The sequence below is a fragment of the Dendropsophus ebraccatus genome, chromosome 14 (assembly GCF_027789765.1).
Source record: "Dendropsophus ebraccatus isolate aDenEbr1 chromosome 14, aDenEbr1.pat, whole genome shotgun sequence".
NCBI classification, from domain to species: domain Eukaryota; kingdom Metazoa; phylum Chordata; class Amphibia; order Anura; family Hylidae; genus Dendropsophus; species Dendropsophus ebraccatus.
This window is the reverse complement of record NC_091467.1, coordinates 25,244,959-25,389,137: the sequence shown is the minus strand read 5'-3', so window position 1 is coordinate 25,389,137 and position 144,179 is coordinate 25,244,959. Positions and strand designations below refer to the sequence as shown.

Below are 144,179 nucleotides of genomic sequence, written 5' to 3'. Positions count from 1 at the left end.
GTCTAGATGAGTCTTTGTGGAGGGGTGTTTTACAACTTGAACAGTACGGGTCTGAGCACTCCGACCCAAACCAGTCAAAACTTTTGACATGTCTCTGTGACATGTCCTAACTTTTTTTTATAATGACAGATAAACTTTAAAAATAAGACTGGAATTACTTAGTTTGATTTAAACTTGACTTAGACTTAACTGACTTTAGAGTTGGCTGCCATTGGGGACAGTGGACTGCCTTGTAGGGTAGGGAGAGAGAAGGGACCTATCCAGAGCCTCAGGTACTCAGCTATGGGGGCTTAAGAGAAAAAGTACCTGCATTCACAGGTATGAATATATGCCTAATGCTGTCCGTGGGCACTGAGTGACATAGATCCAGGAACACAGGCCCCACCTAGTGGGAAAAGCTAGCTGTAAGGGAGACTCCTTAGGAAACCTAGCACGTTCAGCAAAATTCCTGTCAGGTTATCAGGATGAGGAAAAAAACATAGTCCCCCAGCGTGGATAGAATTCACGTTTTCCCGGCCTACAGCAGCCTCACTGCAGGAGGCAGTGGCTAGGGTTGAGGTGCTTTAAGAAAAGGAATAGTCTCTGAAAATAATGTCCCCACAAATGGGTAGAAGTCCTTCAGTAGGAACCACAATCTTGCTTTCTCTCTCTCTTGAAACACACTGACTAGAACCCCCCCCCCCCCCCCCCCCCCCCAATATATACTGTCTGGGTGCAGGAAGGCATCAGGAGACACAGAATGACCTATGATAGGTCACCTGAGCAGAGGAAGAACATGTGGGAGGTGCTCAGGGATTAACCTTTTAGGCTTCGTTCCCACTGAGCAAAACTAGCGGAATGAACATGTTCATTCTTCAGCGTGGACAGAGCAGGAGCGCGCGCCTCCCATAGACTCCCATTATAAGAAGGAGGGTAACGGCATTCCGCGGCGGACAATTCGGCCTCGGAATTCCGCTAGTTTTGCTCAGTGGGAACGAAGCTTTAGTGAACCTCCTTCAGCTGTGCCAGATAGAGTAAAGTGACACCTGGATTTTTCTCTAAAATCAAAGTAGGCTGGCCAAGCTTATTGCAGCATGGCTTCTGAGACATGAGTCTTCAAGATCTGAACCTCACTGTTGGGAATTGTAAACCAGTAAAACAAATGGATCTGCTGAGATCGAGTTTATACTACCAGTTCCTAACACCATAAACAAAAATTTTCACCTTGAAGACCCCTGCTCCAACCAGTGCCAACCAACCCCATCATCAGTGCAACCCCTGGTCATTATGCCAGTCCAAGGAGTGTGAGGAGTGCCTGTGGGAACCCTTTGGCCACTTTGACCACAGCCATTGTGAGGGCTACAAGCCTCAGCAGTCCCAGAGATCTCTCCCCCTTTGTTTTCATCTGCTCTCCCTCCCGGTTGCTACAGATCCATAGATTACAAAATAGAAAACACATCGCTCATTGGCTTCTATCACTGCTCTCCCATTCTTCACAGCCCTAGACCAGAGCATAGTATGAATTGTAGTAACTCAGCGTCAATAACATGACTGTCTAATATACAGATGCCAGTGCCTCCGCAAGACACTTTCCTTTAGTGTTATTATCCCTTTGTAGTGTTTGTTATTGTAAAGTATTATATATTACTTTCATCGCAGTGATCTGTGAAATCTGATTAATAAAGGAGAGACTCTCAGAGCTGTCACTTATCTCCGACAGATCTGTGTTCTCTAACTTGTACTCGAGTGTCACTGCAAGTTATTCCTCACACAATGCAAGAATGCTTGGCACACCCTCACTAAATCAGGGCAGGTGCCTTCATTCTCCTGTTGGTTTTGCCACTAATTTGTTGATTCCTAACCTTCGCCCAAGCCCCGGGGATCCTCCTCTCCTCTCCCCGAAACTGTGTGTCTGGAATTTCAATATATCGATAAAGTCTGCAACACCCAAGGCTTATGTCATTGGACTATTTATAAAGAAGACAAGTGTTACATTCCAATCCTACACACGCCAGATCAGTGACAGCAAAAATCATATGGACATAAGTAATGTACACTATATCCGCTAGATACTACTGTGAGCGAAGATTAGATGGACATAGCTAATATACACAATATCAGCCATACACTACTGTGAGCGGAAATATGATGAACATAGCCAATGTACACTATATCCGCTAGATACTACTGTGAGCGAAGATTAGATGGACATAGCTAATATACACAATATCAGCCATACACTACTGTGAGCGGAAATATGATGAACATAGCCAATGTACACTATATCCGCTAGATACTACTGTGAGCAGAGATTATATGGACATAAGTAATGTACACTATATCCGCTAGATACTACTGTGAGCAGAGATTATATGGACATAACTAATGTACACTATGTAAGTTAGATACTACTGCCAGCGGTGCTAAAATGGACATAACTAATGTACGCTATATCCGCTAGATACAACCGTTAGCGAAGATCAAATGGACATAACTAATATACACTATATCAGCCATACACTACTGTGAGTAGAAATATGATGGACATAGCTAATGTACACTATATCCGCTAGATACTACTGTGAGCAGAGACTATATGGACATAACTAATGTGCACTATATAAGTTAGAAACTACTGCCAGCGGTGATGAAATGGACATAACTAATGTACGCTATATCCGCTAGATACTACTGTGAGTGAAGATCCGATGGACGTAGCTAATGTACACTATGTCCACTAGATACAACTGTGAGCGAAGATCAGATTAACATAACTAATGTACACTATATCCGCTAGATACTACTGTGAGTGAAGATCAGATGGACATAGCTTGTACTCAGCTAGATACAACTGTGGTATCCCACCACGGGTGTTGCTATTGGTTACACCTTTCGTAAAAGCCTGTACTTTTTGAGTGTAAGTGGTGATGTAGTAGTAGTGTCTTTTGCAGCTAGACTCTGTAGAGGAAGGACACAAGCCAAAACGCTCTCTACAGCGATCCAGTTGGGCCCTGGCCCCTGCCAGGTCCCCAGTCTAAGTCATGATCTGGACACAGAAAACATGTACCTAGATACAGTTTCTCCTCAAGCAACCTCACTCAACACTATGCAGTGTTAAACCTTCAATAGAGAGGACAAGTCTGGGATCATACTAGCCCACGCCATGAACCAGGAGAGACACAGTGCAGGACAGTATCCATAAAGGAAGTAAAGGAACTGATCCACATAGAGCAAAGTTGCTAGAAACCTATGAACTCTATCTCGCAGTGCGGGTTTAAGCACCACTTATCCCAGGTATTAAGGTCTGGGGCTTGTGTCATCCACTAGGACGGGTCCCCCAACACTGGTAGGGCAATAAGTGGTGCAAAGACCAAAGAGTCAAAACATGGGCACAAGTATTCTCTCTCTCTCTTCTCAAGTATTCTATTTCTACCGCCGAAGTTCCGGCAGAGCACAGTACTACTTGGGTTGGGACTCTCTCGACATACTCCTCTCTACTCTTCTCATCCGCTCTCCTACTTCTCAGTACGCAGCCCAGTCGGCACGACTGTACCACTCTTTCTACTCTCAATACAGAAAATCTTTGAGATACACTTGATAAAGTTCCAGTAAAACTTGCACATAAGATATCCAGTTCTGTGAGATAAGTGCTGAATAGGAGATAGTTGTGTTGGTTGAATTGTGCTGAGGTAGAGTAACAGAGAGAAGAACGCTGTGAGAGTCTCAACCCATGTCGTAATGTGCTCTGCTGGGATGTTGGAGAATATAATAGAGTACTTGTAGAAAAAGAAGAAGAAGAACACCTGTGCCTGTATATTGACCTTTGCTTAAAGGACAACTCCCACAAAAATTTTTTTTTGCTCATTTAACACACATTACAAAGTTATATAACTTTGTAATGTGGTTAAATACCCGGCCTGGCCCCCTTCCCCCACTTTCGGACCCCCGACCCCCCACCCCGGAAGTTAAGGAATGTATACATTACCTATTACGATCGTCACGGTCCTCTTCTCCGGGGCGGCATCTGGTGACGACGACGTCAGAGCCGAGGGGCGGTCCGGGTCTTCTTCCTCCTCGGCGTCTTCATGCAAAGTGAATGGGGATGAAAAGGCTGCTGGTGCACATGCGCACCAGCAGCCTTTTCATTGGCTGGAGCGCATCACATGGCTTCCAGCTTGCTCAGCCCTGATTGGCTGAGCTTGCTGGAAGCCATGTGATGCGCTCCAGCCAATGAAAAGGCTGCCGGTGCGCAAGCGCCCTGGCAGCCTTTTCCATCCCCTGGACCCGGAAGTTGGAGACATCGCTGGATGGCGGACGGCGGCGACGGAGAGGCGGACGGCGGGCGAATCGAGTGGCGATAGTCACCGGAGAGATGGTGAGTATGGTGTCTGTGTGTGTCTGTGTTTTTTTTTTTTTTGGGGTCCCGCGGGAGTTGTCCTTTAAGTCTTCACACCACCTTATGCCCACTAGTGTTGGCCGAATCGTACATATGGGTAACACAGGTCCCAGACCTTGTTACCTGGGCTGAGCGAAATACTGAGGGTTCCCTGCTAACACCTGCGCTGCGAGATAGAGTTCATAGGCTTACTGCAACTTTGCTCCACCAATCAGTTCCTAGCTCTTTGGCTCTATAGTGGATACTGTCCTGCACTGTGACTGCTCCTTGTCCTTGGATTGAGGCTATTTGTTGGCTCGTCCTCTCCTAAAAGGTTTAACACTGCATAGTGCTTCGTTTGGTTCCTTTTAGGTAGGTTGGTAACTGAGTGCTGTCTTGCGTCCTACCCATGCAGGGTACTGGCTAAGACTGACCTACTCTTCCTCTTCCTCTTTCCTGCGTGACTCACTTCCTCTACAGCGTGTAATTGGGTGAACAGAGTGCAATAGAAGAATAAAGAGGAGAGGTGATAGGAAAGAAGAACGCAAAAATCCTACTGGTCTACAGATCCTGGTACACATAAACACAATAACCCTTTGCGATCCTTCAGCTGTGCAGCTTCCTAATGTACACCCCATCAGCCATACAATACCGTGCACAGAAATCACTAATGTGTCAGCTAGATACTACTGTGAGTGATCAGACAGATACAACTAATGTGCACTGTTTCAGCTAGATACTACTGTGAGTAGAGATCAGGCAGACATACTGTAACTAATGCTTACTACATTAGTCATATACTACTGTGAGCAGAGATCACATGGACATAACTAATATACACTACATCAGCAAGATACTACTGTGATCAGACAGATCAGACTGACATATTGCACTTCATGGTGGGCACACAACTGCCTATGGAGGGTGCACACTGACTGTATGTGCATTACCATAAATGTTTATTAGTAACCCTCCCCCCCCTTGCTGTACACCTAGGAAGGAGTTTATATGGGCTCTGTTAGTGCCCTCACCCTCTTTTGCCCAGCATCTACGGTAATCCTGGCCACTTCTGGGTTTTGTGGCCAAGTCTCTCTTCTTTCCCCATTATATATTCCCATCAGCCTTTAGTCCACAGAACTGACTTTGCCTACCCTTCCAACCTTTGGTTCGGTGGTTACAAGTTTAGGCTATGCTCACACTGCGTATATGTCCGGCCGCATATTTTCGCGGCCGGGGATTTACGCTACTTGCGGCCGGCTACGTACGGAGCGCGAACTTACGCCCGCAGTCTACTTACGCTTCCCGAGCGCCCTACGTAGCGATCTGACAGCGGTCTTTTACTTGGAAATCATCGCCTACATCCGGACACCCCACAGAACCTTTTGGATCGGCACAAAAAGCTTGAAAAATTAAGAAATCACGACTACGTACAGGACCGCATGTTACGCTACGGGCGTAAGTTACGGCATTTTCGTCCTCAAACAATCTTTACGGCGCCGCGTACAATCCTCGCGTAAGTTCTTATGTAGTGTGAACTGTGCCGCCGCACATCGTATACTTTCCATTGTACGCAAACTACGTAAGTCTCCGGCCGCTTATTCACAGAACGCGCTATGTCCGGAGACTTACGTAGTGTGAACATAGCCCCCATGTGCTAAAGAGAAGTCACAGCTGGCGGAGAAATACAAGCAGGTTCCGGGTAGTAAGGCGGACTTGTGTGTTGGTAGTTTACTATGGCATATTGCTTACTACCCTAACCTGCAAGTGTTGGGCACTGCATGCCCGTTTATTTGGTATTTATAAGGCTTATATTAAAAGCTGTGGCCAATCACCACCCAGATCTGTTTAACTTTTAACTCTTACGACCCCCTTATTTATTAACATTTTACCCCCAGAACTTTCTTGGAAGGGGAGAAGTAACCTCTGGCCTATCCCTCTATACCTTTAGGACTAGAGCCAATTGGATCAAGTCTTTACATGTCTGTTCAGGCATTCAACACTACTGATCTGACTACTCTGACAGGTTGGATATTTCATTGATATCTACTATCTGCCAAGTTCTGTTGTTGGAGATGTTCCGGATGTTTGCCTCCACTACGTGGACGATGACCTTAAATCCAAATCTCTCTCATTTCCTCATCTCTCAGCTGAGAAGAAGTTTGAATATTCCTCTAAATGAATACTGGTTAACATGAAACTCACCCTATTTCGACACTTACCAGGGATATGTATAGAAGCGTGAATCACTGGTTACATAAGTACAGAGAAGCAGGGAGCAAACATATGGCATAGGAATGCACTGTGATGCACCCACACATCTGACCCTGAACATCAGGCATAGATCCTGGAGAAGCACCAGGAACAAAAACTATAATGCAATATGTAATGGTGAAACATCAGCCGCATGTTATTAACACCCAAGATAATCATGACTTGGTGGCTTGACATGGGCCTTTTTTGGGGGATTTTTATATTATTTTTAGCAGTGTATGTGTAATTATGAGCCATAGGTTTAGATAGTATGAAAACCAAATGAACTCAAAGGAGCTACCAGCATTCAACACCACTTTGGTTAGCAGAATCTAAAGGCCCTATTACATGGGCCGATCTTTAGGAGCAAGTAAGCGCCGACCCGTCAAATGAGTGCTCGCTTGCTCCTCGTTCCCTGCTCGCTGTGGGTGCCATTACACGCACCAACAGCAAGCGGGGAGGAGTTGCGGGGGGGATTGCTGCCCAGACAATCCAGGTGGCCCATAGAAGAGAGCGGCGGTCTGCTGCCATAGCTCCTATTGCCCTGAGCGATGGCCAGACTAGTTTTCGAGAGACAAGGATCAGCTAGTTATTGCCTTTTAACAGGAGCTATTACACCAATCGATTATTACCCGTAATGGCCGTTAATCGGTTTGTGTAATAGGGTCTTAAAGGTGTAGTGTGGCCATTTACTTTTTTTTGTGCAGGCGCACCAGCAGCCTTTTCTCTCCCATTCACTGCACCCGGACCTGGAATTAAGGACGGCGGGCGGAGATGGCTGGGACACAGACAGCGGGAAATTTGAACAGTGATCGTCACCGGAGGGATGGTAAGTATATATACTGTACTTTGTGTGTCTGTTTTTTTTCTATTTTTTTTTTTTTTTGGTGTGTGTGTGTGTGTGTGTGTGTGTGGGGGGGAAGTACTTCTTTAAGTCTATGCGATGTCCCAGCCGGGCCCCTAAGGGGCCACTCCGCTGCTAGGGTGTAATTACGGGCAGGAACCAGGGCAGCTGCTGAGCACAGGGTTGTCAAGGTGTCGGCACGAGGGTAACACAGCTGGGAACCGGGCTCCCGACCAGGCGGAGGCTGGGGCTTGCGATTCTTCGTTGCACTTAGTCGGGGCACCGATTAACACACCAATGCCAGGGTTCAGTAACAACGGAGGTTACAATTTTATTGTGACGGTGGTAACCAATAGCAACAGTCTCTTCCGGATGCAACCGGGAATGTAATAAACTTGTATAAGGTAGGTTAGAGAGTGATGATGCAATAGGCTGTTGGTGAAGAGTGATAAGCGTAGTAGTGATTATAGAGTGAAGATGCTGGGCAAGATATACTCAGAACGAATACTTGCAGGAGATGACTTGAATTGATGAAGCAGATGATGACTGAAAGCGACACCCAGATGAGGAATGATCTTGGCACTTGAAGCAGGCGGACAGCCAGTAACTGGAGCAGCAACGCACACAGGCCTCTCTCCTAGCAGGGAGAGAGATCCCACACACACCTATCCCCTCTGAGGTAGGGAACAGGAACTGACGTGCAAGAGGAAGTCACATGGTAACCCCAGCCAAAGCTCGACGGCTATTGGGGGTACCATGGTAACAGGGCACGGTCACGTGATCACCAGCCTTTGCATAATCACTATACAGTTATGTGCACAGGGAAATGTACATTAAACCTGAATATAGCCATAGAACCTGAGAGTTGTAGGGGTGACACAGTAAACAGTTGCAGTGAATATGCTTTCCAGAACAGGTATGGCTAGAACCAAGAGGTAGATACAAAAATGATAAATAGAGAGCCTGTTCTGGGACACTGCATCTACCCTTGTGATTTCACCAGAACCTGCCTCAAGGCCAAATAGACTTGGCAGCCAGGGACCCAGACAGTGTCTGTAGAGTGCAATGACCAGATTTTGGCATGAGTCAAAGGGCTGCAAACAAACCTTGGAAAACCGGTAAGGTAGCAGAGTGGCCCTGCACGAGGATTGGGCACTGAGCCTGATTGTCTTGGCATCCAGGATCACTAAGAATACATCTAGATGGTTACATAGTGTCAAAGATACTCACGGCATGCACCCTACACCCACAAACTAAAGTCTAAATCATATTCAGCGTACTCCTAAAAGAACCTCATAAAAGTGTAATGATGTAGCAATAACACTCCACCACAGAGCCCCATATTATGGCAGTAAAAGAGCCACAATACAGTGCCAGTCACAGAACTTCTACTAAGAGTGAAACCTACAAAGGCTTGGTACAATGTTAGCCACAGAACCCCCATAAAACGTCAACTACAAAGCACCAATACCAACCACACATCCATGGTGTCATCAACAGGGCCCCAATATAGCATCAAAACCTCACTATACTTGCTCTTCTATGGTCTTTTTTTTTTTTGCTATGATACATTTCTTAATATTTTGCAATAGGGGCTAGTGAACTTTTGGATGGAGATCCTTATGTATGTCTTTCCTACTCACAGAAAACCTGTAAGTAAAACTTCTGTCTGACATACAGGCTGACAACTCTTTGGATAACTTCTTACTGCATCCACACCTGATGAAGACCTCAAGTTGGGGTTGAAACATATTGGGCTTTTTGCAAATATAATATTTACATTCAAGTTACTAGTAGCTTAGACTGGTGTCCACTCCAGAAACCTCAGCAAAGAGGTTTCCCAGCAGGTTGTCGACTTGCATCTCCAGGCTGATGCATGTTGTGGGGTAAGAGGGGCGTTATCTCTACCAGTGCAGCAGGAATGTTGAGTTGCTTTAAGGACATCTGGGCACAATCAGTGATTACAAGATGATTGTAAGAAGGAAAATCCTCACAGTGTACCGGTTGACTACTAAAGTAGCTATTGATAGTACCATTAGGTTAGTACTAGTGTTGAACGAGCACTTAAATGCTTAAAGAGGATGTACCATCAGGTACATCCTCTTTAATCTGACCCACGGATCGAGCGGCGCTGTCACGGGGTAGCTGGTGCCGCGGTCCGTTTTTGGAACCACGGCCCGGTTCCCGTGTACAGCGCCGTTCTATCCACAGGTCCCGGGCCGGTGCTGAAGCACAGGAGGTGGGCTGGCCCGCCCCCCAGTGGGAGGGAACTCCCTCCCCTCTATGACACGGAATTCCCTCCCACTGGGGGCGGGCCAGCCCGCCTACTGTGCTTCAGCACCAGCCCGGGACCCGTTGATAGAATGGCGCCGTACACGGGAACCGGGCCATGGTTCCAAAAACAGACAGCGGCGCCGGCTTCCCCGTGACGGTGCCGTTCGATCCGTGGGTCAGATTAAAGAGGATGGTACTGATGTCACCCGAGTTTTTCAATGCTCATGTAATGAGCTCATACAATGAACTTGAGAAATGAGCCTCATTGACATCAATGGGAGTCTGTTTAACTTATTGCATTTCTTTGTTCAAATTTCTGTATATTTCATCACTTAAAGGGATGTGTAAATAAAATGTCCAAAAATTAGAATGAAAAAATAATAGGTTTCTGCAAGACACATTAGACACAACTGAGACAAGATGCCTTCAATTACCACTGGAGCGTCTTGCAGAATACTATAAAACAAATGTATTAATTTTTTTTTTATATTTTGTTTAAACACCTCTCTAAGGGACGAAATATACAGAAATTTGAACAAAAAAATTTAATAGGTAGCACTATCGATACTTACCTGTCCATGCTCCTCTCAAAACTCTCTGGCGTCGGTACTCGCATCACTGACAGGCTGCTCAGCCAATCACTGTGCTGTCCTGCTGCCACTAGTGATTGGTTGAGCAGTTTGTCACTGAATGGGGGACTGGAGCTGGTGAGCATTGGGAGGAGCACAGACAGGTAAGTATGGCTGCTTCTGAAACTGTCTAAATATTGGCACAACTGTACCTACACACTGTAAAAAAGCAAAAAAAACGCCCCCTATCCCCCGATGCTCAAGTTAGCATACTCGTTTACCACTAGTTAGTACTATCATTTCCTGGAAGTCTGTGCTGATGGATCTGGGTGTGGTAGCAAGGGAGTGCCCCTCGTTCTTGCATGTAAATGGTCCTGGAGCTCTCATTAGGGGTAGTAATCCTAAACCTAATAATGTGTACACTACTACCAGTAAGTTCAATTGATCAGTTAATACTTTATATGGCGATTGCTTACATTATAAATAGTGAGATGTGTTGTGACACAAGCAGTCGGTTTCTTTTGTGTACATTCAATAAGGTGGAGATGTTTATACTTTAAAGACATATTGCATTAACCTACATTTCTAATCAGTTGTAACTTGTATGTGTGTACCCAAGGCCAACTGTATACGTCAAATCTGTAGGTCACCAACAGATTTGTTGTAGGGCTCCTACGCAAAGGACTGCATGCGCCACACCCTTAACCCTGGCAGGGGTGTAGACATTCAGGCAGGGGATCCCCATGTCACTTCTGTCAGAGTAGTCTCTGCTAGCAATGGCTAACCTGTAGGAGTATGGGAAAAAAACAAGTTACCATACAAAGGTAGTGTGCAGGAAGAAACATGCTGAGGGTCAGAAGCATTTAGCATTAAAGGGGTTATCCAGCGCTACAAAAACATGGCCACTTTTCCCCCTACTGTTGTCTCCAGTTCAGGTGCAGTTTGTAATTAAGCTCCATTTACTTCAATGGACCTGAGTTTCAAAACCCCACCCAATCTGCAGACAACAGTAGGGGGAAAGTGGCCATGTTTTTGTAGCGCTGGACAACCCCTTTAACTGGCCATTTACAGGGGAAATCCAGTGAATATTTTTTGGTTTTGGTGCCAGAACGTTATATTGTTTTGTAATTACTTCCATTTAAAAGTCTCAAGTCCAATACTTATCAGCTGCTGTATGTCCTGCAGGAAATGGTGAATTCTTTCCAGTCTAACACAGTGCTTTCTGCTGTGACTTTTGTCTGTAAAAGTAACTGTCCAAAGCAGTAGCAAATTCTCTTTCTCTTGGACAGTTCCTTTCATGGACAGAAGTGGTATCAGAGAGAGTCAGACTGGAAAGAATACACCATTTCCTGTAGGGCAGCGCTTCTCAAACTTTTTCTACTGGAGCCTCACCCAACAGACAAAGGTAATGCCAGGGCCTCACCAAACTGACCAAGAGGGTACCTGGGCCTCACTATCTGTGGTGAAAGTCCATTTAAAAGCTGAGAATAATGCTAGGGCTACCTTTCACCTATCTCCCAAGCTCTATACACTAATAAAGTAAGTACAAAATAAATTAATAATGTTACTAAAATGAAGATTTTTGCGAACAGCAACAGAACTGTGCAGATCATAGTCACTTTTGTGCAAACTGGCTCCTCAGCTGGGCCTCACCAACAACTAGGGGGCGCCTCACAGTTTGAGAAGCACTGCTGTAGGGCATACATGAGCTGATAAGTACTGGAAGATTAAAGATTTTTAAATACAAGTAAATGACAAATCTATAATATTTTTAAAAGCAGTGGATTTAAAAGAAAAAAAAACATTTGGCCAGTTCCTTTTTAATCGTCCGGGAGCTGGTTCATATGCTTAATCCACAAGCATAAAAACCACCTATAACTTTTCATTCAAAGTTAAAGGGGTTCTCCAGTGCTACAAAAACATGGCCACTTTCTTTCACAGACAACACGACTCTTGTCTCCAGTTCAGGTGCGGTTTGCAATTAAGCTCCATTCAGTTCAATGGAACTGAGCAGCAAAACCCCGCCCAAGCTGGAGACAAGAGTGGACAAGTAGTAATGACCCTTCTTACTATTTCTAGTGAAATTTATTTTTATGGAGTTTAACACCTTAAAGATTTGGCAGTCCATACGCGATGGGAACTGTAGATTTGCAACAGCCACAAATTTGACACCACTGCCTCAAATGAATGGCACACAGCCTATCCCTGCTCCATGCTCAGAACAAGCATTTATTTCAATGAGAACTGTGCAATGCATCAGTTCACCTGTGGGGGTGCTGTAGGGAAACCAAACACCTGCTCCATAAAGGATTGCAGCTTATCACTGGGATTTCCAGCAGTAGGTCATCATGTGATCAATTTATTTTTTAAGAGACACCTTTAACAAAGTGGAGAACCTCTTTAACCAATTAATTCTGTTAAATAGCATTGAGTAAACAGGAATTCTTCCTATTAATATACCCAAATGACATATAATTTTTTTTTTTATAAATTTTATAGGGCCAAATACCTCCTGGCAGATTTTAATCTTGATTACCCTAATCTTCTCTATTAACATAGCTGGTAAAACAATTAGCAGCCAGGTCATCGGAGGCATACTGCTCATAATACTCCCGGCTTCTTCCAGTCATGTAATTGAAACATTTGTCTTGAAATGTGTCTCAGACATGAAGGGATGAATCTGTGACGTGGTAATTGTTTTTCTCATACCGCAGATGACTAACTATATACAGATTATATCACCTCAGATTTACAAAATGCAACAATAATAATAATAATATCACATTGTCTTAAAGGAGAAGCGCGGTGACAATTTTTATTTAGGCATTGTATTGTCCCCCAAAAGTTATACAAATCACCAATATACACTTATTATGGGAAATGCTTATAAAGTGCTTTTTCCCTGCACTTACTACTGCATCAGGGCTTCACTTCCTGGATAACACGGTGATGTCACTTCCTGGATAAAATGGTGATGTCACGACCCGACTCCCAGAGCTGTGTGGGCTGTGGCTGCTGGGGAGGATGATGGCAGGTTAATATGGTTTACTGTGTATAGCAAATAAGTACCACATTTTCTGGTGTATAAGACGACTGGGTGTATAAGACGACCCCCAATTTTTCCACTTAAAGGGGTTATCCAGTGCTACAAAAACATGGCCACTTCCCCCCTACTGTTGTCTCCAGTTTGGGTGGGGTTTTGAAATTCAGTTCCATTGAAGTAAATGGAGCTTAATTGCAAACTGCACCTGAACTGGAGACAACAGTAGGGGGAAAAGTGGCCATGTTTTTGTAGTGCTGGATAACCCCTTTAAAATATAAGTTTGGGATAGGCTCGGTGTATAAGACTACCCCTCTTTCAAGGCACATCAAATAAAAATAAACATGAGACAGCAGGGAGATCTGAGAGGCAGAGAATACAGTAATACCGGTAGGATACAATGGCGGTCAGATGGGTGAAAGAGGTGTGTTTTTTTGGGTACAGCGCCACTCTACTGTATCACTCTTTTCCATAGCCTGGACACCTGCAGCTTGCTCTGCCCTTCATAGGGTTGCTGCATATGGCGGGGATGCGGCCGTTTTTTGAGCAACACCCACTGTATGCGGCAACCACAGACTCTTCAGTCCTGTTCCGAAGTTTTTCAGCACCCGCCCTATAAGACGACACCCGGCGTAAAAGACGACCCCTGATTATTTAGAAGATTTTCCTGGGTTAAAAAGTAGTCTTATACGCAGGAAAATACTGTAAGGCTGTGTTCACACGTAACAGATCCGCAGCGGGTTTCTCGCTGCAAATTCGTTACGAGGCTCGCTGCTTCGGGGCTCCTGGTGTCTTTACATCCCGCTCAGCCAATCAGTGCGCTGCAGCGTGGCAGCGCACTGATTGGCCGAGCTGGACGTGTCGGGAACTCCCGAAGCAAGCCGGAACGGGGACCAGGTGATGTATAGGCTCCGGCGGCTAGTGTGGGGGGGTTAATGGGACGGGCTGCTGACAAACTCGCAGCGGCATGTCCATCATGCTGCGAGTTTTTCTGCTCATAGGGTGTACAGGGCAGGGATCCAAAGTCGGTCTCGCTCCTAATTCGCAGCGAGAAACCCGCTGCAGATCTGTTATGTGTGATTGCAGCCGGGGGCTGCGTTAACACTACATATATTTCAGTCAGTATATTTCAGTCAGTATTGCAACCAAAACCAGGAGTGGATTAAAAACACAGAAAGGATCTGTTCACACAATGGTAAAATTGAGTGGATGGCCGCCATATAACAGTAAATAACTGCCATTATTTCAATATAACAGCCATTGTTCTAAAATAACAGCAAATATTTGCCATTATATGGCGGCCATCCACTCAATTACAACATTATGTGAACAGATCCTTTCTGTGTTTTTAATCCACTCCTGGTTTTGGTTGCAATACTGACTGAAATATACATATACTGACTGAAATATACGTAGTGTGAACGCAGCCTTAGGCTGCGTTCACACTACGTATATTTCAGTCAGTATATTTTCCTGCACCGTTAACAACAGTTTAGTATAGACGATAGCAGGAGATTAAGGGAACCATTGCTGGCATAAGAGGGAGCCAAAATGAGCATTTATATAAAAAGAAAAAATGTGAAAAGAGAAAATGTGCCAACGCAATCAGAAAACTGATGTACAAAAAAGACACAAAAAGCAATATGATTGGTTGGCAAGTAAAGGGAGGAGGTCTGCAAAGAGTAAAAATGATGTCATAGTAATAACTCAATGTATTCATGTCTGCAGTGGAGTTGGCCTTGATGTACTAACATGTCTGTTATTGATCCTCTGTTATCAGCTCAGTGAGTCACGCCTGAAGCTGAACATAATGTACCCACACATATTGCAAAGATCTTGGCAAAGTGACTGTGTGTGTGAAGGGAACCTCTACTCTGTATATACCAGCTCACCTGCCCGTGAGATTTGTGCCATGCTAATTTTTTGTCTGGTATTTTTTTTTTAATTGATAAATGAGGTCATCACATGTCTGTGCCAGATGTGAAGAAAGCTTGAATTAGAATAGGGTGGGAGATTGGTCTGTCTAATATATGATTGGCAGGTACATGAAAAGAAATTCTAAGGGTGTTGGCGATGCCCAAATCATACTAGCCCGACAGGGGATGACTCATAGTATTTAAAGGGATTGAGGCCTACGCTCTTTCTTTTTGCAGGATATGGACTGTATTGGTTGCCTGTTTCCTTTAATGGACTTTGCAACTGTTTCTGCTATACTTTGCTCAGACAATGTTTCTTGGTGAACATCATTAGACACTTGATAAAGAGACCGGACCGGTCTTGAAACGCGTTGTGAATCTGGCATAATTCTATTAATAAATTTTATGATATTTTATATCACTATTACCCCTTGGACCTGCGCCTGTTTTACCCACCTTGAAGTAGAGGAGGATACTGACTGTCTTGGTGAACATGGCAGAAGATACAACCACGGTCAGCACTCAGACCAAGCTGATCATGTGTCTTGGCTGATTGCTTCCAAATAGAGCAAGTGAGAGATGCCCCTGGGGTTTATGACAATGAAGAAACAGGAAAAATTCTCTCCAGCTCCGAGAATTTTCAATGCTTTATTTAGTATTCATATAACGCTGATGCGTTTCAGACCACACCGGGCCCTTAATCATGGTTTCTTTCAATAATTATGTCCTCTTAAAACGATCCATATGAATGGCACCAAACGGCAAAGTGGCATCTAGATCAGCATCCTGTGAGGGTATGTGTGGAAGACGCCGGATCGGTTTAAGAGGACAGAATCATTGAAAGAAACCATGACTAAGAGCCCGGTGGAGTCTAAAACGCACTAAATCAAGCATTGAAAATTCTTAGAGTTGGAGAGAATTTTTCCTGGTACTGTTTCGCGTCCATAGGAAATGCTGATGTAGCTTGCTGGGGGAATGACAATCTTCTTCTTGACTATCGGCTGCAAGGGGTGGTAGAGAAGAAGATCATGGTGATGTAGATACTCTGCACCACCACTGTGATGTAACAAGAAACCAATCAGAAGGTGCAGATGGTGCAGGCCTGGACTGGAAGAGGAAGAGGCTTGTATATATCAGAGCATGGCAATAGGCTGGAACCTGGAGACATGTTGCGGGGCCTGAGGAGAACGGCTTGCTTTGTGGAACGTGGGGCAAGTCCGTGGAGGGAACTGTACTGTTGAGAGAAGCTTAGTTGTCACAGGAGCAGATGGAAAGCTATCTAGTGGTCATTTGCATGCCAGGGCTATAGAGGTAGACCTTGAAGGAGAGTGGTTTGCAGGGCTTCATGCAAGTTGTCGTTGAGACCTACCAAAGCAGGACCTGAGTACAAAAGAGCTGGGAACCTTGAGAACAGGAGGGAGTGTAGCATGACTCGAAGATTCAAAGACAGAATCACATGTCTTGCTTATGCCCCTATTCCACAGGTCGTTTAGAGGAGCAAACAAGCGCTCACAGCGTTCCCCGCTCGCTGCCGCCGCTATTCAACGCGGCTGCAGCGAGCGGGTGAGTGCGGGAGGGGGCGGCGGGGAGCTGTGGGGGGGCTGCCCGGGGGATCGCTGATCCTCCGGGCAGCCCATAGGATATAGCAGCGTCTGCTGCCGACGCTCCTATTCAACGGAGTGACGGCAGCAGATCGCTGCTATATCAGTCGCTTGTTTTTCAACATGTTGAAAAACAAGCGACTGCAACGATCAGCCGACATGAACGATGTCGGCTGATCGTTGCACTCTATTCCACCGGACGATTATCGTCCGTAGCGGCCGATATCGAATACGAACGATAATCGTTCCGTGGAAAAGGGCCTTTAAACCTCTCAGGCCTTGTACTAGACATCAAACAGTATATACATTACACCTGAAGTGTTCTATCGAGGACAGAAAATATGGTTATTAATAATATCTAAATTCAAAGTCAATATTTTTTATTTTGTCCTCATTTTCTTTTATTCTTCTTTATAATGTTATTATGGTTGACTGCTATACAAAGTGCAACTTTTGGCAACGATAGCTTGTGGGTGTAATAAATCAGCGGTGTAGCTATTTTCCGTGAAATGCTATGAGAAACTGTAACGTCACATTATGATGTTGCAATGTTGTAGCAACAAAGACATTTGTGTAGATCCAGCCCAATCCTATTGTATCTAGCATATGGTTACATTTTTGGGGGAGGAAATTCTCTATGATCAAGAGGATTTAAGTTAAAGCAAATGTACCATCAGGTACAGGTACATTGTTTTTTTTTTTAATATGAGGCGATCAGCACAGGTGCTGGGATCCTGGTGGCATAGTTCTTTTTTTTTTTTTTTTTTTAGAATGCGGCCCGGTTTCCACGCTTTTTGCTGTGCACTGGTCCGCCACCCCCAGTGCAACAATATCCCTCCCCTCTGTTACTTGGCTCCATTAGAATCAATGGAGTGGCATTACAGAGGTTCGGGGATATCATCACACTGGGGGCACTGGGCCCGCTCCCAGTGCTTAGAGCCAGGCTGATGCACAAAGCATAGGAACTGGGTGGTGTTTCAAAAAAAGGACTGCGCCACCAAGATCCCTATGCCGGCACAGATTGGCTAATTTAAAAAAAAGTGACGTAACTTTTGGTACTTTTGCTTTAAATATTTTTCATAACTCATGCACATCTAACATGTGCCACTCTATGGGCCATTATTAGTTGTTCCTTAAATGTGCATGAGGATATGTTTGCCTGTAATGTACCATTCCATTTCATATTATGGGATATTTTCCCATAAATAAAATATTGTTTTAGGATAGATAACAGTGGCACATGGAGTGCCTACAGCTCTGTAATAAACAATACCCTTTCCAGGTGCCGAGAATTCATTTAGAATTGCTGTGTAGCCGCTCACTGGGTTGGCGCACAGGGGTGAGTGGGGAGGATGGGGTGCAGCAGTGTTTGGCCAAATCAGCATGGCACTGCTGTTTCTCCCACTGAGGTTACACATGTAACCTGGAGGTGTGTGTGACCTCAGATCAAGACAGAGAGACAGAATCTATGCTTAGCGCTTCCTAGCATCCTGGCTACCAAGTGACATCAAAGCCCGGCAACCACTCTCCGAGTGGAGAGTGGTGGTCTGGAACAGTACAGGGAGAGAAATGGGCCAAACTACAAAATAAAGCAATTTACTAAGGCAAAGCATTTAAAAAATTGCTTTCTTTTGCATTGCAACACCTAACAACGGAAAAATAGAAGCATAATAATAAAGCTACACAGCTTATGAGACATAAAGAGATTGCTCGACCTACACTAGTTGGCCAGTCGGCTGAAGAAAAGGAGGGGGGGGGGGGGGGGGTTGGCAGCATCCCCAGGGTTAGACCTGAAGAAAGTTTGTTGCTAGAAATGAGTCTTAGAAATTAAGATCACGTTGGGTTAATAGGTCTATCTGGTGGTAATTGGATGCATTCATGTGCTATGATATGGCCTCTCCTCTTTTGTGAACCCCTCAGTTGTGGGGTACACAACCCCAAGACACACAGAACATTATGAGAGATGAACACAACTCAACATGCTCGCTTGGCATTTGAATACTGGTGGTTGACAAAGTTGGATGCAGGCCTAGGGAGCTATAGGATGTATCCATGTTTTCCAGGACTCAATTGGGCTGCATCCAATTTCTTCAGCCACTGGTTTTCAAATGCCAAGCAGGCAGACTGGAGCATGCTTAAGTCGCACTCATCTCTAGTACTGCAACAACGGAAAGATAGCCGCTCACTGTCTGCAGGGAGGGTCACACCTGTGTACGGATTGCTGAATGGCTGAATTCCTTTCTATCTCTAGCACAGGGACAGAATGAGAGATAGCTACTAGAGATGAGCAAACCGGGTTCGGGTTCGAGTCCATCCGAACCCGAACGATCGGCATTTGATTAGCTGGGGCTGCTGAACTTGGATAAAGCTCTAAGGTTGTCTGGAAAACATGGATACAGCCAATGACTATATCCATGTTTTCCACATAGCCTTGGGGCTTTATCCAAGTTCAGTATCAAATGCCAAAAGTTCGGGTTCGGATGGACTCGAGCATGTTCGAGGTTCGCTCATCTCTAATGGCCACCTTAAAAGAGAAGTCTGATGGACTATAAAAGCCGGCAAGAGGGAAATTTATAACAAGTACTAACCTACCTCTCGCGGTGCCTGCAGTGAGAGGCAGGACTGGGCTCCCGCTGCACTTCTCCTTTAACCAGTTGTATAACATGAAATCTAATATACAAATTTAAAATGTATTAATGATAGAGGTTTGCAAAGTAATTGACCGTAATTAGAAGAGGAAGCCACCTAAAATATAGGTCCTATTTATCTTAAAAGGTATAACGGAGCCTTTAGTTTGCTATATTCCTTCCTTCCCCACCTATAAACATAGTCTAAAATATAATTACACATCTATAAGGCTAGGTGTGCAAAGCAGACGTGTAAAGCCTGAACACATTCGGTACTCATTAATAATGTACCAACTAAACCCACAGAGACAGCCTGACGGAGTAACACTTGTGTGAGGCACGCCAGAAATGTTTGTGTTGATCACAAAGCCAACCCACACCCATCTCTGATTTAAGACTCACCTGTTTACTAAACCATTCGATGGGATAATAGGACTTATCATAATTAAAGACTTAGATGGAGACAGAGACAGGTTCATCTCTATATCACAAGGCTGTTCTCTAAAGAGACAAACCGAATAACATGGTATTAATACACAGGGGCCACAAACCCAAAGTCCCTATTCTACTAATCCATGGTATTATTATAATGGCATTTGTAGTGCATTTGTGTTCTTAGCCTTGTATTGTATGGCTTATCCTGGATGCCACAGCTTTGCTGGGGATGGAGATAACGCAAGAAGTAACAATTGATGAATGCAATGAACTTGAGGTAGGTAGTGACCTGAACTGAGAGCAGACTGTGTAGGTTAGATGGCTATGGAGGTAAGGAAAAGGAGTTTGGCTTGGAAGGGGGAGATAGGGTGCTTAGTGATGCCAAATACAATGTATACTTCATTTATCCTCAAATGCTACCAGCCTAGGGCCACCAGGAATACCCAGTCCAGCTTTGATGGTATACTAGTAGAGAAGAGTGCAGTCTGATTGTTCGGTATTTGAATATTGGTGGCTGAAGTAGTGGATTTAGCCAGGAAAACATGAATACAGCCGTAGGCCATAGGCTGCATCCCAGTTTTCCTGGACTCCCTCTCCAACTTTTTCAGCCACCGGTATTCAAATGCCAAAACGATTGGACAAGCTCGACCTGCACTCATCTCTACTCAGTGGCCTTTCATGTTCTGTGTGTCTTGGGGCTGTGTTCTCCCCAATTGAGGGGTTCACAAATGAGGACAAGTGGTATTATTACTCTACCATTACACCCAAAAAATCCTATTTAAAAAAAAATATATATATATATATAGTTTCACTATTCTTGATGCTTGGATAATACCTTAAACCGGACATCACAAACCCTGCTCAAAAGTGGGCACTGAATGTAACATTAGGTACATCGCTTTTTTTTTAACTGATGGATCAGTGCCACCTGGTTCCCATTTGTGGCGCTGTTCTATTCCCGCCGGCCCCTGGTGTGATAAAATAAAAACCTCCCCTCTGTGACGCAGCTCCATTGATTCTAATGGAGCCACGTCACAGACGGGAGGGGAAATCGTTACACTAAGGTCCGGTGGACCTGCCCCCAGTTCTCCAAGGTGGGTCGGTGCTTGGGAATAGACCGACGCTGTGTGCGGGAATCGGGCAGCAGTTAAAAAAATGGGCTGTGCCACCAGCATATATGTAAAGACCCAAAGCGGTGTACCTGATTGTACATTCGCGATGTACCTAATTGTACTTATTAGGGTATGTTCACACTGAGTAAAACAGGCGGAATTCCGCAGCGAAACTCTCCACCTCTGTATCCCACCTGCCTCAGTGTGACACTACTTCTCTATGGGAGAGCGCGTGCTCCTCCGATGCCACCGCTCTCTACTTAAAGAAGTGATATGTTACTTCTTTTAGTGGAGAGCCATGGCAGCAGAGGAGCGCATTCCTCTCCCATAGACAGACTATGGGACACTGAGACAGGGGGGTTCCACGGTGGAATCCCGCCTGTTTTGCTCAGTGTGAACATACCCTTAGGGTGCATGCACACTATAGAATGGCAATGGAAAACCATTCCACAGCTCGCACCCTATCGCGGACTGTGGCAGGCGCGTCTCCGACCGTGTCATAGACTCCATTCTATGGACGGGCGGATTCCGTCATCCGTCCAAAGAATAAAGAGGTTTGTTTTTTGGACGGACGACGGAATCCGCCCATGTATAGAATGGAGTCTATGACACTTGCGGAGATGCGCCTGCCACAGTCCACACCTTTTCCGTGGCATACACCACGGGCACACATTGATAAATGTGTCCCAAAACCTTCCAAATATTTTGAGCGTAATAAAACAATCAAGTCAATTAAGCTATATATAACTCGCACATATAGAATTGGAATTAATTCATTCTAAATCATGATAAAATTAGCTTTCTAAATTAGGACACATCCAGTCACCATCCGCTATTAAGGGATAATTATGTAGGGGCGGGAGCTAATCTGCGGATTTTCCCACAACCCAGAGTGATGATTACAAATTGGCCCTTACCTAATATTTTTATTCTCTGGAAGAGATCAGTTTCATCCCAAACCTTGAGAACTCTTTGAGGAAAGTGTTGAATGAAGATGGGTGTGGATTCATTAGTCAGATTACTATGTGTATCTATTTTAATAACAGAGAAAAAATATTAGTGTAATTAATGCAGGAGAGAAATTTTGATCACCAATTTATCTAGAGGAAATGAAATAATCAAAAAATTATCTGAATATTCATAACATAGATTTATTAGTTTGAAGTCAAAGAAAGTCAGAAGAGGACACCGAGAACATGGACTCTTGGTACTTTCTACAAACCCTGATATGGAATATCATCATAGAAGTATCTTCCTTATACAAGTTATGGGACTACTGACCCACAAAGTAATTCCCGAAGAGTACCTGCACCAATTGTTCTCTCCCCATGTCAGAGTGCACTCGTAGCTGATGTTGGGACATTTGGTTGCGGTGGATATGTCCTACACATTGTGGTGAGTTTTGTGCAAGAAACTTCTGAATTAGAAAAAGTCTTGTATAGAGCCTGTATGTATAGATCTTGCATGGTAAAATGCAACTGCACACCAATCTGAGGAGAAAACTATCAAAAAGGGGTGGTGTCCGCAAGACTTATTCCCTATGCAAAATAAATTATCGCTAGGGGCTTGACGGCCGGAAGCTTGAGTAGAGATGAGTGAACCGAACTTCCCGAATCCAGTTTTGTTACAAACTTTACAAAGAGTTGGTAACAAACCAAACTTTTTGCAAAGTTTGTTAGAACCCGGTCCAAGATGCCAACCGCACATTTTATTTTACAGTAAAAGCCAGGGTGCAAGGGATTATACATAATCCCTTGCAGCCGGCCAATTGGCTACAAGCCACCCCTTTGCGAAGTCACACTTTCTCCTTCACCATTTATATTGGAGCTCTCCGGCAGCCAGTCAGCTCCTGTGCAGTGAACTGAACATCATGTCGGCTGATCGTTGTATGTTCTAATACACAGGACGATTACACAGCCGATATCTGCCGAATACGACGATAATCATTCTGTGTGATAGGGCCTTTAGAGAGGGTGATAGAAGGTTGATAACATATCAGGGACAGATAGAGGGTAGTATGATTGTAGTAGTGTAGGTTGTGTAGCTTTTAAATCGTTTGTGTGTTAGTACACACTGTCCACAGTTCTCCTGGGTGAAGTTATTCCTATGAAGCACTTGTCAGGTTACATCAGGTGGCCGGTCCTTAAAACCGTGTCTGGCAGCAGAATAAGTGTTATTGTACACCAGTGATCCACCAATCACACAGTGTGTCTATAGGAGGGCTTGTGCGCCTCTGCTTCCGTTGCTCTCCGCTCAAAGAATTGATATGTGTTTTGAATAGTTTTCTCATCTCTAATCTTGAGACTGAGGGTTCCTGGTAGAGTAGAGTGTCAATCATGCATATTATTCTTCTATTCGTTGTCTATGGGACTGCCGAAGATAGCTAAGCACTTTACCGGACTATCTTCGTCAGTCTCATAAACAGTAAATGAAATGGCAGTACATGTGTGTGAGCATCATTCCAATGGAAGACTAAGGCCCCTTTTTGAGATTACTGAGTATACCAGCAGTGGATTTCAATGACTATACACTTTTTAGATAGAGGATTAATGATGTTGGTGTCAAAATCTACTTATACAGTACAGAAAATTCCCAGTTGTTGACCAAAGCCAAATTGGTGTCCTCTTGTGGGCCTAAGATTAAAAAAAATTGAATTTCTAATATAAAATGACTTTAAATGCCCACATTTTCTTTACATTAGGGTCAGTCTGATCCAATAGAATATAGATAGAAACCTTGACACACCAATGGACAGCAAAAGTGCTGCAGAAGACAACTCTATGTGGAGGTTATTTTGAAGCCAATGTCTTGCTATTACAGTAGGTTTTATTTCCTATGGGTTGATCACAAAAACCTTACCCAAGATTTGCCCTCGAGTACAATGATAACGAGAACAGTCGCAATGCACTTAATAGAGGCTGTGCACATGTTCTGCATAGATGGAGGGTGGCCCTCGGAATCCTACCATCTATTGGCTTCCTCAGGCTGATACTGGTGTTGACTATTATATAGCTATAAATAATTAATTTTCCTTTCTTTTTGGCAAGGCACTTCAAAGAAACTCTATGGGTGGTCTGGGGCAAGACAACAACTGGGTGTGATCTGATCTGGTACAGCAACACATGCCATGAAAACCAGATAATAGCTTCATGTGCATTTCATAAGTCTGAAGAGACTATCGGAGCATGATGTTCCTTTAAAGGAGTGCCCGAGGTCTGACCCCTACCGATTATACTATTATTGCCTATCCTATCATCGGTTTTTAATAAATCCATTATTGTGGACCTGATGAAGAGAGTCTAACACTCTTGAAACATGTCTATTTTAAAAATAGAGTCACTTTTTCAGGCTTATGCAGCTCTTTCCTGTGATTTCCTTGTCCATACTTTAAAGCGTACCTGTTATTAAAATAAACTTTTGACAAGTCACTGGGACATGTCAAAATTTTGATCAGTGGGGGGTCTCACTGAATGCATACCTAACAGGAGAATGTGTAGGGAAAGGCGCGTGGTAAAAACCTGCACATGCCTTCTGTCAGTCATCTCCATGCAGGCATCTCCAACCTCTTCCGCCTCTTTCATAAGTCCAATTTTTATGACAGAGCCCATTTAAACTATTTTTATCATTTCCATTTTTTCTTATTCTGATCACCTAAATTAAAGTGTAATTGCCTCTCAATACACACATAATAATAAGTGATCCACATGTCTATTTTTTCTGATTTGATGCCATACAATACCCAAAATAAGAAAATTTTACAGGTTGTAACATTTCAACAATTGGGGTCTTAAGTGCCCCTGTTTAACAGCAGAAACTGTTGACTTTATGCCTACTGAAGCTCCATGCAAACTGTATGAGACTGCCAAAGAGAGTCAAGTGCTATAGTTAGTTATTTTGGCAGTCCCGTGGAGTTCAAAATACATTTGTACCAGGGATCGGCGTAAATAGGATTCATGGGGATCCATGACAAAAAACTATACAGGGCCCCATGAATCCTGTACATGGACTGCCACTATGGTACCTATGCCACTGATACAGGGATATTCAAATCTCAATTCTCATGATCAGTGGGGGTCCCAGCAGTCAGATCAGACACTTATCACTTAACTGGTAAATAGTTGTTAAGTGTCATTAAACAAAAAAACACTTTAAATGAAAGTAAGAACCTTATTATACCAAACAATTATAGTCTGTACTTGTTCCGTTCGATAATCGCTTGATGTAATAGCACCTGTTAAAAGACCATGATTAGCCGACAATCACAATGTCAGCTGATCGTGGTCTTTCAACAGGTCGAAAAACCCGGATAGGAGTGGCCGCACCAGACCGCCACTCTTTTCAATGGATAGTCCGACGGCCCATTCCACAGCTTCCCGCGGCCCCCTTCTTTCTTCTTCTCCTGTCTGTGTCTCTAATAGCACAGACAGACAGCGAGCGAGGAACGAGAAGGAAGCAAGCCCTGAGCCCTCCTCTTAATCATGTCATGTCATACGGCCCTAAGAAAATCCCTAACAACTCCTATACACCAAAATAAACTGGAGATGATAAGTAACACTAGTTTATATTGCAGATTGTATAGGATGACTTTGTGCATGTCTTCATATTCAGTATAACATATTACTGGTGATATTTTTTATATTCATCCTAAGTAATGGAAATGAGAGTCATGTGCACTAAGCGTTGTTAATAGACCGTTAAAATGTGTGAATCCTACCTATAAACTGACTCTCGACAGTGAATCACAACCAGGTCTTAAATCATAAAAGTCCTTCCTTTGTAGTGTGATGTTTTTATGCGCGTTTACAGTCTTCTAAACATTGTATACATTGTACTTTACTATGTGTGTTTTATGTTTATTGTACCCCCGGTACAGTTCCCTTTCTACATCAGTAACATGGGATCCTTACATCTACAGCACTCTTTATGTATGCATGTATTATATATATAGGTTTGTGTCTGTGTATGTATATTGTATAATAAAATCATTTATTGAACAAAGTACATTATGAGACCATGTTGTGTCATTATGAGACCATGTCATTGGGGGCTGTACTCTCAACTGGATATGACTGGTATCCTTTACTGCTGTATCCTATGGGCTGCCCGGACGATCAGCAATCCTCCGAGCAGCCCCCCCCCGCAACTCCCCGCCGCCCCTCCTGCACTCACCGGCTCGCTGACGCCGCGTTAAATAGCGGCGGCAGCGAGCGGGGAACCAGGAGCAAACGAGCGCTGAGAGCGCTCGTTTGCTCCTCTTAACGACTGGTGGTATAGGGGCATTAGGGCCCTATTCCACCGGACGATTATCGTTCAGATTATCGTTAAATCATTTGAATCTAAACGATAATCGTTCGGTTGAAATGCAGTTAACGATTAACGACCGAACGAGAAATCGTTGATCGCTTTATAAGACTTGGACCTATTTTTTCGTTTTTCATTCGCAAAACGTTCGCAAATCATTCGCATTGAATAAGACATCATTCGGTCGCTCACAATAGATACGAACGCAATAGCGTATAAATAGCGAAGAAAAAACTATCGCAATTACGATCATAAATAACGATTATCATTCCATGGAAATGAGTGAACGTTTTCAGGTCTTTCGCAATAGCGGTCATTTGAGATCGTTAATCGTTAACGATTATGCAAACGATAATCGTCCGGTGGAATAGGGCCCTAAGAGCCCTATTACACTAACAGATTATCTTACAAATTTTTTTTAAGCCAAAGCCAGGAATGGACTATAAACAGAGAACAGGTAATAAAGAAAACACTGAGATTTCTCATCTTTTCAAATTATTCCTGACTTTGGCTTAAAAAAATCTGTCAGATAATCTCTTGGTGTAATAGGGCCCTAACACCTAGGGGAAATTTATCATGACCAGCATACAGGTATGCACGCCTCTTGTGCCTGCCACACACCTGCTTCATATCATCTGTCATGATTTACACCTGTTTGCAGGCATAAATCGCAGGAGGAGGCCATGCCTCCTACTGTCTTGCTGCGGCGCTCCTGCTCGCCCATCAGGCGAACGAGGCCTACGTCGGGTAAAAAGTTGCAGATTTCCCTGGCATACACCACAGTGCACACTGAAAAATATCCTCCATAGTGTGCTATATAATGCAGTCCTGCTTCATAATGCATTGTCATTGTTGAAGTCCGTCTGTCCATGCCATATGGACGGCGCTCTTGCCCACAACATGGTGGTGTTCTTTTTCTATAGAAACATACTGCCTGCTACTGCACATAACTTAGTTGGTATGGACAGATAGGAGTTTGAGGGTACAGAACAAGAGTCATACAAGAATGGCTTGTATGACTGATAAGTTTAGAGAGCAGGTAGTGGGACAGGCAATGCAAAATAGTGATTCCTGGTAACATGAAATATTAGCTTTTCTTTCTCTTAAATTAGACAGCACCCTCATTCACCATGCCGCATTTACTGCGGGACCTGTGCCCGCTGCACATCGGTGCAGAAATCGACCCTTGCTCCTGAACACGTGTAGATGTCTGTCATGATTTTACACTTGCGTAAATCGGGGCAGGAGAAGATCCCGCCTCCTTCCCACACCCCCTGCCCGCCCATTAGGTGAGTGGGGCTTATGGCTGGCGTACAGGTAACAACCTCTGCCTTGTTCGTGGTGTACATTAGGGGCACTAGTATCATAAATCTCCCCTAGTAAGGAAAGATATATCTCTTAGGTGACCTCACAACTTCTTCACTCAGGTAGACTTGTGACATCACAACTAAGTTTCTCTCAGATAAGCTTTTTGCGTGAGGTAGATTATCATAAGTTACAAAGCTTTTAGGTGCTTTGATAATACAGGTGTGTGCCTTAGAGGAATGTGACATCATAAGTGAGTTTTCGACAAGTCAGCTGCTGTGACCTCACAATTAGATGGATCAATATAGCTAATTTTAGTCGGTTGGTGGTGTCAGTCCATAACTAGTGATCTCAAGTTCTGATATCTTCTGAAGAACTCTATAGACCCTACTTCTCGGCGGAGATGGACATCTCATCATCACTTTGTGACATTATCAAGGGTTTTTGTATTTTAGGAATAGATTAGCGCTTCCAGAATGTCATAATAAAGGTTTAAAAAACACAACAGCTTATTATACTACATAGCTCAAAATAGAGAATTACTCATAAAAGGATAAACCTGTTTTACTAGGTAGAGAACCAATGTAAAAAACACTCCTGGCTCCTATGGGCCATGAGCAATGGGATAGCTATGTGTAAGGGACGCAGTCATCCCAAGATTGCTTATGATGTGCAGGATGATGTGAGGAGCAGGAATTACCTGCACAGGACCTCACCTACCATGGAGCGTAGGGAAGTTTTACAAGGCACATAAAACCAAGGCCGTCATGACAGAGATGTCCATTTTTTGCCGAGTGATTAAGATATGACTGTAAATGATCACTCAATGTTCTTATGGTCGGGATATGCTGAATGACATTTTATATGCTTGTTTTTCTCTTTACTGAAAACTAACCACACCAAATACTGGGATTTTAATTGTGGTGTAAAAAGGGGAGACATAGAGAGATCTAAACTCTAAAAACATGATCGGGTTTGCCTCCCTGTGAAATAGCCCTTAAAGGGGGCAGATGATAAGTTCAAAATGGGCACGCCTTCACCTTTCAGTCACATTTCTAAGTACTGTACTTAACTACAGATTAACGTTTTAACATAGGAGACATCCGCCAATTATTATGTAATGCGGATGGATGACTTTTTAACTTTTGGGGGGAGTAAGTAAAATTTCCAATGGGATCCTCTACTAGGCTTCATCTGGCTGCCCATACATTAGCGATGAGCAAACCAAACTTCGCAAATCGTTATTTGTTACGAACCTTACAAAAATCAGTGGCTGCATCGCTGCCCGTCTCTGTCAGTGATTGACAGAGCAGGCTGTCACTCCCAAGATGAAAGTGACAGCCGCTCAGCCAATCACTGACCATGGTGCTGTTTTGCCTTAGTCAGTGATTGACTGAACAAGCTGTCAAGTGGAGGTGGTGGAGACCTGAAGGAGAACACCGGGGGCAGGTAAGTAGCAAAGCAGGAGTGAAATTGCTGAACTGCTAAATGTCTTCAATGGTTTAGCAGTTTTAGTGCGGTTTGTTTAAGTTTCGCTTCAGACTAACCCAAAGTTTGCTTCAAGGTTTGTCAAACCTGCTGAACCAAACTTTTAAAAAGTTTGCTCCTCTCTACCATACACCTTATACTAGTGATGAGCGAATACTGTTCGATCGAATAGATATTCGATCGAATAGTGAGATATTTGAATATTCGATATTCGTACGAATATCCCGCAAATATTCCACAAATATTCGATAAGCGTTCAAATCCCCCAGCTTCCGGTTTTACCATCCAAATGGTCAAATAGATGTTTTTCACTAATCGAATACTTGTTCCCATACTTTAATGGGATCGAATATTCGCGGAATAAATATCGAATATTCGAATATCTCACTATTCGCTCATCACTACCTTATACTAAAGTCGCTCTGACGTTTGTCTGAGGTGTATGGCGGCCTTCCAACTCTTAATGATGTCCACATGGGAAATCTGTCAACTGTTTGTTCAGCCCAAAAAATATCCATTCTTATCCATGCTTACACATGTATGATAAGTCAAGTTTCAGATGTTCAGAATGGAATGGGAAGGAATAATCTGCTGTTGGACTCTTATAGCGTTGGCTTATGTCTCTGAATCCCCCTTTGAAGGGAATCTGTCAGCACTCTGACCTGACCCAAATTGCTTAAAGTGTTATATAGGGCACAGCACCCTATTAAACATGGTACCTGAATCTTCTCGGTCCATGTAGCAGAAAATGTGTAATCTTAGTCTGACGAAGTGTCAAAGAAGAGTTGCGGCCTTGTCACGCTTCCTCCTTGGTTCCCCTTACTTCTTTTCTCCTGTTGCCTCCAAATGCCCAGCGTGTGCATTATGAGGCAACAGGAATACATTTTTTTTAAGTCTTTAGTAACTTCTGGCATGCATGTTCTTCTGTTTTCTCTTCAGATACTCCAAGTTCATCTTAAAGTCATATTGCTAGGTAAATTTATTTTCTACGAACCTAGCTGTAGTATGTAAATAAACTAAGGACATTAAGTACCACAGATAACAGGGATAGAAACCATAATATAACATGTTGGGGCTATAAGGAAAAGTAAAAGAATATTCCAGATATTGTCATATTTAATTAAGTGTACACAGGTAGACATGACAGGCTGACAACCATTTATTTACCTGGAGGGGTTGTAGTGTCAAGCATTAGAATCATAATGTATGCAAGTGAAATAAAAAGATAATATACCAAGTTAAACACAGGTCATGTCTGCCCCCAGGTTGCTTATCTCTTATTTATACGCTGGCATGTGTGATGGTAGACAGGGCATGATGGGTTATTTACACATGCCATCAATACAATATAGAGGTAGGCTTAGTTTGAGGTAAAGAGGTGACCATCTGTGTAGGTACAGCTCCATTGTGTCAACTGGTATTGCCTATTTACATAGAGGACAGCTATCAGATACTCTTTTTGGCATCTATGAATGGGTAGACCAGGGGCCACTGCAGGTATATGTGGGTCTTTATTACCTCACACTTACCTTGGAAATCTTATACAGTGCTCACCAAGCTTATCATAAGCTCCACAAGGTTTACTTGGTGCTCATAGTAAGTCGCTATTCGCTGCGGCATACTCCTGGTAGTCCTTTTAAGTTTAATGTTCCAAACGAAGCAAGCAGTGACTATGATCTCTCTATTTCCCCAATGTATGCTGTGTTGTGAGGGGTCAAAAGCAAAGCTTGTCTTGGTGGAAAAAAACAGTGGAGACAGGCTGGGGTTTGCCCCCTATATGTTCCCTGTGGAAACTCGCTCTGAAAGATGTTCTATTTGTTATCTGCTCTCTCTCTCTCTAGGACATGTTTTTTTCCCCCTCCTCCCAACGCCTGTTTTCTGCTGTCATAAAGGTGGCTTAAATAAAAAATTTATAAATTTATATTATAAATCTATTAATTTATATATATAAAAAATAAAAAAAAAGTAAATCTGACTCATGGAATTGCAATCCCCAACCCCACGAAATAAAGACAAATAACTTTTGTTTAAAAGGGGCCTTAGGGCCTTTAAATTGGGTCAAATAAATGCATGCAAACGGCAAATAAATATTAATAAATAATTAGATCCATAAACTAAACCATAGCAGCTAACAAGTCCTCCCAGTAGACCTGGGAGACTAGACCCCACTCTTAAGAACCACGGCTGAAAGGAAGGACCTTGAACAAGGGAGGGCGTGGGAACTTTTTCTCTCACAGGCGGGGGGGATGGACTGAACCAAAAAGCTAAACTAATATCCGACCTAGAGAATGGGGGTGGGGTTATGCAATTCCTTGTGTCCCCTATTTTTTATAAAGGGGGCCCCTGCCAACTTTTGAGTTCCACCCAGGCACAATACCAAATGAACCAGATGTAGCCAATTTTGGACTATGTACAGCCCAAACTCAATGGGGGGGATTTATCACTATACGCCTAGATTTGCCCCTTTTCCTGTGGTATACGCCTGATGGGAGGACAGGGGTGCGGCAAGGTGGAGAAAAAGCTTTATTTATAAAGGTTTACGCCCATGTACATTTTCACGGAATGCCTGGCCAGCTGTGCTAAGAGGCTCTTAGTAAATCCGTCCGGAAGAAGTCGGGGGGGGGGGGGGGAGGGGGGGTTTGGGGGTTGATTATATTTAAGACTCATACGCCACTCTTGATAACTGTCCCCCAAAGTGCTTGCTGGGAGTATGCCTCTGTATATATCAGCATACCTTGATGTGAATGGGCCCTAATTCTGCAGAAATAGACCTCTATGTAGTTTCTTGGCATAGATACTTGATCGTATTAGCTCTGTAATAAACAGTAAGAGGCAACAAAGTGACATGTGAATTATATCTAGATGTTTTTCTTGGTTTGACTATTGCTCTTTTTTTTATCAACATCTTGAATTGTGAAAGCATCATCAAAGGATGATTCCCCAAATCTTTACATAACCCAGAGGTCCCCAACCTTTGGTAGGTTGTGAGCTGCTTTCAAATACAACATTCTTCCACAGTTTTTCCAAAAGTGTTACCTCCTACTCATATAGTTTTCATCACAGTATGAGGTTGTAGCATTACTATATTATCCCTGGTGCCATCAGTACACTGGGATGCCAGGCATGTATTGGAAGGGAAGGTGGGCAGGTACACTATGCTAGGTGACAGGGGCACCAACCAGCCACTCTGCATTGGGTTAAGTCTTTGGTTACAGATTTAGGGCAGCAATATAAATCTTTGCACTATGTAAAGGAAAGCCTTACTGTGCAATTGTGGGGACCATGAGAAACGGGCCAAGGACCACACATTGCTTGAGGGCCACCCATTGGGAACCACTGCTCTGACTGTCACCTGGTTATCATTTGAGATAAGCTAACCTGCTAAACATTCGGGTTTGCACAAACCTGAATGTTAGCCATTTGAATCCCTCGCCCGAAGAAGGTGGATGCAGCCCGAGGACCGCCTGGGAGCTTTTGGCACTTTTGCTCATCTCTAGTTACTCATCTCTAGAGCTTGTCCCAAAGAAGTTATCATAAGTGGTAGCACAGAGAAGTGTAAAGTTTTGGTAGTTTTTGGTAGTAATACTTGGGTTTTCCAAAGCCAGCACATGATTGTTCTTCAAACTACGCATCATATATTGCATAATCTAGAGACTAAAGCTAAGACCAGTTTCCCTGTGCTCGCTCTCGATACTCAGCAGTGCCCACTGTTTCCTCCGATAATCTCACCCTGAAGGTAAATTCTTTACTACTTTTCCTAACCTCGAAACATCCTGTGTAGTTTTTTGTATCAAGCTATGCATGTATTTTCTTTTATGCGCACACAGCATAACACAGTACAAAGTATGTATAAAGTTAGGTTGGACTCTACTCTGCAGTAGCTTCTTATTCAATTACTGTTCAAGGTACAAACACTATAAATAGCCTCTTATTATGAGAGTTAGCTCTATCGGTGGGATTCAAGGACCATGAAGACTTCATTGATTGTAAAAATGAACTGTTGAACTGATAAACTGTTCATTCTCTCTTGGATGGAGGCCTAAAGTTGCCTGGAAAACATGGATACAGCCTATGGCTTGGTTTACACTACGTATAACACGTATATTGTGACCCGTCCTGGTTACAGAACGGCTGGTGTTACTGAAGATTATTCCGGCCGTGTGCGCTCGCATGCGCCAATGTGCGTCCACATCCCAATTCACCGCTGCGCACAATGGAGCGTGCGGCCGGAGCCGCACGCTCCATTGTGTGTACTGACATGTTTTGTGCGGCCGCTATTCAATGAATAGCAGCCGCACAAAACTGACATATCAGTTTTTCGTGCGGCCTAAAGGAATCCTGGCCGTAGCGTATACTATGGGGGAGATCACCACAACTCCTCTTTTATTCTACCAGAGCTGAACGCTGAGCTGTGATTGGTTGCTGTGTGCAATTTACACCAGGTGTATATTTACACCCTTTCATAAATCTCCCCTTATGTGTATAGGCTCCATCCGGGATTCCATTAATTCAAATGCAACGCATTTTTTGCATAAATCACGGCCGTTGTTGCAAATTGCAACAACGAACGTGATTTATGTAAAACATATGTTGTGTGAACATAGCCTATGGCTGTATGCATGTTTTCTAGGACTCCCTAGGGCTGTATCAAACTTCAGCGGCCACCAATAATGAAATGTTACATGCTTGGGTTCGGACACATTTCCCTTAAACCGGTCCATATAGAGTTTTTACGAAGCAGCAATGAAGCGCATTAGCATAAGCATTGCTATAAAAAATTATGTTCATGATTTAATGCTAGAAAGTTTTAAAGAGTGCACTGGTGACAGACAAAATGCAGATGCTAAACAACAAAATATCTGATGATACAATAAGAATCGCTATAAAATGTAATTGTCACATGACAGATTTTACACGTTACGCATGTGTTCTAGAGATCTGCCCAAACAAGCTCGAGTTTTCTTACATAAATTCTTATACACTGAACGTAGTGAAATCATAAAATGCCGCTGTTTAATCACCTGATCTACCTAGTAATTACCCATAGTTCCTATGGATATCAAACCGTCCTAATATAAACAGCCTGGTAAACAACTCTGAAGTCATTCTATCCATTATTTTGGTTATATAACATATGGATTTCGTTTTCCAGTGATTCATGTCCATTAACTTTTATCCAGAGGTAAAACAACATCCAAGGTGATTGTAGCTGATTTTACACCGCAATGGAATAAAGTCCTTCCTAAAATCAGAACTCAATGAGATTAATTACCTTATGTAATTTTTTTTTTTCCAGTATTATATCATGCAGTATGGTATTTCGAAGTTTCACTGCCCTTACTGTAAAAAATCTTTTCCAATACTCGTGAAGATTTTTTTTGTCCATATGTAGAGAGGGGTAAATCTTACATGAGATGCAGAGCATTTAGGCAGGGAGCAGAATGTAGTGAGCGAATGCTACAATAAGAGATGAGTGAACCTGGAGCATGCTCGAGTTCATCCGAACCCGATCGTTCGGCATTTGATTAGCGGGGGCTGCTGAAATTGGATAAAGCCCTAAGGCTATGTGGAAAACATGGATACAACCAATGACTATATCCATGTTTTCCAGACAACCTGAGAGCTTTATCCAACTTCAGCAGCCACAGCTAATCAAATACCGAACGATCGGGTTCGGATGAACTCGAGCATGCTCGAGTTCGGCTCATCACTAGCTACAATGCATCCAGCATCTGTTCTTACCTCTGGGCTAGTCAGTGAACAGAAGAAGGGATGAAACAAATACAAAATGAATTGCAAAATGTTTGCGTGAAATTCAGAACGAAGCCTATTTTATCATCTCTGTCCATGTGTAAATCATGTACCTCCATCTGAAATGTTCTTCAAATAAAAAATAAAATCCTACGTGTGCATGCTATCTTCTACTCAGTGGCCCGAAAAAGTTTGTGTGCATGCATGGGATCTTGTGTTTCCTGCCAGTGGCTTATCTCTCTGAGAATAAAGAGTCATATACTTTAGACAGAGTTGGCCAGTCCTGACGAATTCCCTATATTTAATCTTAAAAAGATTCTTCTTATGAAGGTCACCCCTCCTCTATAGAAAGTCATCTCAGTGGTCAACTGACTCCACTAGTATGACACCAGTAAGCTTTTGTTGTCTTTAAGGGAATCCCTGGATTTCCACTCCTTTCCATAGACAGTAAATGAATGGCTGACTAAGTAGTACATGGACAAACAGGGTTCCCTCCAATCATAGTAACTCTCATTCAGACTCACACAAGAGATACCAAGTGAGGAGCCCTTTCTATAACGTCCATGTCAACTGTCCTTTAATATTACCTATAATATTGCAGGCCAGGTCTTTAAACAAGATAATGATTCTAGACAGAAGATATAATAACAGGTATGAGGCTGAGTCTACCTCTTACTACCTCTAGGATAGATGTTTATATCATAAACACAGCTGCATAGGTAAACTGAGGATAACAATATGCAGCAACATGCAGAAGTATGGTACTTTCCATACTATGGAGCATTGGTACTTTAAATGATAAAGGTACAGCTTTTTACAGGTCATCTCCAGACCTAGTAAGAAGCTGCATATTTCTGCTTTTAGATTGAACATTGCAGACCTCCAAGACCCAAGTTAGACCCAAAATGAATCTTGGGATGCTTTCTCACTAGTGCTGAGCAGAGAGTCTAAAGTGTTTGAGTTCGGCAATGTTCTCCATGTCTTCCAGGACTCCCTAGGACTGCATCCAACCTCTGCAGCCATGGGGATTCATATGCCAAGTGTTCGGGTTCAGACAAGTTGGTGGACCTCAAGAGTTCAGTCTTTCCACCCATCACTACTGCTCACCTTTATCCCCTTCATCTGGGGATAGATCAGGGGACTGCAAATTAGATGGCCAGCTGGTCCGCCCACAAGTAGCGGGTTTGGTTGACACATGTCGCGAATGTCACCAAAGCGGTGTCTTTACTGCTGTTGCTGCCTCTGTATCTCCTATAGTTATAAGGCATATACATACCCATCATTTCCAAAATAAAAATTTATTGGAGTCCTTTGATAATAAGCAGACACGACTCAATAAAATGTGTTACAAATATATATATATATATATATATATATATATATATATATATATATATTGAATATCTTACATTCTCTTTATAGTTTGTTTATTTTACGTATGTACATCTTCCATCTTTAAAAAAATTGTTACAAAAAAATAAATAAGCAGACACGACTGTAGGAATACACACTTCTCTGCATTGCCCAGTCGACCAGCCAGTAGAACACAGTCCTTCCTTTATGGAATGTCTGTATTCAGTCTATGTAGCTAAAGATTATGCATATTTGCAGGTGGGCTCAACCACATATTTGCCTTTTTAAAGGGGTTATCCAGCACTACAAAAACCCCTTGTAGTATGGATAAGGTATGTATTCCACTTGCCTATAAAGACCTTTGGCCACGTCAGAACCTTGTGCTTAAATCTGCAGCCTCAAGAACAATAGCTTTATGCTTTGGGGCAGTCTGCTAAAAATAGTACTGACATTGGTGAACTTCAAATTTAGACCCACTATAGATTTAGACCCACCAGGGTTACAGTTTTAAATCCAATAATGAGCCCAAAAGATCAGGTCAAAGACTTACTCATTTAGATCTCACTATAATACAGGAAATGTTAACCCACTGGGCTATCGAGACATATGGCTTAGGTCAAATTGAGATGTTGAGTCTACAGGTCGGCTGAATGATCCTTCCCATACACATGAACATTTGGAGTCACCGAACATTTATGTATTCTTTATGGATAGAGGTAAGCCCCCGTCAGCGTGCCCTAGTGCTAGCTTATTCCCTCTGAGAACAGGAAAGGGTCAGGAAGTCAAAAACCATCTCGCCTGACCCCTATCCCCTCCGACATAATATACTGTATCTTTGGAGAGTCTTGAGGCTTCCTTACTCCATAAGCCACTGGCAACGAGTTCAGCCATCTTTAGAATAACTTGTATGGGCATCTTAAAGGATTTATCACCCTTGTCCGCCCAAAGAGACTTTTCCTCAAGAATCCCAGGGCCGCTACTCCAAGAGCAATCCTTAAAGGTTGGTGTGTAGTGATACCAAAGCCAGAGAGTGCACAAGTCAAGGCAGGCAGGTTTTGGTCATGAAGGTGGACAGGCAGAGATCAGAACAGGCAGCAGACAAGAATATGATTTCAAAAGATACCAATATGGAGGAAGAATGAACACACCTTTAAAAGCACAGGAACCACAAGCAATAAAAAGACTGGCAGATGCAGTGGAACACTTTGGAGCTTATAACTTGCAACTAGGGTCACACTGATGCCATGTCCTGTGTTCAAAATAATAGCCATAAGTTTTATAATTGTATATGCACATGTGTTATATAGATGGAGGGTGATTCCTTAGAATGATCTCCTCTGGAGGACCCAAAGATCCTCTGATTGTCTATGAATACACAACAGCCCATAAAGATGAGCATAACTAAAGCATGCTCAAGTCCGATCATGCATTTGCATTTGAATACTGGTGGCTCAAGAAGTTGGATGCAGCCCTAGGGAGTCCTGGAAAACATGGATACAGCCATAGCTGTAACAACCCATAGGACCCACTTTTAGTGGCTTTGCTCAGTCGAGTAATGCTCTTCAACATTGTATTTTTGATAAGATCAGTAGTCAATATTTAGTGGTCCATATCCTTGAAGCTTTACTCCACCCGAACCCCTAAGTCTTGGTATTTGAATACCAGTGGCAAAAGAAGTTGGACACAGCCCTAAATCTGCTGGAAAACATGGATACAGCCATAGCTGTAAAAACCCATAGGACCCACTTTTAGTGGCTTTGCTCAGTCGAGTAATGCTCTTCAACATTGTATTTTTGATAAGATCAGTAGTCAATATTTAGTGGTCCTTATCCTTGAAGCTTTACTCAAGCATGCTCGAGGCCACCCGAACCCCGAAGTCTTGGTATTTGAATACCAGTGGCAAAAGAAGTTGGACACAGCCCTAAATCTGCTGGAAAACATGGATACAGCCATAGGCTCTATTCATATTTTCCTATACTTTCTAGGCCTGCATACAACTTTTTTAGCCATCACTATTCAAATGCTGAACAATCGGACTAAAGCATGTTCAAGTTACGTTCCTCTCTAGTCCCTACCATCACATAACTATAACCATAAGCACTGTACAGTTGTCTTCTAAACAGTACATGTCAACCTGTGATTATTACTGTACAGAGCTATTAACATAGCTCTTCAGTAAAGCAGCTTGTACTGTAAGCCATCACATCTCCCTGGGGTACGTCTTCTGTGTGTTCATCCATGGAGAATTCAGCTACACTTCCCTATTACCTCTCCTTTTCATTGCAGATATTAACATCTCCGAGAAGGTCGTAAATCAGTGAGTCCCAATCATTTACTCACATACTCCTTTAGGTCATGAGTGACTAAATTTTTCCCAAGACTCCCCCTTAAGCATATGAGATGACATATTTCTGTAGCCTTGGTGCTAAATACTTTTAATGGTAGCTAAGTGAACCTAATGTAAACACACACCCAGGCTAGAAGAAGAAGAAGAGCCATCATTACGGTAAGTGTTCCTATATTAAAGCTTACTTTCATCTAAAAGTCGTCCATGAATTGTTTGTCAGTGTAAGTGAACCTCTCGAGTGTTAGTTCTAGTAGTTAAGGAGTTAACACCTTTACACAGTGTAATTGTACTCTAGAGTCTGGAGAGCCGCAGCGGAGCTACTTGTGGTAGGTTTCTCAGAGTACTCGGCTGCAAGGATACTGTACTCGTACATGATTTGAGACTTGGCAGAACAGCCTCCACCTCTGACACACCTAGTTAGTATAATGTGAATGAGGGATGAAAAAAAAAAAAGGAGCGAGTTGTTATTCAAAATAATAACACCATGGATTGAGCAATGGGAAACGTACTTAATGAGATGACACAACCCTATTTGCCTCTCTAGGCAACTCCCACTCCGAAAGACATAAAGTAGACTAGCAAAGATTCTCTTCTGCTACACAGCAGCCGGCTGATGAGAGTTGATGTTTGGTAAAGGTCCTTAACTGGTGTGAAAATGAGCCACTACACTAGCAGCTTCCTGTCCTCATACCCCTCAGTCAATGGAGGCCTAGGGGAGTCCCACGGTTCTTCATCATACAGTAAAGGTGGTGGAAGCCAGATCTCAGTATCCAGATCCAGCTCCTTTTCTTCTGGGATTGGAGGCTATAACTACTCCAAGGATTATGGTGAACATCTACTGTCCAGAAATGGCAAGGAGACCATGCAAAACTTAAATGACCGCCTGGCTTCGTACTTGGAGAAGGTACGATCCCTGGAGGAAGCCAATGCCGATTTGGAGAATAAAATCCAGGAATGGCACAAAAAGAGGACACAGACCAAGAAAAGAGACTACAGTGCATATGAGAAGACCATCGCAGAACTTCAGTCCCAGGTATGAGATGTACATGTTGATACTCTATAATGCAACATGCTAGGTCTCCTGTCTGCATGGTACCATTCTAACTCAAGTTGTAGGGATACAGGAGGGGTCATGTGTCACCACTTAACTATGCAAAATAACCATTAAGGTGTATAGGAAAGATAAACACGTGGCAGTGGTAATGGTGTCTATCTCAGCTGTCCCATAGATTTCCAAGACACATATATCTTAGTGAAGGATTTGTGTGTAGCTTTCTTCTTTTACAATGTTATGATGCTGTGTCTGCCCGCCTCGCTATCCTCAGGATGACTTCACTTCACCTTTAAATTGCTTAATCTCTTAAAATGTAAAAGCTTCTGTCTCCCCTCTTACTTCCTTTCACCTATGTGAAGCACACCCCTCCATAATCCATAGATTCAAGCAGTCTTTAAGTATAGATCACCTAAAGGGACAATGGAAGTTTAAGGTGCTTGGAATATAGTAGTTAAAATCTAATCTTAAAACTCTAATCTAGAGTTTTTCTAAAAAGGCTAGGTGATAACCAACATGCCACCATTACAACTTATAAGAAGGTTCTTACCTAGCCTGTGACTTAAGGCAGACCTGTAAAGCACTCAATGTGTCCACTAGAAGATACCCAATGGACTGACCTTGGGCCTACAACATAGTTTTCTACTTTTGTTAATGAGGATGTGATGTATGATGTATATTCTTCCTCTACTACCTGATTGGTCTTCTTTAAAACTGGGTAATACTTTTAAGCCAAGGTCACACATACAGGTTGTGGTGCTGAACACTTTCTTATTGAGAAAAACCATAATCCCATCCATGTTGCATCCCCAAAAAATAAATAAATCCATCGGGTATGTCATATTGACTCACATTGAGCTTAAAGGGCATCTTAAAGTGTTTTCTTTTACTTCCAAAAACATTTGACATGTCAGAGAGACATATCAAAAGGTTTGAACAGTTGGGATCTGGGTCCTGAGACCCCAACTGATCAAAACTTTTATCATGTCCGTGTAACAGTAACTAGAGATGAGCGCAACTTCAGCATGCTCAAGTCCATCTGAACCCGGAAGTCTTGCCATTTCATTACCGCTGGCTGAAGAAGTTGGATGCAACCCTAGGGAGTTCTGGAAATCTGGTTACAGCCTATGTATCCAATAAGGCCCCATAAGCAAACACTAAATATTGGCTATTGATCTGTGTGAAAATACAATGGGGAAGAGTATTAATTGACTGAAGAAAGCCACCACGAGTAGGTTCTATACGTTTTAACATCTTTGATGTATGGAGGCATAGAACATGTTTCATTACATATACTCATCTATAGATGTGGGATATGTCTAAATGGATGATTGTATGTTAAGTCAACGCTCTGACCTTTAGGAATAGTACAAGTGTGAGGTCAAAAGTGTATAAGGCTATGTTTATATCAGATAACTAGTCTACTATACATCAGCATACTGACAGAACAGTAAGCAGATGCATAGCATACCATGGTGTACCTCAGGTGCAGCAAAAAACTGTAATTGGAAACTAACTGAATAAATCACATCAATAGTAAACTACATTAGGTCCATTGAAATAATGCACACAGTAAGGATAGGTTCACACTGAGCAAATCAGACAGAATCCTGCCTGTCTCAGTGTCCCATAGCCTGTCTATGGGAGAGCGCGTGCTCCTCTGCTGCCGCCGCTCAAGTAAGTGACACGGCAGCAGAGGAACGCACACTCTCCCATAGACAGGCTATGGGACACTGATACAGGCGGGATTCCGCGGCAGAAAGTTCCGCTGCGGAATTCTGCCTGATTTACTCAGTGTGAACATACTCTAAGGGTAGGTCCTGATATACATTGAAATACCATTATGCTCCTAAGGCTTCTAATCTCATCTCCTGAAGCTTCTAATCTGATGTGAACATACAGTAGCCTAAGAAATTTCTCATCCTTAGGTGCGATGTACATATCTGTATTACAGATCTAAGTGGCATAGGATGAATCCAATATGGCACCTATAGACCATAATGTTCCTTCATGAGGCTTCCTGGTCATTTGACATGCTCCATTGCATCCTGAGAGAGGTATCCTTCCCAAGAAGCACTGAATCTAGGGGAACTTATGATAGCAGGTGCATAAAACAGAACTTTAGGGACCATAGTACACATCTGGGCTACGTTCACGAGGCCTTATTGTTCCTCTGTGTTATTGGTCACATATCCAATTAATTGTAGAAAAAATTTCTCCAAAAACCACTATTAACATGCAATGGCATACTATATCATGTAATCCTAAATTAAATATTTAAGATGCTAATAAAGCAGACAAATACAGGTAGAACTAAGGCTGGTCCTAGACGGATGATACCACCAGTGATAGACAATTGTCCCAATAGTCTGTAGTACCAATAGAGTCCACAGTCCAAGCAATAAAGATAGACGGCAACCACCGCTCAACGTGACACAGGGGGCGAGTACTTGCAAATATCCACTGGTGTGGTTCCACATGAACAAGGTAGGTGGTGCACAGTCCCAAAATGGTTATCACAAGTCTTGCACATGAGTGAAAAAAAGGCTGCACTCACCATAAAGTTCTTAGGTTGATGCTTTATTGAGGCCAACAGCATAACAAATAGCAAGCGACAGCTGTTTCGCGTATCAACACATCTTCCTGAAGATGCATTAATACGCGAAACGCCCATCGCTTTCTATTTGTTATGTATTTTTTTTACTCTGCTGTTGGTCTTAAGCATCAACCAAAGGACTTTTTGGTGAGTGCAGCCCTCTTTTTTTACTTATGTGCAAGACTTGTACCAATAGAGTTGTTTGCAACTAATGGAGAGTTGGCTCATTTACATGAATTATCATTACAACATCTTATGGATAATAATCTGTTTATGGCCAGCATAACTTTCTAAGTACTGTCAGGACCTGATTAACATTTTCTATGGGAGCCAAGCTTTGCCAACGTGACGTGTTCATAAATAGAAACAGAAATTATAATAGGTATGATAAATAAAGCATTCAGGATTTAACACAATGATTAATAAACTGACACCCTGCATTATTGCGCTGATAAACATGATTAAGCCACCTTTTAGTTACTTCAAGGAGCAGGTGCCGGACATGTCCCAGTAAATTACAGTATAAAACACACCGTAAACAGCAACCCAACACAATGTATGCATTATGATCAAAACCTTTAAAAAGGGTTCAGAGGGGAAATTCATTGATGGCCTATCCAAAGGAGGATAAACCATCAGTAGCTAACCGGCATAGCTGATGCTGGATGCCGGCACCCCGCCAATCAACTGTTGACGGCCTTTACCAGAAAATCTCTTTAAGTTAGGATCAGATAGGTTGATCAGCACTTTCCTCATGAAGTTCTTTTTCATTGTTGGTCAAGGTGGAGCATATACAATAGGTTCTTCTGAGTAGCAGTAGCCAACTTATTCTAGCCATACACAATAAATAGCTTCCGGCCAAATGTTGGTTCGGCAACTAGCTATTTCTCTCGATTCACCAAATTTACCCTCTGCTTAGGCAAGTATCCGTGTGTTCTCAATGGAAAGAGGAGAAAAAACTGCTACCAGATGGAGATAATCTATCTTCCGAAGAACAGAGGACTGAATACTTTGATGGACAATAAGTCCATGAATACAAAAATAGCTTCTTGGCCTATAGTTGCCCATGTATGCTCTATAAGTATGGGGGCCTTTTTAAAGACCAAAAATGATATAATAAAAATACACAGAGGGTTCCGCATATTTGATGGTTCTTGTGAAATCACCCAATCAATAAGGATCCTTTCGTAAGGACTTACTATTGAAAGGGACCCACCATTTAAATGGCCAGAGATCAGAGATTTCTTGATACAGGCTGATCGCACCATTTGTGCAGGCATTAAAATAATCGATAGGTGTCTGCATATTTCCCATGTATACATGAACGGGGGGGGGGGGGGGGACTATCATAAAGTTAAAGGAGAACTACGGTCATTCTGTCAGCCAGCAGGGACAGGAGGAAATAATACAGAATCCCAAGTTACCTCTCCACGTCCCCGCTATGTGCAGCTACACCAGCTCCGGGACCCCAGAAGGAAAGCATTTTCCTCCGAATCTTGATGATGTCACGATAAGGGGGTAAATGCCTTCCTGGCTGATGGATGGCACACTCAGCCAATCAGTGACTGCAGCGGTGTCTTCCTCGGACTAGTCCTTTAAAGATACAAACCCACTTGCCGGATCCACAGCGAGTCCCCTCGCTGTGTATTTGCAGCGAGACTCGCTGCGGATCCCGGCCCTATACTTTCAATACCAGACAAACTCGCAGCAGGGTACATCCCTGCTGCGAGTTTGTCCGCAGCCCGCCCCGTTAACCCCCTTCCGGCTGGACACTATACATTACCGGGTCTCCGCTCCTGCTTGCTTCGGCGATTCCCGGCACGTTCCGCCCGGCCAATCAGTGTGCTGCCCCGCCGCAGCGCATTGATTGGCCGTGTGGGACGTGCAGACTTCGGGAGCCCCGAAGCAAGCAGGAGCGGAGACCCGGAAATGTATAGTGTCCAGCCGGCAGGGGGTTAACGGGGCGGGCTGTGGACAAACTCGCAGCAGGGATGTACGACCCTGCTGCGAGTTTGTCTGCCATTGAAAGTATAGGGCCGGGATCCGCAGCGAGTCACGCTGCAAATATGCAGCGAGGGGACTCGCTGCGGATCCGGCAAGTGGGTTTGTACCCTAAAAGGAATATCCAGGTCTAGCAAAACATGGCCCCTTTCTCCAGAAACAGCACCACTCTTGTCTTGATTTGGATGTGATTTTGGTTCTAAGTGAAAAGAGCTAAATTGTAATACCACACACAACCTGGGAACAGGGGTGGCACTGTTTTTGGCACCCCATCTGTGCTTTTTCTAATCCTGGATAATCCCTTTAATAGGTGACAGACTGATTAAGCTCTGCAAAAAATCTCACTGATCGGCGATTTTTCAAGGCACACATTGGGCCATGTAAAAGAGCCCTAAGTCATCGCAACAATGGGAGTTATGAAAACATGTGTGTAGATGATATGTCTGACAATCTCTAAAATAACCAATTCTAAAGATATCAAAATACCATAATACATAATTGCAAGAAAAACCTACGGCATATGAGATAGCACAACTTCCCTGGAGTTTATCGGAATGCGATCAGTCGCTTCCAAAAACAGGGCTGAAATGTAACCGTTCACGCATGTCTATGGTTCTTTGTGTGTGAAAGTTTCCTTGGTAGGGATGAAATTTCAGATGTGCAGACAGAAGAAACACATAGAACAATAATGCAGCACTATGGTATCGTGTTGACATAGCTTCTTAATTTTCATACACAGACAAAGACTTCTGCTCTAGGCGGAAAGCCAAAGAAATATGTTTACAATGGAAAAGTTAATGAAGAAAACATCACCCTTGCCTTCTAAGACCTCATACACATAGGCAGACCAGATTTGTAATATGGGCCATTGGCAGAGAGTATTTGCGAGAAGTTTACAAAAATGTAAAAACTAGAGATGGGCATGCTCCCTGGGAGTCCGTGAAAACCGGACTCCCTAGGGTTGCATCTAACTTTTTCGGCCACTGGTATTCAAATGCAGAACAATCAGACTCAAACATCTCGAGTTGCACTCATCCCTAGTAAAGACCCCATTTAATGACTGTCTATGAGTATAGTGGGCACCAAATAGCATTCTCACACCAAGATACAATATGGTCCCAAATGGGTCCAAAGATCTGCCACATTAAAGGTTTTACATTTGATCCCAACCTACAGCTGTGGTCTTAAGATGTAAAGTACATTGTCCAGGACATCTACATTGCTATGTATGAAGCCTGAATGGAAAAACGTGTTTGCTTGGGAAGCTATATCATGGGCGAATGGTCAACTCTAACGAAAATTTGTGGCATCAACTTTGGCTTCAAAGTTTTATGATCAATTTGTCTGGAATTTAGATGTCATGAAGTTTCTAGATACACAATCTGAACAATTGCCAGCCCATAAAATAGATGGCAAGCCTGCACAGTTATTAGTGGTAGTTTGTCACGATTCAATTGGCGTCATCGGTATGAAGCTCTCTACATTTTTGTGGGTTTATGTTTAATTATTCTAATGCTCTAGTTTCCTCCCACAGCCAAAAACATTGTTTTTCCTGGCTGTCCTTGTATATCATTCGGGTGACTGTGCTTAGTATCAGCATGTAAGCAGTATGAGTAGTGCATCAGTGCATGAGATCGCAATAGGACTAATCTATTCAGCCGCTGATTTCAGAACCAATATGGCACTGTTATAATAGTGCACCAACAATAGTATATCTTTAAATAATATTCCACCTAAGACACAAGAAAAGGTGAGAACCTGCTAATTCTGGCAGAGTGGGATGATCATCCAATGAGAGATGGCAGACAATGATTGGGCATGTTGGACTTCATCATACCCAAACCTTTTGTTCTGAATGACATAAAGAGAGGAGTGAAGCAGAGATGTTCTCTTTCCCCCATTCAGAATACACTGGAAAATTGAATGTTTATGTGTATGTAGAAGTGTGATAGCAGTCGTCCAACAGATTTATCGCCACTCTATTGAACCTTCTTCAATATACTGTTTTGGTCATATACATACTATTAACTATATATGTCATATCTAAAGCCTAAACAATAAACCCTTTAGGGGTAAGTGATTGGCGCCAAAGTCACCTCCGTCTTCTGCTAATACTTTGGCAGTTTGTGGTAAGGCCCTATTACACTAAACGATTGTGGGCCGTATTTGGCTGATAATCGTCTTGTGTAATACAAGACAACGATCAGCCGACATGAACGATGTCGGCTGATCATTGCTGTCGTTTGTCTTTCAACATGTTGAAAGACAAACGACCAGGATAGCAACGATCTTCTGCCATCGCTCCGTGGAATACTAGCAGCAGCAGCAGACCGCAGCTATCTTCTATGGGCTGCCCGGACATTCTAGGGATCACCCGGGCAGCCCCCCCTCTAGCTCCACGCGCCCCCCCCCCCAGCTCTCACCCACGTGTGTAATAGTACCAGCAGCAAGTAGGGAACAAGAGAAAACGAGCGCTAAAAGCTCTCGTTTGCTCCTCAATATCGCCCCGTGTAATAGGGGCTTTAAAGTTTCGACCAACATGAGAATACTCTGTCTAACCCTGGTCTAACCTTGGTCTAGTGATAATGTAAAAGAGCTATCATAATTATATTCAGCTACAAACAACAGATCTAAAGGCATACACTAGGATAACTTTTTACTACTTTCCCTTGAAGTAGATAACAGAACCTTCGAGGATAAACTAAATAGGTGAGACAGCTTCCATCAAAGATCCAAAAATATTTCTCTTTGAAGATTTCAGAAAGGAAAGAGCAGTACTATGACTTATTGTAAGCTGTTGTGTTTTTCTTGGCCAAAAAAAAGGTAATAAAATATTGATGTAAGCAATGGCTTAGAAAGGAATTAAGTAATTAAGTAATCACCGCCGCGGCCTGTGATTGGCTGAGCGGCCTATCAGCTGACAGGCCGCTGTGACGCTAGAGAGCGCGCCGGACCCCGGGAGAAGCGGACGGCAGGAGCAGCCCTGGAACGTGGATGGGTAATGTATATCGTTAGTCGCCGGCCACGCACCGCTATTACACGCAGCGGTGCGCGGTCGGCGTCCGACGAAAATAGGTTCTAACCTATATCAACGATCAGCCGATGATCGTTGTCATCGGCTGATCGTTGCATTGATCGTTGCATTTATTACACGGAGCGATAATCGGCCAAATCGGGCCAATTCGGCCGATTATCGTTCCGTGTAATACCACCCTAAGAGGGCGAAGCCTGAGGATCATGTGGCTTGGACTGCTCAGTCCTGAGCCTGGAGCTAGTAACTTAGTGGGATACTTTGACTATCTTATGAGATCAGCAACATTCCTATTACACAGTTATATCTAACACAAATAAAACATTGGAGGCTAAAAAAAAAAGAAGACAGAGGCCCTGGTTCCATTGTCGTAAATGTAGCCAGCAGACAACATGAAAATATCCTTGGATTAGAGTCTTAAGTTGGCCATAAATCTTCAACAGCTATTTCTTCTGTTCATTTCATATACTTGATGTTCTGAATGGGGACAGGGGAGATAAGCCCTTGCCATATTTTGACTTATCTTGACTGTATTTCCCTGTACTTCCTTCAGTCAACTTCATCTGTTAGAGGACAGACAGGAGGTGTCCATACATTCTACAAATGATATTTTTTCTAATGTGCTGTATATGGGCATCGGTATAACTAGAAAGGGCTTGGCCCCGCAGAAAACTTTTGATTGCCCCCCCCCCCATCCCACTGTAGGTAATCCCCTTATTTGTTAGCCCTGTAGATGGCATATGTTAGGCATATCCCTCGGTATCCCCCCTCCACCAAGTAGATAGTAGTAGGGAACTCCCCTACTGCCCCCTGTGATAGGCATCTCCCCTAGTGCCCCCCATGGTAGGCATCTCCCCTAGTACATATTGTCCCCCATGGTAGTAATCTCCCCTTATGTCCCCCGTGGTAAGCATTTCCCATAGGGTCCCCCATGGTAGGCGTCTCCCCTAGTGCTGCAATGGTAATCATCTCCCCTGGTATCGCCCAATAGATAGTGTCTCCCAAAATTGGCATCTCCCCTAGTATCCTACCCCCTGCCCCAGTACATAGTGTCCCCCATGGTAGACATCTCCCTTGGTAGTATGATGACAGCTCAGGAGACATAGTGTATTACATGCAGGGTTGGGCTCCATAAAAGCCGCTATGGCTGCTACAATGGTAGTTACGCCCCTGTATTTATGCCTCTTCCACCAGGGCCCGGGTATGACTGCTACCTCTGCATCCCCAACATCCCTATACTATATGTCGCCCTTCCCATAGTCATAACCATTATATATGTATATGATTTTGAAATGTTCATTTAGGAATATGGTTGCTTCATCGTCATTTTTAATGCATACTGCTTCAGGGATAGAATCGTGTAGATTAGCTCATCTTTGTTGAAAGATTACCTAGCCAAACCTAATTGAGTAATAAAAAAAAATCATCTATGAATGATCCTATGGAGCTTTTCATATAAAATATGTAAGGTATGATCCAGCCTATCATGGAATGCTGCTAAACAGTCAGCATTCCCCTGTGTTACCACATCCATCTATATGTTGACCGTGCCTTGTAATTACCCTAATTGTATAGACTTCTAAAAGGCCAAAATAGAAGATTAGTCATAATTACGCTTTTATGAGTTTGTGAACTGTGTGGTTTTGTTGTTCATAGGCTCCCATGGATCACACTATAGCTATAGTACAAAAAGAAAGCAAAACTCCCGGCCCCATTGGGATATATTACTAAGCTACTACAATTTGTTTTCATTCATTCATTTATTAGCCTAATTTAAAAAATTTCAAAAACTGCACCACGCCTGGGTGATTGTCTTCAATTTTCTTTTTAAAATTGAAACTAAACCTAAACTACATGACAAGTGGAAGTTCAAGTTCAAGAGATTAGTATAATGAGACAGAGATAGAGCAAACATATGTCACTGAGTTATTTACTTGGTAGTAGGTTCAACCTCCATGGACCCTGTACAACCCAATATTTTTACTAATAGCAATACTCTGCTATATACAAAAAAAATTCTCCAAGATATCACACTAGGTCGAGCAAGAAGTAAAAAGGTTGGGTTAAAGCAAAAGACAAAGGGACAGATGGGTATCTAACTAAGAGAATACTTACAGAAACGGGAACGTCAAAGCTCTTCGTATTTTTATTATGCTATATCCCTTGTTCATTAGTGTTAACTTTGACAGTACATGGTAAGGATTGGCCCAGCCTTCGTCTTGGGTGGCATAGCTCGTGATTGAAAGGAGGTTTGTGGAGTTGTTTCAAGGTGTTACTTGTGGTTCTTTACGTGATATATGTCAACCCAACCCTCGAAAACCCTACAAGCCATAGGCTATTATTGTGTGTAAACTCAGTAACCGCCTAGTAAAGTAACCAGGAAAGTGCATGATTATATACTTTCTCCCAGTTGTAGTAGCAGTAGAAGACTAGTATTTACACCATAATGCAGATGGGTTGAGGTGGGGTATCTACAAGAGCTTTTAACCAGAAGAGAGTATTTTAACACACTTTTCCCTTGTTGTAGTAGTAATAGTAGACTTTTAGGTACCCCATGCCACTAATGGGTTGATATAGAATAGCTACAGGAATTTCTAACCAAGAGAGAGAATTTTCACATGGTTCCTCCCACATGTAGTAGTAGATTTTCACATAAGTTCTCCCGGTTGTTGAAGTAGCAGCAGCAGTAAATTTGTAGATAACCCATGTTGGTGATGGTTTAACATGGCGTATCTACAGGAGCTTGAAACTGGGAGACTATAAATAAATATATATATATATATATATATATTTAGATATCCTATAGTCTATAAGTCTACCCATACCTTTGTGGCACTCTCATCGGCTCACACCAGGAAGTGACCGCAGGACGGGTGTACGGGGCGGTGTGATCCAGGCACCGTCGCTGGAACCAGGGAGGTAAGTGACCTCCGGCCTCCATAACCACCCCCGGCTAAATGAAATAATACCTCCGGGCCGGAGTACCCCTTTAAAGGACTATAAGCCTCAACACATCCCTTTGGTTCCACAATAGGCCTCTGCAGTTACCCAGCACCCTGCTCTGTACTGTCAAGGGGAAATAACCCAGATATAGCTATCTAAAGATGGGTACAGTCGCCTTCTATGGAGAGTTCTAGCTTAGTTTAAACCATGTCATGTTCTAAGGCTTCTAGTTGGAGCAAAACACTTTAAAGGGGTTGTTTAGCGAAAATCTTTTTCTTTCAGATCAACTGATATCATAATGTAATATCAATTTGTATTTACTTCTATAAAAAAATCTCGTCTTCCCATACTTATTAGCTGCTGTATGTCATACAGGAATTGTTTTATTTTCAGGATGACACAGTGTTCTCTGCTGACATCTCTGGCCGAGACAGGAACTGTCCAGAGCATGAGAGGTTTTCTATGGGGATTCATTGAAAACCAGAGAAAGCACTGTGTCAGAGTGAAAGTAAAAAAACATTTCCTGCAGGACATACAAAGCTAATAAGTATGGGAAGACTTGCGATTTTTTAATAGAAGTAAATTACAAATCTAAATAACTTTATGATATCCGTTGATTTGAAAGAAAAAGATTTTCTCTGGATAACCCCTTTAAGGAAATGTCACATCCAAAAGGTGATGTCACAGAGCTATGTTGCATATCCTTCTTTCCAGAACTTCTAGAGGAGCATGAATGGCCTAAGCATAATTACCTGATCAGCAAGCTCCAGACATGTAGTGACATTGAGCAACAGAAGAATAGGCACCCTTTTGGACTTAAGGAACCTAAGGAACGTTACCCCTTTGGACTTAAGGAAGCCAATTACTGACTTGAAGAGACGTTAGCTACAAAAGGTGGTGCCAAAAAAACTACTTTGCTTATTCTTCTTCACAGTTGGTTTGGCATTAGATATCTATTGGACCTTGTAACCAATGCCACTTATGGTGGACATACAGTGTACATCCCATATCTGGTTCAGAACTTTGAACCTCTTGTTTCCAACTTTACATTTGTAGGATCTGTGTCGACAATGTCCATATCTGAATGTATACGGACCTAAAATAGACAGAACATGGCAACACACGAGGGCATGACCTGTTCCTTCGTAAGTGACCTGATTCTCCTTAGAATTGTGCACCATAGTTACAGGCTATTAAATTGCATACAAATAATAATTTTGCATTTGAGCGCTGTTACGTGCAGATGATTGACCTCATACTGTAGGCTGGTTGAGGCATCCTGCCTATTCTTCTGTTGCTCAATGTCACTACATGTCTGGAGCTTGCTAATCAGGTAATTATGATCCTTTCAATGGCATGACGGAGATGATCCTGATCTACTCTGACTTTAGCGTCTTAAACAATGTACAGGCCATCTAGGGAAACTGAGCCAAACCAAACCTCTCGGTAGTAGAATTTTCCAGATGATTTCTGATACCGGTCATGTAAAGTCACACATGTCACTGGATGAACGAGACAGATGCATTAAGGCATGATTAGGCAGTAGGCATGTAGGCAACTTTAATTGTAGTATAAGTAATCGACTTGTGAGACCTTGTAGCTAGGTACTGTATGCTTACAAGAGTTGTCATTTAGCACAACCTATGTTGGACTAGACCAAAAGAGGGGTCAATCCAGGACCAATGCAAATAGACCATAAACCATAGACCATAATAGGAAAAAAAAAATTGTTTAAAGTTTTTATCAATCTGGCTTTTGGTGTTCGGACCTCCACCGAACATTAGATAGAGCTGGGGAAGTGACTCACTGTGTACCCCAACTTTAAACCCTTTGTTTGAGCTTTTTTTGTCTAAAATATGGCCATTTTTGGATATATTTTGGGCCTTCAAATAATCAAAATAAGCTTCAGTTAAAATTAGTTACTTTTGGTAGTATAGCTTTTCCTACAACCCCCAACAACGTCCAGCAAGATTGTCCAAAAACAAACCAAAAATGCCCTAACATACAGCTAATGCCAAGGTATACTTTCTCTATACAGATATGTATCTCAGTCATCTGTATATTATACCCTGGGATGTATACACTTAGGTTTTGCCCTAAAATTATCTTTTTATTTACAATGTTCTTTTGAGATTAAGACAGGATTAGTATTGTTGGAGGGAGTCTCCCCAGTCGCACTCACATAAGACAGTATGAGAAACCTAAACCGGCAGTCAACACGGAAGAGGAAGTGGTGGCTGTCTAGACCCAATAAACCTCACTATGGATTATTCAGATTTGTTTTGAGACAGGTTAGACACATACTTTTTGAATTCATGTTTTTCACTGCAAGTTTTTTCATTACAGGTTTTATCACTATTTATGTCATCGGAATGTAAGCTCTTACGTCTTACATGTCTGAGTAGTTGTCTGTAAAGGCTGATTTTGACCATATACGTATAACTAGAACTGTAAAGTTGATATATTTGGTGCTCAATAAATTAAATTATTATTATTATTATTATTATTAAGATGATGATTATTTTTATTTAAAGAAGATGCCTACTTTTTGTAATTTCTTTCACAAAGATCAAACAAAAATAGATGAGAGTCCATTTAGAGGTTCAAGGACCCAAGGCCCTCCTGGCCATGTTGTGGCCATCGAAAGTAGTTGCAAAGCAGAAAACAATGGGACAGGTTGTTTTATGCAATTTGAGCAATTCCCATTGACTTTAAAGGGAGTTGGGTAAACAGTATTGCACCATGCACTACAGTACACTATTTCCCTAACTTGAGAGTCCCGAAAACAGCATAGCTTGGTTTGCTTCTCTCTCTACGTAACTCTTATCAGTGTCAAAGGGAAATTGGCTTGGCTGTTTTGGACTTCCTGACCACTTCCAGTGGCCATAAACAGGACAGAGGGCCCAGCGGGCTCTTACTGTGGATATGCATAAATGTTCCAGATGGGAGTACCCTTCTAAAGCAAATGTACCAGCAGGTACATCGCTTTAATATTTTCACATTAATAGACCAGCGCCGTTGTGGGGATGCCAGTGCCGCAGTTCTTTTTTTGAACCGCGCCCCAGTTCCCATGCATGGCGGTGGTCTATTCCCAGTCTGGTCTATTCCCAGTTACCTCCAGTGCTTTAGGCCCGGCCGGTGACCGGGAATAGACTGGCGGCATCCCCGTGCGGAGAACGAGTGGCAAGCAAGCGCTGATGTGACTGGTTGGCGCTCACTTGCTAATCCAGATCGGCCCATGTAATAGGGCCTTAACACTTTTTTATGTTTATGTGGCATGGACTTAATTATATGCTGCTCCCATTACATTATGCTATTCATGAAATTTCCCTCTCGTAATAGACCAATCAGTAAACACATTCTCAGTTGAAAGAAATGATGTAGCCACAATTTATGAGCAATGATATCCAGAGGCTTACCTTTAAGATCTTGGGCCCTAATGCAAAATTTGCAGCAGGATGCAGATGTATCATGGCAGAGTGTTGAGGACCCCCTCCCCCACTCCGACACCAAAGCTTTATAGAGTCATATAACATGTTTCCCTATCATGGGTGCATACTGTACTTGAATGAGATTGGTGTCTTGGCCTTCTTTCTTCACCAGCTACGTAAATGTCAGTCATTCCTCACCCAAGAGACCGGCACAATATCCCCATTAAAATAAATAAATACATTTGCTTTTATTTGGTTCTAAAGGAACCACCCATTGTAGCATTATATCTCTAATCCTACATTAAAGGGCATTCTACCCACGGGCCATTATTGTATCGTAATAGTAAGTGGGCAGCTTGGTATCGTTTGGGCAATGTACAGCAGTTTTTGAGGTCAGGCTTCACATACAATTACCAGGTATCTGAATAGATGTTTTGTGTGACTGTTGTTCGCATGGCAGATCACAATGGGACCCACCCTTGATCTCTGCTAATATTACAGATGGATGGATTAACACATTTACATTAGCAAGTTATTGCTAGAACTTCAAACATGGAGCCTACGCCTTGTGAGTGACATAAACTAGCAAAACACCAAGTTACTCCTCTAGTAAATGCTTCTGACACCTTACAGTCATAGTGTTTGTGTAGTCATATAGAGAGAGCGAGTGATATCATTATGTCAGAACATATCTCTTCTAATCTCCAGACAATCTTCTACACAGTCAAGAGGAAGAAACCTTACATGAGATTGCTAAGTATTCTTATTGATCTCCTCATCCAGGCCAGCCACTGTACACTTGGAAGAACCAGTATAGATCCGCGCATCTGGACCATGCTGGAGAAGTTGGATGCAGCCCTAGGGGTCGTGGAAAACATGGATACAGCTGAATCCAACTTCTTCAGCCACAAGTATTCAAATGAGGAATGATTGGTCTCAAGCATGATCCACTTTCCCTCATTTGGCTAAGAACCAGGACTCTTTCAGTGCTTAGTGGACTTTTAGTCCAGGTCCAGATTGACTTCATGACATTGGAGATCAGAACAAAATGATCTTTATCAGTTATAAATGGGTTTTCCCCAACAAGATAACCCGTATATGGCACGAGGACATCTTAGATGGTGGCCTTGGAAAGAGTGTCTCTGTATCTCTGGTCGCCCATATGTGAAGGTCCACAGATTCCTCTAATGAAATTGACTTATTAAGTGCATTACTGTCACATCATAGTAAATGGGAGATCCCAACAACCGCTTAGTGGTCTAAAGTGCCAGTCCCATAGCCTCTTCACTCTAGAGGCCAGTGGGGTCCCAGGACCTCTATAGAATATCTACAGTAGAAAACATTTCACCCAGGACTGATAGGGGAACATGTTATATTGACTGCGAGACATTTGTCTTCTTACGGACATTTTAATGTGTTCTTTCCAGAAGACAAGGTACATCTGTATGTAGTACAGAGTCACATGACCATAACACTGTCCTATTTTAGGATATGTATTGTGACCATAGTACCTTGACGTTTAATGGTTCTGCTCAACCGAACGTAGACTGTCATAGAAGCCCATAGTGATCATTATTCAGCTTAATATAAATGTATAGAAGCTTATGTCAAAGGAAGTAGAATAAAGTTTTTCTGTTTCATTAATTTATTAAATGAGTCTTTTTCTTTGTCCACAGCTTATTAATGGGCAGTTAAATGGCGCCAAATTAACCCTACAGATGGAAAATGCCAAACTCGCCTCCGATGACTTCAAACGCAAGTAAGTAACTGGGTTCCATACATAGTACAGGGCTAGATTTACTGAATAAGATATCATACAGTATATGCAACCAGGAGACAGTGTTGCTCCATATACAACTCCTTACAAATGCCAGGGGTCACAATTTGTGGTTATTTGTAATTCAAATAAAAAAAAAAAAATAAAAAAAAAAAAATATATATATATATATATATATATATATATTATCTGTAAGCTCAGAAACACTTTTAATACAAAGTTTTATAGAACTGAGCTAACAAAACAACTGAACAAGGGAACACCCTTATTATATTTAGTCCTTTTAGAGCCTAAGTAATAATAGGGATCCGTGTTGTAATAACGCACATGTTCCTTCAATCATTTTCCTACTGAATATAATAGTCAATAATAATCACCCATCCGGTCACATACTTTACTAAAGGTTTACAAAACATAAAGAACTGCACTTACTGATCACTTTATGGTCATGTTCATGTCATGAAGTGGTTTATCAAAATACAACTAAGCTCCCTAAATCCTTGTAGGTGAACATTCTTGTTAAAATCAAGCATTGTTTTGAACCATTTACTGGTAGAGCAATTTTGAAAATACATAGTCAATTTAGATTTTTTTAGAAAAACTAAGGGCAAAAATTATAGGCATTTAGTACTGCAGACAGTGTCAGACTGGCCCACCAGTGGAGTTGAGGATCCTCTGGTGGGCCCCCAGCTTTAGAACCTGCACTAACACTGAGTGACATGTCGTTTCATGGTTTCACTGGGTGCAGGCCTCAAGGGTTAATGTATGACATGCTTTGCCTTCTAGAGATGAGCACAATTTGAATACCGATGATCGTTTGGCATTTGAATACCTGTGGCTGGAGAGGTTGGATGCATCACTAGGGAGTCCGGGAAAGATGGATACAGCCATAGGCCATAGGCTGTATTCATGTTTTCTACGCAGCCTTAGGGCTGCATCCAACTTCTTCAGCCAATCATATGCCGAGACTTCCAGGCCTGGACGGACTTGAGCTTGCGCTCATGTGTAGTTTGCACCTATGCACCTAATGTCTATGCATAGTTATGGTTTTTAGCAAACACAACTAATCTCCCTCAGGCCTGGTGCTGAACTTTTGGACTTCATAAAATAATAGTGTTGATTTTGAGGTGCTGTAAAACTATGACCCCCTTTATGACCCAGTTATTATGATACTTAAAAAATGTCCGCTACCTTTTTCACACTGCACATGCTTGAGATGTAATGGACTGTGGATAATTATTCCAGATAAGGTAAAATAAACATAACCTTGGAGAACACATTGAAATTCTGCCAAATTCCTACATGTGAAATGTTACACCAAGGTTTCGAATGTGACGTTATACTCATAAATGATCTCACCCGAGAAGTAGAGGAATTCCCCGAATACACTCTATAAGAAATGGCCTGATTGGGTTGGTTTGTGTGACACAGTTAGATGAAAGAAGTCATCATCTTCAGAGCCTGGTTAAGGTGTTGTATAGGGTTGGAAAATGCACGCAGCCTTTTTCCAGAAACAGCACCACCCCTGTCAGTGGGTTATATCTGGTATTTCAGCACAGCTCCATTGAAGTGAATATGGTACAGTGGCCTATGGACAACACCAATGTTATTGTGCCTTCAATGTTATTGAAGGCACTATTTTTAGTGATGAGCAAATAGTGAAATATTCGAATATTCGCTATTCGTACAAATATCTCCCCAATATTCAGGAAACCGCTTTAGTCATTGATTGGCTGAGAAGGCAGCTCCTGTGGTGTTGTGATGCCACAGGAATCAGGAGACCAGAAGCAGATTTGACCAGCGGCTGTTCTGGGCTTGAACAGGTTTTCTCCCTCCAACATCTGCCATTGGGGGTGAGTCACCAGGTCACCTTACACATTAGATCATTGGACGATTCCTAGGGCAATGACCTAGGACAAATTACCTATGTGGTTCCACTAACGTTAGTATAGCTAACTTTGGCTACACTACCAGACACAACCAACAGTGGTGCCGTTTCAGGACATAAAGGAATAAATCCTTCTTACTATTTTATATAACCCCTATAGGTTTTTTTTAAGTCTCCCTCATGTATGCGGTATTTTATAATTCCAGATATGATACAGAGAAGGCATTCCGTGCAGCCTTGGAGGTAGACTTGGAAGGCCTTCGTAAGGTCATGGACAATCTCACTATTGTCAGAACAGACCTGGAGATGGAGATTGAAGGAATGAGGAAGCAGCTGATCTACATGAGGAAGAGCCATGAGGAGGTATTGTCCCATTCCATATTCCTTTTGTATCGATGTGTTCTCATTGCTTAGGTGTGGACACAATAAAAAGTTTTGGGTAAAGCCTCATCTACAAAAACAATGAAGACAAGACACCAAACTCATGAGTAACATCTATATAAATGTAAATGGACAAAAGCAAGTGAAGAATTCATAAGACAATATGGCTGAATAGAAAATATAATAAGGATACTACTTTGGTGTACAAAGAGTCTGGTATCTATCTATTATCAACAGTGATACAGTACAGAAAACAATTATAGTAAGATTATCAACCAACAATGGGTCAGTTACTGTATTTATTCAAGCCTATGGGTTAATTCTACAACCAAGACAAGTGCATAGATTGTATTAACTGTGAATTGTAAAAGACTATAATAAGAATGAGTCAATATGGCAAATTAAAGGGAACTAGTCTTGCCATAAACCTAATAGACATTGTCAATAAGGCTCCTAACACAGTCCTAACAAGTCCCAACCAACAAAGCCCCAATGCTCATACCAGTGCCTCGGTCTATCTTTGTTAAGACTTGCATTCATCACAGAGGGGTGAGCTTGAGTACTTATACCAGCACATGTCTATTTTCAGTAGTTCAGGCTGTACATCGCACATACGTTTTTGGGGCTTTGCAGGCTGGGTCTCGGGAAACACAAAGATGCTTGGGCATTGTGTTAGGAGCTTTAATGACAATGTTTATAAGGTTTATAGCAAGTTCGGGGATGACTGTTTCCCTTAGGGCCCGGAGCTTAAAGTGTACCTAAACATTGCACAGACTTTGACATGTAATAGATGCAAGTCAGAAGTTTGGATAGGTAGAGGGTCAGGTGCTGAGACCCCAACTATAGCTGGAACAAAGAGGCTGAAGAGCCTGACTGAGTACTATGCTCTTTCGTTTTCTTCTCCTCATAAAGTCGAGCCTGCGGTGTACAGATTCAAGTAAAAGTTTATGAGACTCTATTACATCTCAGGAGGTTGTTTAAGTTTTCGGTACACTTTAAAGTTTCTAGCTATTCCTCACAGCCTAGCCGTGTTGGACTGGAGTTTCTTGGTCCCACCAGAAAAGATTCTGAAGGTCCACCCACTATTCATACAGATCAGATTCACTACATTTGTTGCACACACACAACATCAATAAACTCTTATAAGTTGCTTGCAAATGGTCCATAAAAAATGGAGGCCGGTATACCCTCTCAGAGCCTCCTGAAAGTTAATCTAGTACTCTGTGGGGTCTGTCCAACTTTGGAACCAAGAGACAACGGATAGCACAACCTATTCTTTAATATACTGTACCATAATGTAATTTCATTTAGTTTTAGTACTAGATATTCTCATTCACATGTCCATATGTTTTGTGGACTATATTTTGAGTCCGCAATGTGCAAAAAAATATCCATAGTGCACATCCATGTTATACGTTTTTTGCAGATCCACAAAAAGTGGTAGTTGATAAAGTTGAACTAATTAAAAAAAAAAAAAATACTAGCTTTCCCCGTCCCTAAAAAGAGTCATATGATCGCTTGGCAGCCATTTCCCTTGCCGATACTGGTTCACTTTGCTGCCAGGAGTAGCTAAAACAGTGATGTCGCAATCTGTCACAAAAAATGGTCGCCAAGGATCTGCAATCCACAAAAAAACGGATCCCATTGACTTCTATTGGTGTGTACGTGCTACAACTGTGGTTCGCACATGTCCTAAGGCAAATCCAAATATTGCTGACATGTCAGTAAGGCCATAGAAATCAAACGGTTCTAAATTAGTCCGCAACGGCGGATCCACAATTACACACAAATTAAGAATGATTCCTTATTCACATATAATAGTGTTTCTTAGCCTCTGTATTATATGCTTTGATAAAATTGTACTTCTAACAATGGCCGGACCCAAATAGATAAAAGGATAGTACACATAGAAATGTGGAGTATACTGGAATCAATGGTATTGGTAGAACGGACGGCACTCCAAACAGGTGGTGGCACACGTGGTGGAAAGGTCCAGCAGCAGGTAGATAGAAGACCCAGCACTCACCATATGAATTATGCTTATTTATTCAAGTGCAGCATGCATTAATAGCACAGTAAGGATGAGTTTCGGCCAAGCATGGCCTTCATCATCTTTTCTCAAGCTAATGAAGGCCATGCTTGCCCGAAACGTGTCCTCACTGTACTATTGATGCATGCTGCACTTGAATAATTATAAATCATGTGGTGAGTGCTGGGTTCTTCTATCTACCTGCTAATGGAATCAATAGCTCAACTTCCATCTTTCCTTGACTCCCCATTTCCCAGTTGCAAACCTAAAATGTGTTTGATTGTTTGTTTTTATTGATGTAGGACATGAGACGGGCCCGAGCTCAGAAGCAAGGTTCAACAGTCAATGTGGAAGTCGATGCTCCCAAGGGAGCGGATTTAGCTAAGATTATAGCTGACATGAGAAAGGAATACGAAGCCATCATCGATAAAAACCGCAGAGAAGTTGAAGAGTGGTACCGACAACAGGTAGGAGGAGGTTACACACCAGGTGCACACAAAAGTGTCGCAATGGATGGAAGAAAGGCTTTACAGATCTCTTCTTCTAATTCTAGAATTAGAGATTATTTTATACTTGTTTCTTACAATTTAATAGAAAGGGTACATCGTGTGTACTAGGGGAAAGGGCACTCTGTGGTGGTGGTGCTCATGGTGGGACAGCGTCCCAGAAATAGCGGTAAGGAGAATCCCGCACTCACCAAGTTGAGTTATGCTTGTTTATTAAGTGCAAAACATCATAAAGTGCAGGAGGTGTTCCTGTATCTTATGATGTTTTGCTCTTAATAAACAAGCATAATTCAACTAGGTGAGTGCTTGATCTCTCATTGCCCCTTAACTTTTTGTTCTGTTTTTGGAGTCATCGGTTTATGGATATGGCTAAATTTTTACATGGTTGCTTGAAACATCTCTCAGGATGATCATGGTGATGGTCATGCCATAGAATCTAAAACTCACTTATGGGAGGGAAAAAAGTTCCTAAAGTTTATTGGCTTCTTCTTGAAACCCTTGTAATTGTCATATAGCACGGTTGGCACCTAGGTGGAGGGAGCCCAGTATTTATCTATAATTCGCTGCATGCTTCTACCTGCTCTCTGCATACATTAAATTTGTCTCGGCTCCTGTGAAATATCCAGTATAGAATTTGCTCAGCCTGGCACCGCTCCCTGCCAACACATGCCACTCAGATTAGCTTGATAGGAAAAAATGTTGTGTTTGTTCCACTTAATGCTATTCCAATTTAATTTCGACTGTAGTTATCTTGGCTTATCGTCAAATTGGAACATGTTCACTCCCCTGTATTTTACCTGTAGCGATACAGAGACATAAATAATACTATTGTTAGTGGAGAAATTTTTTTTACAAAAAGCCTGTCTCTCATTTCCTTTACATAGATATGCATGACATTATAGTCAGACAGGAAAAAACGTCTTCCGTACTTCTTCAAGAAATATATGTTGGTGCTCAGTATATAGTGCTGTAGAGGGGTGGTGGACCTAGAAGAGAAAGGGTCTCATAGGAAAGATCAAAATGAGTCTTCTCGACTCCCTTTCTATGACCTTTTGGTCAATGCATTTCCATGACCCTTTCAATGACCGTTCACCCCTCTACACCATCTCTGTGACCCTTTTAACCAATGCTATTCCTCTAGCGCTGGGATCGGGAACCTTCAGCCCTCCAGCTGTTGCAAAACCACAATTACCATCACACACAGTGGGAAACCCAACTGGTCCACTGGTTGACCACTTCACCTGTGGGCTGGTTGGATTTCACACTGTGTCAGTTTCTGAGTCCTTTTAGATCCATTTAGTAGCGCGTTGCTTCTATTATAGATATTTAGGTAACTTTTTTTTTTGGCTTCCATTAGTCAACTATATATACTGTTAGGTTGCACTTTTTGTGTAAGCTGTTCTATGATCTTGTGTGTTGTTGACTAGTTTTATTATGTGGCGGACAGGTCCATTTTCTGGCACAGGAAGGACGTAATCCATATATTGGACGTTTTATTATAACTTTATTACATGTAAAATTATTGCAGGCTAAACTAATTTTGATAATTTGTTTGGTTAAAACTAATCTAGCATACTTTGCATACAGCTTCAGTGCAGATCTTAGTGTCTCTGTGTGTCTCTGTTACAGGCTACATGGCATATGTTGTCTGATCCTGCAATAGAATTGAAGAGAACAGGAATCCTGCCACCACTAGCTGCCCCAGTACCTTAAAGTAGAACTCTGGGCTCCAGCTAAAAATTCGGTGTAGGCAGGGGAAGGGAGGAACATAATAAAGAATCTATACTTACCTGTCCCCGTGCCCCTGCAGCGCTGCATCAACAGCTCACTGACTAAAGCCGGTCTTTATTTTTTCCTGGCCTCCTGCATCGTCACATCATGGAGGGAAGTACCTGCTCAGATTGTCAGTGACTGCAGCGGTGTCCCGCTCCAGTCACTGACATTTCTTAGCTGGAATGTGATGTTGCAGGAGCTGCAGGAGGCTGGCAGTGATGCAGCACTGCTGGGCTACAGGGAAGGGTAAGTATAGCAAAAGAGCAACCTATGCCATACAATAATTTCTCAGTATTCAAATTCAGTACTTTTGTATGCTAGCAAAATACTCAACAGGCTGTAACTCCTATCACAAATGGACCTACATAACTTGTGATTGACATACTATGCATATTATGTGTTCCCAGTCATCAACAGTCCAGCAGGAAGTAAGTACAAACACTGAAGCCCTACAAAGTAGCAAAAACCAGATCAAGGAACTAAAGAGAACTCTGCAGGAGCTGGAAATCGAATTTCAAGCAGAGATGAGTAGGGTAAGTATCATTCATTGGTCTAATTCTTCTGATGTTCCTCACTAAGGCTATGTTCACACTACGTAAAACTACGGCCGTTGTTGCCGATGGCAACCACGGCCGTAGTTTTTGTGCAGTGCAACACAGCGTATTGAGCGATGGGATCCCGGCCGGAGCGTACACACATCGTATGCGCTCCGGCCGGGATCTGTGCAGCCCAGCAAATAACTGACAGGTCAGTTTTCTGCGGCCGGAATTCAGTGAATTCCGGCCGCAGAAAGACCTGTCAGTTCACACAGTGAAGCGAGCGGCTCACTGTGGGCTATGGTGAGCTCTGATGCGGGCGCGCGCTTAAGTACTTAAGTACCGGCCGAGATGATCCGGCCAGAGACCAGCCGTATCGTGACCTGGCAGGGGTCATGAAACGGCCGGTCTCATACGTAGTGTGAACATAGCCTAAAGGTGGTGAAAACTGGCAGCTAACTTTACTTATGTGCAGGCAGGGCCTGGATTCTTCATGCAGCCCTCTATTATTTGTCGGTCACATACAGTATCTCTCTTGTATTCAGAGTTCTGCTGCCGATAAATGAGAATTTTTAACTTTTTAATAAGTTGTTGAACTAGCAATTGGTCACTACTCGTCCCATATAATATAGATCTAAGTGTCCATAGTCTTGGATCACAAATAAAATGTCTGGTAATCAGAACACAAAACCATATTTTGGCAATGTAATATGACCCACCAGCCAAGTACATAGAAACAAAGATAGATAATCAACTAAGCGCCTACCATGTAAAGATCTTGCCAATTCTTGACAATAAATTTATTTCACCTTCTAGAAACATGGACTGGAGAAATCTTTGGAGGAGACCCGATGTAACTCAGCAGAACATCTTGAGAAGATCCAGGTGCTAATCTGCCAGTATGAGGCTGAATTGAGCAAAGTCAGATATGATCTGGAAAGGCAGAACAGTGAATATAAGATTCTCCTGGATATAAAGAGTCGTCTTGAGAATGAAATTAACACATATCGCCGACTGATTGATGGAAGTAATAGCAGGTATGGCGACAGGCAAGGCAGAGGAATATCAATGCGTTCTTTGTTAATTCTAACAAAATGATGTTATTACAAGGTTTTCAAATAACAAAGTGACTAGTTGGAGAGTTTATGACCAATGGGAAACTAAAAATTTGGACCAAGAAGTGGTAGTGCCAACTATGCGGCAATGTGTCAGTTTAAGTAGTAAAATGGGTGTGACCAATAGCCTGAATGGACCACCAGTAATAAGCCGTAATCTGTACAGAAATTTGGCAGTAAATTTTTTCTACAGCACCACCACTGGGGAACTTGAGCATTACATAGTTACCACTTGAGTCAGTTTGTCTATGCCTATGTAAGCGGGACAGAACAGGTCCTCTAGAACAAGGGACACCCTTTGCAGTCTTTCTCCATTCCACTGGCCAAGAGATGACTGGGGGAGTCTAAACAGAAACCTAAAGTTATTGACTAAGAATTTTTTTTTTTTTTTAATTGACTTAAGAATTCTTTAAAAGAGTAAATAACATAAAAGTGGGTTTTCTAAATTGGACACCAATTTTATATCATATTAAATCTTTTCAAACATAGTTGTATTGATCCCCAACCACTTTCACTATAGCTGAATAGTCAAAATAAAATGTCTAAAAAATAGATTGAACCTGCATTCACCCATTCTATATTTACCTATATTCCTGTTTTTCTTTCTATATTTCAGTGACATGTCTACTCATTATACAGGTAATATTTAAATTTTATTAATTCTTTAGTTTGTATATACATTTTTTGTTGTACATTAATTGGGATATTGGTTGTTAAATGGGTTGTTAAAAAAAATACAAGACTGGCAGGGGGTGGGGGAAACATTATAAAGAATCTACACTTACATGTCCCTGTTCCTCTGCAACGTAGCATCAATTCACTGACCACCCCCTACGCTCCAGTTTCTCCCAACTTTCTGCATCATCACGTCCTGGCGGGAAGTACCCACTCTGGAAAGTTTCTCAGCCAGAATGTACAATGACAGGAGCGGGAGACCAGCGGTGGTCAGTGAGCTGGTGATGCTAGGCTGAGGGGGCACAATGATGAGTAAGTATAGATTCTTTATTATGTTCCCCCCAGCCCCTGTCTTCCCTAGATTATTAGAGTTACTTGGAGTTCTGCTTTAAAGGAAACCTAAACAATTGCTACAGTGTTGGTTAGGCCGACTACCTAAGGTGTATGGCGGTCTCTTGACTCTCTACTGACAGAAGATGTCAGGAGATCTGACTACTGAAACCTCAAATGATCATGAGAACAGGGGTCCTGAGTAGAATAATGGTCAGATGTGTGCACTTCCACTCTATTCACGTAGTGTTTATATTTGGAACTTGATAACTCCCATGTTGTGCTTGCCAAGGATCTGGGGGGAGGTCAGACCCCCAGAGTTCCTACAAATAGGGGATAAATGTTGTTAGTTGGACATCCCCTATAAAGATATTGTCCTCTAAAGACAACTCTAGACATCATAAGGCCCCGTTCCCACTGAGCAAAGCTAGCGGAATTCCGCGACGGAATTGTCCGCCGCGGAATGCCGTTAGCCTCCCGCTCATAATGGGACTCTATGGGAGGCGCGCGCTGCTGCTCTATACGCGCTGAAGAATGAACATGTTCATTCTTCAGCGCGGACAGGGCAGGAGCGCGCGCCTCCCATAGAGTCCCATTATGAGCGGGAGGCTAACGGCATTCCGCGGCGGACAATTCCGTCGCGGAATTCCGCTAGCTTTGCTCAGTGGGAACGGGGCCTAAAGAAGATCACGCCACCTCTCTGAGCCAGAATGAACCCTATCATTTCATCTCTAGCTAAATGCCATAACAAATAAACACTTCTGCCATTTCAGATACAAACCGAAAAGTCAAGACCATAGTTCAAGACATGGTCAACGGAAGAGTGGTGAACGCCAGGATTTCCGAGATACCCCAGAAACTGTGATGGAACACTGGAGTCTTGGGATGCAACGCGTTTCACATCACAAACAGATGACAGAGACCCTGTTTACATGTGCCAATATTTATAATTAATGTACAGTGGGACTACTCTAATACATACCTGTCCAGAGAGATATTTATTGATGAGAACACAGGGAAGCTATGTACAGTGTGGGGGTTGTCTGTTAAATGCTACAGAATGATGTCAGTCCTTCTCATATTATTATAATCATAGGGTACATTTTTTATGCTGGGTCTTTTTGTAAGGGTTTCGTATAGAAACATGTTCCCGGAAATGTGATTTTTTTTTTCTTTGCTATTATCTGAAGCTGGTCTTTCATACATGTTATATAGAGCCCGAAAGTCAATAGGTGTTAATGGTGACGTCTGTTCCGATGACTCCTTTTGGAAAGGAGGTATCTAATTTTGGCCACCTCTTTTCAAGTACCTTATAAGTGTTTTTGTGTTAAATAGGTGAAGACCCTTATCTGTTAACCAGAGAGCAACTCTAAAGAGTGTCTATCTTTCTGGAGGACCGAGCACCTTTATGAATTAGACAGACGGATTTCAATAGGCATTGTGTAATACTTCATTTCCCCTATGGTAGAGCTGCAAGGAAAATGAACCCTTGCTACCAGTTTCCTTCAACTGATCACAGTTGATTGCAAGGGGTCCCAGCATCGAAAACCCTGCGGTCCTTATAACGTAAAAGAATTATTCAAAGTGGACAGCCCACTTAAGACCTTAAAAAGATATTGGTATTGTTGTAAGGCCAACCTCATACTAAATGATTGTCAAGCTAAGTGTATGACTTTAGGTCTTTGTTCATAATTCAGGCCACAATACTCATTCAGATCCATCAAACAATGGATACCACCAGTATCTGTCAGACTCCATTGACTTATAGTGGGAATTGTCAGGTTCCACCAATGTGTCCGCCATTTTACTATAAAAAGAGCATTGCATGTAGCATTTTGTACTCAATTTGTGACAAAGCCAAAGATGAATAAAATAAAAAATATGGTATCCCCAATATGGGTTGATGTCATTGATCGCAAGGTCAATACACATAAGCTGAGTAGTCAAGGGTACAAAATAATTAGGAACATACAACAAAGAGGGAAGTCTCCATAGCGTGTTCTCAGACTATTTAACTGCATAGGTTATATTTTATAGATATAGTTATAAACTTTAGGTTATAGAAATTTATTTTAATCAAAGTTTTAGTTTTATTGAATGTTTGATATGTAAAAATGTACATTGGGCCTTAAAACCAAAGTGAGGTGGAGCAAAAGAGAATAAGGAGGTGAAGCAAAGGAGAATAATTAGAATAATTTAGATTATAATTAATTAGGTTTTTAGCTTTCATTTCTTTCCAGAATTTCATGATTATATTTAAAAAATTAAAATAAAATTGGTAGTAGCCATATTGGAAGCATGACAGGAAGTGCAGTCACATTGGTTGCCACTTTTGACTAGCAGAAATGGATGGCAAATTTTTATTATGTATTTTATTTTTTCATAGTATAAAATAAGACTGTACGCGTGAACAATCTAGCAAGTATATAAGGCAATATCATATCCTTGTTGAAGTATATAAGGCAAAGAGAGAGAATGGCTTTCGGCATGGTACAGCTAAGCAGCAGGCCCATTGGTGGAAAACAAGGTCAAGACCATCACTGGAGATTCCCTTTAACTACACCACTCATTTGAACCCCCAAATTGTCATAGGTCAGGCCCATAACGTATCTGATTTTACATTCATATTTCTATCTATCTTTTTCAATTTCACATACTGAGCTAGTTTGTCCCTTTTTTCATATCTTCCTTATTTATATTTTCTTACTATGTTAATCAAGTATTTTTTTTACGTACAATTTTTTTTTCAGCCTATGAAATTTCTATTCATATCTTAGAACTACATAGATGTTCTACCTGCTCTCATGATAGGTTAGATAGTAAATTACATGATAAAAAAAAACAGAATTACTGTAGATCTATTTACAGATTAAAGTGAGTGGATGGAAGGAGCAGGAATCACAGGCTTTGTTTATGAGTGGGTGGGGAAAACAGGGCTCACAGCCTTTCTCAATGGTTGGGTAGGGGGTGAGGAAAATGGTTGTTTTTGAGTGGACACAGAAACCAGGACAAAAATTTTCTCATGGGGTGTGTAGGAAAAGTAGGACTCACAGACGTTATCTATGAGTGGGCGGAGGAAGAAGAACCCACAGACAGGCCACACCATTGAAAGGGCAACTGTTTTTATTGTAAGGCCACCATTTAACAGCAAATAACATCAGTTAGTAGACAAATAACAGCCGTTATTATACAAATAATGGCTGTGATAACAATGGCTATTTGTTGTTAAATGATGGCTGTCCCCCAAAAAACGGATGTCATTTTGATGGAATGTGAGCATAGCTTATTAGATGGAAATATTGAGCTGATAAAAAACATATTGCCCCGTCAGATTCACTAAAAGGAGCACGCCTCTTAGTGAAACCAGAAATCTACACCCGCTCCTGAGCAGCTGTAGATCTCTGCCATGATTTACGCCTGGTAAATCTAGAACAGGTTTAGGCCACACCTCCTTCCTGCCTTGCCACACCCCCGTACCCACCCATCAAGCAAGTGGGGGTTACGGAAGGCGTGCGCCAAGGAGAAGGGGCAAATTTGCACCTTCTCCCTGGTGTATGCCATGGGCGCAAGGTTAGTAAATGCCCCCTTTGTTTGTTTGTTTTTTTCCTTTTTTTTTGTAGATTTTATTCCTTTTGATAGATACAAGTAAGTTGACAGGTGAGTAATGGTATAGACTGAATATTTGCAGGTGTGAGACAGTTGTTACATATGTATGTGAGAATGCTATTTAAATTATATATATATATATATATATATATATATATATATACGCAGAAATTCCCACAGCACTCCGAAGTATCAAACAAACGTGGTTTATTGCATGGTGACACAGCACAAAAAAGTCAAAGCGACGTTTCGACGACCTCCGTCGTCTTTTTCAAGCGTGACTAAACAGCAAACAACAGATCCTTTTATACAGGTGTATTAATTAGTGTTACACTGTGATAGGTGCATTGGTGCACGTGACTAAGGTTTGACAAACAAACGAATAAAGTTTTTTGTAAAAAAATCAATACAAGTGAATACATGAGTACACAAATCATGTGTACAAGTGCTCAAGTGTAGTGAGAAATAGCTTGAGCCGGACGGCAAAGCATCCTCCAACATAATAATATAAATCATAACAGTCTTGTCTTTAAATAATTCCTTCAATAATTCTTTGTAGCGGCTCCGGCTCACCACCAATGGAGGAGGAACATAAACCTTTCGGCAGTAGTGCGCATGTCAGCGCTCTGTGCATAGTAAGTTGCACCCATCATGTCTCGATCCCAAGTGGGAATATTGGTTGTAGTAGTCGTGGTGGATCATGGTGCAGGTCGCTCAAACAGCTCTAAGCAGAAAAGCAGCATCACCCCGAACCATCATCACAGTCGGTACCGCCGCTACTGCAAAGAAAGCTGATATTTTCCATGCCGACCACATATATTTATGGAAAATATCAGCTTTCTTTGCAGTAGCGGCGGTACCGACTGTGATGATGGTTCGGGGTGATGCTGCTTTTCTGCTTAGAGCTGTTTGAGCGACCTGCACCATGATCCACCACGACTACTACAACCAATATTCCCACTTGGGATCGAGACATGATGGGTGCAACTTACTATGCACAGAGCGCTGACATGCGCACTACTGCCGAAAGGTTTATGTTCCTCCTCCATTGGTGGTGAGCCGGAGCCGCTACAAGGAATTATTGAAGGAATTATTTAAAGACAAGACTGTTATGATTTATATTATTATGTTGGATGATGCTTTGCCGTCCGGCTCAAGCTATTTCTCACTACACTTGAGCACTTGTACACATGATTTGTGTACTCATGTATTCACTTGTATTGATTTTTTTACAAAAAACTTTATTCGTTTGTTTGTCAAACCTTAGTCACGTGCACCAATGCACCTATCACAGTGTAACACTAATTAATACACCTGTATAAAAGGATCTGTTGTTTGCTGTTTAGTCACGCTTGAAAAAGACGACGGAGGTCGTCGAAACGTCGCTTTGACTTTTTTGTGCTGTGTCACCATGCAATAAACCACGTTTGTTTGATACTTCGGAGTGCTGTGGGAATTTCTGCGTATACCTACTTGGAAGCCGTGGTCTCGGCCACCTGCTGGCACCCACCGCAAGTGATCTGTAGTGCTGCTCCAAGATACAAGTTTTCTATATATATATATATATATATATATATATATATATATATATATATATATATATATATATATGCCCAAGTATAAATGTATAAAATAGATGTTGTACTCCATCGGTTTCTGTGTATTTGAGAATTGCTGTAGGTGGATAGATAATTCAGAGCTGTAAAGTTATGTGAACTGTAAGAACTTACCTGTTATCTATACATATCTGTGAATAAATCTATGTCCCTCTTATCTTGTCATTTTCCTATCTATAATTCCAATAAAATCCTATTCTAACACATTGTGTGAGCTTATTTTAAGGCTAGGCAGTATCAGATCTCATATATGGCAGTACAAACAAAGGGATAGGTAACATTTCATAGATGAAAGTACCTGTATACTCACCAATGCATTTTAATGATACCGTAATGTCCATCAAAAGAAGCTAGGTGTTTAAAAAGTCCCTGTCACTTAATAAATAATAAAAAAAAAGATAGGGACATATCAAAAGCAATGATCAGTTGGGGTCTGGGTGTTTTGATCTCCACTGATCCCAAACCAGAAATAGAAAAAGTGCTTGGGTGAGTGCTTCACTCTTGGTTAGCATTGAGCGAACGTGTCAAGATATTTGGGTTCGGCAATGTTATCTGAATCCGAACACTAATCATTTGATACCCTGTGACTGCAGAAGTTGCACATTTTCCTGGCAGGTCTAGGGCGGTATCCAAATTCTGCAGCTGTGAGGAGTCAAACAATGAGCATTTGGTATTGGACAACTGTTGCAGAACCCAAACATTTTGACAGGTTCGCTCAGGGCCATAGCTGGGGGGGCAGGGGGGGGCAGCTGCCCTGGGGGGGCGCCATCACAGGGAGCAGAGAGAGAAGGATCACAGTGGATGAGGCAGCCTGGAAGCGTCCTGCCCTCTGTCATTGTGAGGAGGCAGGGAACGATTTTTACTTCATCAAAAGAGGTATTTTCCATACTGTACTGGCTCTTGGCTGCTGTTTAGTCATAATTTGCGCAAAATCGCAGCTTTTTTACCACAATTTTGCGCAAATTAGGGCTAAACAGCAGCCAGGAGACAGTACAGTAAAGAGATGGTGAAGGACCTTGACATGTAACTATGATGTCACCGCAGGTCCTGTATGTACACTGCACTATGGAGGAGGAAGAAAGAAGATACAGGTGTGTGGGAAGGGGAGGACAATCAGGAGTGTACAGTCTGGGGAGGGGAGGGGGACAGGGTTACATTTGTCTGGGATGGGGGGGCACACAAGAGAGTTGGGGTCCAATGTCTATTTAGGGGTCTGGCTGTACATTATTCCATACTTAACCCCTTAATAACTGCCCTATTTAAATATATATCACATTTATATAAACCTTACCTAGTATCTGCAGGGGTAGGGAACCCTGGCTCTCCAGCTGTTGCAGAACTACAACTCCCATCATGTCTGGACAGCCAAAGTTTTAGCTTTGACTGTCTATGTCTATAAAGCACCTGTACTTGTCATTTTTCTAAATTATTTCTATTTTGAATTTGGTGATGGAAAACCTTACTGGAGGTATTACTGCTGCTGTCTCCGCTGCTGAGTGGAGTTGATCGAACCTCGGGAAATCCTAGGTTCTATAGAACTCGAACATTCACAAACCTACAGCATTAGATTGGTGATGCCTTCCTGGTCCGTGGGGAAGGAGGAGACAGCCCGGGTACCGCCTGGAATTCCAGGATTCAGCCTTTGTAATAGCTGGGTACTCTCCTCCTTACCCATGGACCGGGAAGGCATCAGCAATCTAATGCGGCGGGTTTATGAATGTTCGAGTTCAATCGAACCTAGGATTTCCCGAAGTTTGATCAACTCTACTGCTGAGCGTACCTGTGCATTAGGAGACGGCACCATAGAATCACATTACACTGGGTGTCACACTGGAGATAAATCAGGAAGCTTTGCCTCCTAATTCACAGGTACAGACAGCAGGGAGCGGAGAAAACAGCGCCTCCTCAGGTATACAGATAGCAGGGAGCGGAAATCAGCGCCTCCTCAGGTACAGACAGCAGGGAGCGGAGAAAACAGCGCCTCCTCAGATACAGACAGCAGGGAGGGGAGACAATGCCGCCTCCTAATTCACAGGTACAGACAGCAGAGAGCGGAGACATCGGCGCCTCCGTTGAGGTACTTAGGGACCAAAATTTAAATGGGAACATTCCAGGTACACAGTAAATATGACATTATGTATCCCATATTGTGAACACCACACTAGTACTGCCGGTAGAGATGACTCACCTAAACTTCATAAAAAAAAAAAATATATATATATATATATATATATATATATATATATATATTTATATATATATACATGGGCCCCCCTGTGCTTCCTGTGTATACAGGGGGGGGGGGGGCAAATTGAATATTTGCCCCGGGTGCAAGAGAGCCTAGCTACACCTCTGGATTCACTCAACACTATTCTTGGTCTCACTGTAATCTCAAATTCAATGGAACCTGTCCCCTATAGCGAGATGGCAAAGGAAGTGAGCCTGGCTCTATCTAATAATTATGGAGGGTCTTCTCACCCAGACCCCTACCCTTTAAAACTTTTAACATGGCTCTAGGATACGTCAAAAGGTTTTTTTTTTGTTTTTTTTTAAGTGACCGTGGCTATTTACCATACTGCATTCTGGTCACAGCTCTGTAAAGCCCCATCAGGGTCTACTTCTCAGGGGGGTAGAATACAAGACATTATCTAAACCTATCGAAAAGTGTTTATTTTCCTATAACACCACCTTAGGAGACATCAAAAATTACACAGTGCCTATTCAAATCTGAGTTGTCTGTATAATGCAGGACAGGTCCTCTAGAGCACAATACTTTGAAGTCACTCTACTTCAAGAGGTGATGAACCTGAAGAAAGGGACTCCTCTATTAATGCCCTGATTCCCTAATGTGGTATATGAAAATAGGTTTTCTAGACTAAAGTACCCATTTGACATCCTGGTACAATATAGTTAGGGCATTAGCAGGGAGTTTGGCTTCTACTCAGTGGTGTACCAAGAGAGATACATTTAGAGAGACAGCATCTGCTTCTTGAACAGGCCTTCGAAAATATGTTACAATATTTATAGTCTAAGGCTTCATGCACCCTTGACTTTAGGCGTTCCATCTGTCTTTTTTTGTTTTTATTGAAAAAAAAAAGGACTACCTACTTCAACTAGAACCCTAGTGCAGAGTCACCATCATAGCACACTGGTGGTAATGCTGTCAAAGGCCCATGCCAATAAAGAGTTCATCCACCTGTGGGCTTTTGCCCAACCTCTACCAACTAGTGTTGAGCCAACTTGCTGAATGCTCTACATTTGACTCCCACTGCTTGGAAAAGATGGATACAGTTCTAGGGCTTCCAGAAAAATATGGAAATGTTTTCCACGACTCCCTAGGGCTGCATCCAACTTTTCCAGCCACTGCAAGTCATGTGCCGAATGTTCGGGTTCATCCAAACCTGAACATTCGATAAGTTCACGCAACACTACTTTCAATCAATCACTGTGTGACAGCTCCTAAGATTTGTTAATGCATTGAATGGACTTTTTATGAAAGCCAATGATGGGCTAACCAGGTGAATTCCTGGTTCCTAAAACGGTGGTGGATATATAGGCTCCAGTTAGTGTCCTGCTTCTCTTCTTCCACAGAGACACTTTATATATCATATGAACCAGAAAGAACATATTAATTCACACGGTTGCTATAACCACTATCTCAGGTGCCCACCTATTATATATGCCGTAGATTATAATTTGGAGTCTTATGGACATAATACAGATTTCATTGGTGGCTGACTAGTTTTATTTGAATTAACATTTGGGAAGGTGACCGTATCTTTGTCCTCCAACTAGAGACATGACTATGCGTTACAGACGGTGAGAAGGTAATTAGTCTTAATATCCTAATTTGCCTGAAATTAAAAGTAACAATTTATGAGATTTTCTTTTAATTAAGATTTGAGTTTATGTGATTGAACTAATTATTCTGTTACCTAAAACAATTATCCAATGTGCAGGAACAAGTGATTCACCAGCTGTAAAGCTTAACAGGAAGGAAAAGAATGTAGCGTTTTAGAAAATTACATGAGGGGACTAGGTGAATCGCTGGGAGGGGGCATTGCCAGCCTTAGATATTCGTTCTGAACTTTGCAAACTATTTGCAAAGTTTGAAACAAGTTTTTAAAGATGGCGTCCACTCAATAAAAAAAGGCTGAGACAGGACAGTGATGAGGCCATTGAGTGGGCTGTCACTCTCGTCTCAGGACTGACAGCCAACCACTGGCCACGGTGCTGTCCTGTCTCAGTCATAGATTGGCTGAGTGGGCTGGGGGCAGCTGCCAGGGACACTTGAGAAGGAGGATACCTTGGGAGTGTGGACATGTAAGTAGATATGCGAGCAGCTGAACCGCAATAAAATAGTTAAACACCTGCAATCATTTAACTGTTTTAGTGTGGTTCTTTAAGGCTCTGTTCGGACGATTTGAAGTTTGCTCATCTCTACTTATTTTGAACATCCACAATCAGAGGTCACAGTGGTGACCCGCCTTAGATGGTGGTTGGTTGGGTGGGCATTTCCTTTATGTTGCGACATAGAAGAGGCACCCTCAGCACAGCCACTGGTGGGGGATCGGGTGAGTACAGTTTTTTTTCCGGTTAGACTGGCACTCTGGGCAACATATAAATATTATACTTTATATTATATTATCAGGGGCGGACACATAGGGCCCCTGTGCAAAAAATGTGCCTGCCCCCCATAAGCAAACCATGACACCATACTCCTGACTGCCCCCCATCCCCACACACACTACCCATCCTGACTGCCCCCTATCCCCTCACACACTACCCATCCTGGCTGCCCCCTATCCCCACACACACTACCCATCATGGCTGACCCCATCCCCACACACACTACCCTTTCTGGCTGCCCACCATCCCCACACACACTACCCATCCTGGCTGACCCCCATACCCACAGACACTACCCATCCTGGTTGACCCCCACTCCCACACACAATAACCCACCTGGCCCCCAGTAGTCCTCCAGGTCAACAGGATACCCGATGCCACGATCGGCAATGTACAACTGCCAGGTGATGCCAGCAGTGCGCATCCCGAGGCAGCGCAGGAGCGTGGTGTGACGAGTGTGGTATGTAGGGCGGGCCACGGCTGCTGGAATCTTGGCGCTGGTGGGCCGTGGGTGGCAGGACATCTGATCGGGCACCTGGTACATGGGTGGATGGACACAACATATCACCTATGAACAGGCTGCACAAGTGATATGTCAGCCACTGATACTTATCCAGAATACCCCTTTATAGGGCTTCTCATGCCTCAAGAAGTCCCCAGTGTTATAGATGTGAAAGCTGGGGGCCCTGTTAGAGATTTTGTGCTAGGGCTCAGGTGTTTCAGGTTCTGCCCCTAAGTGCTGTAATAATAATCAACCATCTCAGATCACAAGCTGTTCCTCCTATGTAAACATCATGACCTGCACCTTCTTGTCATGCAGGATAATAAAAGTGTCAAGAAATAAATTATAACATATACGCTCGAATAATCACACAATCTCATTTCCATACATAAATCCAGAATCCGACCCTCAGCTAAGTCAACTAGATCTGTTAACAAGTGAGGTGTCTGTAATAATGCCAGGAGGCAGCTTAAAGTGAAAGATTTATATCAGATCTCCTGAATTAATCAGCCCATCCTGGAAAAACTTCATATGAGGTCATATAACAAGTGATAGGAACCCTAGGTATAGAGTGGCAACTATACTTCACATGCTCCATCATATGACACTACCTTACTATGGACCGGGAACCGTAAGGGGGGGTACGAGCTATGATAGGACTTTGCACAGTGAATAGTTTAGGTGTCTCATTTAGGTGCTGTTGATGAGGGTCTGAACTAGAGATGAGCGAACCTGGAGCATGCTCGAGTCCATCCAAACCCAAACTTTCGGCATTTGATTAGCGGGGGCTACTGAAGTTGGATAAAGCCCTAAGGCTATGTGGAAAACATGGGTATAGTCATTGGCTGTATACATGTTTTCCAGACAACCTTAGAGCTTTATCCAAGTTCAGCAGCCCCAGCTAATCAAATGCCGAACGATCGGGTTCGGATGGACTCGAACTCGAACCCGGTTCGCTCATCTCTAGTCTGAACGGGTACCATGTCTAAATGAGGAGATCACCAAGCTGGCATTAGGAGTCTTATGGGCCATGCGGTCCTTAGGGGAAAAAAGGTATGCAAAGTAGTTGGTCTCCAAAAGGAAAAGAACCAACTCACAGTTTCCCTATAAAGGAGAGTCTAGCTTTATCTCTTGACATATTTTGCTGCCCACAGCAACCAGTTACATCTCAACATTTTACAGGACTAGGTAAAGGGGTACTCCATAGAAATTTATATTCTAACTGTGCCCATGGTGCTGTCTCATTGTCAGCCATATGCTGCAGGCACTTCCTTGTGTCAGCACAAGGACCTTCCTGCTCAGCCAATCAGTGGCTGAGGTGGCACACTGCTGTGGCTACTGATTGGCTGGGAAGGTCTTTATATTACACCAATACAAGAAATTGCTGCACAGCGGGGGGACTGACATTAAGGTGGAACAAGGAAGATTGGAAGTGTTTACGTTTTTTTTTTTTTTTAACCTACTCTGCACTGTGAGCACAGTTAGAAAAAAAAAAAAGCATTTATCTGTAAACCCCTTTAAAGCTGTGCTGTGATTGGTTACTATTGGCAGGTTTTTTGTTTTTTTTTTAGTTCAGTGGACACTATTTGTTAAAGTTTCTCTTTTAGACAGTCTTATTAATCTATGTATTTTCTGAAGACTTAAAGGGATTTTCCTCAAACAAGGGCAGCCTTAAGCACCGCCAATGAGGCCAGTGATTTGCTGTTGTGTCCCAAGCTGATTATACATGGACATTATCAGGACAGTCCATAGGTGGTGGTGACACTGGACCAGGTGTGAGTGGAGGGGTTCCTGGGAGATTTTATCCAAGAAGCTAGAAACCCCCTTTAATTCTGTACTCTTTGATATGACTCAGTATCATCAGCCATTTCAGTAGAATGTAATATAATATTCTCCCACACTCACATGAGCGTAACATCACCTCCCAGCAAATAATAAAAGCCGTTCCCACATTGCATAAACAGTTTCTCCAGGGTGAGGGAGAGATGAAGTCATGGTATTAATCCAGCATCGAGTGCTGGACAAACTGGATCTGCCAGCTCACGGATTGTTCCTACCACCTGATATAAATCAGATAATACATTGTGCGGCTACATCTCAGCGTTAACCCCTGTTTATTTATAAACCAGATTATATTCTCTATTTCCCGATAAACTCCGCCCCCTTAAATAAAACATTTACATTGAATTTTACTACACAATTTATGATAACAACATTAACCCCTTAAAGGATTATGACGGATTCAGAATCGATCGATGCTTTCAAGATCTCTGCTTGCTGTCATCCTACAAAAATTAGAACATTTGCTTACTTCTAGTGAATACACAGCTTTAATACACATACTGGAACTGTAATTATTTCTGCCTACAGGGCTTGTTTGTAGTCTGTTACCATGGAGACACATAAATCTGCATAGGAGCTGTAGACACAAAATGGAGAACAAAAATTGTTCCCGAATGCTATATTTTAATTGCAAAAGTGTACTCACCCTTTAAGTCTGTGTTCATTATTTTTGTTTTCTAATTGTTCTAATCTGGAGAAAAGTATCAGTTTTCATAAGTTTTCGCTTTTTGCAATTCTGCAGCTGACAAATCCTTTAACAAGTCCTAGTTCTATATTCTTTCGCCAGTGTTTTGGTAGTGGTGGTTTACTTGCTCCCTCTATGGGACTGAACTGGTACTGCTGGCAATATCCTGACTTCTACCGGTTTTTCATGCCTCATACAATGACTATGAGGATGAGAGGTTAAGGCGACATTAATGCATTCAAAATAGGGCTGTAATATAGAAACAAGTTGGGGCAGGTGGTCACTAGTTTTCTGGGCTGCAGGAGGTGGGTGATATGGGTGGGCTATAAGAGTGTGGTACAGCTTTTGTAAGCTTTATATTATTCTAGGCACTAGAAAACTCTCACAGAAAGTAAGCATACAGAATGTGAGTAGACTTGTCTGATGAAGTCAGCAACCATGTACAGCACAGAGATATCACAAATAATGACGAAACAGCCAAAAATAAATAAAATAATCATGTCTATTATTATGTTTTGAACTACTGCCCCCCAGCATGAATTATCTTCTTATATATCAGTGGTCCCTACACATACGATATTAATTGGTTCTGGAACCAAGACCATTCTATGTTAAAACCATTGTATGTTGAGACCAAAACCCTATAGAAAACTGGTAATTAGTTCTGAAGCCCCTTGATGATGGTAAAGCAGACCTCGTTATAAATTCAACCCTCTTCCTTGAAGCTTCAACATCCAACCACTGATCCACCATATTTGTGTATTTGCCCCCAGCCGCCCACTACTGGCTCAGGACCCCACTCTAAAGATGATCAGTATATGATTAAAACCACACCACTCCCCTTGACACCACAGTGACGGGAGCTCACATACCAAACTTCTCGGATAAACCAATACATCAGGTATTACTTTCCCATGTACCCCCTCCATCAATTTCTAAGACCAACCCCTAGAACCCCCATACCCCCCAACATCACAAGCATACCTTAGGCCTTTCAAGTATGCGAGCTCCTTCACAACAACACCCACTCCTGTATAGCGAAACCCAACAAATTTGTACCCACGGCATTCAGGTGAATCCATCACCCAGCCAAAAATTACCCTCTCCATCCTCCAAATGCAAATGCCGAGCCACCACTTCCCCATTGTGGGATACAAAACCTCCAATCGCCCTATTAACTTCAACCCACAATAAATCACACCAGATGAGGCCATACATAAGACCTGTACCGCCCCAACTCCCACCGGCCTATACGCCATACCACATCTGCCCCCAGCTAACCTCCTCCGTAGCCACTCCAATCCTAAATAAGTGAGGAGCTAACGCTGACCCATCCAGCCCCAAGACAGTCAAACACTTCATGAACACTGCGGTGAACTGAAACTTTGACAGAAAAGCCCCACCCAAGTGTTGCAATAAAGGGCCCCTTGTCAAATCTCCAAACAACAAGTAAGCCCTCAAACAACCCACCAGGCACATTAGGGACCCTGGTACTTCCCTCAAACTTCCTGCCGGCCTGATCCGTTTTAAATCGTCTAATCCAAAAAAAACACCAGGTCATCCTCCCTAAGCAAGCCACTTGCTCTAGTGATCGACAGGGACACCAACTCCCCAACTCTGAACACTCCAAAAAAGGCCCATAAAAAGGTTAGCCCAAATAATGACACCTCACTATTCAGGTACCAAACCCCAGACAAACAAGTAACAATATGCTCTAAAAGTGTGAAAGAAACTGGCCTCTGCAAATTAGGCTTTGCCTTGTCCTTTCGAAAAGCTCTAAGCTCTGGAGCCACTAAGAAATCCTTAGTCACATCCCAATATCCCCTCAAATTGACCCAAAAAACCAGTGCCGCAATGAAACAATTAACCCGGGCCACTGACTGGCGAGAGAGAGAATCAGCGATGGAATTCTTGGGGGACATGTGCGGCACAGCAGCTGGTTGGTGCCTGATGGTCGGAGTATCTTTAGTGACGTTGTGGCTGCTAGGTGGGAGTGGGTGCTTGGGCACTGGTCACAGTATCCTGAAGAGATGTAGATACCCACCCCTGGTCAATCAGGTGCTGCTTCCGCAGGTTTGGATAACCCAAGTATAACCTGGTGTGTAGGTGCAAAAATGACTGACAGAGTCCAGCAGCTTAACCAAAATAGTGTCCATTTACTAAGATACTTTTCCAATGCAAATACAGAATAAAGCTTTTTGTAACTGCAGGTGCAGGTGAGAGTTAAAAGCAGTTGTAACAGCAGAGGTGAGAGTAGAGGAGAGTCTTGAGGGCCCTGTCCAATGTAGCTTTGTATTCTGCCAGGATAGTGTGGGTAAGAAAAGAAGAAAAAAAACTCATACTCACGTTTCTGACCACCTAATGCCCAACAGTGTTGGGTTACCCATCCTATAAAGGTAGTACAAGGCCCCAGGTCCCTGTGCTGGGTGAAGCAGACTTCCTGAATCATTTCAGGAGAGCCGTGCGTTACGCAGTAGAATACGTAGGCTAATTGCAGCTTTGTTCTACTGGGGTGCCTAACTGGATAAGGGTCACTGCCCTGTATGGTGTTGAGAATATCCCTGGCATAGACAAGGTGATCTTCAGAGGACGTCCTTTCCTTCTGAGGCGTATAGCAATGCATGCTAGTGGTTACTTGCATAAGAAAAATAAGTTAAGTCTCTTGGTCCCTGACAAGGGTCCTGTCCAGTGGCGTAGCTATAGTGGTCACCATGGTCGCCATGGCGACTGGGCCCACCAGCTGGGGGGGCCCGGCCAGGCCCCCCTCTGTCACCTCACTGTATGGTGAGCGCAACTGATTGCATCCATGGGTCACACAGACCTAAGGATGCAACTGCTGCAGATAGTGCAGAGCCGAGTAAGGGTCCCTGGCCCCCTTCCTCCTAACCTTGCCTATTCCCCAGCTATGTGTCTTATGGCAGGCCAGTCCTTGTTTGTGCTTTGTGCATGGCCGGCATTAGGGATGGGGCGGGGAGGGGGTGTCAAACAGGGCTACATCTCCAAGGTGGCCCCCTGCAGCTACAGACACTCTGTCAGTGTCTGCATACATCCCCTGCCCTTACTTTTGGTCTGTGCAGCAAAAGCTGCTGTGAGGTAAGGGGATGGAGGGGAATTCTTTTTAAGGTGGAACAGGCATGACATGGTTAACATTTGCTGCTGGGCAAAGTTCAGGCTGCCTGTTTTACCTTAAAAATCTCCCCTCCCTTCAGATCACAGAAGCTCAGATGCTCTCTGCCTGCCACCACATCCAGCATCTATAGACCTGTACACTGCTCTACAGGAGAGGCATGTATATATGTGTAAGGTGTGTGTATATGTGTGTGTCATATGAACACTGTACATGTGTATATTGTGTGTAACTGTATGTTATAAATGTGTGTGTGTGTGTGTGTGTGTATATATATATATATATATATATATATATATAGCGGAGCAGCATATCAGTCAACATAATGGTGCCAGCAGACTGCCCTAACCGCGGGCTTCAGATATATCCAAAAATAGTCCGCAGCTCTCCAAAAAAACTGTGGATTTATTACATCAAATGTAGTAAGCAAACAACATTCATTAGTGATGAGCGAATACTGTTAGATCAAATAGATATTCGATCGAATAGAAACAGAAACATAGAAACATAGATTGTCGGCAGAAAAAGACCACTGGGTCCATCTAGTCTGCCCTTTTAGTATTTTCTTTCTTATTATCTTAGAATAGATATATGTTTATCCCAGGCGTGTTTAAATTCTGTTATTGTAGATTTACCAACCACCTCTGCTGGAAGTTTGTTCCAGGTATCTACTTCTCTTTCAGTAAAATAATATTTTCTCACGTTGCTTCTGATCTTTCCCGCAGATAACCTCTCACTGTGTCCTCTTGTTCTTGAGCTCAGTTTTTTACTAAAATCACTTCCCTCCTGAACCTTATTTAGTCCTTTAACATACTTAAAGGTTTCAATCATGTCCCCCCCTTCCCTTCTTTCCTCCAGACTATACAGATTAAAATCCTTAAGTCTTTCCTGATATGGTTTATGCCTCACACCCTCCACCATTTTTGTCGCCCGTCTTTGGACACATTCTATTTTATCAATGTCCTTTTTTAGGTGAGGTCTCCAGAACTGGACACAGTATTCCAGATGTGGCCTCACCAGAGCTCTATACAGCGGGATCACAATCTCCCTCTTCCTACTGGTTATACCTCTAGCTATACACCCCAGCATACGATTTGCTTTCCCCACTGCCTGGTTGCACTGGGGACTCATTTTAAGGCTGTCAGAAATCACTACCCCTAAATCCTTCTCTTCTGAAGTCTTTTCCAACACAGTACTGCCGATGTGATACTCAGATAGAGGATTCCTCCTCCCCATAGTAAGATATTCAATCTTTATCAAATAGTTCGCCAAATACTCGATAAATATTCGATAAGCGTTCAAATCCCCCAGCTTCCGTTTTTTACCTCCAAGTGGTCGAATAGATGTTTTTCAATAATCAAATACTTGTTCCGTTGACTTTAATGGGATTGGATGGGAATTACGGAGCCTGGTGAGTAAAATATATTAAAATATATTATAAATGAGGGATACTTCCAGGGGGGACTACCTTCATGCTTATGCAGAGAGGGGATCTGCCTACAATATGGGGAACAGAGAGGCATGTAACTGCTATATGGGACACAGGTATATGGATACACAGAGAGGGCCTAACTACTATCTTAAATTATATGGGGGCACACTTAAATTATATGGGGGCACAGAAAAGACCTGTGCTATATGGCAGCACAGAGCGGCCTACTATATGGAGACACTGAGGGCACTTGTCTACTATTTGGAGGCATGTATTCACCATAACTGCTTATATGGTGGAACAGAGGGGTTTCTGTTACTGTGTGAGGCAATACACACAGGATTTTGTATTCAAATGAGGCTGAGGCTTAAACCTAAAATGTTTGTCAGGCAGATCCGGCAAAGACGAGGCATCACCATGAGAAATCTTCATGATGGCCGAGCAAGATGTTGAAGAACTTTGATAAACAAAAACATGAGCAGTAATCCATGCAGAGAAGACACCTCCTGTAAATCACTGGATATATCTGTACTGCAATAACTTTAAAAAGTCTGGTCAGTGGGTTTTTGCACCCTAGTCACATATTGATATCTTATACCAAGGATAGGCTATCAATATGTGAAATTAGAACTACTATATGGGGGCAATGGGGGTATCCTTTTGCAGCAACCCTGCAGAACCTTTATATCAAAATTGTGGCAGGTCTGGAAGCCTTCACTAGGCTTCTGGCTGCAATGACAAGCACGTTGTAATAGGGAAACAGAGGGGCAGAACACAGAGGGAGCCCCCCTGTTACCTTATCACAATGTGTTTGTCATGGCAGCAAGCTGTTTGTACCAATATAAAGATAGCATCGCTTGGTTGGGGGGGGGGGGAGTTGACCTCTTGCACCAGGGCCCAAGAAACATTAGCTATGCCCCTGGTCCTGGCCTAAGCCAGGCCCTGGCTTCACTGCAGCAGGAACTGTGTCTCTTCTTTAACTCCCTCTAATGAACTGACAAAAGAACTCTTCCCACCAGGAACTAACCTCCTTTTATAGGGGCAACTAAGTATCCCTGTGATTGGTGCAGCTTTGTGTATAGAAGAGATTAGCATGAGGATAGGACAGAAAGAGAGGGAAAACAGACCTGCACCTATAAACATGTTAAAAATAACATGTGACATACAACAGTTTAACCCTGTGTTTCCTTCAGCTGTTCTGGGAACAAAGCATACAAAAAACATAGTAGTGCCACCTTGTGAGAAAAACACAGAACACCTCAGACTATATTCCACCATGAGAACCTGAACCGAGTTACTTTACCCAGGTGCAATAGCAAGTTAGCGGCACACCTGTGCTGGGACACTACACATGTACCGCCACCATCCATGCATTCAAAGACAGACAGCTAAGCACTAGATAATGCAACAGCTGCACATCCAAAGGGGATGACACTAAGCCGGAATTTATAGCCGTAAAAACTGCTATATTATCACAATTAAAACTAAGCTTTTTATCCCTGAATTTTTCCCCTCAAATCGACACTGCCACTTTAATGGGAAAATATAAAGAATAGTGAGGTTACGAACTAAACCCCGAATCAAACGACAACCCTCGCCACAACTGCACACACCACTGTCCCTGTCAATAGGCCCCGAATCCTATATTCCCAGCTTCATCAGTGAACAAGTCCCAATCAAAACAATTTACAACCGGGGCAATCATCAACGACCAAAATTCAAAAATTCATCCCAGTGCTGCCTGCTGGGGCAAACAAAACAATGAGGTGCCTTCACTCCCGACGTCACCCCCGCCAGACGCCTGCAAAAAACACGCCTCATGGGTGTAATCCTGTAGGCAAAATTTAACTTGCCCACCAAGCATTGGAGCTCTTTCAGAGGGATTTTTCTTAAGCCTTGAGCCCGCCTAGCCTCTGCCTTTAGGACTTCAAACTTATCCTCAGGCAGCCTTCACTCCTTCCTGTAGGCATCCATAGTTATTCCCAAGAACTTCAATGCAGTCGACAGACCCTCTGTTTTCTCTTGCGCTAGGGGAATCTCAAACCTGCCCACACCCAATCTGTAATGCGTCACAGATGGGAGAACAGGAAGTCGCCCAAATGATGTATGAACGACTAGGTCCTGGATCACCCATTCTAAGAGAGAACTAAAGGCCTCAAAATAAGCACACGACAACAAGCAACCCATGGAAAGGCACTTACAAAGCTCCCTCCTAATGACAGACGAACAACCTCATACTAAAGGGGTGTACCAGAAGGAGGAAGAAGGCAGACTAAATATCAGCCTTTACCATAAGGGCACCCTGACCATACTCATAAACCCAGGCCACTGCCACATAAAATGACATATACACCACCACCTGTCTATATCCAAGATGGTGCCAAGATCTCCCATCATGCATTGCACCTCAGAGCCAACTGCCAACTGTCTGCCTCATCTTGAAGTTTCTGCCCATCACTCGCTCAATCTGCTTCTGGTTTTCATTATAAACAAAATCTATCTATCCATCTACATAGATTGAAAAGACAGAGAGATGAAACCACTGTTTACTTTCTCTTATACTGCTCAGGAGGCTGTCACTGTTTTATTGTTTCCCCGCCCCTTGGTCAGGTTCTCACTGACTGTGTGAGGTCAATGGTGGGTGGGGTTAGAGATGAGGTATTAAAGCTTGGCAACAGAAGAGACAGAGAACATGTGACATGTGTCTCAGAAAGGAGGGGAGGACAGAGGGGCCAATACAGAGTGGACAAGGAAGTGAGGATTTTTCTGAAGCTTCAGGGTGTGAGTCAGGATGTGCTGCATACAAAGGGCCCAATTCATGTAATAGCAACCTATTACAATCTTAGATTATGAGTAGGACAGGATTAAATGTTTCTTAAGGGAAGTACCCCTTTAATGAGTGCTGGCACTATAAAGTGCACTATTAATGTGGTGGTGCTATAAAGAGGCACCATTGCTAAGTGGAGGGCAGTAAAAGGAGGTACCACTACTGAGTGGGAGCCTTTAAACAGGCACCATTATTAAAAAGGAGCATTCAAAGGAGGCACAGAGTGGGAAATTATCATGTGAACTATGACTAGGGACGTCATTATTAAAAGAGGCGAATAAAAAGAGGTACTGTTGCGGAGTTGTGAGGCACTGAGAAGACCTTATTACGGAGTGGGAGTACTAACAGTAGGTAGTCTTCCTAAGTGAGTACGCTAAATGTAGGCACCATTTCTGAGTGGGAGAACTAATAAAAGAGAAGGTTGCTGAGTGAGGGCACTATAATTTGCTCCATTACTGGGTGGTGGCAATTTTATTGGGACTAATGCAATTCTGTAAATTTGAACCACGCAAACCAAAGACCATCACACAGCTGTAGTGAGCCAGCCACCACTACTATATCTGGTTAGACAATACAGTACATGGGGCTTATGTTTACTGATGGTAACTGGAGTGCTAATGGAATGAGAACACTAAAAGGAGGCACCATGAATGGGAGCACTAAAAATGTATGAACTAAAAGAAGACACCATTTATCAGTGAGAGCACAAAAAGAAGGGACTGTAGCTGAGTGGGTCATTATAATGTTCACCATTACTGAGTTGGGTTAATTTTTTGGAATTGCCGTGACACTTTTACACAAAAAATTTCTGCTGATTGAGCCTTCCTAGGGGCTCGTTGGTGATAATCGGCCCATGTAAAAGGTCCTTAATATTCTGCAAAGTTAAATGTGATTGATACACTCTGCATAACAATTGTTAATCCCTTAACGATGGATGATGCAAAGTTATACCATTCATGTCCATCACTTAATGACGATCGGCATACATTTATGCAATTATCTGCAAGGAGCTTTATGAAACGAGCTCAGCTCCTAAGGGTGAGGACTTACTGCTATTAGCAGCTGGGTCCTCAACGTCAATGACGGCCGCCACAATCATGCTTGGCCGTACACCAATAACCCCTTAAATGTCAGTGACAGAAGGCTCTCTCCTGTCACTTACCGATCGGGACCCCCACAGAATCACTGCACGAGTATACTGCTTACCTCGAAAGCTGTCTGATCTTCAGTCTTCTGATAGAGTTTGCTTCAGGCAGGCTGTACCAGAAGATAGCAGAAAACAAGTGATCAAAAGTTCCAGCAACACAAATATGGTACCAATAACTAATAGATAACCAGAGATCATGGCACAAAAATGACGTCCCAGATGTTCCCGGAAGGTCGAAAAATAAAACTGTTCACAATTCAGTTAAGTTTCAATTAAAGCAACGGCTGTTCTTGTCATTAAAAAATGTTTTACACTGAAGTCAATGCAAACAACGGACGTTATTCACACAATGTATGTTGTTTTTGAATGCCAAACAATGGCCATTGTTCGTACATTGAGTGATAATAGCCTCAAAGTGTCACTGTCATTTGTAAAAACTTGTAAAAAGTTTTTGTCATATGCCGGTGTAGTTTGTGCAGCGTTGAGGCTGCTGCGTGGGTGTAAAGTTATTTGGGCTTTTGTCACGGTGGCCAGGAGTAGTGTTGGAAACCAACCCCTGGACAAATGGGCACTGCCCTTGATGTTAGGGATAACTCAAGTGTAGACAGGTGTGTACTGTAGGTGCAGGTGCAAAAATAATTGACCAGAGTCCAGTGGCTTAACCAAAATAACTTGATTTACTTGTAAAAACTTCAGTTCAATACAGAATAAACACTTGTTGTAACTGCAGGTGCAGGCAGGAGATAGTAGCAAGAAGAGTTGTACAGAGTAGAGTAGAGGAACATCGAGGGCCTTGTCCAAAGTAGTAGTTTACTCTCCCCGGATAATGTAGCTGAGAAGAGAAGACAAAGATACTCATACTCACATATAGATACTGTGGATCTGACCGTTCTTTGCCCTATAGTGTCGGGTTACCCGTCCTGTTAGGGTATTAAGAGGTCCCAGGTCGCTGCGTTGGGTTGAGCAGACTTTCAAAGATGTCCTAGAATAGCTGTGCATTACAGTAGGATACGTAGGCTTACACGCTCCCTTGTCCTACTGGGGTCAGTACCTAGCCTCAGGTATATTGCCCTGTGTGTTGCTGAAAGTATCCATGGTGTGGATAAGGTTTTCCTCAGAGGACGTCACTCCCTCTAGCATTGCATGCTAGTGGTAGTTACTTGCATAAAGAAATAGGTCTCTAGGTCCTTGACAAGGGTTCTGGCCTGAGTCAGGCCCTGACTTCACTGTTTGTTTCTCTTCACCTCTACTGACTAAAGAGAACAAACCCCTCCCACCAGGAACTAGCTCTTTTTTTTATAAGGGCAACCTAGCTACCCTATGATTGGTGGGCTGTGTGTGGGTGTGCAAGACAGAATAGACAAGATAGGAGGAAAAGTGAGGGAAAACAAGTCTGCACTTGTGAATGGAGAAAACATGTGACATAAAACAAAAATAAAATAAAGTAAAAAAGGTGAAAAGTTAGAAAAGCTATGTAAACATGCATAGTGTTGTATTTATACTGACCTATAGAATAGAGATATCATGCCAGTTGTACTGTAAAGTGCATTGCGTAGACATGGAAACCCCCCAAAAGTGATGAAAATAGCATTTTCCCCCCAATTTTACCCCATAATCTAGCAATAATCTGCCATGTTGGGCTAATTGTTGTAGTTCATTCCAGCCACTGGGTGAGCATCTCTATGTGTAAAAAAATAATAAACTCTATACATACCTCTCCACAATCCCTAGTGTCCTTTAGAGCCGGTCTCTAAAGTGACAAGCCGCTCAGCCAATCACTGTCTGAGACGGGACCATTGCAGGCAGTGATATGCTGAGCGGCCTGCCACTTCAGCGGCGGACAGACAGTGGGCAGAAGCAAGAGGGTCACTGGGGATCATGGAAAGGTAAATATAAATGTTATTATTTTACACTTTTAAAGCAAGCACTGCACAGATATCCCTAACTATATGCTGCATGATTATCAAGCGATATAATAGGCTCAGTAAGCGCTTGGTGATCTAACAGATTGGCCCTCGCTTACATTAGTAGGGGCATGTAATACGGTCCTATGAAGGGATTCTAATGATTGGTGAGCACAAAGAGCAGGCACCGTTACTAAGTGGGAGTCCATATAGCAGACACCATTGTTCAGTAGGAGCCTTAAAAGGCACCATTACTGTATGAGGGGAGTAAACAAAGGCACTCCCAAAATTCCATGTGATGCCATCAGTAGTGGGTGAGCTACAGTATAGTGCATGTGCAGGGATGAAACCAGGACATGCACATGTCCTGTCAGGGACCTAGAGACTTATGCAAGTAACTACTGCTAGCATGCAGTGCTAGACCCTTAGGAGAGAGTGACGTCTTCTGAGGAAAACCTTGTCCACGCCAGGGATACCTTTAACAACACAAAAGGTAGTATACCCGAGGCTGGGTACTGACCCCAGTAGGAAAAAGCAGTGTATAAGCCTATGTATCCTACTGTAACACATGGCTATTCTGGGATGTCTCTGAAAGGAGGTCAGATTCACAGTATCTATACGTGAGTATGAGTATCTTCTTCTTTTCTCAACTATGCTATCCCGGCAGAGTACAGTGCTACATTGGACAGAGCCCTCAAGACGTTACTCTACTCTATTAGGACAACTCCGGTTGCTACAACCTCCTTCCTGCACCTGCAGTTACCAAAGTGTGTTTATTCTGTATTGAACTGAAGTTTCTACAAGTAAATCAAGTTATCCTGGTTAAGCCACTGGACTTAAGTCAATTATTTCTTGCACCTGTACCTACACCTGTTCACACTTGGGTTATCCAAACCTCAAGCTCAGTGCCTCTTTGTCCGAGGGTGGGTTATACCACCTTTACTGGCCACCTTGACAAGTGCCCAAGTGACCCTACACCCACACAGCAGCCACAACACCGCACAAGCTACCCCAGCACATAGAGCACAAAGAAGTGAGAGTGAGTCACACATGCTTGAGCACCTGATACCAGTGCCATTAGGTGGTCGCTACTCCTGGTAATAGTTTCTGTAAACAAAAGCGCCACATGAACAAATGGAAAAGCAATCATTTTTGGAAGATACAATTCTGTTAAGAGATTAAATGATTTTAGAAAGCTCTGAGCCATATTTATAGTAGTGGGTAAACCCCACAGAGGAAACACTAAGGTCAAAAAACGGATGAAAAACAGATGAAAAAACGGATGCATTTGTGTGCATCCATTTTGATCCGTTTTTCCATTGACTTCCATTATTAAAAAAAAAAACAAAAAAAAACGATCACAACGGATCCGTTTTTTTAACAGACACAAAAGTAAGGTCAGCTACATTTTTGTGTATATTAAAATAAACGGATCTGTTTTGATCCCTTTTTTCAATGGAAAAAGGGATCTAAACGGATGCACACAAATGCATCCATTTTTTTATCCATTTTATTTTGCAAAAAACAGACTGCAAAAACGTAGTGTGAACCCAGCCTTTTTTCACCACTAAAGTAGTCTTTTAATGTCTGCATACAGTAGAGAGAAAAAAAACTCTGAGAAGAATAGGACTTTCTGTTGGTAAATAATTTCATGTGTACTCGAGAACAGCAGGAACCCTGGACAGCTTCCCAGTCATACTTCTCCTCTTAGTTCTCACAGTCTGAAGGTATTTTAAGGCTGTCGCACCACAAGAGAAGAGGCGCAGGTGAGACAATCCTGTTCTTCAGAACATAAGAATAAACTCTATTATTCTCTTTCCCCTTGTCCTGAGGGAACGTCTCCCTATCCCCCTCCTGGTGAGTCAGGTTAACCCTTGTGCAGGTACTTTAACTCTTGTGCAGATAGTTTACACTATCCCTGTAGCCACTGGCATTCCGGGAATTCCTCACAACCCCATCAAGAATTTTCAGCCAGGCCAAAGTAAAGCTGTTCTGCAAGTAATCTTGCACTGCAGACCTGCCGATCCCTTAAGTCAAATTGAATAACTAAATAGAAAGGAAAAGATTATTCTGAGCCCAAGGTGAGTGAAATTCGAGCCGACAGGCATGGTTCACTTGCTAAGCCAATAACGTGCAGTTATAGTTAAGCCACAAGACTTCCTTATTGCATGTTACTATGGGAGCTGTATAATCACACACTAGATAGTCATCATGCCCTACAGTAGCAGGTTTGTGCTCATAACACGTGCAGAATCTTCTTATCCCGCATCTTTACCTATGTCTTTCAGCCGTGTGGATGCTCTAGGCTTGAGAAGAAGCAAGTCTCAAAATAATGGACGTCAGTTGAACCATGAGGCTACCATGGCTAGTAGAATGGACTACAGACCAAACCAGAAAGACACCTTGATAGATTTGAATGGTCGTCTAGCAGCTTATCTTGAAAAAGTGAAGACATTGGAAGAGTCTAACCACAGACTTGAAATACAGATCCAACAGGCATCAGATAAACGGGTGGTAGGCCGAGATTACAGTCGCCATCTGAAGACCATTGCTGAACTTGAAAGTCAGGTGAGATATCCCAGGTTATTAATCTTCTATCCCTGTTCCTTGGTATCATGTATCTATTGGTTTGTCTTTTCATGGATATTGGGTATACTTCCTCTATTAGTTCTATGAATTGATGCTGTGCACTGTAAGTCTTTTCTGTCCTCGACTATTGCGTGAGGTCCCCGAGTCATTGAGGTCCTAGATGCAAGAGAGTTCAGGAAGGACCATTGTACATCAAGTCTTATTCATCACTTGTACTGGATGTAAGACAGGGACCAATACTAAACTCTAGAGATGAGTGAACCCCGAGCATGCTCTGGTTCGCTTGATTACCAATGGCTGAAAAAGTTGGATGCAGCCCTAGGGAGTTCTGGAAAACATGGATATGGCCTATGGCTGTGTCCATGTTTCCAAGGCAGCCTTAGGGCTGCATACAACGTTTTCAGCTACTGGTAATGAAATGCCTCACTTTGGACCAACCTGATGGTGCTTAAAATTTGCCCATCTCTACTGAATACCCTTCTTTAACCAAGAAGAAATTACAGGTGGGGTTAAAAGAACATTAGCAGGACTATTTTTTAGTTGTGGCCTATATGTCACTTTCTATTATGGTTATATTTATGTAAGGCTGTAAGGTGCTGAAAATGTGGGATCAGAGATGCAAGTTCTTGGTGGCACCACCAGGATCAGTGCCACCCCCTTGCTAGTGATATGTGCACCCATAAGGCTGGCCCTGTATATGAGCTATGGGGACTGGACATTTCTTCTTCTAAATGGCTTGATACCCTAAAAAAGGTCCAAGCTTACATACTTTGACATCATTTGCTCCCTGAAAATACACTTGGCTGCTTTATTCATGGTGGAAATGACGTGTCATGTGATGGTAGCCTTGTGACATGCTCCATTACTTGCCTTATTGTGGAGTTATTCTTCCTAGAAGCGTTGCTGATAAGGAAGAATATTGAGATATTGGAAAACCCATGGAGGCTCCATCTGACAAAGAGTGCAAAGAGTGTTTTAGAGTCAACAATACAAAACCACAAGGACTTTGTATGCAAACGTTGTTGTCTGTCAGCGCTCGTTTGCTCCTCGTTCGCCGCTCACTGCCGCCGCTATTCAACGCGACGTCAGCGAGCGGGTGAGTGCGGGAGGGGGCGGCGGGGAGCTGCGGGGGGGCTGCCCGGGGGATCGCTAGATCGTCCGGGTAGCCCATAGGATACAGCAGCATCTGCTGCCGATGCTCCTATTCAACGGAGCGACGGCAGCAGATCGCTGCTATATCAGTCGCTTGTTTTTCAACATGTTGAAAAACAAGCGACTGCAACGATCAGCCGACATGAACGATGTCGGCTGATCGTTGCACTCTATTCCACGGAACGATTATCGTCCGTAGCGGTCGATATCGTCCGAAAACGAACGATAATCGTTCCGTGGAATAGGGCCTTTAGGGCTGTCCATACACATTAGATAAGTGTGGACCAAAGGCAGGTCAGGCTGACCCTCTAATGTATACAGCAGCCTCTAGATGGATATTTTTATTTTGGGGTGGCAAGAGTTGTCTGCCTGTAGCTTTCTCTCCTCTCATCACTGTGAATACCAACACACTTTAGAAGAGGAGAAAGATAGTCGAAAAAGAGTTCCGCTGACAGCTATGTTATGCATATGGACAGCTTTAGGTCACATGTCTGACAACAAAGTGGAGATCAGCTGTAGTCTGTTTCCAAGGGCAACCAGCAGAGTTTTAAAAGTCACTATTTATAAAAATAGAGAAAAAAGACATACATCAGAAGATAAAAGTTGACATATTATAGACTACTTGGCCATGGGAATTCTCATGCCTGTGGAAAGCACGGAGGAGGAAAAAATAATGTTTATTTGCTGGAGTCAAGCATCTACCCAACATCAGAGATCAAAGAGATTGTATGTACTGACTTTTATTAAAAATAACATTGACTCCGTGCAGGTGTTTGACGACGCACAATCAGTGTTCTTGTGTTCTTACTAATAAGAGATATTCATTGTGTTAGTTGTAGGTGTGATGTGCCGAGCTGCTTTTCAATGCCAGGCAGAACAATAGAAGGGCAAATGTTTTTATGTCTGTGGTTTAGTGCTAGACTAGGGCGTGCATGTCATGTAGGTCACCTGCTGGGGGGCTTTTGTGAAGGAAAGTCCAGGTCAGTTTGGCTTCACCTACTTACCCTATGTAAACAGGGACAGTACTTATAGGGTTTTATAATTAACAGAAACAGGATCTGCCATGACATGACTGGCAGCAGAGACAACTGTGTCAGACTGGAAGGAATACACCACTTCCTGCAGGATATAAAGCAGATCATAAGTACTGGAAGGATTTTTAAATAGAAGTAAATTACAAATCAATATAACTTTCTGGCACCAGTTGATTTAGAAACCTTTTTCCCTGGAGTACACCTTTAAGTGCTGCAGCTCCCATAAAGTACAGTGACCCACCAGGCTACCAGCTTTGCAGGAAACTACAACACAATTCTATTCAATATGGTCTCTTCCTTCTCATGGTCAGCTTGGTTACCCTAGTGTGAATATAGAAATAACTCAGCATGCATACTTACCTGTCCACCTTTCCAACCTAACCCTTTATTCCTCTAAGAAATAAAGGCACCTGCATTGAAAAGAATTACACCACCTCTCCCAAGGCAAGATATGTGGGATAGGACAGGACAGGGGTGAGACTAGAACTCATGGGGTCCCGTAGCAAAAAAACAGCACAACACCATCAAGAGGAGGGGGGGGGGGGGGGGTGTCCGTACAGTACTGTATGTGTGAGTCGCTCTTAGATGCTCTGTGGTCTGCCTCCAAGGTTTAGTACCCTATCATTTACAGATAGGATATGTGGCAATGTGCATAAGGACTTGGATATGGCTCTGTTTGTTCTTTGCAATGGGGACCTCAATGAACACCTATGACATATAATATAAGGGTAGTAGTAGAATAGGGCTTTATTAAACCATTTTTTTTGGTCGCATATCACCAAGCCTTATTCAGAAGGTATGATCCACCATTAAGCCATATTTCCATATAGTCTAAAAAAATCCATTGTTTTGTGTCTTCAGCTCCTGTTCAGACTTATAGTAACAGGTTATCAACAGATTGCTGCAATCATATTGGCCATCTGATCCCTACTTCTTGCTAACCTATGAAATGTATGCTGGCAGGAGGAGATATCACTGCAGGATCAGACAACATAAGGTTTATTTGTAGTCTGTTACTATGGAGACACATAGAACTACAGTGGAGCTTTATACCCCAAACAGTAGGATATTTTTAATATCAGTTTTTCATTCTAAATACATTGGAATATTACAAAGCTAATAAGGTGGACATAACCTTTTAGTGGCCTCACAATATCAGGACGGCGTATCATTACTGCCAAACAATACATGTAAAATGTCAGCGGCACATAATGTAATATTCATGCAGATATTGTCATGATGTAAATGCATTTAAAGCAGAGTAAATAGAGAACAAGTAATCTTTTCATGCTCAAAAGCTATTTTCATCCGCATGGAAGTGACAAGCCCTAGTATTCTTCCTATATACACGTGGTGTCTGGCCAGAGAACAATGACTTGTGTCTGGTCGGAGAACAATGACTTGTTCCTGCTAGATCTATAGTCTTGAGCTAAATAAACATCGCCGGAAGGGCTGTATTCACATAAATACTGAGGGGGTAAAATATAGAGAGGCAAACAATGCTAATGTTTACTTCCATCCTCTCATCATCTGATCACTAAGTATAATACCTATTGTTATTTGTACAATATTCATGCATACTCCAGTCATATGCGGTTGTAGTCACATGTCTGCTACCGGCTACATAGCTCATTCAATATACTGTATAAGGCATGAGATCTATTTAAAAACACAAGGGGGCTTCCCACCAATAATATACTCATACTACACCCACTAAATATAAGAATGCGGGTCCCCGTGTTGCTCCTCTATTTGACTTTATTGGCCTAACAAAGCTAATCGAGCACTGTAACCATTCCCAGTGGTCGGACTCAGACCAGTTAGACACTCATCACCTACCTAATGGAGAGACCCCTTTAAATAGTAATCTCATAATCTGTATTTTCACATTTTTGTCAATCAGTTTTGTCATTTCACTTAAAGGGATTGTCCACTTTGGACAGAAGGAAGATCCTGTTTCAAAGATGAAAAGTCATTAGAGAAGAGTGCAACTTGAACGTGTTCGAATCCGCAAAACCGACGACTCTCAACACTTGATTAGTGGGGGCTGGAGAAGTTGGATGCAGCCCTAGGGAGCCCTGGAAAACATGGATACAACTAATGGCCTAAGACTATATCCATGTTTTCCAGCCAGGTTTAGGGCCGCATCCAACTTCTTTAGCCATCAATAATCAAATGCAGAGACTTCCAGGTTTGGACACTCAAGTTGCATTCATCTCTAAAGGTCAAATAAATGCAGGATCAGACTACACAGGGTTTGAGTCAAGATGAGAGATATATGGTTGGGCAGGGTCTATGCCTGAAAGTTTTCCAGGAAGCCATAAAACTAACACACAGGGGTACACTTATGAATCTTGCACCCATGGTGTACGTACACCCCACTCCCCTAATGGGCAGGCAGGGGTGGTGCGGCAAGGCGGGGAGGAGGCATGACCTCCTCCCATGGCTCATTAATTCAGGAGTACATCTTGATATAAATCTACACCTATATGTAGATTTGTTGCGCCGTATGCAGGGCCGACCGGGTCTAAGCGTGCACCCCTTAGTGAATCCGGCTATGGAAATGTTGTATGTCCCACTTAATAAGGGGATGTCGATGGCTACCAAGCAGCAAGTCCATCCACTCTAACAACCCAACCATAGTCAACTAGTGACTACGTCTAGGCCATGTTCCGTTCCTACACATTTACTTTTGCTCTACTCCATTTGAGCCATTAAAGTGAATGGATCTGCTGCTGTGCCTTATTATATACATTGGCAACATTTTGACAAACTATGTATGGACAACCTCAGGTATATACTGAAGAGTCTGGCAAGGCATCCTTGCAATTGGTCATGGTGTTTACATGCCCATATGTAAAGATGTGTCAAGACGGTCTCATAATAAACAGTAAGTCAGCTGGGGCTGAACCCTCAAAAATATTTGTCTAAAGGCTTTTAAAAGTGAGAGGTACTCTTTAAGGTGCTGTTTTTAGAATATTTTAGGTACGATAAGTTTATAATTGTTTTGTTTCATAATTGTCTGTTTCATCAAGATAAACAGCGTGAAGCTGACCAACTCCGAGCTCTCCCTGAACATAGAGAACACAAGATTAACAGCAGATGGCTTCAGAGCTAAGTGAGTTTTCATTGTCTTCTCATAGCTTTTTCTCAAGGGCATCGGTTACATCGCTGGCTCTGTGCTATGTGGACCACGTTCTGCATGACCGCACTTGGACATTACCAATGGTTTTCTTTACGTCTGTTGTCTTCTTTTTTTCTGATGAATTGTATTGTTGATCTAGAGGAGTAACCTGAAATTCCTAGGCCCCAATGCATTATCTGCAACAGGTTTCTCACCTGCATGTATAATGTATTTAAATGGTTACCTATTATCGGGTAGAGGGGCCATTGGTTCACCACAGGCACCAAAGTCTGGGTGCAACTATTATGTTTAAACTCCCTATAGCTTTACCCCTTTGAGTCTTCTTCATAGATGTTACCCCACTAATAGCATAAAAATAGCCTTTTTCATAGTAGATAGCTATTTTTTACATTAAAATTATTAATCATTACAGAAAACTATGAAGCCATTAGTTGGGATTTACATACCTTCCTATGCATTCTTAATTAAAAAGCCTGCATACTCACCCTCACTGTTCCCCTGCCGCTACCACTGTCAAGTTGTCCATGCCCTGCTGCTGTCTTCTTCTTCCTTCTGTTTTGTGACCACTCAGCTAATGATTGGGATAAGTGGGCTGTTTCTACCAGCATGAAAAGTAATCGTAAGATGAAAGAAGAGAATTGCAGTGGGGCCAGTAGACTTGACATCAACAGCAGTGGTGGAGGTGAGTATATAGACTTTTTTTTTTATTTTGAGTGCAAAAGGAGGCATATAACGTAAATTTTCCATACCTTATACATTCTTGTCATGCAGATTCTGCAGATTCTCAGACAAAACTAAAATGTCCATGGTCTGCAGGTGGACTCCCTAACCCACTTAGTGGCAGCCTTTGCCGACAACAAACTCCTCCTAATCACAAACCAGAGCTGTTCACTTCCCCATGTGCAATCCACTGTTACTGCATTTGACGTCCTATCAAATCTTAGTAAATTACTTAGTAAATTACTCTAAATCAGAAAGTTTAAATGTCACCCTCTCAAAGCCCAGAAACAGTAGCGGATTATTAAAGGTCCGGTAGTTGCTGATTCTTTTATTGTGGCTGAGCCAATCCCCACCGACGCATCACCAACGGATTAATAAGCTCAATCAGATTTACCAGCTGGGAAGCATGCAAATATGATGTATTTTTGAAGGTCTGGTCTCTTTGGCTAACTACTCCCCTTCTACGGGTAATTCAGTGAAGGGGTTCTAGATGTTATGTGGTCAGAGGTTGCTCAGGGTCGGATCCTCCCATTAGGACCACGCTAGCCTCCTTTCAATATGCCTTGGTCAGGATCTTGCCCAAAGCCTTACCTGTGTGTCCACTCTTAAACCAAAGCAAATTTTCCCATAAGAAATCATAGAAATACAGACAATTGGTTCCACACCCCAAAAATAATGATTTATTATTCTGAATAACATGTAAAACAGATGAAACAAACATTCAGAAACAGCAGAATATGTGATATTATAAGTTACTGTACAGTAATGGAGAGGATGGGAAACACAAGGGCTGACAGAGACTGCAGGGAGCATGAAGGAATGAGCAGGACAGATGTGGGCACATACATGCAGCGCTCTCTGTCTGGGGAGAGAGGGGTTACAGCTATGAAGAGATTACCTCCACAGTCCTGTCCCCTGATGCAAGCCCCAGCCTGAAGATCTGCTATGATTTGGAAGGTGAGGGAGACTTCCTGGGTCAGAGTACAGTGCTGTAGACCCCGCTATACAGACCATGCCCCTCCCCCACTCCCCTCCCACCCAGTACAGGGAGCTCTTAAACCAAAGCAATGCTCTTAAACCAAGTCACAATTTTGAAAAACAGAGAGCTCTTTAACCAAAACGCTCTTAAACCAAGTTACTCTTAAACCAAGGTACCACTGTAGTTTACTTTTTCCAGGACTGTCACATGTGCTTTAACTTGAGCTATAACCTGTCCATTCTTGAAAGACTGGTGCATCCTTCATCATATACTTTCCTTTCCTTGTTGGTTCATTCTGCCTCACTGGAGGACTTACTCGCTAGATGTGACTGACATTCTATCATTTCTTTTTTGGATCATGTGTAGTGTACCTTGTTCTCATACACTTTGTTCATATACAGTGGTACCTCGGTTCTCGAACGTAATTGGTTCAGCAAGGCAGTTTGAGAACCGAGCAGTGTCTTCCCATAGGAAATAATGTAAATGTGTTTAATTGGTTTTGACACCCACCAATAATTACCTACAGTACCCATATATTACACAAATAGGTGCCCAGTTTAATCCCTACAGTACAGTACAGGACAGCACTATACTGTACAGGACATTTTAAACAAGTAATGTTCAACAGAACCAGCAATTATAGTACAGTATATTATTTTATAGTAGAGTAGCCCACTCCCCACTCATCCTTTACTGTATAGTACCCCCCACCTGAGCACTGTACAGGATGGGAGATGGTGGTGCACTGACTGTACTACTACTGTGCTGTATATGCACTCCAGCAGTCTTATACAGTACTGTACAGGATTGGAGATTGTGGTGCACTGACTGTACTTCTACTGTAATATATATATATTATTTTTATTTATTTTTTATTTTTCCCCTTTCTTCAAATAAATTTACTTTTCATTCATTTTTGGCTGTTTTGAGCCCAGTAGGTATTTCTTGTTCATGTTTTGGTTTTTCACTTGGTTTCCTATTTAATCTTAAGGTACAATGCTGAACTGGCCACATGTCGTATTATAGAAGCTGACATAAAAAAGCTGAAGACCACCAGCAGTGATCTGGACATGCAGAGGCGTTGTCTAGAAGCAGAGGTGCAGATCTTAAGTAATGAGCTGGAGAACCTTAAGAAGGACCATGCAGAGGTAATGTAAGCTCCGCTGAATATTGCCATTTATATTTATTGTTTTCCCATTCTGCAAATTCTGTTAATCCTAATTAAAGTTTAATCCTTCTGTTAAGCCTCTTGGATCAAGAATAGAATGCTAAGAATACTGTAACACTGGCAAAAGAAAGAGGAATGGTAGGGAGAAGCGAACCCTTCATAGCAATGGACATTGTAACGGCCACTATTAGAGGTTGTTTCATGTAAGAGAAAAGAGATGAGCGCAACTGGAGCATGCTCAGGTCTGATCGTTTGGCATTTGATTACTGGTGGCTGAAGAAGTTGGATGCTGCTCTTGAGAAATCCAGGTATACATGTTTTCCAACTTCTTCAGCCAAATGCCGCATGGTCAGACTCAAGCATCTTCAAGTTGCGCTCATCTCTAGAAAAGAAAAATGCGTATTTCCATCTTAACGTGTTAGAGCCCGTTCACACTACGGATTTGGCTTGGAGATTCTGCCACGAACCTCCGCCTGCGGTCTCTGCGCCGAATCCCTCCTGCTATGTCTTTGAATGTGAGGGCCTGCGTGGAGAGGCTGAGCATCCAGTCCTCAACCCATCAAGACGTTTGACAAGTCTATGGCATGTCAAAGGTTGTTTCAAGTGAAAGTACAGTTATAGTATATAATGTGGAAGTAGAAAATCAAGGCACTCACCGGTATATGACTTGTTGGAGCGACCTTAATTAGCTTGACATCACAGCGGGGGGGGGGGGGGGGTTGATGGTGGAGGTGTGGGAGTGACTTTGGCAGACGAACGTTTTCGCGCCGCAGTGCTTTGTCAAGTCCTAAGCTTAGGACTTGACAAAGCGCTGTGGCGCGAAAACATTTGTCTGCCAAAGTCACTCTAGCACCTCCTCCATCAAAGTTATAGTATAGTTATAGTATAGTTTTAGTTTTTTTCAAATACATTCATTTTGCAAGCTTGTCTCCTTCTGCTGATATGCTGCCTTTTCCCTCTCATTGTTGACAGCTGGTTGTCTAGGTTACTGACCACCACTCTGCTCTCCAATACAGGCATATTCAGAGGATCAGCCAGAGATATGTAAGAGGTACAGGTACCATCACTGAGTCTCTACATATTAGGATAATGGATAATCCAGCATTCCGGGATACCGTCCTATGTTAAATCTTAACTTAGAATTCCATGCAAGTTAAAAGCCATAGTTGCGTGTCGGACATGCAACTATGGCTTTTAACTTGTATAAAATTAAAAGTTAAGTTGTAACACAGGACGGTATCCCGGAGTGCTGGATTTATGCCCTATACTCCTCATGTACCAGGTGCTTTGTCCCTTCCAGAGTCTATGTACCCTCCTAGAAAGTTTCATTTGCTATCAACAGTTCTCAAAGTGACCTGACCCACACCACTTTTTTTGTATAGAATAGTTTTAATTGTGGTGAGCCCCCAGATGATATTGTAGCGCTGAGACGGCTGGTCACTTGCTAGGTGGAAGTGTGACGCCACTACTTGTGGTGGATGGCCGAGATACAGCCAGACCTTAAGGGTTTTGTCATGTGACGCCAGTGCCTGGTGGGCACACAGGTGTGATGGCACGCCTGCTTTTAGACTGTAAGGCCGGTTGTACCCTTCTCCCCTGTGGTCGGAGTCCTGTCGGGTTGCTACAGGGTCCCTTGGGATAGTGTAGTCACAGGTGGTCAGAGTGGTGTTATGACCCTCCCGAATAGTGGTAGGACCCGCCACCCACAGAAAGGGGAAATGTCCCAAGGTTGTGGTGTAGTTCTGTGCAGGTGGTAGCCAGTAATCACAGACTCGGGTGATAACGTTGACTTGGTTTACTACTTGTAAATGTGCAGCAGGTAATACAACGAATCTTCAGGTACACTTGATACAGTTCCAATAAATACACTTACACAGAACCACCAGCTCTGTGGGATAAGTGCTGAGTAGGATGTAGTAGAGTTGGTAAGGTTGTACTAAGGTAGGAGAGAGGAGGGTGCCGTGAGAGTCTCAACCCAATTAGTAATGTGCTCTGCCGGGAGGTTGGAGTATATAGAAGAATACTTGTAGAGTAATAATAATAAGAAGAAACAACCTGTGCCTGCGTTTTGACCTTCACACCACCTTCTGCCCACTAGCTTTGGCTGAACCGTACTGATGGGTGAGACAGGCCCCAGACCCTGTTACCTGGGATGACAATGGTTAGAGTTCCTAAGTACACCCGCACTGCGACATGGAGTTCATCGACCTTGTTAGTAACTTTGCTTCACCCGGATCAGTTCCTAGCTTTTTTGTTTTTCTGCAGAGACTGTCCTGGACTGTGCTGCGTCCTATTCCTCGGCATGGGTTGAGGTTATCTGTAGGCTAGTCCTCTCCAAAAGAGCTTAACAGTGCATCACACAGCTTGTATGGTGCCTCTATAAAGAAATTTGTAAGGAGGCTCTGCTCTACGTCCTACCCTTGCAGGGCACTGACTAAGAACTTGTATAGGGGACCTGGCAAGGGGCCCAGGTAGAACCACTGAGAATAGCTATCTGAGCTGTGTCCTTTCTCCTCCAAAGCTAAACTAATATTCCCCGTCACTCAAGGGACTAACTTCCTAACCAGTGGAAAGAGTGCAATAGGGAAACAGGATAGAAAAAAGAGAATAGGTCAGAAGAAAGGAAAAATCCCACTGGACAACAGAATCTGCTACATAGGCAAACAGTAATCCTTTAGTATACTTCAGTCGTGCAGCTCCTAGACTTTAGTTACACACTATAGCGACATCTAGTGGTCATCTCCAGTAACACAACACCTATAGTAAAATCAGACTAAATACAGACTTTTACGAGTGGTGTAAAGAATACCAACACCCACAGTGGGACACCACACAATCAAAAGGGCTTTGCAAATGTAGTTATCTTTCACTGAAGTGGAAATGTAGTCATCTTCCATCTTCACTAGATGAACTAGGGCTATCTGAAAAATTTGGCCACTTTCTTCTAGAAACAGCACCTCTCCTGTCCTGATTGAGGTCAAGGGTGGCGCTGTTTTCGCAGGAAAGTATGTTTTTTCTAATCCTGGATAACCCCTTTCGCTAACCCTTACTCTTCCAATAGATAAGAATCTTAGAGGTGGGACCCACACCCAGGGGCGGAGTAACTTTACCATAGGCCGCGGGGTGTTCAACAAGCCTGGGCCCCCCACCCCACTGTAACAATGGCAACAGTAGTGTGTTGTTCATTGTACAGGATAGATAATAATATGATGCCTTGATTTGTGCAAAATTACGGTAAAAAAAGCAGCAATTTTTTTAGCAAATCATGGCAGAAATGGAGCCAGGAGACAATACACTACTGAAAGTATGAGTCTTTTTGGGTGGCCATGGGCCCCCCAGGAGTTCCGGGCCCCGGGCTACCGCCCTAAACGGACCTATTATAATCCGCTGCTGCCCACACCTAGAAGGTGGATGAGCTATAAATACTTAAAGAAAACCTCATACCAATCTGTCCACTGTCTACATGGTATAAAACAGGAGGATCATTCTGGAATATAGTCCAGTAGGTGGTCTCAGTGATGGACAGCCTTACTTGTATGTCTATGTGTATGAAGATAGCTGTCAATCAGTGAATAAGACCGCCCACTAACTATATAAACTCTGGGTGTGCCACAAACATTGCAGAGGGACTACAGTAGCCTCAAAGCTTTTCCATTCTTCTACAATGATAAATGACACATTATAACATTTTTCCTGAACTATTTCTTCGGAAGTCATATTTTAATTTGTAAAGTTGACAGAACTGGCTATTCATGGTGTAACAGGTTCTCCTGGAATGGATGTTATCTGCTATTTGACCGCTTCACATTCATTTTCTGGAATGACTTGTCCAACCAGAGATGCTAAAATATTTTCACATTCTATTTCAAATCATTCAATAACTATATTAAAAAAAATCCTTTAAATTCTTATAACTTTAAAGGAGAAGTCCTGCGATTAAAAAAAAAAAATGACAGCTGGCACTGGGAAACATAAATAATTAATACTTACCTTTCACTGTGCCTTTCCAGCGCTGGATTGCTGCTCTGGGATCTCTTGCTGCTCAAACCTGATGTGGATTGCCCACTCAGGCCAGTGCATCGCTGCAGTCACTGACTGGCCTGATTGGAAAATCCATCAACCAGGTCTAGTATGTCAATGATGTCAATGGAACTCAGGGGGGGGGGGAATAACTTTTGAAGGGGGGCTCAAGAGCCTTTGACTCTGCTTTTTGGGGGCAGGGGGGGGGGGTAAGTAGTGTTTTTTTATTATGTTCCCACCTGCCCCTACTGACTGTCAATTTTGTAAAATTGTGTCAAAAAGTTGATCTAAAACTAAAAAAGCATAGCTACTTTGTTGCAAAAACACGCCACCCTAGTCCTCAGGTTCTGTGAAGTATCTCAATTCAGCTCTGTTCACTTCAATGGAACAGAGCATTAAAACCACACACCTAAACTGAGAGTGGTGCTGTTTCTAGTTTTTCTGAGCCAGGATAACCCCTTTAATTTACCCTTTTATGTTACAAATTTAGGAACGAGAACATCTTCTTCAGCAAAAGTTGAGGTGTCAGGTTAACGTTGAGGTTGACAAATTGGAGGTAACACAACTGACTGGAGACCTGGATAAATTGAGACAACAGTACAAGGAAATAGCAGATCATCACCAGAAGGTCTCTGAAGCTTGGTTTGACCATAAGGTAAGAGAAATAAATCCATGGTGATCTGATAAGGATTACTTGCTTTAGAAATCAATCCAGATAGAAGATCTCTGATTCAATACGCTCTTCTATTTGCTTGGAGGTGTAGGGCTTGGGATGCACTGATTTTAAAAGGTATCATGTAATTCCTCATTTTCCCTGTGGAGGTGCTGTAAGGAAATTGAGCACCTGATGATGTATTCTTTCATAACACGACAAGCATAGATATAGCAGCTCAACACTGTGTTTGATAGTATACTTTAAAGGCTATGTTCCCACTCAGTATTTTTGGTGTTTTTTGAGTGGATTGAAAACACAGATGCTATGTTCACACACTGTTGAAATTGAGTTTATGGCCGCCAGTTATTGGCAAATAATTACCATTGTTTAAAAATGTCTATTATTTACCAATAAATTATGCCCACCCAACTTCTGTTTTTAATCCACTCCTGGTTTTGGTTACAAAACACTAAGCAAAAATACATAGCCTGAAGGTGATTTTTCTTTTTTTACACAATTCTGTAATAAAGTTATATAACTTTATAAAAAATGGCAACACAGTCTCTCTGCTGCCACTGATGGCTGGGTTGGGAACTGCAGGGCTGTTCAAGTTACACATACTTGGGATGTGGCACTGAGCCTCACCGATGTTTAGTCTAACGCATAATAGCATCACAATAGACCAATGTTTCTCAACTCCAGCCCTCATGGTCCACCAAGGGGTCATGTTTTGAGGATATCCCCTACAAAAAGCAACTGGGGTAATCCCTGATACACTGAGTATAATTATATCACCTGTAAAATAGCAAGGAAATCCTCAAAACATGACCTGTTGGTGGGACATGAGGACTGGAATTGAGAAGCACTTCAAAAGAATAGGGATGAGCGAGTATGCTCTATCGAGTATAGTAGATACTCAAGCATTGGGGTACTCGACAGTACTCGATACTTGAGTGAGTACAGCATCCTCATGCAGTGGCGTAGCTACCATGAAGGCAGGGAAGGCGACTGCTATGGGGCCCCTGCAGGAAGGGGGTCCGAGGAAGCCTGCCCTGCCTTCATGGTAGGTACTGACACTGACATCCGACCACTGTACCCCCAGGGGTCCAGTGGAAGAGGGACCCGCCACTGCACTGTTCAGCCCCCTCACTGTAATGCCGGGTGAGCGGGCTGAACAGAGAAGCAGGACCTGCCAGGTCCTGCACGGCACAGGAGAAGGATGAAGGACCTTATGGTCACATGACCCAAAGGTCCTGAATACTTCTATGTGAAGATCAGCCCGAACTACAGGAGGAGGAGAGGGAAGCCTGGGAGCTGTAGGTGCTGTGTATTTGTGTCAGTGAGTGTATATATGTATCTTTGGGTATATGTATATGTCAGTGTGTGTGTATATATGTATCTGTGTATATATTTATATGTCAGTATGTGTATGTATCTGTGGCTATATGTGTGTGTGTATGATAGCAACGTCTGTAACACTGGTGTATATGTGTGTGTTTGTGTATGTCAGTTGTGTCTCAAGTGATTGACAAGTTTGCTCCCAAAGATGTTCTGCAGCAGCTTCTATTAATGCTGGGCTCTAATAAAAGAACCCACCATTAATATCTGCTGCATTTTATTTTATTTCTGGTTGAGTATTTCTTATTACACTGAGATGATTTCCCTGTGTACAATCATGGTTTATACATCAGCACTAGTGTAATTACAGCGTATATATGGGTGTATGTCAGTGGCGTATCTGTATATATGTTAATGGTGCCTCTGTGTGTGTATATATGTGCGTCATTGTCTGTGTTTGGCAGTGTGTGTGTGTAGGGGGGGGGGGGTAGGGGAGCGTACAAGATTCATGGGGCCCTGTAGTTTTTTGCTATGGGGCCCCATGAATCCTAGCTATGCCCCTGTCCTCATGTATAAAAACCTTGTTTAAAGGCTGCTGAGCATAATGCATTTCCACAGTTTTAATAAAGTATACCTGTCACAATCGTACCTTCTGGATCAGTGCAGATATCCTTTGCTAATCCAGAGGTCGGGTCTTCGTTGATATGGAGATGCAATCAGGCGATAATACATTATCTGACTGCATCTCTGTATCCATGAAGACCCAACCTTCCATGGGGGTGGGGGGTAGAGAAGAATATGCTCTGCACAGCAGTCTTCCTGCTGTCTTTGCTATCGCAGCTCAGCCAATCAGTGGCTAAAGCAAGATGGCAATAGTGAAGACAGATGGAAGACCAGAGCGGTAAGTATAATTTACCCCCCTTCCCACCAACAGAACATAGTCAGGCCCCATGGGGTTAACTTAACCCCCTGGTGGGAAGGCTGTCACTTTCGAATTAACCAGATACCATCAACTCTGCCGAGTGGGGGGCACCTGGTTAAATAATCGAATCTTCTGTTTATTTCAATGCGGCTCATTACTCGAATCGAGCACTTGAAAAATACTTGACTCGCATAATGAGCAGTATTTATGAGTATTTTGTTGCTCCCTCATGTCTACAATAGACACTTGGTAAAGATGTCTGTGTCAGTATCGCTGTAGTCGCAGCATAGAGTAGAAGAGCATAAGTACAAATATGGTCAATTTTCCTCTTTTTTGTTTTGTTTTGTTCCTCTTGAAGACTTTTAATACCTCCCATCAGAATATTCAGATGAATTTAGATTCCGAGTCTCTTGTGAACCACAGAAGACAACTATTCACGTTGAGAAAGACTGCCCAGGAACTGGAAGTTGAGCTTGAAGTTCTTCAGAGCTTGGTAAGATGAGATCTATAACAATAAAAGGAGAATGCAAAGAGGTGTAGCACAGCCAAATCTATGTGACTGTTTCTACCAGGGGTGGAACTGCCGTGAGCCAGGGTAGCTATGCTATGTAGTTTGGATCTCCCAACTGTGAACAGATGTATGGGTGCAGGTGCAAGGAATAATTGACTAGAGTCTAGTGGCCTAACCAGAATAACTTGGTTTACTTGTAGAAACTTTGGTGCAATAAAGAATAAACACACTTTGGTAACTGCAGGTGCAGGCAGGAGGTAGTAGTAGTAATAAGAGTTGTATGGACAGAGTAGAGTAGAGGAACGTCTTGAGGGCCCTGTCCAATGTACTAGTGTCAGGATAGCATAGTGGAGAACAGAATAAGATATTTGTACTCATGTATAGATACTGTGGATCTGACCACCCTGGCTTCACTGCAGCAGGAACTGCTGTCTGTGTTTGTCTTTGTCCACTTCTACTGACTAAAAAAAGGGACTAGTTCGTTTTTATAGCGTTTACCTAGCTAGTGTGTGATCGGTGGGGCTGTGTGTGGAGAAGAGAGAAGAAAGAGGATAGGTCGAAAAGTGAGGGAAACAAACCAGCACCTGTGATAGGATGAGACGAAGCAGGTGACACAAAACAGGTAATCCACAAGACCTTCAGCTGTGCATAGTGCAGTACATACAATAAATACAACAGTGACACCTAGTGGGGAAAACACATAATACAGACTCCTTTATCCCCTCCTGTGAGAACCTGTGTGAGTTACTTTGCCCAGATGCATAAAGACACTACTACTACTGGGACACTACAGAACTACCGCCATAGCAGCTGCTATGGGGCCTGCCACATCAGGGGGCTTGGTGGCTTGGTAAGCTCTGTAATAAGGCTTGATCGAACAGCGGAAAAAGCTAGGCCTATTACCTAGGCTGAATCCCGGAATTCGAGGCGGTCTCCGGTATGTCTCCTCCTCCTTCTGCACGGACCGGGAAGGCATCAGGAATCAAATGCGGAAGGTCCGGCTAGGTTCGAGTTCAATCGAACCTAGCTTTTTCGGCTGTTTGATCAAGCCTACCTGTAATGTCCCCGATTTGCTGTTCAGGACCTTTGCCCTGAAACTGGCTAACCAGCAAGTGTACTCCACAGAAAAGGGGCAAGTCCATGGTGTAAGCCTAGACGCATTTTGATAAATGTCCCCAAAAGAGTTGGACATTAAAAAGTTTTCTATGGGGCCCAGCCATTTCTAGTTATGCCTTTGGTTTCTACTATATTATACACTCCAATTTTAACACATCATGATACCTCATCTTATCTTGCTGCAAACTAGAATGCGGTAGTTGGCATCTGCTTTGTAGAGATGTTTCCTTCATCTGGTAGGGATATGGGTTGGACTAGGAGCACCTGTATGTTTTTCTAACCTCATCGTATGCAGGGCCGTATTAAAGGGATTGTCCTTCGAAAATCTTTTTCTTTCAAATCAACGGATATCTGAAACTTATATAGATTTGTAATTTACTTCTATTAAAAAATCTCATGTCTTCCCATACTTATTAGCTGCTGTATGTCATGCAGGAAATGTTGTTGAAAATTTTATTTTCAGTCTGACACTGCTCTCTGCTGACATCTCTGGTCGAGACAGGAACTCTCTCTCGGTTTTCTATGGAATCCCCATAGAAAACCTTTCCTGCTCTGGACAGTTCCTGTCTCAGCCAAAGATATTAGCAGAGAGCACTGTGTCAGACTGAAAATAAAATTTTCAACAACATTTACTGCATGACATACAGCAGCTAATAAGTATGGGAAGACATGAGATTTTTTAACAGAAGTAAATTACAAATAATCTTTCTTACAACTTGATTTGACAGAAAAAGATTTTCGCTGGACAACCCCTTTAACAGCTGCTGCCGCCCTAAACCTGAAGACGCCCCATCTTGGGAAGCGTAGAGGACAGTGGTTTTTGGCCACATGCATTTCTCTTCCTGCAGAAACATTGTCTGAATCACGTTTTTCCTGGTTTTTAACTGCCTAAACTAGGGATGGTCCGAACCGAGTTTGGTTCGGGTTCGTACGAACCCGAACTCTCGGTAATGATTCCCGCTGTCTGCCCTCTCCGTGCAGCGGGCGGATTCAGCGCGAGGAACGCCTGGAAAACTGGGATACAGCCATAGCCATAGGCTGTATCCCAGTTTTCCAGGCGGTCCTCCCGCTGTATCCACCCGATCCACAGAGCGGACAGACAGCAGGAATCTGATGCCGAGCATTCGGGTTCATACGAACCCGAACCTCGGAGGGTTCGGACCATCCCTAGCCTAAACCATAAACAAATTTCCACATTGAATAAAAAAAAAAAAAAGACACCAGATTTACTGGAAAGTCTGAACTGGAGGTGGGAGACTAAAAAATAAAAATTAAAAAAAAGTTTCTTTCCCCCTGCTCCCTGGTGCTGCCCCCCTGCAAGGTGCTGCTCCAGGCACTGGACAACTGGTGCCTAGTGGTAAATACAGCCCTGATCATATGGGATTTATCTTTTGATCCACAATAAATGAAGAAATTCATGTCGCGTAGGAGGGGAACTTCTTCCAAAACCCCAGATTAGATGGTCACATTTTTATTTTTATTTTCATTCTAGAAATTTGCCCATGAAGGCGCTCTCCATGAGATCATATCTGGCTATGACGGCCAGCTGCAGAATATCCAGGAAATGGTGCTGAAGAAAGAAGAGGAGTTATCTAAGCTAAAAGCTGAAGCCGATAGACTGGCATCTGATAGCAGGTTATTGTGTTACCTGACAGATCTCCTTGAAATGGAAATCCGGACATATGCTGTGTTGATGGATGAGGAGGAGAACAGGTAGGAAGATGGTCAAATGAAATGAAGCTATCAGGATTCTTAGGATTGGGGAAAAAAACATGTGTCCTTATCCCAGCTGTAATGTTTGTCTTATATCGTACCATAAATAGAGATGATCGAACAGGGCCGAGGTTTAGGTTCGCACAAACCCGAACCATTGGCATTTGACTCCCGCTGCCTTCCCGTTCTGCGGGGAAGGTGGAGACAGCCCGGGTACCACCTGGAAAACAGGGATACAGCCTAGGTAATCGGCCCTGTTCGATCATCTCTAACCATAAATAAGCAGTGTCATTAAAAACAGAAGTTGACATATTAACATTTTTGATTTTTTGATTGGTCGGGGTCTCACTGCTCCCTCAGTGATCAGTGGGACGAGCTGGGAGAATCCTATTCCACTCCCTGGCTCACAGTAATCTCCATATAGGCAGCTCCATTTTAAGTCTAAAGGGCCACTGGATGGAGATTATTGACAACATTAGGGGTCTTGGCAGTGAGACCCTGTCTGATCCTATATAATATATTCGTTTTGCCACCATTCAGTGACTGGACCACATTCATAGTCTTCAGCAGAACATGTTTTGGCCAATCTAAGGCTACATCTACATCCAGCTTTTTTTAACTGTATTTTTACAGCTCAAAAAATTTTTTCTTTTTCTTTAAAGCTATGTTCACACACAGTAAAATAATCAATATACGCAGATAATTTTGAGACAAAAATACAGCAGTATTTCCAATGAAATTATGCGTTCCATTGAAGTATATGGGAAATTTCCGGCAGTGCACACACTGCATATAATAAAGGCCGTCAATTGACTACAACTCTCCAAATACTGAACATGGTCATTATTTACCACCTGCTTTTGAAAAATACAGCTGTTTTATTTCACCTATCACATATTGGGGGACATATTGGAGTCTGAAACATGTGCAGTTTTTTTTACATAGTATTTGGCTGTTTTTTACCCAGCCGAATAGGACTTATCAACTTAGACAAAAAATGGGTGTTATTCACCTAAAATTGGCGCAAAGCCCTTGATAAATGTCCCCATTGTTCCTTTTTGTTTGTTTTTTTACTCAAGCCTTTGCTACAGCCCAGTTTATATTTTAAATATATGTTGGATAGTAATTAAAAAAAAAAAAAACAGCTGTTTTTTGACCTCCCACACACAACCCTACAACCCCCCCTCCCCCCCCCCCCCCCCCCACCCACACACACAAAATTACGATTGTTAACTTGCTACCAGGGGCGGGATAACTTTACCATAGGCCCCGGGCTGTTCACCAAGCCTGGGTTCCCCCACCCCACTGTAACTATGGCAGCACTAGCCTGTCGTTCATAGTACAGGACAGATAATATCATGATGTCCTGATTTGTGCAAAATTGCCATAAAAAAACTGTGATTTTTTGCAAATCATGGCAGAAGTGTAGCCAGGAACAATACACCACTGAAAGTATAAGTCTTTTTGGGTGGTCATGGGCCCCCCAGGAGCTCAGGGCCCCGGGCTGCCGCCCGAAACGCCCCTGTTATAATCCATTTATATTAACGGGGGGGGGGGGGGGGGACTATAATTTATATTTAAAAACGGGGGGGGGGGGGGGACTATAATTTATATTTAAAAACGGGGGGGGGGGGGGGGGGGGGGGACTATAAAATTATATATATATATATATAGTGTATTTTCTCTAAACAGTCCCTTTGCTCCTTTCTCTTTACATTATAGGATGGAAGATGTGATCAGTGAGCAACCACGTGACACTATAAGTAACAGACAAAGTAAGTTTAGTTATAGAACATTTATAAAAGGCCTTTATGACCTTTCCTTTATTTTAAATCTGTCCTGGCTTTTACTTAAAAAATTGCAATTAACCCTGTAAGGACCGGACCAATTTCCATTTTTGCGCTTTCGTTTTCTTCCTCCTTGTGCTTAAAAGTCATTAGCAGTTGCATTTTTTCATCTAGAGACCCACATGAGCCCTTATTTTTTGCATCACTAATTGTCCTTTGCAATGACGGGCTGAATTTTTGCAAAAAGTACCCTGCAAAACCAGAAAAAAATTAAATGTGTGGTGAAATTGAAAAATAAACAAAAAACATTTTTTTTTTTAATTTGGGGAGGTTTCATGTTTACGCCGTTTGCCCTGGGGTAAAACTGACTTGTTATGCATGTTCCTCAGGTTGTTATGATTGCAACGATATGTAACTTGCATAACTTTTATTTTATTTGATGGCTTTTAAATTTTTTAAACCTTTTTAAAAAAACAAATGTTCCTTTTATCCTTTGGTCTATGGAGCTGTGTGAGGTGTCATTTTTGATTGCTTTTTTATTACAATTTTTCTGGATTTGATGCGACCAAAAATGCACAGTTTTGCACTCTGGAATTTTCTTGCGCTTACGCCATTTACCGTGAGAGATCAGGAATTAAACAAATTAATAGTTCGGGTCATTATTTATTTTTTTATTTATAAAATGGGGAGAGGGGGTTGATTCAAACATTTATTAGGGGAGGGAATTTTTTATTAATAAAAAAACATATGCAGTATATATTTTTTTGTTTTACACATACCCTGGGGGACTTCTAGTATCACTGCTCTGATCTCTCATTGAGATCTATGCAGTATTTATATACTGCATAGATCCATGAGATCAGTGTTCTATTGCTGTCGGCTGCTGGAGTCGAAAGCAATAGAATGCCAAGATGGAGACCCCGGCCGGGTGAGGAAGTGGGGATCGCTCCTCCACGATCACGTCGTGAAGGGGGGGGGGGCGATCCTCAGCAGTTACTCAGCCGGGTACATGACGTTGCAGCTAGGAGAGCTGCAGGACACCGGCGGCTGTGACCAGGACCCCGAAGCAATGAGGAAAAAATGAAAATGCTAAATAGAAAATTGGTCATTAAAGGGTTAAACATAAATTTCTATTTTGGGTTGTATTAACTGCAGAAAATCATGGAAAGAACAAGAAGAAGAAAGAAAGGGGATTACAATATAGGGACTTTTCAAGCATGATTTGTCAATAGTTTATAACAAATAGGACAATTGTAGGATGGCGCAGTCAAATTTAGCTAGTGCTCATTCAACCACAATATATATATATTTTTTTAATCGTAATTCTGTATTTTGTCTTCTCGCTGGGGAACAGAACATCCTGTTCTCTATTTTGTGTTAATGTAATTCAACAACACCCTATAAGTGTTACTTCACAACACCCTGTCTTCTGTTATTTTCACCCCATCCTGTCATCTGTTATGGTAAAGCTGGTTATATACATTAGATAAATGTCGGGACATCAGATGTGTGCGGCTCCCAACATTTTGCTACTGAGGGAGTTAAAGGAGAAGTCCGGCCAAAATTAATTTTTGATATGTTGTTACTTATGAAAAGTTATACAAATTTCTAATGTACATTAATTATGGGAAATACACATATACTGCTATTTCCCTTAATTTAGTAGATCAGGAAGTGTTAGAAATATCTCTGAAGAAGTGACGTCACGACCCAGGGTGTAATTCCTATGGAGTGTCCTGCAGGGGGCGCTCTCTATATAGAAGTCTATGGGACTTTATTGTTTCTATGGGTTTCTATGTAATGTAATGTAATGTAGTGTACAGTGCTTTATTGAATGAATACATCTATGGAATACTTTGGGGAGCAAGTGTCCTTGCTCCCCAAAGTATTGCATAAATGTATTCATTCAATACATTCAATACACAGTAAGCCCGCCGATCCGCCGCATTTCCGCCGAATTTCCGCCGCATTCCCGCCGATCCGCCACACGCTGATCCGCCGCATTCCCGCCGATCCGGACCATATACATTGAACTACAGCTCCCATCATCTGCTTCTAGTATGAACAGGTGATGGGAGCTGTAGTTGGGTAATGGATATGACATGCCGCCGGGCGCAGGGGGGAGCCGCTCAGTACACAGGAGCGCTCCCCCCTCCTCCTGATAACTTCCGCCTATACCAATGCTGAGTCCCTGCCTGGCCGCCGCTCTCCGCTCTCCCCCCCCCATACATACCGGCTCCCGATGCATCCTGGTGTCCGCGCTGATGCCGGGAGCCGGTATATGTGAGCGGAGAGCGGCGGCCAGGCAGGGAGTCAGCATTGGTATAGGCGGAAGTTATCACGGAAGGAGGAGGAGGGAGCGCTCCTGTGTACTGAGCGGCTCCCCCCAGCGCCCGGCGGCATGTCATATCCATTACCCAACTACAGCTCCCATCACCTGTTCATACTAGAAGCAGATGATGGGAGCAGTAGTTCAATGTATATGGTCCGGATCGGCGGGAATGCGGCGGATCGGCGGGCTTACTATGTATTGAATGAATACATTTATGCAATACTTTGGGGAGCAAGGACACTTGCTCCCCAAAGTATTCCATAGATGTATTCATTCAATAAAGCACACTGTACACTACATTACATTACATTACATTACATAGAAACCCATAGAAACAATAAAGTCCCATAGACTTCTATATAGAGAGCGCCCCCTGCTGGACACTCCATAGGAATTACACCCTGGGTCGTGACGTCACTTCTTCAGAGATATTTCTAACACTTCCTGATCTACTAAATTAAGGGAAATAGCTCTATATGTGCATTTCCCATAATTAATGTACATTAGAAATTTGTATAACTTTTCATAAGTAACAACATATCAAAAATTAATTTTGGCCGGACTTCTCCTTTAAGGATCAGGCATGTTGGATTTCAATTGCATGATTCTTTTCAGCTCATCTTTTTGTCCCCTTACTGTGTTTTCTTCATGGTTGAGGCCCATATGTAACTTTCAGCTGCATCACTGGGTCTCTACAGGGGGCTCCTGGGCAGAGGTGCGAATTTGCAAAAAACGGATGCATTTGTGTGCATATGTTTTGATCCGTTTTTCCATTGACTTCCATTGTAAAAAAAAAAAAAAACTGATCAAAACGGATACGTTTTTTTTGACGGACACAAAAACGTAGCTGACACTACTTTTGCGTCCGTTAAAAAAAACGGATACGTTTTTATCTGTTTGTTTTTTTACAATGGAAGTCAATGGAAAAACGTATCAAAATGGATGCACACAAATGCATTCGTTTTTTTTTTCAAAAAACGGATGAAAAAAAAAAAAACGGATTGCAAAAACGCAGTATGAACCCAGCCTAAAAAATACAAATTATTGTTAACTTAAACTTTAATTCACAACACAGTCTCTCAGCAGCACAAAAACAAAAAATAACCGTGCGTGCCGCCTCACCAAACCAGACCAGGTTGGCTGTATAATACAGGGAGTCTGTGTATAATGTATTATACAGTATACAGGGAAACAACATGGCTTATATATAGAGAAGGGCAAAACAACATGTCTCATATATACAGAGGGGCAACAACATGACTATTATATATGAGAACCATGTTGTTTCCCTGTATGTATACTGTATACAGGGAAACAACATGGTCCATATATAATATAATAGTTATGTTGTTGCCCCTGTGTCTATATGAGACATGTTGTTTTGCCCTTCTCTATATATTAGCCATGTTGTTTCCCTGTATATTGTATTATACAGTATACAGGGAGACAACAGGGCTTATATGCAGAGGGACAGCTAATATATTGTATCTGGGGCATATAATATATTCACCAACCACGTTTCCCTGTTCACTGCACAGTACTCTGGCGGCCATCCTTATGGGCTGAGACCTGACGTTGTCCTCCTCAGTTAATACGTGAAGGAGGAGGAGTCTCAGCTGCTGCGTACAGCGTTCACAGACTCCTCTGCCTTCTGCTGGCCTGAGCCTGAGGACCGTGCAGGGGGGGTGGGGGGCAGCTGACGGCAGGACTCAGAGCACAGGCACTGCACAGCACCTACAAGGGGGAGCTTGCGCAGTGCAGACCAGGGACACGGAAGATGTCACGTCGGCCGGGGGGGGGGGGGGGGGGGAGCGGCTGACGGCACCACAGGCACAATACCTACAAGGGAGCTTGCTTGGGGATCGGGGACAGGGAATAGGTCACAGAGGGCAGGGGCCCCCTAGGACACAAGGGCCCCCGGGCAGCCGCCTACCATGCCCAATGGGTAAGACGGCCATGGGTCTCTAAAGGGGTTGTCTAGGGAGCAGAAGGTGGTTAGGCCTAGTTTACATATATTAGTTTCTATGATTAGTTTAATCATAGAAAAAAGGATGCGGACGTGCAGCCCGACGTGCAGCCGACGGCCACATTGACTTTAATGAGCAGGATGGAGTCATTATGTGACTGTGTTCTGCTCATTTGCGAGAAGTTCACTGCTTTAGTCGACCACGCTTTTGAGTCCTGCACAAGAGCAGTGTATGTCCCGCAAATGAGCAGAACACAGTCACATAATGACTCCGTCCTGCTCATTAAAGTCAATGTGGCCTTCGGCCGCATGTCGGGCTGCATGTCCGCATCCTTTTTTCTATGATTCCTGACGTGTAGCCCGACGTGTGGAGAAAAACGAAATGTGAACATACCTTTAGTTGCATCCCTTTCCGTTTTTTTTTATAGATATTGACCACAACTGATAATCAACAGACATGATGAGAGTTGTAGTTTCGCAACAGCTGGAGAGGCAAGGTTCCCTATCCCTGTCCTATAGTGCTGCACCTGTACAGAGGAGCTGCCCCCCTGCAAGGGGGCACTCAGTTGCAGAGCCAGGGTCACAAGGTGGGCAGGGACAGGGTCATCTCTATGGAGCGCCGGAGGCAAAAGCCGGAGGGTGCATAATGCATACATCTGTACAGTAGCGGATTATAATAGGGGCGTTTCGGGCGGCAGCCCGGGGCCCTGAGCTCCTGGGGGGCCCATGACCACCCAAAAAGACTTATACTTTCAGTGGTGTACTGTCTCCTGGCTACACTTCCGCCATGATTTGCAAAAAATCACAGTTTTTTTAATGGCAATTTTTCACAAATCAGGACATCATGACATTATCTGTCCTGTACTATGAACGCCAGGCTAGTGTTGCCATAGTTACAGTGGGGTGGGGGGGCCCAGGTTTGGTGAACAGCCCAGGGCCTATGGTAAAGTTAATCTGCCCCTGCATCTGTACACGGCATGCCTCCGGCGCTCCATAGACTTTAATGCATGTGGTACCAAATGAAGGAGCTGAACGAGCGTCAGAACGCTGCAAGCTGCATCCGGCGGCACTAAAGTGACAATGCATCTTCCGAACAGTCCCATTGAAAACAATAGGATCAGTTCAGAGATGCATTTCTCTCTGGTGCTTCTCTCCTGCACGGGGGAAGCATCGCCGGATCGCTGGATATGTGTAAACTAGGCCTTACAGGGAAGTGGAGATCAGCGTCAATCCAGGTCCCCTCAGAATGGCAGTGTTGAGGGATCAGTGTATAAGTAATATCTACAGTAATATTTATAGGCCATAGTGACATTTTAGAAGTTTTAATCTGGGTTCAGGTACTAAGACTAATGGGAAACATGGCAGAAGTGCTCAGCAAAGCACTATGCCCATTCACATCTCCTCAGCTCTGCTTGGAGAGCAGCTTGAGCAATGTATGCAGGCCTTGCTCCATTCTTGCGGGTCCTTGGGCAAAAGAGCCTCAGCGGGCCCCTCATCCATCCATCCATCCATCCATCCATCCCAGGGCCGTCTTAACAGCATTATGGGCCCCTGGGCAGAGGTGCAAATTGCCCCCCCCCAACCGCCGTCATCAAATCCCCCACATCTTTGCATATAGTGCCACACATAGTAGCCAATGCCCACATATAGTGCCCCCCATAGTAGCCAATCCCCCCATAGTAGCCAGTGCCCCCATAGTAGCCAGTGCCCCCCCATAGGAGCCAATGCCCCCATAGTAGCCAGTGCCCCCCATAGTAGCCAGTGCCACCATAGTAGCCAGTGCCCCCCATAGTAGCCAGTGCCACCATAGTAGCCAGTGCCCCCCATAGTAGCCAGTGCCCCCTAAAACAACAAACCAGTTACTCACCTGTCCGGCGGCCCCAGCAACTCCTCTCCCGTCAGCGCGCCACTCCCGACATCCTCCGGCACAGGCAGCGGGGTACAGAGAGACTGCTTGTGCCGGAAGTGTCCGTCTGCACGACACATCCAGGACACAGGCAGCGTCTCTGTACCCCGCTGCCTGTTCCGGCCACCAAATCCCCCACATCTTTGCATATAGTGCCACACATAGTTGCCAATGCCCACATATAGTGCCCCCCATAGAAGCCAATCCCCCCATAGTAGCCAGTGCCCCCATAGTAGCCAGTGGCCCCCATAGTAGCCAGTGCCCCCACAGTAGCCAGTGCCCCCCGAAACAACAAACCAACTCCTCTCCCGTCAGCGCGCCACTCCCGACATCCTCCGGCTCAGGCAGCAGGGTACAGAGAGACTGCCTGTGCCGGAAGTGTCCGGCTGCACGACACATCCAGGACACAGGCAGCGTCTCTGTACCACGCTGCCTGTTCCCGGAGGATGACGGGAGCGCGCTGCCGGGAGACATCAGCTGCTGGGGCCAGCGGATGCGTGAGTTCCTGGACCGCCCAGCCCGCCCCTTCTATCGTCGCTTAGCTGAGCCGATCAGAAGCCCAGGAAAGTGCTGCTCATTGCACTTCTGATCAGCTCAGCTGAGAAGCGATAGAAGGGGCAGGTTGGGCCGGTGGAGGGGGTCGCTCAGATTCGCTTCACATTTTGAAGCCAAAGCCAGAAACCGACTATAAACAGGGAACAGATCGTAAAGAAAAAAAAAACTGAGATTTTTCCTCTTTTCAAATCCATTCCTGGCTTTGGCTTCAAAAATCTGTCAGATACTGACACACACAATACTGACTGACACACACAATACTGACTGACACATTACTGACAGACACACATATTACTGACTGACACACACACACACACACATTACTGACTGACACACACATTACTGACTCTCACACACACTGACTGACTGACACACACACACACACGCATAGCACTTACAGCTCTTCCTACTTCTCTCTGGCCAATCTCCACACTGAGTTTTTGAGGACCTTCTGGTCATGTGATCAGGTCCTTCATCCCTCTCTCTCTGCAGGACACTCACAGGTCCTGCTCTTTCTGTCTTCTGGTGTTCAGGCCCCTCACCCTGCACTACAGTAAGCAGGCTAAACACTGGGCCCCTCTCCCTATCTGGGCCCCTCTCCCTCTCTTGGCACTTGCCCGGGTAAGCCCTGTGCTGACGCTGGCCCTGAGTGTAAGGATTCACAGATTGTCCATAGAACTGCCACGGCAGTGGATACGGCAGGTTGGAGGTATATAAGCGCCTCCATTATTTTACCCATTACTTTGAATCCACTTCTGGTTTTGCATCAAAAACTGCAATGGTAGTTTAAAAACAAAAAACTGCCATATGTGAAATCAGCCTAATACAAACCTAGCTTTGTAACTTTTTTCCATATCTACTAACACTAAAGTGGTATCTTCAAAAACAAAGAAAAAAAAAACAAAAAAAAACAAAAAACACTTTTGACGTCATTGCCAGAGACAGGACAGGCTTCATACTTTCTCTTTCATGTATATTGGTATAATACTATGTCCACATCGGGTTACAGTTGCATCACTGACATTTTCAGTGTTTCTCTTTTTGATTTCAGAGTCAATGTCCGTCATCACCAAAAACCCACCAGCTCCAGACCCATCAATTGGACACCAAACACGTGAACGTTCACTATTTCTTTAGTCAAATTGGCATCTTTCAAGTTTCTGTATAAAAGGGTTAATAAATTAATTTATTGATTAATTATTCTACTGTTGGTTTTTATTATTACAGGTAGGTATTATAGAAGGGGATACCTGAAAACCTGATATCCTTGGAGATAAATGCAGTGACGTCTAATATTCCATAGCATAGTATTTTAAATGTTGCATGGGTGCTAGGAACTCATCTACATCTGGTGGTGGAGGTTGTTGGTTTCGATGGTGTATCGGCACTAGGTTCTTATCAAAATCACGGGGGATAGGAAAATATAGGAAAATAGACCCACACCCAGCAAGGTTGTAAAGATGTGATTGAGGTCTAGATGCGACTGGTGGCCTTAAAGTGAACCCATCTACGTGAATTGGCTAATAACCAGTGTGGGCTTTATCCAATAAGGTGAGCATGTCGGTGGTTATCACTTTACTGGCGTGATGGAGCTTCATTAAGTAGACAAACAGTCTATTATACCTGAAATCACTATAACACTTTACTCAAGAGTTTTTACTGCTGTCCGCTTATGAGAAGTACGGTAGGTAGTATACTTTTCTCTCATCCCCTCAATAGCAGTCTCACAAATCTAGACTCCTCTCAAAGTCACGTCCAGCTCTATCCTCAATGCCATCCACTTCTCACACACAGTCCATGAAGACTTGATACACTCTTAGCACTCCTCAACTGGCTGACCGCATGTCACTCAAACCATATGCCAGGAAACCCTGATACAGCAAGCATAAGGAGACTCTTTCATGGAACGGTTGAATTTCACAATCTCCCCTATCTTAGTCACGGTGGTGGTGAGGTCCCCTTAATAGCTCCTGCTAAATACTAACTTAAAATGACACTGTCACCCCCTGTTTGCATTATGACTTCCCTGCATAGATGTAAAGGGTAAATTTGCCAGTTTTCATACCTTACTTTACATCATATGTCATGGTGCTTGTTCAAGTAAAAAGTGATCTTTTATCATCTGCAGCTTGTGTTAAGTGGGCGGGCCTTCACAGCAACTGTGCCACTTGGCCCCGCCCACAGAGCCACATAGGCCCTGTCCCTTAAGTAACATCATTGGAACCTAGACCCCGCCCCCTCACCAACCATTGGAACAGACTTAAAGCCTAAAGATCTAGGCCCCACCCCCTCTACCTTTGCCCATATCAATGGGCGTCGAGGGGTCGGGGCCTATGTGGCGATGAAGTGGCGGTGGTGCTGTGGGCGGGGCTAAGTTGCGCCGTTGCAGTGAAGCTTCGCCCACTTAGCACAATCTGCAAATGATAAAAGATCACTTTTAACTTGAACAAGCACCATGATGTATGATGTAAAATAATGTATGAAACCTGTGTACCTGTGTAGAGAAGTCAGAATGCAAAAAGGGGGTGACAGTGTCACTTTAAGCTATGTGGCACCCAGAAGCAAATTCTTCCACTGTCACGTTGCATAAAGCACACAGATACAATAACATATTTACTTTGCAAATGCAGTATAGTACAGTATATTACATTAACATTTGCTACACAGCCTGCAGTAACTTTCATTTTATACACACACACACACACACACACACATATATATATATATACACTCACCGGCCACTTTATTAGGTACACCTGTCCAACTGCATGTTACCACTTAATTTCTAATCAGCCAATCATATGGCGGCAACTCAGTGCATTTAGGCATGTAGACATGGTCAAGACAATCTCCTGCAGTTCAAACCGAGCATCAGTATGGGGAAGAAAGGTGATTTGAGTGCCTTTGAACGTGGCATGGTTGTTGGTGCCAGAAGGGCTGGTCTGAGTATTTCAGAAACTGCTGATCTACTGGGATTTTCACGCACAACCATCTCTAGGGTTTACAGAGAATGGTCCGAAAAAGAAAAAACATCCAGTGAGCGGCAGTTCTGTGGGCGGAAATGCCTTGTTGATGCCAGAGGTCAGAGGAGAATGGGCAGACTGGTTCGAGCTGATAGAAAGGCAACAGTGACTCAAATAGCCAACCGTTACAACCAAGGTAGGCAGAAGAGCATCTCTGAACGCACAGTACGTCCAACTTTGAGGCAGATGGGCTACAGCAGCAGAAGACCACACTGGGTGCCACTCCGCTCAGCTAAGAACAGGAAACTGAGGCTACAATTTGCACAAGCTCATCGAAATTGGACAGTAGAAGATTGGAAAAACGTTGACTGGTCTGATGAGTCTCGATTTCTGCTGCGACATTCGGATGGTAGGGTCAGAATTTGGCGTCAACAACATGAAAGCATGGATCCATCCTGCCTTGTATCAACGGTTCAGGCTGGTGGTGGTGGTGTCATGGTGTGGGGAATATTTTCTTGGCACTCTTTGGGCCCCTTGGTACCAATTGAGCATCGTTGCAACGCCACAGCCTACCTGAGTATTGTTGCTGACCATGTCCATCCCTTTATGACCACAATGTACCCAACATCTGATGGCTACTTTCAGCAGGATAATGCGCCATGTCATAAAGCTAGAATCATCTCAGACTGGTTTCTTGAACATGACAATGAGTTCATTGTACTCCAATGGCCTCCACAGTCACCAGATCTCAATCCAATAGAGCATATTTGGGATGTGGTGGAGCGGGAGATTCGCATCATGGATGTGCAGCCGACAAATCTGCGGCAACTGTGTGATGCCATCATGTCAATATGGACCAAAATCTCTGAGGAATGCTTCCAGCACCTTGTTGTATCTATGCCACCAAGAATTGAGGCAGTTCTGAAGGCAAAAGGGGGTCCAACCCGTTACTAGCATGGTGTACCTAATAAAGTGGCTGGTGAGTGTATATATACCCCGTTTTCCCTGAAGATAAGACCTAGTAGAGGTTTTTTTAAGTTGCTACATATAAGGCCTCCCCCGAAAGATAGACCTAACAAAGTTTTTGTTGGGAAGCACTCCCGCCGAACAGAACATCAGGGCATGCAGCTGTGATTCTTTTTAGCCCACTGCCATTGCCCCTACCTTCACCGTTCATTGCAGAGCAGCTGCATGCAGGATATGAAGACTATCACCTCCCGCCAACCCCCATGTTCCCTTAAAGGACAACTCCCACAAAAATTTTTTTTTGCTCATTTAACACACATTACAAAGTTATATAACTTTGTAATGTGGTTAAATACCCGGCCTGGCCCCCTTCCCCCACTTTCGGACCCCCGACCCCCCACCCCGGAAGTTAAGGAATGTATACATTACCTATTACGATCGTCACGGTCCTCTTCTCCGGGTCGGCATCTGGTGACGACGACGTCAGAGCCGAGGGGCGGTCCGGGTCTTCTTCCTCCTCGGCGTCTTCATGCAAAGTGAATGGGGATGAAAAGGCTGCTGGTGCACATGCGCACCAGCAGCCTTTTCATTGGCTGGAGCGCATCACATGGCTTCCAGCTTGCTCAGCCCTGATTGGCTGAGCTTGCTGGAAGCCAGGTGATGCGCTCCAGCCAATGAAAAGGCTGCCGGTGCGCAAGCGCACTGGCAGCCTTTTCCATCCCCTGGACCCGGAAGTTGGAGACATCGCTGGATGGCGGGCGGCGGCGACGGAGAGGCGGACGGCGGGCGAATGGAGTGGCGATCGTCACCGGAGAGATGGTGAGTATGGTGTCTGTGTGTGTCTGTGTTTTGTTTTTTTTTGGGGTCCCGCGGGAGTTGTCCTTTAAGCAGCTGTCACTTGTAAATGTGCAGGCGCCAGATGTAGAACTGTAAACAGTCTGCTGTTATCCATCTGCCTGCGCCATACAGTACGCTGTCTCTGCTGTGCTGTACAAGTGTGCTGTGATGAGCTCCCCTGGTGGCCGGAAACTGAAATACCATCACTGCTGTACAAGTGGTCCAGGCAATTTCTTAGCTATCATAAAGGCAGCGTAGGCAGTTGCTATGGGGCCCTTGCAGGAGGGGGTCCCGGGGGAGAAGGTAAGAGCATGTGTCCTTCTGCTTAACTGTCACGGCCGCGGCGGCGTCCCGTGTTCCGGGCCGCCGCCGCGACCTCCTCCTGCCCCATGCAGCCGCCGGGGTCCTTGTGCAGGGACCCGGCGCTGCTGCTAGTTCGGCCCCTGGGGGCGCCTCACCTCTCCTCCGCTCCTGTCTCCGTCTGTGCCGGCCGGCGCGTGCGTCCCCGCCTCCTAGGGCGCGCGCGTGCCGGCTGTCTCAGATTTAAAGGGCCAGTCCGCCCTTAATTGGTTAGTTGCACCAATCACTCCCTATAAATCCCAGCATGCCCTGTCCCTCGTGTTGGAGCCTCTACATGCTTCCCATAGCGTTTGGCCCAGCCCCCTGTTGTTCCTGATTCCTATCCGCTACCTGGTCCCAAGTCCTTGTTCCTGATACCTATCCGCTACCTGGTCCCTAATCCTTGTTCCTGGTTCCTGCTCCCCTGTCACTTCATTGCTCCTGTGTTCAGCCCGTCACCTGCGGTTACGCCTACAGACCTCTGCCAGCACCATCTCCTGCCTACTGCTCCAGCCACGTCTCGCCTGCCGTCACTAGCAACCAAGCCAGGGGTAGCGACCTGGGGGTCGCCTGCCGCAGCAAGTCCATCCCGCCTTGCGGCGGGCTCTGGTGAAAACCAGCGGCCCCTTAGACTCAGTCAGTTCAGTGCTATCGCTGGTGACGGTCCAGTGGATCCACTACTCCAGGCGTTACATTAACCCCTTTTGTACTGCAGTGTGTAAGTGACCCAATGTTTACTTACATGCTGCAACACAAAAAAAGGGTTAACAAGCAGAAGACAAAGAGATCTCTGCTTCACTGCTCTGATAACCTCTGACCTCTGTTCTCCAGCTGGAAATCAAGTAGGAACGGAAAAAGTCCAGAGCTCCATGCAGAGCTGGTTATCAGTGCACAAGCAGTAAAGCAGATAGATATATGTGTATGTGTGTGTGTGTGTGTGTGTGTGTGTGTGTGTGTATGTGCAGTGCTTTGTGTTGTGCGTAGGGGAGGGGGCCTTAAAAAGTTTTGCTATGGGGCCCCATGAATCCTAGCTATGCCCCTGGGTCTAGGAACTGCTGTACGAGTCTTTTAGTACTTAGCTGCTGTAGGTCCTACAGGAAGTGTTGTATTCTTTCCAGTCTGACACAGTGCTCTCTGCTGCCACCTCTGTCCATGTCAGGCACTGTCCAGAGCAGCAACAAATCTCCATAGAAAACCTCTCCTGCTCTGGGCAGTTCCTGACATGGACACAGATGTCAGCAGAGAGCACTGAGTCAGACTGAAAAGAAAACACCATTTCCCACAGGGCATACAGCAGTTGATAAGTATGGGAAGACTTGAAATATTTAAATAGAAGTAAATTACAAATCTATATAACTTTCTGACACCAGTTGATTTGAAAGAAAAAGATTTTCCGCTGGGGTACACCCTTAAATAAAGGGCGAAAAAAATGTTTACTGCAGGTATCGGTTGTCCAATAAAGACATTGCTCAATAAGTCAGCACCACCTTAAATCCCCATAGTTACATTGTAGCAGGGAAGGGACAAGGAGTTTTGGTGCCCTAGGCAGAGAAGGCAAATGGCGCCCCCCCCCCCCCCTAAACAAAATAAAAATAAATAAAAAAAAATAATAGATATCTATCTATCTATCTAGGGGGGGAATTATCAAACTCCATACACCACCTCACATAGTATAGCCCCCACAGTGAATAGCCAGTGTATATACATCTCCATACACCCCCTCACATAGTATAGCCCCCAGTGTATATACATCTCCATACACCCCCTCAGTGTAGCCCACAGTGTATATACATCTCCATACACCCCCTCACATAGTATAGCCCCCAGTGTATATACATCTCCATATACCCCCTCACATAGTATAGCCCCCAGTGTATATACATCTCCATACACCCCCTCACATAGTATAGCCCACAGTGTATATACATCTCCATACACCCCCTCACATAGTATAGCCCCCAGTGTATATACATCTCCATATACCCCCTCACATAGTATAGCCCACAGTGTATATACATCTCCATACACCCCCTCACATAGTATAGCCCCCAGTGCATATACATCTCCATACACCCCCTCACATAGTATAGCCCACAGTGTATATACATCTCCATACACCCCCTCACATAGTATAGCCCCCAGTGTATATACATCTCCATATACCCCCTCACATATTATAGCCCCACAGTGTATAGCCAGTGTATATAGTCTTTATACACCCCCTTAGTGTAGCCCCCACTGCCTGATCTGGAAGCAGCTTACCAGGTTACTTCCCCCTGCCACACTCCTCTTCTCTCCTGCTTGGCTCCAGACACCATGTGACATATTAGTAAGAAGCTCATTGGTCAGAAGGTCAAGAGCCAGGCAGAGGGAGGAGGAGTGTGTAGATGTCTGCCACAGCGGGACTAGAGTCCTCAGTAGCAGAGAAGGGATGCAGTGCCACGGGTGAGGTCGGGTGGGGGGGATTTACTGTCTGCCGGGGGAGGGGGAGGGAGAGAGAGTGACGACAGGGGCTGATGCAATGTGAGGTGGAGGGGCGACGCTCGGCAGCGCAGGGCTGGAGCCTGCAGCTGCTTTAGGGCAGAGCGGAGGAGCGATCTCTCTCTCCCTCCCCCCGGGCAGACAGTGTGAGGACAGGTGCTGGAGGAATGTGAGCGGAGGGGCGGCCATCAGAAGTACAGTAGACTAGTAAAAAATTTTTTAAAGACATTCAAATTGCGCCCCCTGTAATTTACCACTAGATGGCGCCCTAGGCCATCGCCTATGCCTGCCTACCCTTTGTCCCGGCCCTGCATTGTAGAGTATGTATCTCTGCTGTGTGGAGGTGCTGTCTGTGTGGAGGTGGGACTGAATACACTGTATAGTGTGATCATAACCTAACTATATTCTGTTGGCTGCACTTGTGTCTTGTGATGAACGTTTGTTTCTTTCTGGGGTTGCGTCATTCCACAAATTTAATTCTATTGCTTCATCTTCTGCAGCTTCTCGATCATCGGGTCTAGAGTAGCAGCACTGGATAGCCAAGTAGAAAGAGACCAATAGGAAGAAGCCGGCCAGTCCACTAATCTATGAAGGAAAATATACACGATAAAAGTTATGTAAATACCAGATATACCCAAGGGACAATGTCCCAAAGTGCTATAACTGTGTCCACCAGGGGACGTTATTTTAAGTAGTATTTTAATGTGACACCTATTAAGTGAGGGACCAAGATTAGGGCCGCATTTACACGTTCTGTGTTCGGTCCGTGAAACACGGATGACACGGACGGTGAATGTCTGTCCTGGACTGTTTTCCCCCACAGCATGATGTATCAATATTTTGCCATGTGGGGAAAAAGTCCAGGACAGGCATTCATCGTCCGTGTTTTACAGAGCGAACGCAGAACATGTGAAAAGAGGCCATTGAGAAGTGGCATGAAGGTTTACATAGTAAAAAAGAAGGATGGAGCTGCACAGAGGGGGACAATTTACTATATAGATGTTGCAAATGGGTTCCATGTACTATATGGGAGCTGCACAGAGAAGGGCCATGGAAGCTGCACAGAGAGGGGCCATCAACCGTATGGGGGCAATCTAATGTATAAAAGCTGCACATGGGGGCCATCTCCAAATGGGAGCTGCACACAGAGGGGCCATCTACTATATGGTGACTGCATAGATGGGGAGAACTACTATAAAGGGATTGCACAGTGGGGGCCATCTACTATATGGGTACTGCACAGAGTGGGCTATCTTATATGGGGACTGCACAGAGGGGGATATCTTCTATATAAAGACTGCACGGAGAGGGATACCTACTATATGGGGACTGCACAACGGGAGACTGAATTCAGTCACCTCACATCCTACAAAATATGTAATAAAAAGCTATCTAAATCTCATCTGCCCCAAAATCTTCCAATAACAGCTCAATGGAAAAATGAGCCCCAACAGCTCTGTGACAAAGAATAAAAATGTTAGCTCAGAATATGACAACACATAGCAATAAAAAAAAAAACTTTAAAAAAAGTAGTAAAACGAACCTTATATAAATATACAAAAAGTTATGAATCTTAGAAGACAAGCAGAAAAAATATGAGTAAAAAAAGAGAGAAAAATTAACTAAGAACTGAAAGTAGAATGAAGTACCTGTGATATGGTTTTGATGTCTGAAGGAGTGATAGTGCTGTTTGTGGTCCTCAGCAAGCATTCTAAGTAGCGTCCATCAATGAGAAGAACACCGATCCAGGTGAACAATGGTGCGATACCTTCGAAAAGCTTCAGACTACATACCAGCCGTATTGTCCGTCCACAAGTCGGTGCAAGTAGATAAATACTGATGAAGGAGACAACCAGTCCCGGGAACATGAAGAAGGAGAGCATATAGTACAAGGCATAATGAGGGGTGGTGGGGCATTTAAACTCAATTTCTAGTATTTTTTTCTAGTCCATATAGGATTAAGGTCATACATAGACTCCTAGAGCCAGAAGAAAGCTTTTTCCAGAATTGGAACAGTAACATGGTTACAAGAGATGGATGGTGACCCTTCTGATGTGGTTGCTTTCACTATACAATCACTTCTGGGCAGGGACAAGTATACATATATCTTCTAGCATGGTAAACCAACCACAATTCTATTTGTGGTATCTACCGTTTCCTGTTCTCAAAATGTGTGTAGAACGCCCGGAAGTAGAGTACGATGCGTATTAATAAACAGTTTTATAGTAAAGGTTCAAAGAGATGAGGGTGAGAAGATAGGGATAGGAAATAGAATGTGAATGATAAGAAGGGTAAATGGTCTATTTATCTGACCGCCTCTAGGTTCTAGTCCATGTTCAGGCTGATCCATCAGAAAACAAGGGGGTCCAGGCAGGGGCATAACTAGAAATGGCTGGGTCCCGTAGCAAACTTTTGATTGGGGACCCCCGTCTTCCCGACTCACCATTACGCCTTCAAGTGTAGTCATAACTGCTTGACAGGAGTCCTTTCAGTTGAAGGGACATTTGCAGAAACAGGCCATGGGGCCTCCCGATGCGGTCGGCCCCATAGCAGCCACTATGACTGCTACAGTGGTAGTTACGCCCCTGGGTCCAGGCTTAGACTTAGCAGAAGACACCATCCCTCCATTGAAAGCAGATTACTTTCTCATGGAGCTAGTTCACAATTATTGAAAAGGTTTATTCCAAGTTATATTTTTTTATTTACAAATCTGCTCGGCCTAGGAGAAAAAAAACTAAATTAACTTACCATCCTCACTCCCCCCTGTTCACCCTGTTGTTCTCCCACAGCCGGTCCAGTTGTGCAGCGCTTCTTGCATTTGGCATCAGTTTGTGGCATTGGACGCTCAACCAATCAGCAGCCACAGCAGTGACCAGATCACATGGCAATGAATAGGCCAACCCAAGTACTATCATCCAATCCAATCATGTCCCCCCTTTTTCTTTCCTCCAAACTATACAGATTTACTTCCTTAAAAATAAAAAAAGTAACAGACACTTACCTACCTGGCTCCTGCACTGCTGCCAGTACTCTGCTGCTCTGATGTGCGGCTGCTTAAGGATTCTAAGACATGATGTAGCAGAGGTGGGACCCCACTACAGCTGCTGAATGACTGAGCGTGCCTGCCACATCATGTCTCAAAACATGGAATTGGCTACACACCAGGAACAAGAGCAGCAGAGTATGAACAGCAGCATGGGAGCCAGGGAGGTAAGTGTGTATAATTTTTTTTTACTCACCCCCTTTCCGGGAATTCCTGTCCGGACAGCCCCTTTAAGTCTCTCCTGATATGTTTTGTGCTTTAGACCATTCACTATTTTTGTTTAAAACCAGCAAAAAGAATGTGTGCCTTTGCATGTGATGTGTTAACAGCTTTAGACTGCTGGCTTTGCGCTGAAGATATTGCAAAAGCATGGGCTGGGACTTTGCACTTCTGAATAAAATAGCTTAGTAATGCATATTAGTGATGAAATAAAACATGAAAATGTACAAAATAGTGCACAAAAACAAATAGATCTCACTGACACATTTCGAGCCTGACCGCCCTTGTTCACAGCAATGATGCAATGTTAAAATAACAAACATATTACACATAACAAAAACTAAAGGTGGGGACTTATAACGTGAAGTCTGGTCTGCTATATTGTTCTGTGTCAGTGTATACTGTTGTTCTGTTCTTATATATTTATAAGCAAGATTTAGGAAATCCATCCCCCATAAAGGATGACCAGTCTGGGCTAAGAAGGGAGGCAGGGGGGTATAAGGTGACCTGTCTGGGGTGGGGAGAAGGAGTGCAGGGTGACCAGTCTCGTGTAAGAGGAAGGGGGTACAGACTGACAAGTCTGGGGTGGGGGCAGGGGGGTACAAAGTGACCAGTCTGGGGTGAGGGAAGGGACACTCTCCATCTGTCTCCAGTGGCTCTATAGAGAATGAATTGGGTCACGCACTAACCCACATCTGTATTCAAAACAAAGAAGCTAGGGGCCGATCTGGAGATCACCAGAGTTCATGGGGGTCGGACCTCCTGCAATCTCTTACTTGTCCCCTATCCTGTGGGTAGAGGACAAGTAAGTTTTAATCAGAGAAACCCTTTAATGGAGTTGCAGCTGTCTCTCGCCTCTGTTTGTACCTGTACATTAGGAAATGGCGCTTTCTGCTCCATCTCCAGCCTTGCACCATAGAATCACATTACGATGGGTCTCACCCTCTCCTAATTTACAGGTACAAACAGCAGGGAGTGGAGACAATGGCGCCTCCGTTAAGATACTTGGACACCAAATTCAAATTGGACGTACTGTCGAAAATGAGGATTAAGCACAGAGCTACTTAATAACATATAGAGAGAGAGAGAGATTATTATTTTTTTTTTAATATAAAAAAAACTTTACAGGTACACAGTAAATAGGACATTATTTATCCTGTACTCTAAAGACCACTTTAGAGTTGCCACAGTTAACGTGGGGGGCCCAAGTGTGGTGAACAGCCCTGGGCCTATGGTAAAGTATATTCGCCCCTGCAAGTGGGACATATGTAGACCAGGATAGTTGGGACGTATGCCTAACCCTCTGGGGTAGGGCTAGAAATGGGGTTAGGGTTGGGGGTTAAATTGAGGAATAGACTGTTAGGGTGTTCAGGTAGTAACCCTAATCCTGACCCCTAAGGCCGGGTTCACACTGAGCAAAACTGGCAGACAATTCCGCCGCGAAATGCCGTTAGCCTCCCTCTCATAATGGGAGTCTATGGGAGGCGCGCGCTCCTGCTCTGTCTGCGCTGAAGAATGAACATGTTCATTCTTCAGCGCGGAGAGACGCTGTGAGAACAGCAGCGTGCGCCTCCCATAGACTCACATTATGAGAGGGAGGCTAACGGCATTTCGCGGCGGACAATTCCGCCGCGGAATTCTGCTAGTTTTGCTCAGTGTGAACCCGGCCTGACTCTAAGAATTGTGCAACTAGCATGCCCGCACTGTGAGCACTGCCCCTGATAGCACTAGACTAAATGTAACTGTGTTGATGCATTATATCAATGGTTATTAATGTTACTACAGCCCTCAGAATTTGACCAGTTACTTACCTTACAAGATCTTTCATAGAACAACACTGCCACCTGGTGGACATTGTGGAAATTCAGCATCAACAAACAACCAGGAGGCACAGAAATTCTGGATCGATATGCTCACAAATAATGGAGAGGTCATGAGATTTCTAGCCCAATCCATTTTGCTGCTACAATAATATTGCTTTTACACAGGTTGGATACCTTGTAGATTTTCTTCACTGGATGTGCATGCAGAAAATGTACAACATAATCTAACATCAGCAAAGGAGATTTTGAGAAATCTCATTCACACAAAGTAAAAAAAAAAAAAAAGTTAAATGTACATGGAAATTGACATGCAGTTTTCTCCAGTGATTTTAATGAAGAAGTAAATAGCCTATGATAAAGCCACAGGTTTACTCATTTTACAGAAACGTTGCGGATCCTCAGCAAAATCCACAATTACAAGTTTTAAATGCATTCATTTTTTTATTTTTTTTTAAAGTTTTGCAAGAACATTTTTCCCTCTGGAACTCACAGCTGCAAATCTGACAAATAAACCCTGTAAAATCTGTTACTGCATATTTAACCATGGCCCATTGTAACTGCCCAATGTGAACACAATATTACAAGTGCCTATAACTTAGTTTGTCTTGGGATTGAATACATGATATATAGTTTGCTTTAAATAACCCTAAAATGTGTGATAGGAAGATTGGATAAGTTCTGCTGAGGACTGGATACAGAATTATAAAATTAACTGCAGTATTTTTGTTCACCTGCAGGTGGCATCATATCTGTGAGATCTAGGAGCTTGAATATATATGCATTTATTCATTCATAATTAAAATCTAGAACATATTTAAATTCAAATAGACAGAACATACCTGTGCAAGTGGATTTTTGCTTTATATTTCCTGTCAAAACAGTGGTTTCCAAGCTGCTTGGAGTTTTAGGTGCACAGCCCTGTACTGGGGACCCTTGCCATAGTAAAACCTTCATCAAAACTGAAGAAATACCTGTAGTAACCACTCCAACCTGCAGATGGAGACATTTCTATGAGAAAGGGTACTGTTGAAACTGCTGTCATAGTACAAGTCTGCCATGGTAGGATCTTCTTACTACTTTATTATGGTGGTGTCCACTACAACTATGATTACCATCGTGCCTGGACAATCAAAGCCAAAGCTAAAATTTCGCATTAGCTGGAGCAGGGCCACAGTTTGACACCCCCATGATTGTACCTACCCAAAGAGGTCAAGGAGGTTGTGATAATAATAATAGCCTCCTCTTGGTTAGGCGCCCAGGCTTGATTCTAATGGAGGTGCGTCACCTAGGGGAGGGGTATCATTACACTGGGGGCGCATGGCCCACCTCCACTGCACATGAAGAGAACAGCGCCAATCACGGAAACCGCTAATTATTTTGGAAAATTGGCCGCACCACCAGGATCTCCATGACGGTGGCAACCAGGTAGTGAAATAGACAATTTCACTAGTGGAACTGGTACATTCACTTTAAGAGAGGAATCCTTACTTTGACCCTTATAGTAGCCCCCTTTTGGACTTTTGGTTTGGTGCCGCCCTACAACACGCCCGGAGGGGCGTGATTACAGCGCAGGAGCCGGCCCAGGACCCAGTGACTACTTGACGAAGACCCCGCCCACCGTGACTACTCGGACAGCCGTCCCGCCCACTGTGACTACTTGTATGGTAATTTGCATAGAGCGCGGGACACGATTAAATTAACTTTGCGGGCTGAATGTTCATGGGACGGGGGGGACAGGGGGATGGTTAGGAAGCGTGCTGGCTGATGTACCAGCACGTTTCCTTACCTTTATGCCCAATTTTAGTGTGATTGGTTCCCTTTAAGGAGATCCTCCAACATCAGAGAAGATCTAAGAAAGGCTAGAGGAACTCCAAGGAATGTCTATTCTGCTGCCCAGACACTAAAACCATTTATCACTTCCATAATCTCACTCCTGTCTCCGTAACTTGGAGACTGGACAGAAAATATTTTGTGAACTTGGCCGCCAACAGACGGAATTACATTGTGGCAGCGCCAACTGATGAGTCACAGAAGAATGATGTCTCTTTATTCCCATCCTAGTAGGAATTTCAGATTTAAAGGGAATTTCTACCCTTCAAGACCCTTTGCACATAAATAGGTTTAAAATTCTGTGCAAATGATTTTTTTTTCAATTATTATAGTGATCAGGGCTGTAAATCCCTTACATAGACATAAGGGTGAGTAGTAAAATTCAGAATGCTTGTAGTCACCATTAGTGATAGTTTAGAAGCTTAATGCATATTATCCATATATTACAGGGAACCTGCCACTAAGACAATGCTATGTAATCTATGACAATCATGTTATAGAGCAGGAAGAGCTGAGCAGATTGATATATATCTTTATGGGAAAAGATTCAGTATAACATGTATAATCCCTGATCATTCAGTGTTATGGAGTCCAGTGGGCGGTGTCACTCAATGGTCTGGACTCTTTAGCCTCAAAACCTCAGAGATTTCAATCAATAAATGACAATTTATACTGAATCTTTTCCCATGAAGATATATACAGTGGTGCCTTGGTTTAAGAGTAACTTCGTTTAAGAGTGTCTTGGTTTAAGAGCTCACAGTTTTTCAAAATTTTGACTTGGTTTAAGAGCATTGCTTTGGTTTAAGAGCTCCCTGTACTGGGTGGGAGGGGGAGCGGGGGAGGGGCATGGTCTGCATAGCGAGGTCTACAGCACTGTACTCTGACCCAGGAAGTCTCCCCCACCTTCCAAATCATGGCAGATCCACTTCAGGCTGGGGCTTGCATCGGGGGACAGGACTGTGGAGGTAATCTCTTCATAGCTGTAACCCATCTCCCCCCAGACAGAGAGCTGCATGTATGTGCCCACATCTGTCCTGCTCATTCCTTCATGCTCCCTGCAGTCTCTGTCAGTCCTTGTGTTTCCCATCCTGTCCATTACTGTACAGTAACTTATAATATCACATATTTTGCTGTTTCTAGATGTTTGTTTCATTAGTTTTACATGTTATTCAGAATAATAAATCATTATTTTTGGGGTGTGGAACAAATTGTCTGCATTTCTATGATTTCTTATGGGAAAATTTGCTTTGGTATAGGAGTGGATTTGGATTACAAGCACGGCCCCAGAACGAATTATGCTCGTAATCCAAGGCACCACTGTATATCAATCCATTTAGCTCTTCCTGCTAAGTCCTGCAATACAGGTAAAAAGTGTGTCAAAAGTAATCACAGTTAACAATGTCCTTTCTCTTGATGGACAACACAGAATCTTTAACCTTGGGTACTTGCGGTGCAGATAGTAAGGGAAGAAGAATAGTTGAGCTGAGTAGATTTGGAAGTGTAGCTGAGATGAAAAGGCTAGAGAAAGAAGACCGCAAAGTGTCAGGTTCGGTAGCACAACTCCCAGGCTTGAACTACTGGGCGAAGCTAACCTTTCAGGATTACCCGAATAGGCCATGCAAAGTTCAATGGAGTGCTTCAGCTGGTGCTCTTTGCTTCACTGCGGATCAATCTTGGCTTTGGACTGTTAGCCGGTGTATTCTGTAATCCGGGAGCACTGTTTGGAGCACTGCCCTGCCCCCACAGCATCATCTGGCCCGCCCGCTTTATTGATAGTCACCAGGACCCTCCCACCAGGAACTAACCTTCCTAAATAGGGGCAGGCCTGTATTTAGAGTTCATGCTGCCCTAGGCACTTTGCACGCAGAGGCGCCCCCCCCCCCCCCACGTTGCTGTACATGCATGCTATATACCCTGGCACTTGGGTGCCGCTCTGCTTGATGCCCGCTGTTCTCATCAAACAGACGTGATGGAGGAAGGAAGGAGGCCAGGGACGTCTTAGTTTGGGGACTGGTTCTGTCCAGTGTTGGACTGGGGTACCTGGGGCTCACCAATATACAACCAGTGAGACACGACATGCTGACCCGCTCCTTTCCTGAATTCATCTGTATCTGTGACAAATCTCAGATCCCCCTCCATTTATACAGCTCTCAGGGTATGCTGGGAGTTGTAGTCTCTGAGAGGACAACCCTGTAATAAATCACTGTGTGCAGAGTCTCCTGGTGGCTGCAATCTGTGGGTGACAACCATCAGCCCTGAAGGTCCAGCAATACATCTGTCTACAGCCGCAGTTATCATAGGATTGTACTACTTTACTACAACTCCCAGCATATCCTGAGGGCTGCAGACTGTCAGTACATGCTGGGAGTTGTAGTGCCTGCAGCTGTTGTAGTTGGATCCTAGGTGTATCATACACTGGATGCTTTGTGGCACATAAGAATACATAGATCTGTGGGGGCTCAGTGCAGGGAAGTGACCCCAGAACAGCACTAATAGGGGATAGAACAAAAACATCTCCCCCTATATCTTATTAGTGATGTTCTGGGGTCACTTCCCTGCACTGAGCCCCCACAGATCTATGTATACTTATATGCCACAAAGCATCCAGTGTATGATGCACCTAGGACCCAACTACAGCAGCTGCAGGCACTACAACTCCCAGAATATCCTGAGGGCTGCAGACTGTTCTGGGAGTTGTAGTGCCTGCAGCTGTTGTAGTTGGGTCCTGGAGGCGTTGTGGGAAATCAGAATACATAGATCTGTGGGGGCTCAGTGCAGGGACGTGACCCCAGAACAGCACTAATAGGGATAGGGGGAGATGTTTTTGTTCTATCCCCTATTAGTGATGTTCTGGGGTCACTTCCCTACACTGAGCCCCCACAGATCTCTGTATTCTGATCTCCCACAAAGCCTCCAGTGTATAATGCACCTAGGACCCAACTACAACAGCTGCAGGCACTACAACTCCCAGCATTTACTGACAGTCTACAGCCCTCAGGATATGCTGGGAGTTGTAGTGCCTGCAGCTCTTGTAGTTGGGTCCTAGTTTAAAAGTTTGGGTTAGTGTACTGTAGTGACCGCAGGGCTGTGTCAGTACACTACCGCAAACAATACACTGACCCATTGAGACCCCAATGGTACACAGGCTCTGCACACTATAGAAGTGATTACAGTGCAGTTACTAATGACTCACAGGTGACGTCTTCTCGAATTGCTGTCGCTAACTTTTTGCTTTCTTCTCCATCTGGTGCAGCATCATGAAGACTTCTCTGACCATAACTCGTCTGCAGGCGGGCAGCTGGGGGTGACTGGGGCAGGAGGGCAGCTGGGGGTGACGGGGGAAGGGAGGCAGCTGGGGGTGACTGGGGAAGGGAGGCAGCTGGGGGTGACTGGGGAAGGGAGGCAGCTGGGGAAGGGAGGCAGCTGGGGGGAGACTGAGGAAGGGAGGCAGCTGGGGGTGACTGGGGAAGGGAGGCAGCTGGGGGTGACTGGGAAAGGGAGGCAGCTGGGGGTGACTGGGGAAGGGAGGCAGCTGGGGGGGACTGAGGAAGGGAGGCAGCTGGGGGGGGACTGAGGAAGGGAGGCAGCTGGGGGTGACTGGGGAAGGGAGGCAGCTGGGGGTGACAGGGGGAGCAGCTGGGGGAGCCAGGGAGAGCAGCTGGGGGAAAGGGAGAGCAGCTGGGGGGCAGGGGAGCAGCAGAGAGGGGCAGCTAGGGTGACAGGGGAGAAGCTGGGGTTCAGGGGGAGAGGTTGGGGTTCAGGGGGAGCGATAGGGAGGCAGTGGAGAAGCTGGGATTCAGGGGGAGAGGCTGGGGGCAGGGGGAGAGGCTGGGGGTCAGAGGGAGGGGCTGGGAGGCAGGGGAGCAGCTGAGAATGCAGGGGGGAGAGGCTGGGGGCAGGGGAGAGGCTGGGGGGGCAGGGGCTGGGGGGGAAGGGGAAGAGGCTGGGGGGGGGAAGGGGAAGAGGCTGGGGGGGGGAAGGGGAAGAGGCTGGGGGGGCAGGGGAGAGGCTGGGGGGGGGCAGGGGAGAGGCTGGGGGTAGGGGGAGAGGCTGCCCCCCCAGCAGGGGAGCAGCTGAGGATGCAGGGGGGGGCCGGGGGCGGGCAGAGGGGAGAGGCTGGGGGTGACGGGGCGGGCGGGCGGTCGGGAGAAGGATGGGCAGGCAGGCTGGTTCCCTCCCCCCATGCAGCACCGGGGTCCGGGGCAGGTGTTGAGCTTCCGGCACACACAGTGTGACAGAGGCCGGAAGCTCCCAGCTGCAGCCCCGCGTTCCCAGATCTTCTCTCCTGCTCGGAGATGACGTCACATCACGTGAGCGCCGCCGAGCAGGAGACAAGATCCGGGACCGCGGGGCTGCAGCTGGGAGCTTCCGGCCTCTGTCACACTGTGTGTGCCGGAAGCTCAACACCTGCCCCGGACCCCGGTGCTGCATGGGGGGAGGGAACCAGCCTGCCTGCCCATCCTTCTCCCGGCCGCTCCGTCACCCCCTCCCGGCGCGGACTAGGCACCCGTGGGCCGGTGCCTACGGAGTTTTTTTTTTTTTTTTAAGTAATAAAAAAAGGTGTTCCCTGCGGGTGCCGCCCCCCGCAGGGCGCCGCCCTAGGCACCGGACCACGGGTGCCTAGTGGCAAATACGGCCCTGAATAGGGGTTACCGGAACTAACCTCCTATTGGTGGGAAAAGTGCTAGAAGTGAGATGTAAGAGTGTGATGAGGTGGAGCAGTGTGTGGCACCCAAGCTAGTGATTGGTGAACAGAAAAACTGTGAAACACATAAGTTAACCCTATTCCTTCCTTCAGCTGTGCCCCCCCCCCACGTTGCTGTACATGCATGCTATATACCCTGGCACTTGGGTGCCGCTCTGCTTGATGCCCGCTGTTCTCATCAAACAGACGTGATGGAGGAAGGAAGGAGGCCAGGGACGTCTTAGTTTGGGGACTGGTTCTGTCCAGTGTTGGACTGGGGTACCTGGGGCTCACCAATATACAACCAGTGAGACACGACATGCTGACCCGCTCCTTTCCTGAATTCATCTGTATCTGTGACAAATCTCAGATCCCCCTCCATTTATACAGCTCTCAGGGTATGCTGGGAGTTGTAGTCTCTGAGAGGACAACCCTGTAATAAATCACTGTGTGCAGAGTCTCCTGGTGGCTGCAATCTGTGGGTGACAACCATCAGCCCTGAAGGTCCAGCAATACATCTGTCTACAGCCGCAGTTATCATAGGATTGTACTACTTTACTACAACTCCCAGCATATCCTGAGGGCTGCAGACTGTCAGTACATGCTGGGAGTTGTAGTGCCTGCAGCTGCTGTAGTTGGATCCTAGGTGTATCATACACTGGATGCTTTGTGGCACATAAGAATACATAGATCTGTGGGGGCTCAGTGCAGGGAAGTGACCCCAGAACAGCACTAATAGGGGATAGAACAAAAACATCTCCCCCTATATCTTATTAGTGATGTTCTGGGGTCACTTCCCTGCACTGAGCCCCCACAGATCTATGTATACTTATATGCCACAAAGCATCCAGTGTATGATGCACCTAGGACCCAACTACAGCAGCTGCAGGCACTACAACTCCCAGAATATCCTGAGGGCTGCAGACTGTTCTGGGAGTTGTAGTGCCTGCAGCTGCTGTAGTTGGGTCCTGGAGGCGTTGTGGGAAATCAGAATACATAGATCTGTGGGGGCTCAGTGCAGGGACGTGACCCCAGAACAGCACTAATAGGGATAGGGGGAGATGTTTTTGTTCTATCCCCTATTAGTGATGTTCTGGGGTCACTTCCCTACACTGAGCCCCCACAGATCTCTGTATTCTGATCTCCCACAAAGCCTCCAGTGTATAATGCACCTAGGACCCAACTACAACAGCTGCAGGCACTACAACTCCCAGCATTTACTGACAGTCTACAGCCCTCAGGATATGCTGGGAGTTGTAGTGCCTGCAGCTCTTGTAGTTGGGTCCTAGTTTAAAAGTTTGGGTTAGTGTACTGTAGTGACCGCAGGGCTGTGTCAGTACACTACCGCAAACAATACACTGACCCATTGAGACCCCAATGGTACACAGGCTCTGCACACTATAGAAGTGATTACAGTGCAGTTACTAATGACTCACAGGTGACGTCTTCTCGAATTGCTGTCGCTAACTTTTTGCTTTCTTCTCCATCTGGTGCAGCATCATGAAGACTTCTCTGACCATAACTCGTCTGCAGGCGGGCAGCTGGGGGTGACTGGGGCAGGAGGGCAGCTGGGGGTGACTGGGGAAGGGAGGCAGCTGGGGGTGACTGGGGAAGGGAGGCAGCTGGGGGTGACTGGGGAAGGGAGGCAGCTGGGGAAGGGAGGCAGCTGGGGGGAGACTGAGGAAGGGAGGCAGCTGGGGGTGACTGGGGAAGGGAGGCAGCTGGGGGTGACTGGGAAAGGGAGGCAGCTGGGGGTGACTGGGGGAGGGAGGCAGCTGGGGGGGGGACTGAGGAAGGGAGGCAGCTGGGGGGGGACTGAGGAAGGGAGGCAGCTGGGGGGGACTGAGGAAGGGAGGCAGCTGGGGGGGGACTGAGGAAGGGAGGCAGCTGGGGGTGACTGGGGAAGGGAGGCAGCTGGGGGTGACAGGGGGAGCAGCTGGGGGAGCCAGGGAGAGCAGCTGGGGGAAAGGGAGAGCAGCTGGGGGGCAGGGGAGCAGCAGAGAGGGGCAGCTAGGGTGACAGGGGAGAAGCTGGGGTTCCGGGGGAGAGGTTGGGGTTCAGGGGGAGCGATAGGGAGGCAGTGGAGAAGCTGGGATTCAGGGGGAGAGGCTGGGGGCAGGGGGAGAGGCTGGGGGTCAGAGGGAGGGGCTGGGAGGCAGGGGAGCAGCTGAGAATGCAGGGGGGAGAGGCTGGGGGCAGGGGAGAGGCTGGGGGGGCAGGGGCTGGGGGGGAAGGGGAAGAGGCTGGGGGGGGAAGGGGAAGAGGCTGGGGGGGGAAGGGGAAGAGGCTGGGGGGGCAGGGGAGAGGCTGGGGGGGGGCAGGGGAGAGGCTGGGGGGGGCAGGGGAGAGGCTGGGGGTAGGGGGAGAGGCTGCCCCCCAGCAGGGGAGCAGCTGAGGATGCAGGGGGGGGCCGGGGGCGGGCAGAGGGGAGAGGCTGGGGGTGACGGGGCGGGCGGGCGGGCGGTCGGGAGAAGGATGGGCAGGCAGGCTGGTTCCCTCCCCCCATGCAGCACTGGGGTCCGGGGCAGGTGTTGAGCTTCCGGCACACACAGTGTGACAGAGGCCGGAAGCTCCCAGCTGCAGCCCCGCGTTCCCAGATCTTCTCTCCTGCTCGGAGATGACGTCACATCACGTGAGCGCCGCCGAGCAGGAGACAAGATCCGGGACCGCGGGGCTGCAGCTGGGAGCTTCCGGCCTCTGTCACACTGTGTGTGCCGGAAGCTCAACACCTGCCCCGGACCCCGGTGCTGCATGGGGGGAGGGAACCAGCCTGCCTGCCCATCCTTCTCCCGGCCGCTCCGTCACCCCCTCCCGGCGCGGACTAGGCACCCGTGGGCCGGTGCCTACGGAGTTTTTTTTTTTTTTTTAAGTAATAAAAAAAGGTGTTCCCTGCGGGTGCCGCCCCCCGCAGGGCGCCGCCCTAGGCACCGGACCACGGGTGCCTAGTGGCAAATACGGCCCTGAATAGGGGTTACCGGAACTAACCTCCTATTGGTGGGAAAAGTGCTAGAAGTGAGATGTAAGAGTGTGATGAGGTGGAGCAGTGTGTGGCACCCAAGCTAGTGATTGGTGAACAGAAAAACTGTGAAACACATAAGTTAACCCTATTCCTTCCTTCAGCTGTGCCAACAGACAGGGGAGAGTGAGACACCAAGTGGTGATAAAGTGGAGAGGCACTTATCATCCCAGAGTGTGACACCTCACAGAGTTACCTTTGGACAGGTGGAATACAGGACTTAGCCTGTACAGGAACACTACACTACCTTTGGAGCGGGACCTGTGTGAAAGCCGGTATTCAGAGGTTAGAGAGGTCAGTGCTGACTTTAGAGGAGATAGCCCGGTGATGTAGCTGTGAATTAACTCTTTGTTGCCCTGTTTTGGTGCCTCATCTACCTCAACCCCTCCCCTCTCCATAATAGAACCATGAAGACAGAGGGGAGAGCTGCACCACACCTCCAGCACATAGGATCAAAGAGCATGAAGTCATGTCGGCACTCTATACCATTGAGTAACTATCTTATACCAAGCCTCCTGAAACCTGAACATGATTTGTGAACCAATGTAAAAACTCTATCCCTTAGCAGTGGGGTAAGTGTAATGTTCATTTATTTGAATAAATGTCTGTGGGAGGCTGATCCGGTGGCGAGATCAACAATGTGTACATTGGTGAAATGAGCGTTGTGGAGGTACCGGCCCAAGCACAGAGACTCAAAGGGCATTTTAGAAAACCTATATACAGGAGATGGCAGAGTTTGAAGAAAATGTCTCAGCTGACTGATTCTCTAAGAACTTATATATTTTTGTGTATCTACAAACCTGTCTATCTATCATAAAGAGTGACCAATAATTCCCATATCTGCTCTTATTTTCTATCAGGTGAAGATAATGCATATCTGTGACATATAAAAGGGACATCAGTGATATTACACCACAATGAGCAGAAGGTGAGGATCACTATGACTATTGTTCTTGGCTGGTTGTTGCTGCCATAATGTTATCATGGCCGTATACGAGAACAGGAATCTCCAACCAGCCCGCCTGACTGGGAAGTTGTCACAGAAGAGAGAACCCAACCTCTTTAGTGCTGGGCTCATACATCTGAATGGTTTTCTTTTCCCCGGCTCAGTGTTGGGTCAGCATTTGTCATTTCTGTATCTATCTCTATATTCTTCTATATTACAGATACAAATACTGTAATAGCAGAGGAGTGAGAGATATACCGATGTTCTATGTAGGACTGATGTAAGCACATGAGCACTGATGTAACCTACACTCTGTAGGATATTATAGATAAGGATTCACTATTTCTCTATTGAGAGATGATATGTCAGCATTGGATGATTGTTATTCATATATGATTCTTCAAGGGGTACTCCAGCGAAAATCTTTTTCTTTCAAATCAGCTGGTTTCAAAAAGTTATATAGATTTGTAATTTACTTCTGTATAAAAAGATCCAGTATTCCAGTACCTACCAGCTGCTGTATGTCCTGCAAGAAATTATGTTTTCTTTTCAGTCTGACACCGTGCTCTCTGCTGCCATCTCTGGCCATGACAGGAACTGTCCAGAGCAGTAGCAACTCCCGGTAGAAAACTTCTCCTGCTCTGGACAGTTCCTGACATAGACAGTGGTGGCAGCAGAGAGCATGGTGTCAGAGTGGAAAGAAAACATCACTTCCTGCAGGACATAAAGCAGCTGTTAAGTACGGGAAGACTGGAGATTTCTAAATAGAAATAAATTACAAATCTATATAACTTTCTGAAACCAGTTGATTTCAAAGAAAGTATTTCGCCTGATTATCCCTTTCAGTTCCATAAGCTTCACAGGCAGTGGAGGTGTATACAGTTTCAGGATAGTATGAACTGGGAATATGGCACTGAATATGAAGACTTGTTTTGCTGTTCAGGGGTATGTGGTAGCTGGGTGACTACTCCTGTGTGATATATAATGGCTTCCATATTCCTAAATAATAACAAAAAAAAATGAGAGCGTGTTCCTGTGTGGGATGCAGAAACTGGGCTCCACCAGTGTAGAAGACCTGCTGCTTGCAGTACCCCTGAATAGTATCCGCTGATCACCAGGGAAATGGATCGGAATAGCTCTTCCTCAGACAGTGCTAGACAAATATTACTTGTGCTGTTACCCCAATAAAGAAGGAATTCTCCTTATCGTAATCCTTAGTTGTAGTTTCTGGTTGTGTCAGTGTCCGGGTGGTGGCCCAGTTCCCCCACATACTGTGGCGGAGTAATGTGTCCTTATATAATGTGATCAGATTAACAGCGGAGACCCCTCTAAGAAAAGGTATTCTTTACCTGCAATATGAATAAAGACAAGCACACAGATGTAGGGGGGTAAAAGGAACATTTTATTTATAGATAATGTAGGGGGAAGGGGTTATTATTATTTATATATATTTATGTATATGTGTAAATTATTCGCCTATCAAACTAAACCTATTTTCAGGCTGGTCTCTAACCTGTGTGATATGGGAGTCTAATTTTAGATATGTTTTAAGCTAGTGAAGATAGGGATGTGTGACCTAACATTATAAGAAACTAAACCTATTTAAGGCTTTGTTGATCCAGAGGAAGGCGAAAACCCCATTAGGGGGAAAAATTCCTTCCTGACCCCAAATATGGCGATCGGAATAAATCCCAGGATCAAGCCGGTATCTAATCTACATGTACTAAGTGCTGGGTGTGAGTGCCTGTACCTATCCTATAGTGTGTGTGATGTGGATGTGGTGCGTGTGGTACTTACCTGGCCTGTGCTGAGGTGAGTTCAGGGATAATAGCCGCTATTCCGCGCCCCAGGACTACAACATGCGGCTATTGTTCCTGAACTCTCCAGATGGAAGCACAGGCCGCTCCTGGGGGTGTCGAAGATCTTCAGGCTGGAGATGTCAGATGCCAGCCCGGGATTGGAGTACGCCATAGTCAAGGGCCTGGAGCAGTATCTTGATGGTAGAGGTCCGGCATGTAGATGTTATTGAGAGCGCTGATGTTCTAGGGCAGCCGAGGTGGCACACAGCAGCAGAGATGTCAAGTACAGGTCAGGAGGCTGGAAGCGGAGATCAGTTGGCACGGGCTCATCCTGCAAAACATAATAGGAAGACGTCTGATAAACTTTTCTCTACAGCAGCTTCTGTTATCATAGTGGAATGGTCATGGTAATGAACCATCCAGCTATATAACAACACATGTGATAGATGTCCTGTGTGTATAGAGGCCACTTACCAGATGGTCGTGGATTCCTTCACAGTCTAGATCTTCTCATCCATCTAAGGAGAAATAGAGACATAGTCACTGACAGAGATAGAAGACAAAGACAAAGATGGAGACCCCAAGCTGACAAGAACCCACTTAATTGAATCATACCGGGTCCAACTTGGTGACATGTAATTGAAGTCGTCCCGGGGGTGAAGGGTGTTGGTGTCCTCCGGCCACTGCAGATGTTGGTTTTGCAGACCTGTCTCCATCGGCTTCCATGGTGGTGTTACTCTCCTCTCCTCCAGTTCCTTCCAGCCGATGGTGTTGAAGAATGGATGCTGCCTGATGTTCCCGCACACACCCAGGCGCTCCTCAGGATTCTTGCGCAGCAGCTTCTTGATGAGATGTTTTCCGTCAGCGTCGATCCAAGATGGAAATTTAGGCCTCTCGGTGGTCATGGCCTTGAAAGCCTGCTGCATGACGGGGCCGTTGTAAAATGGGAGGCGTCCTGTGGCCATCCTGGACAGCACGATCCCTAGGCTCCACCAATCCACTGCTGCGCCGTATCCTCTCCTGAGAAGCACCTCGGGGGCCATGTAGTGGAAGGTTCCCGCCATTTCACCGATGTTCCTGGAGGCGGTCACCTCATCTTCGGCCAATCCCAGATCGATGATACGGATGTGGCCGTCAGCATCCACCATGATGTTCTCCGGCTTCAGGTCTCTGCAATGAAAGAAGAGAAGAGAATAATAAATCTGCCCAGTGATACAGGAGACTGTGGAGGTTTCACTGCACGACTGAGCAGACAGAGAAAGGTTCTACCTACCGATGGACGATGTTCTTTCTGTGGAGAAACTGGAGGCCACTTACCATCTCTGCCGTGTAGAATCTCGTGGAGAAAACAGAAAATAGTGATTAATAACACTTTTCTTTAACAATTGCCCTCACCCCCCAGAAGAAAACCCCTTCCTTACCTTACGTTGCCGATGTCCAGGTAGCCGCACATCCTGATCAATCCCTCTAGGCTGCCACCGGACAGATACTCCGTGATGATGTAAGCGCGTTCCAGAGACTCGTGTGCGGCATAGATGTGGCATATGAATGGACAGTCTCTGGACGCCAGGAGTATCCGCCGCTCTCTCATGATGACTCCGTCGTTGTCCTCGTTCTTTTTGATGATTTTGATGGCCATGCAGATGTTTCGACCGGGGACCGATGCCAGGACCACCTA

General features: G+C 44.0%; 3 protein-coding genes across 6 annotated transcripts in view; 2 read left to right on the top strand and 1 right to left on the bottom strand.

Annotated features, from left to right (window-relative positions):
• Positions 1 to 39,129: 39,129 nt before the first annotated feature.
• LOC138772034 (keratin, type I cytoskeletal 14-like) lies at positions 39,130 to 68,393 on the top strand. The gene is made up of 9 exons (XM_069952116.1): positions 39,130 to 39,600; positions 55,297 to 55,379; positions 57,492 to 57,648; positions 59,998 to 60,162; positions 62,382 to 62,507; positions 63,327 to 63,547; positions 64,242 to 64,264; positions 65,404 to 67,061; positions 67,093 to 68,393. The coding sequence occupies exons 1-8, from the start codon at positions 39,223 to 39,225 to the stop codon at positions 65,493 to 65,495; spliced, it is 1,245 nt and encodes a 414-aa protein (XP_069808217.1). The 5' UTR covers positions 39,130 to 39,222; the 3' UTR covers positions 65,496 to 67,061; positions 67,093 to 68,393.
• A 2,494-nt stretch (positions 68,394 to 70,887) lies between these two features.
• On the top strand, positions 70,888 to 118,752 carry LOC138773018 (keratin, type I cytoskeletal 18-like). 4 transcript variants are annotated; one of them, XM_069953902.1, is made up of 9 exons: positions 70,888 to 70,943; positions 90,236 to 90,515; positions 95,758 to 95,840; positions 98,558 to 98,714; positions 103,245 to 103,409; positions 106,028 to 106,162; positions 108,789 to 109,009; positions 110,732 to 110,784; positions 118,586 to 118,752. In XM_069953902.1, exons 1-9 carry the CDS (start codon positions 70,918 to 70,920, stop codon positions 118,690 to 118,692), a joined length of 1,227 nt encoding a protein of 408 aa, XP_069810003.1. In that variant the 5' UTR covers positions 70,888 to 70,917; the 3' UTR covers positions 118,693 to 118,752. The 4 variants fall into 4 exon arrangements, with proteins under 4 accessions (XP_069810003.1, XP_069810004.1, XP_069810002.1 ...); XM_069953903.1 differs by lacking the exon at positions 70,888 to 70,943 and adding an exon at positions 89,616 to 89,713; XM_069953901.1 differs by lacking the exon at positions 70,888 to 70,943 and having other exon boundaries at positions 90,132 to 90,515; positions 118,607 to 118,752.
• Positions 118,753 to 142,091: 23,339 nt separating this feature from the next.
• The window catches only part of LOC138772899 (protein kinase C theta type-like), a 4,412-nt gene continuing 2,324 nt past the window's right edge, over positions 142,092 to 144,179 (bottom strand). Inside the window, exons 2-6 of the mRNA XM_069953655.1 lie at positions 143,923 to 144,176; positions 143,775 to 143,837; positions 143,117 to 143,671; positions 142,976 to 143,019; positions 142,092 to 142,832 (exon numbers count right to left, since the gene is read on the bottom strand). Of these exons, the coding sequence (XP_069809756.1) occupies positions 142,995 to 143,019; positions 143,117 to 143,671; positions 143,775 to 143,837; positions 143,923 to 144,176 (897 nt within the window). The 3' untranslated portion in view covers positions 142,092 to 142,832; positions 142,976 to 142,994. The remainder of the gene's footprint in view (positions 142,833 to 142,975; positions 143,020 to 143,116; positions 143,672 to 143,774; positions 143,838 to 143,922; positions 144,177 to 144,179) is intronic.

Coding starts and splice junctions, on each gene's coding strand:
- LOC138772034 (XM_069952116.1), top strand. CDS start 39,223: ATGAGCCACTACACTAGCAGCTTCCTGTCCTCATACCCCTCAGTCAAT. Junction 55,380..57,491: donor TCCGATGACTTCAAACGCAA/GTAAGTAACTGG, acceptor TTATAATTCCAG/ATATGATACAGAGAAGGCAT. Junction 62,508..63,326: donor TTCAAGCAGAGATGAGTAGG/GTAAGTATCATT, acceptor TTCACCTTCTAG/AAACATGGACTGGAGAAATC.
- LOC138773018 (XM_069953900.1), top strand. CDS start 90,159: ATGCCCTACAGTAGCAGGTTTGTGCTCATAACACGTGCAGAATCTTCT. Junction 90,516..95,757: donor TTGCTGAACTTGAAAGTCAG/GTGAGATATCCC, acceptor TGTTTCATCAAG/ATAAACAGCGTGAAGCTGAC. Junction 103,410..106,027: donor AAGCTTGGTTTGACCATAAG/GTAAGAGAAATA, acceptor TTCCTCTTGAAG/ACTTTTAATACCTCCCATCA.